Raw genomic sequence first — 116,805 nt, forward strand, 5'->3', positions numbered from 1 at the left:
GCCCAATATCCCCTGAAACAGTACCCAGGGGGCAAACTGATGCCCTCTTCTGATCTCCACAGGCACCTAGCACATGGTATGCAAACATTGGCTCAGGCCCACAAACATATACATATGAAACTTCAGGAGATCTGTAGGGCAAATTTTCCTTATTTCTTCAAAGGCGGTGGCAAACTGCTAATTTCTGCTCAAAAACTTCAGATATTACCATCAATTCTAAATCTGTAGTTTTCAGTTGCACAAGTTACTTGACTGTCATTACTTCACTATTTGACTTAATTGTATAATTATATAAATCTACTTATTAAGAAAAGGAAAATATGTAGGCCAGCTAACTTGGCAAGAATCAAGTCAGGCAATATGATCATACTTCAGCTTGGCTCCAAGGGAAATGTCTGGTAAGCACTGTTTTAAGTTTTCATCCATTTCTATAGTTTAACTTAAAGTAAAAAGCATCTTTTCAGTTAAGAAAAAGAAAAACCCCAGCCTTTCCTTAATGGGACATAGTAGGCAGCCTGCTGTGTCCATACACATGGCTGCTGAATAGAGCACAGATTGGGAACTAATGCAGGTGTGACATGCTTTCATCAATGCCCTCCTGTGTCTTCAGCTTTCTTGAACACACTAGCCAAGGAAGAAACTAGAATCTACTCACTAGATCTCATTGCTTCATAACTGGCTAAACAACATGGGTGCCTTTCCAGACCATCAACCCCACCTTAACCTTGATCCTTTGCACTACTGGTTATGTGAGACCTCTCTCTAGGTCAGAGCAGACAGGAAACAATGCCTTGACATTGCTAATGCCTCAGCACTGTCAATGCACTAGTGGGTACAGGGAGCAGGTGCCCACTTATATAAAGGTACAGGGCTTTGTTCTGCTCTGCAAAGCATCTGTCTTTACCCAAGCAGCTGGTGCAGGTGGCCCTCAAGGAAGGGAACCGTTTCCAGATGCAGCTTCTGGAGACATTCCAGGTTGAGGAACTGCGAGGTGAACTGGATGATGATATAGCTCTTCTCCTCTAGGGAAATCAAGTTATCTTCTTGGATGTTGGTGAGAGAGAGCTTACGCAGGTTCCTCATGCAGCCCAGGTAAGAAGCCAAGTTAAGCAAGAAAACTGGATTGCAGAAAGCATCATGCAGGCCCAGTGTTTCTACATACTCCAGGTTTACCTTTTCTGAGAGCTTCCTGTGTTTAAAACGGAATGCTGACCAAATGTGAAGCTCATTACAGTACAGTTGTAACAACCCTTTCCTCTTATCACTCCATTCCAGGAGGTACCCTAAGAACTGAGTAAGGGGGGCTTCCATGAAAAACAAGTCCACTACCACCTTCAAGGGCTTCTTCACTCCTGTCTTCAAATGGCCTGCCACTTCTTGAGTCTCACTTGAGGTCTGTGGTAACCAGTTATTCATGGACCCAGGCCGCATATCCAAATAGTTCTGACCCACAGACCGTAGATCCAGCACTTCCAGTTTGTACTGCCTGTGGGTAAAACAGAAAAGAGCCTCAGCACACAATATCTTGCCTGTGTTTTATTCCAGCCCTGAAGTTGGCCTTCTGTTCAGTCTTACTTTCTGCCATGTCCTTCAGTGTCTCCCTGTCCCACTTCTAGTACCCATGGGAAGCAGGGGCAGTCCTTCAGGCACAGCTGTATCCACCATGAGTCCTGCACCCTGCACAGCCCTTTCCCAGATGGCTCAGCAGTGGCCAAAGTGTGTAGTCTGAAAGCTGCTGCCATCAGAAACCCCTGCTCCATCCGTGGCCCCTCTTCCCCATTTTGAATCCTATCATCTCTGCTCTGGGCTTCCCTCCCAGGGTACCCAAGTCTTCCTCACCTGGGGCAAACCTCCTGGATAAGCAGTTTATCAATCTCCTCTAGGACAACTTGTGCTTGGGTGTCTAAGTAGCTTGTTCTCTTCAGAGCGCCCAGAGGGAGTCGAGGGAAGGGCCAGGAAGACACTATTGTCCTCAGGACATTAACATGATTACCAGCATAGGCTTGCTTCAACAGTTGTGGTAACCATGCTGTGGGTAAGTTCTTCAAAGCAATGTTGGCCAAGGCCTCCTCTTTCAACAGTCTCTGGACAGCCAGTTCCTGGAGTGTGAGCAAGGTCTTGCTGCTCATTTTGGTGGATCTTCAGGGAGAAAGATCCCAGAGAAGCATTTAGAAAAAGACATCTATATTTTCATAATAATGATTAGAGGGCCTTTCTCACTCATCACAGAAACCCAGGGCCACAGTCACTGCTCATTCCACTCTATGTTCCATTGATCCACAAATCCATATCATCCCCCCACCCCACCCCCACTTCCCTCTTCCCACCCCCATCCCCATTTACAATATCATCTCCCAAGTATCAGTGGTCACAGCCCACTTCACTCTCACCCATTTCCAACCAGTTTGGCACTGGATTCCATTCCCAGTGGGAAGTGATTCCTGAGGATTCTGAAAGCTAACTCAACTTCCTGGGGTAGTTTTTCTCATCACTCAGACACTATATTGCTGGGAGTAGTGACAGAAGCCTGTAATCCTGACACCCTAACATAGGAGGTCTGGGACTGGAGAGATGGCTCAGTATTTAGGAGCACTTGCTCCTATAGAGGACCTGGAATTCATTTTTAGCCCTCACATGTCAGCTCACAACTGCCTGGTAATTCCAGTTCTAGGGAATTTAGCACTCTCTTCTAACATCCCTGGCATTAGGCACATGGATGATACAAATTTATACAAGGAGGTGAGCACTCACACACATATAAAATAAATCAAAGTCAGGCATGGTGGTGCCCATCTTTAATCCCTGGAGGCAGAAACACTGGGATCTGAGTTTGATGCCAGATTGGGCTCCATGGTGAGTTCCAGGACAGCCAGAGATACACCGATAAAGCCTGTCTCAAAAGATAGGAGATTCCAGAGATCAAGGCCAACCTCAACTATTTAGCAAGTTGGAGATCAGCCTGGGCTACATCAAACTTAAACAAGTTATACTAACCATATCCTAACTTGCTATCTCTCCAACCAGAGTCATTTAAAATATAAGGTAAGGGCATGCAAATTAAATACTTTGATAATTAAAAAATAAATTTGATAAGAAAGTTTTATTTATTTTTTATGTGTGTGTGCAAAACCAAAAAGCTCCCTCATTTGAGCTAACCAATGGCAAATATTTTTAGTCTACACCTAGTGTCAGGCACAGTGAGGATGCAAGCTCAGCCTCTTTTGGTTTCTTACTCAGGCATCCTGTGGTCAGCTGGCAGTGATGCAGACTGAGGAACCAGCAAACAGTATTCCCAAACCAGAACCCAGAATCTACTTTACACTAATATCAAGAGTTATTTTCTTAGTGAACGTTTTATTTGGTTTTGGTTTTTCAAGACAGGGTTTCTCTGTATAGCCCTGGCTGTCCTGGAACTCACTCTGTAGACCAGGCTGACCACAACTCAGAGGTGCCTTCAATCCCTGCCTCTGTTCCCCCAGTGTTGAGATTGAAGGCCTGTCTAAATTAAACATTTGAAATATTTGTTTTTATTATGTGTATGGGTGTTTTGACTACGTGTGTGTCTGTGCATAATGTTCATGCACTGCCCAAAGATGGCAGAAGAGGGTTTTGCATCCATTGGAACTGGAGTTACAGATAGCTGAGCTAAGTAGGTGTTGGAAATTGAACACAGATCCTCTAAGAACAAGTCTTTTTCCAAGTCCTAGGAACATTTTGGTGAATTGGGTAGCATTCTGTTGATCTTCCTAGATTTCTGATGACAACATTACATCACTTGATAACACTTATTTTCAAGAATGAGAAACCAGACATAAAGGGGATAATGACTTTGAAGTGTGGAGAAGGAGGCTGTTGAAGTGCTATGTCCAGTGTGGGGGTGGCGTGGGGTGGAGCTATGGTCTTGAAAGTTAAACATGAACAGAAACCAGGTCAATGGGAGGCATACAACTTGGAACTCTGAACTTTGTTTCCTTAGAAGAGGTTTCACTCTGTAGCCCACATGAAACTCACTATGCAGTTCAGGCTAGTCTCAAACTCAGGGAAATCCTCCTGCCTCAGCCTCATGAAATGTATTACAGGCCAGCACCACCAGCTAAGGTGCAAACTTTTCATTAAAATTTACAAAAACTAGCCGGGGTGGTGGTGGTCCAGGCCTTTAATCCCAGCACTTGGGAGGCAAAGGCAGGCAGATCTCTGAGTTCGAGGCCAGCCTGGTCTAGAAATCAAGTTCCAGGACAGGCTCCAAAGCAACACAGAGATATCCGGTCTCAAAAAACAAAAAAAACAAAGAAACAACGAAAAACACCAAAAAAAAAAATAATAATAATAAAATAAAACAAAACAAAACAAAAACCAAAAAACCCTGTCTCAAAAAACCAACCAACCAAACAACAACAACAAAAATAAAATTTACAGTAAACTAGCCTTTCGGTGGTGGTGCATGCCTGTAATCCAGCAATGGGGAGGCTGAGGCAGGCAGATCTCTGGGAGTTCCAGGCCAGCCTACTCTACAGAGCTAGTTCCAGAACAGGCTCCAAAGCTACAGAGAAGCCCTGTCTGGAAGAAAAAAATTATAGAAAACTGGCAAGTGTAATGATGGCCTTTAATGTCAGCCCTTGGGAGGCAGAGGCAGAAGATCTGAGTTTGAGGCCAGGCCAGGGCTGCCAAGGAGAGTCCCTTTCTAAAATATAAAATAAAAATTTACAGAAAACCTGAGGCAGACATTTTCAGTGTTTTCTTTTTTTTTTTTTTTTTTTTTTTTTTTTTTTTGGTTTTTTTGAGACAGGGTTTCTCTGTGTAGCTTTGCGCCTTTCCTGGAACTCACTTGGTAGCCCAGGCTGGCCTCGAACTCACAGAGATCCGCCTGGCTCTGCCTCCCTAGTGCTGGGATTAAAGGCGTGCGCCACCACCGCCCGGCCCAGTGTTTTCTTTTTTGGTGCTGAGAATGCAATACTGCACTAGCAAGCTTCACACCACCACTTATTTTATTAATTTTTTTAAAAGATTTATTCATTCATTTATTTATTTATGTATTTATTTATTTATGTATTTATCTATCTATTTATTTATTTATGTATTTATCTATCTATTTATTTATTTATTTATTTATTTATTTATTTATTTATTTATTTATTAAGTATGCAGTGTTCTGCCTGCATATATCCCTGCAGGCCAGAAGAGGGCACCAGATCCGATTATAGAAGGTTGTGAGCCACCATGTGGTTACTAGGAATTGAACTCAGGACCTCTGGAAGAGCAGCCAGTGCTCTTAACTGCTGAGCCATCTCTCCAGCTTCCCCCCACCCACCCCCATACACTTTAAGCTAAATATTTTACTTATTGATTTATTATTATTATTATTATTATTATTATTATTATTATTATTTTACTATTACTAATAAGACAGGGTCTCACTGTTGAGTTCAAGGCCAGCCTGGACTACATAAGAGTAAGTTCTAAGACAGCCAGGGCTACTGAGAAAAACTCTTGTCTTGAAAACCAAAAAATAAAAATATTACTTAAAAAACAAAACAAAAAACCAATCCTGGCAGGTAGCGGTGGTTCACACCTTTAGTCCCAGCACTTGGGAGCAGAGGCAGGTGAATCTCTGAGCCTGGTCTATAAAGTGAGTTCCAGGACAGTCAGTGGTACACAGAGAAACCCTGTCTGAGGGGTGGGGGGTGTATTTCTGGCTGGAAGCCAGGCATCATGTTGATGCATACCTTTAATCCTCGCACTGGGGAGGCATTCAGATCTCTGAGTTCAAGGCTAGCCTGGTGTATCTACACATCTACAGAGTGAATTCCCATCCTAGCTACATAGTAAGACTCAGCTTAAAACAAACTAGCAAAAAAGCAAATGAGGCTGGGAATATGGCTCAGTAGTGGAGCAATTGCCTAGTACATGCAAGCTGAAGTTCAACCCCGTTGTATGAACTTTGCCCTGGGGAGATGGGAACAAGTCATCACCCCAGGTAAAACACTAGTACTGACTAAAGTAAGCTTCCCACCCGTGTTCAGCTTGGTCAACCAATGAACTTACTGGATTTTTATACAGGATCATGGGTGAGGGGTTACTTACAGAGCCTAAATGACCCTGAACAGTAATCACTCAGTCTCACCCAACATGACATCCTCATACCTCTTAGATGGAGTCTTTCCTTCCACTAAGCTCCAATATACTCAAGTCTCCCCAGACCAGCAGCAGTTAGGGCAGAATTATATACAGCTGGGATGGGGACATAGGAAGTGGCTGGCACCTCAGGTGAGGATCTAATGTCCTTCCCACTCTCTCCTATGATGGAAGGTCAATAGGAATGATCAAGTAACCACAGCTGCTCTGATGAAGATGTTCATGGCTCTTGGGGACCAGGAGAACATTCCACAACATAGCCTTGCTTTTTTTTTTTTTTTTTATTTTCAAGAGAGAGTCCCTCTATGTAGCTTGGACTCCCCTCTAAATCATATCATTCTTCCTGACTCAGTTCTCAAGTTTACAGGCCTGTGTCAAAAATTTTAGTTAAAACGTTTTAATGTAAATAGCCAGGCGTGGTAGTGACCACTGTTAATCCCAGCCAAAAACAGGAGGACCTCGTTGAGGCCAGCCTGGTGCACATATTGTTCCAGGACAACAAGAGCTATGTAGAGAGAGTCTCAAAAAAAAAAAAAAAAAAAAAAAAAGAAAAACTACTTTAATCCCAGCACTCAGGAGGCAGAAGCAAACCGATCTGAGTTGGAGGGCAGCCTGGTCTACAAAGTGAATTCCAGGACAGGCTCCAAAGCTACACAGAGAAACCCTGTCTGGAGGTCAGGGGCACTAATAAAATTTAATGTGAAATAAATGAAAAGCAACAATTATTTAAAATGATTAGGCAAGGCTGAGCATGTTCATAAGCACCATTAGCCGAGAAGCAGTGCTTGGGAAGCAGAGGCAGTCTGATAGCTGTGAATGAGTCCAGCCAGGGCCACACAGTTCAGACCTTGTCTCAAAAAGGGGGGTGGTGGTGGTGAACGGATTGCTCAGTGACAAAGTGAGCTGGATGTTCTTCACAAGGACCGGGGTTGAATTCTCAGCGCCTGCATGATGCCTCACAGCTCCAGTTCTACAGGATGCTCTCCTCTAGGCTTCACAGGCACCAGGCATTTATGTGATACAGACATAGTGCAGGCAACACCCCCATTGTGAAATTCAGGACAAGCCTGGGATACAGAACAAGATTTTGTCTCAAACCAAGGAAAACACTGTGTTCATCTAAGAGCCCAAATCAGAGACTATAACAATCAAGGTGCACATACTCACAGCTACTAGAAACTGGCTGCTGAGATCCTCCACTGCTCAGGCTGGCCCACAGCTCCTGGGCTCAAGAAGTGTCACACCATACAACAGGTCCACGTGGGAGGATTATGGAGAGGAGGGGAGAGAAGGGGCAGAGACAGGTCTCTGTGGATGAGAGTGAAGGAAGAGAAAGAGTCAGGAGGTTTACAAGGCCAGCCTTTTATAAGGAAACAGCAAATGCACACAAGGTGTGATCTTAGAGGCTGCAGCTGAGATGTGTCCTGTCATGACCCCAAGGGCAGGCCAGGTGTACTAAATGCTAACAGACAGCCTGTCTCCACAAGGAATGCTCATCCTTTCAGAGGCTGTCAGGATTTGGTGCGAATTTTTAAATTAATTTATTTTGCTTTATGGATGTACGTGTGTGTATGCACATATGCACAGAGGTCTGAACAGGGGATTTTTTTTTTCCCCCCTCTGGGACTGCAGTTACAAAAACCATCACCTAACCTGCGTGCTGAAACCCAAACTCAGGTCCTCCAGAGAACAACATGCTCTCTTAATCCCTGAGCACTCCCTCTCTGCAGGTCTGGTCCCTTCCCATCTTAATTAGACTTCTTAACCATAGCTCTTAGGATCAGGTGAGCTGGAACTTCCAGAAGGCTATTGCATTTTGAAATGACCTATGGTATAATTTACCCCCAAATCTCAACATGTACATGATAATAGACTATCATACAGCTAGCTAGAGGGTCCTGCGTGCCATATGAGTTCAGCTTTATTAATGTCTTGAGAGCAAAAGATGAAATCCCTTGAGTCTTGGGAATGCCATTATTTTGGGAGCAGTGCTAGGGTTGAGAGTGGGCCGGAATGGGCGGCATATTTACTTTACTTGGTGTGTGGCCTTTCATCTAGTCTTCTTTGTCCCCTGGGATTTTCTTAAGCCCAGCAGGTTATGGTGTTAATTTTACCTGTCTGTAACCAGTTTATGCTCACAAGGAAACCTTACATTCAGAGACTCATGTCCCTTGTATAAATTGGTGACATTGTTAGGCTGTACTAGAACTCATAGAGATCTGCCAGCCTCTACCCGCACAGTGCCGGGATTAAAGGTGTGTGCCACTATGCCCTGCTGATGCTGGCAGTTTTGAATTAGTTAACCCACAGCCACCACTGAAATACTTATGCCTCCAAAGATGTTCATAAAACAATAAACAAACAAAGATGTTCCTGCAGGCCTGGTGGTGCACACCTTTAATCCCAGCCTGCAGGAGGAAGAAGCAGGTGGTTTTCTTTGAGTTCAAGGCCAGGCAGGAACTTGCTTCACCATAGGTTTGTACCACTATGTCTGGTTTAAGGGTCCTTTCCTTGCGGGGCGATGGTGGTGCACGCCTTTAATCCCAGCCAGCACTCAGGAGGCAGAGCCTGGCATATGTCTGTGAGTTTGAGACCAGTCTGGTCTACAGAGAGAGATCCAGGACAGGCACCAAAACTACATGGAGAAACCTTGCAGAGGTCTGAAGAACACATCACATCTTCTGAAACTGGAGTTACAGTTGTCTGTGAACTACATTGTGGGTATTGGGAATCAAACTTAGGGCCTCTGCAAGAATAACTATGCTCTAAGAATGCTCTTAACCACTGAGCCATCTCTTCAGCCCAAGGCAGAGTTTGATTAAGCAACTCAGGGTAGCTGGGAACTCATGATTCTCTTCACCTGTCTCCTGCCAAGACTAGGTGAAATATCCATGTTGATTATAAAGATTTCCATGTGCCGTCCAGTAAAGCAGCAGGTTCTATCAGGTGACAGCCGTGGGACAACAGTGTGACAGACACAATCCCTGTCCTGTTAAGGGACAAGCTCCATCTAACAGATTAGATTGCCATGGGGCAGGAGTGTGTGTGTGTGTGTGTGTGTGTGTGTGTGTGTGTGTGTGTGTGTCTATGGACATGCTTCCATTGCTAGCTGGAATGGAAGAATTTGCAGTCAGCTGGCAAAGACAGAGGACTGTTTTCAAGCTGTGAAAAGATGAGAAACCTAAGTAAGAAAGACAATTAAAATTTTTTACTTGGTGTAGGGCTTGGTGGCACACACCTTTAATCCAGTACTGGGGAGCCCTAGACAAGTGGATCTTGTGAATTTGAGGCCAGCCAGGTCTACATAGTGAATTCCAGGACAGCCAGAGCTACATAGTGAGATCTTTTCCAAGAAAAACTAACAAAAATCTAAATGAAAATAGTACAAATAAAAAGACCACAGTTGCTTGGCTTTAGGAGAAAAGGGATAAATATCTGAATGATTGAAGGTTTTTCCTTAACTATCAATTTATTTGTTTATTACTGTGTGTGTGTGTGTGTGTACCATGTGTGTTATAGCACATGTGTGGTCAGAAGACAACTATGTGGAGTCATATGTAGAGTCATTTCTTTCCTGCCTTCCCATGGGTTCTGGGTATCGAACACAGCAAGTGCCTTTACTCACAAAAGTTTCACTTATTGCCAGAAGTGAGTTCCAGGGCAAAGTTACACAAAGAAACCCTGTCTCAAAAAACACAAAAAATCCCAAAAAAAAACAAACAAAAAAAACAAAACAAAGCAAAAAAACCAAAAAACATAAAAAGTTTCACATGTTCTCAGAAAGAAAACAAAGTTTAACATATTTTCATATGCATTGCGTTATTTAAGGAAACTGAATTTCCTTTATAATTTTAAATGTGTACACCCATTATTTAAAAGCAGCAAGCTTCTTTTATAATTTTACAAGGATACACTGGGTGTGGTGGTGCATCCCACATAGTGGTCAGGAGGCAGAGGCAAGGGCAGCCTGGTCTACATAGCAAGTCCTAACCCAGCCAGGACTACAAAGTGAGACCCTGTCTCAAAAAAAACACTTTAAGAGGATTCTTATGTAAACCACAAGACAATTATTCACACCAATAGCTCTTATATAATAACATATATATATAAAGACAGACAGACACAGAAAGGTGTTGCTATAGCCCTGGCTTGCCTAGAACTCACTATGTAGACCAGGCTGGTCTGGAACTCACAGAAATCAGCCTGCCTCTGCCTCCTGAGTGCTGAGATTAAAGGTCTAGGCCACCTTGTGCTACTCAGTAAGTGTTTTTAATTACCATGTAGTCCTTCTAACGTTAATTTATGCCATTTGCTTTGGCCTATCAGAAGATGGTGTTCAAACGGCACAACTTTTCTCAAACTCACTGAAGAAGGAGCTGTTCTACTTTTGGGGTGAGGAGTGATTTAAGGGAGGCCACATGTCAAAGCCCAGTTCCGTTCTGTTCTCATGTCCCTGCCTTCCTTTTGTTTCTCAGAAACAGAGTAAACTGAAGCATGGAGAAGGGATAAAGAAAGAGATGTATTTCTTGAGCTTTCAGTGTACACCAAGCCCTAAACATTGGCTCCTAGAAGGGCCCCATCATCTAGGTGTGGCTCAATATCCTCATCTGATGTTGAGTTACTAAGGCTCTTACTTCAGGTCCCCTGCCCATCACCATCAGGCCTCAGCTGGGAACTCAGCAGGAATCCTTTATTTAGAGCCACAGTTGACCACAGGCACCTTGTTATTAGTCATCCTTGGATCCTGTGTCATCTCAAAACTAGCTCCAGGGGGCTGCAGAGATGGATAGGAGCACTAAAGGCTCTTGCTGGGGACCAAGGTTCAGTTCCCAGAATCCACATGGCAGCTTATAACTGTTTATAACTTTAGTTCCAGGGGATCTGATACCCTCTTCTGTCCACTGTGGGCACTGCATAAACATGGTGCACATGCAGGCAAACCATTTATACAAGTAAAATGAAATAAATAAATCTTCAAAAAAAAAAAAAACCCAACTTGCTCTGGGGCTGGAGATGCAGCTCATTTGATGCATGAATGCCTAGGTTCAGTCCTCAGCACCGCATAATCATGGTGTGGTGGCACATGCCTGTAATCTCAGCACTTGGGAGGTAGAGGTCAAAGGATGTCAGAAGTTCAAGGTCATCTTTGGCTACATGATTCCTACTTGAGGTCTTGTCAGTAGTAATAAAAAGTGGCTTGTTTTTCATGATAGGGAGTGGAAGAACACATTATGCAGAAAGATTTTTTTTCATTGATATGATCAAGTCCCAAAAGAATACAGTATTTTATTTTTTTTAAGGATTATTTATTCACTTGTATAGTGTTCTGCCTGCATGTATGCCTGCAGGCCAGAAGAGGGTGCCAGATCTCATTACAGGTGGTTGTGAGCCACCATGTGGTTGCTGGGAATTGAACTCAGGACCTCTGGAAGAGCAGCCAGGGCTCTTAACCTCTGAGCCATCTCTCCAGGCCAGATACAGTATTTTAATGTAATAGAAATCTTAATAAAATGTCCATGCTTGTGTGATCTTAGCATTTGATTCAAAGGGAATCCAGTTAATTTTACCAGCAATAACTAGTGTAGACCAAGAAAGGTTGCAACCTTGTAGGACAGGAGGCATGGTTTGCAGAGGTCTAGAGGCTCTAGCTAGCTGGGAGTCTACTCCACATGTGGGAAGGGTTTGTGTGTGCCCTAGGGGCAGGGGAAGTTACCCGTATTCACATGGATTAATTTACCTCAAGCCCTACCAGCACAGAACCAGGATATAAGGACAGAGCCCTGTACCTGTGAGAATTCCTCATAGCCACCCTGTCCCAAATAAGCCCCCTTCAGTGGGGTTGCATGCCTGACCACAGCTATCATCACCAAAGAATTAGCACCAACACTGCCACAAGTCTATGGAACCAGTGAGCCATCCCCCACAGTGGGTAACTTGCATTCTCTTCCCTTTCAATACATCCCTTTAGCTCCTTGCATACACCCATGTTAGCCAAGTATGCACATCTCAGGCTGCGATCCTGTTTTTCCCAAACAAACTACTCTGGAGAGTAGATCTTCACTTGTACATGTGTGTATGAACTCAAAGGATGACCATGGATAGCCAAGAGAGAAGTTGACAATGGGAGAGAATTACTGAAACCACAACATTCCAAGTCAGGTGTGGTGGGTCACTTTCATAATACAAACACTGTGGTGATCATGGTGGGGGCTAAGACAGGAAGGAGTAGTACCATGAGTTCAAGTCCAGTATGGACTACACATACCAAGACTTCTTGCTGGTGGTGGTGCAGCTTTTAATTCCAGTTCTTGGGAGGCAGAGGCAGGCAGATCTCTGGGAGTTTGAAGCCAGCCTGGTCTACATAGTGAGTTCCAGGAGAGCCTGGGCTATATAGAGAGACTCTGTCTCAAAAACAAAACAAAACAAATAACAAAACAAAACAAAAAACAAAAAACAAAGACTTCTTTGTCACACATTTATTTAAACAATGAAAATTCCCCTAAATCCAACATACACACAGAGCAGTGTAATTCTTTAAAAGTTAATAGTGGTAGAGCATTTGCCTAGCACACACAAAGTCCTACATTTAACCCCCCAGTAGTATTACTGATAGCCACCCACCCCCAGTGCAATAGGACCAGTCACTTAAATCAAGAGGCCTGTAACAGCTGTAAGCCCAACAGAGGTCAGATGATGAATCCGGTCTGTTTGCAGTGATCAGCTTCGACAAGGGCACCTTAAGACTAACAAAGATATTTCTCAACTCTACTGTGTGTCTGCTTTACTGATTTTTTTGTTCAGTTGGTTTTTCAAGACAGGGTTTCCCTGTGTACCCCTGACTGTCCTGGAACTCACTCTGTAGACCAGGCTAGCCTCAAACTCAGAGCTCTTCCTGCACCTGCCTCTCGAGTGCTGGGATTAAAGGCCTTGCTTTACCGATCTTCAAGCATGGTGTATGGATGTTGCCTATGTAAAGTTTAAGCCCGTCCCTTCCCATTTTGTTTGTAGAGGTCTCCAGCACCTGGCAGCTCTTTTCATTCCTGTTGGTGAAGTTGTCCAAAATCTGTACTGCCTTCTGGACAGAACTGTGGCCTTCTTGGGTGGATGGGACCGACAGTGGGCAAATTCTCTAGCGCTCAGAGCTGGAGATGAAGGTGGTAGCTGCTGGTGGCTCCTTAAGCCTGCAAAGCTGCAGTGACAATCATGGTGTATTCCACTCACCCTGTAGCATGAAGTGAGGAAGAACACACTGGCCATTTCTTTACCCGGATCCCAACACCCTCAAGTGTCTCTTTATCCAGATTCTAGAAACTTCTCCTCTTATTTCTGAATACACATGTCCCAAAGTTCCCATCAATTCCCAGGTCAACATTTCTCTCTCTGAGGTTGCCTTTGCTGCCTGACCCATCCCTCCCACCCCCAACACACTGAGACCACAGGTTCTGTGTCCTCTTCAGGATTCACCTATACCAGAAGGAATCTGCTTCCAAGAGCTAGAAGGAATCATTTGGCACACCAGTACCCAGTTAGATAGGACCATAGCCCTAGCACAGCTTGGGCTCTGACTCATATGGGCTGGTTGCCACAAGGTGGACAGGGAATGATGCTGAACCACACTGTCTTGGTGCGTTTCAGTGGCTTCATTGTCCTACTCAGCTCCTCACGGAGCTGTTCTAGCCGCTTGTGGTGAGAAGCACCCTGGGCACCATAAATCTCCCAGGGGGTAGAATACATCTCCAGGCTTAAGCAACTCAGCCCAGCGGTGTGGCAGAGCAGGCGCTCCAGAACAGCCACTGACATGGGATTCCTTAAGTAGTTGAATGTGGTGAGCTGGGAGCAGCTGCTCAAGGCAGGCAGAAAGACACTGAGCTGGCTATCCACAATCCTACAGTTCTCCAAGTCCAGGGTCTTCAGGGTGGCTGCGACTCTCTCTAGCAGGACTCGGAGGAGCTCAGGATTCATGTTGGTCAGTATGACACCACTTAGGTTCAGGTGTTTGAGCTGACGGATGCCTGGACACTGGGTCAAGGACGTCAAGTCTGATTCCGAAAGCTGGCAGTCGGTGATAGAGACAGTCTCCAAGGGGGCCTCCAGGCACCTAGGAAGAGACCACGCAGTTAGTTTTTTACGAGTTGTGATGGTTAGGTTAGAGAGTCCTGGGGTAGGGTGGATCATTTGCTATAAGGTCATTCTGGTCAGCAGATACAGGTCAATACCCACTATGCTGCCCCTTAGCATCTGCCCACTCAAATTACCCATTCTCACCCGAGGTCTGGCACCATCACTGTGGGACCAGCTCGGCCCACAGTCCTGCAGCCCCTTTCCTCACTGTTAAAGCAGAGAACCCCAACTCTAGCTATATCTCTATATTGTTCCAACAAGGAAAAGGCTTTGCTGCGGTCCTCAGGGAAAGCTCTCCATCTTCCCTTACCTGAGCACCTGGTCCATTTGACCTTCGAGGAAGGAGACGGAGTCCAGGGAGAGCTCCTGGAGGCACTCCAGGTTGAGAAACTGAGAAGTAAACTGACTGATCAACTTCCTCTTTTCCTCTGGGGAAATGGAGGCAGGCTCACAGATATGAGAGAGAAGGAACTTGCGAAGATTTCTCATTTGGCCCAGGTAAGGAGCAAAGCCGGCCAGGGTGGACAGTTTCCAGGTGCAGCACACTTCTACTTCCTCCATACAGTCCAGATCCAGCATTTCCAGAACCTTCACCACGTTCTGGAGAGCCATCGTAGAGATCTTCAGCTTCTTACAGCCCAGCTGCAGCAAACCCTTCCTCGCTTCCACCCACAGGAAGACGTAGGACAGGCACGCATCCAGGGCTCTTGGCTTGAGGTATATGTCTACAAACACCTTCAAGGACTGCTCCGCCCCTATCCTCACACCTCTCTCTTGTGTTTTCCTCTTACGCTTGACCACTCGAGAGCAAGCATCTGTCTTATCTCCAGCCCATACGTTCCAGAAGTCCTTGTGCAAAGCCCGCAAATCCAGAACTCGAAGTTTGTGACTCCTGTGGGAGAAATAACAAGTCTAAGAATTAAGACAAGAACCCACCCTTCCCCATCATGCATCTTTTCCATTTTCTGAAATAGAGTCTCACTGCCACTACGAAGAAGGCCAGACTGGCCTGAAATTATAGCCTGAAGCTGAAGGCTGAAACTACAGTCTAGCACTACCAAACCAGATCAGCACAACCTTTTATTCTTACTCCTTCCCTGGTCCTTCTGTTTATCTTGATGCTTTGTATCTCTTCCTCTTTAATCTAGCCTGGTCCCACTTCTAGCATCTATGGGAAGAGGCAGGGGTAGGCACCTTCAACCATAGCTCTATGTTACGGGATTTTTTTCTGTGTTGTAGTCTGATGTCCAAGGGAGTCGGGCATTGGTTCAACAGATGGGGTTCACATTCAGCTGGCTCCATGGATCATGGAGTTCCCTGGCCGACTCAGGAGAAGAGAAGAGGGAGGCCCTCAGAAGAGGAAGAGGTGGGGCCGAGGGGTTGCTCCTTTTCGAGCCAGGAGGTGGACAGTTGTGGTGTGTTGTGGTCACTTACAGTTCTCTCAGGTTTATATCCTTAATATTTATCCCCGAGTTTTACTTTTTAATGAAGGATAAAGAAATCGCAATAGCTATGTCTGTCCTAAACAGTCCCGAACACTCAAATCCTTTACCTAGATAGCTCAGCAATGGTCCAACGGTTTCTGAAATCCTCCTGAGGCCAACATAAGCCTCTAACCTTCCCTCCATTCTCTATTCTCCTTGACCCCAGCTCTCCCTACCCTAGACTCTGGAGCCTCCCTTCTGGAGTGGTCTTCCTCACCTGGGGTGAACCTTCTGGCCAAGCAGTGTATCGATCCCATCCAGTATGGTTTGTAAGGTCTCCAGGTAGGGGACCGACATCTTCATCAGACCCCCCAATGGGAGACAGGGGAAAGGCCAGACCTGCACCATCGCCCTCAGGATGGCAGACCGTCTGCGGGTGAAGGCCTCCTTGAAGAGTCGGGGGAAGAGCTCCATGGGCAGGTCCTGCAGAGCAGAGATGGCCAGGGCCTCCTCCCTCAGCAGCCTCTGCACTGCCAGCTGCAGGAGTGGGGGTGGGGCCTGGAAGCTCATCCTGAGGGATCTGCAGGGAGATGGTCCTAAAATGTTCAAGAGAAGACACCTTTTCAGGCTAAGGATTAAGAAGCCCTTCTCTTCTCGACCCAGAAACCAACTCAGGCCCATAGCCACTGTTCTAGCAATAATTTTCTTTACCCATCCATCTCCAAACAGGAGCCTGTTGTATTGTGCCCTCTCACCTTGCAATGTGGTCCTAAGAGCCTGATAGCTCACTCTGCTTTTTAGGAAAGTTTTTTTTTATCACCACCCAGGACCCTGGAACAAGGATTGAGAATGTCCCGTAGACCAACACAGTCACATTCTCAGTTCTAGCAATGGATGTGGCTGGGAACAATTTAGGTGGCTGTAAGATGATTGCTATCTTCTCATTAAAAAATTAATTAGTTAATTAACAGCCCAGTGATGGTGGCACACACCTTTAATCCCAGCACTGAGGAGGCAGAGACAGGTGGATCTGAGTTTGAGGTCAGCCTGATCTACAGAGCAAGTTCCAGGACAGCCAAGGCTATACAGAGAAACCATGTCTCAAAAAAACCAAAAAGAAAAAGAAAAAGACTAGAGCTGGGTGAAAACAGTGACAGGTTCCCCTATCTTCCTTGCCTGGGAGTACACAGTCTCACAAAGTCCCATGGTTGGGAAGACACAGCATTGGGTGGCATGAGAAGGTAAGGATTAGGGAGCTCACCGGTGGGGGTGGGTGCTTGATAAAAGAGAAAGAAGGTGGAGGCTGTGTCTGGACCATTTGGGTTGTGTTTTATAAAGGAGAGAGTCAATGTTTTTGGAAGCTTTGGGAAACAAGGGTTACAAGAAACCATCACTTCTTTTTCCACTGCCTCTATAACTGGCCAGACCACTCAACCCTTGCCCATCTGTAAATGAGGCTCATAGGCTCATAACTGCACCCGGTCCCTTGCTGTTTTCAAAGTGGTACTAAGCTAGAACCCTCATCTTGGATTGAGGGATTTGAGGCCGAAGACTAGCTAAAGACTAGATCATCTACCCAAAGTCACAGGGCTCCTGTTGGTAGTTTCGGGACAAAAAGTAGCAGAGCCTGCTGACCCATGATTGTAGTTCCAGTTCTCAAGAAAGTAGAGGCAGGGGATCAAGAGTTCAAGGTCAGCTGCACTTGGAGTTTTGGGACAGCCTGGGCTACTTGAGATCCTGTCTAATTCTCCCCTCTCCCCGCGACAAGAACCCAGAGGGAGACCCCCTCTAACTCCTTTTTTTTTTTTTCTTCCGAGACAGGGTTTCTCTGTGTAGCTTTGTGCCTTTCCTGGATCTTGCTCTGTAGACCAGGCTGGCCTCGAACTCACAAAGATCCTCCTGCCTCTGCCTCCAGAGTGCTGGGATTAAAGACGTGTGCCACCACCACCTGGCTCCTCTAACTCCTAAAGAACATTCCTGCCTCCCCTCTTCTATCCCTGTGATGTCCGTTCGCTTGTTAGACTACACCAAGTAACCCAATCTCCCAAACTTCCATTCTTGAGTAGATGTTTCCTTTTTTCTTTTTCTAACCGCCCCCCCCCCCTTTTATTACTCCGAATAAGAAGAACTAGTTTTCAAGCATAATTTGTTTTCACTCCCCTCACTGCCCGGCTCTCACTGGTTCCCTGGTTCCCTTCCACGCCCTCCTTTGCATTTCCACGACTCACACTCTGTTGCCCACTCCTGCTTGCCTCTCCCCCTCTCCCCCTACTTAGGGTCTTCTATCTGGCTTCATGGCCAAACACAGGGGGGTATTTTCCATCTAGGCTTCGATTTTGATTTGTTTTGGTTTGGTTAGAAATTGCAGAAACATCATAGTTACAAAATTTTACAAGGAGATACAGACCACTACCAATGAGAATAAAAAATTTGCTGGGCGGTGGTGGCGTACACCTTTAATCCCAGCACTCGGGAGGCAGAGGCAGGCAGATCTCTGTGAGTTCAAGGCCAGCCTGGCCTACAGAGTGAGTTCCAGGACAGGTGCAAAGCTACACAAAAAAACCCTGTCTTGAAAAAACAAAACAAAAAAAAAGGTTAAAAAAAAATTTTAAAACTAGCTTGAAAACACAGGACTGGAAAAATGGCTCAGCAGTAAAGAGCACTGGCTACTCTTCCAGAGGACCAGAGTTCAATTCCCAACACCCATACTATGGCTCACAACCATTTGTAACTCCAGTCCCAGGGGTCTGACATGCTTTCTGGCACCTGTACCTGAGGAATTTAAATGATTTTTAATCATCTCACATAGACCATCTTTGGAAAGTTTATTGTTTCTTTTTTTCTTTTTTCTTTTAGATAGACCATCTTTAAGCTGCATCCTCCACTAACCTTGTGTGACTCACTTCTGCATTAAGCTTAAGTTGTCTGGCATTTCCCTCCCCTCATCTTTTCTTTCCTATTTTTGGAAAAAATAAAGCAAAATTTTATTTTACTATATCTAAAAAAAATCCTTCCTTATTAAAAAGATGTCTCCTTTCTTTTAAGGTTACCAGAAATACATAATACATTCTCATCCTTTTTTTAAAATAAAGACAGGGTTTCTCTGTGTAACAGCCCTAGCTGTCCTGGAACTCACCTTGTAGACCAGGCTGGCCTCAAACTCACAGAGATTCACCTGCCTCTGCTTCCCAGAATGCTGGGATTAAAGGCACTTGCCACCATGCCCAGCCTAGATATTTCTTAATATTTCTCTGACCTGCTTAATGGTTCCTTTTACTTTATTTCCCTTTTTGAGACAGGGTCACATTTTTTTCCAGAGCTGAGGACTGAACTCAGGGCCTTGCACTTGCTAGGCAAGCGCTCTACCACTGAGCTAAATCCCCAACCCTTTTTTTTTCCCCTCTGAGACAGGGTTTTTCTGTGTAACAGCCCTGGCTGTCCTGGAACTCGCTTTGTAGACCAGGCTGGCCTCGAACTCACAGAGATCCACCTGGCTCTGCCTCCGTAGTGCTGGGATCAAAGGTGTGCACCATCACCGCGGCTCAGGGTCACATTTTTATGGGGAGGGTCAGGTAGGGAGAGAATGGAGTCTCAAGTAGCCCAGGCTGGCCTTGAACTTTGACATAGCCAAAGATGACTTTGAACTTAATCCCCATCTGAATCCTGGGATTTGAGGCAAGCATAGTGAAACCTAGCCCATGCCATGCTCATACACACCAGGCAAGCACTATACCAACTGGGCCACACCCACAGCCCTTCCTTCTCTTTCTCATTGTCACTAGACAGAGCAACACAAGGAATTCCAGTTTATTAAAAGCGAACCGAATCAATTACGAGCATAACACAATATAGCAAATAAGATCCCCTCTCCACAGAGTGTAAAGCTATAGAGGTCTTGTTTACTGCAATCCTAAGGGATTTTATTGCCACTTGTACTTTAAAAAGAGGGGAGGCTCTTTTCTAAGCCAGCAAGATTCAGCTCAGTGGGTAAAATCACTCAGTAGGCAAGCCGCAGGGACCCGAGTTCGAGCCCCAGAACCCACAAAAAGCCAGGTGTGGTGGCATGTATCTGTAATCCCAGAGCTGCTACTGCCAGGTGGGAGATGGAGATAGGAAGACTTACCTGGAAGCTCAAGGCCAGCTAGCCTGCAGCACACAGATATGACAAGGGAGACCCTGCCTCCGTGAGGTGAAAGGAGAGAACTGACTCCCATAGCTAGCCTCTGACCTCCATGTACTTGCCGTATGAGCACCCACACCACACACCACACACACATGCACTAACAATAACAAAAAGGCTTAAAGTTCTTTTTACATATTTCCTTTCTTTATCTCACAAAGCTTGTGAGTGAAGGAATGCGAAATTGGCCACGTTGACAACTTCCTGTGACCTCAGGCAGTGAATGATCTTGCATAATCAAGAAAGTGGAGAAAACACACAGAGAATCTTTACGAATGAGCTCCGTAATTGCAGAGAACATGCCAAAGGCATCTGTTTCCCTGGAGAAACAGGGTGAGTGCAGGTAGCTATATTATCCTGGAAGACCAGGCAGCACAACAGGGGTCAGAGAGAAGCCTCAGCTTTTAAGAGCACTGGCTGCTCTTTAGGGGACCCGGGTTCAATTCCCACCACCCACATGGTGGCTCACAACCATCTGTAACTCCAGGGGTTCTCGTGTTCTCTCCTGGCTTTCACAGGCACTAGGCATTCATGCACATAAATGAAAATAAATCCTTGAAGGAGAAGCCATACAGCACATCACATAGAAATCCCAATTCTGAAATTAACAGAGGTCTGCTATCCAAACATATTTAGGAATTTCAAGGTCAAATTAAGGTTTTTTCCTTACTATTTTACGCACTAACAGACAAAGAACTACATTACCCAGAACATATTCTTTTTTTGTTTGTTTGTTTTTTCAAGGCAGGGTTTCTCTGTGTACAGCCCTGGCTGTCCTGGAACTCACTGCGTAGATCAGGCCTCGAACTCAGAGATCCCCCTGCCTCTGCCTCCTGAGTGCTGGGATCAAAGATGTGTATGTGCCACCATGACCGGCTCAGAATGTATTAAATAGGAACAAGGGGGTTTTTTTGTTTTGTTTTTTGTTTTTTTAAGATTTTATTTTTTTATTATGTATACAGCATATATGCCTGCAGGTCAGAAGAGGACACCAGATCTCATTACGGATGGTTGTGAGCCACCATGTGGTTGCTGGGAATTGAACTCAGGACCTCTGGAAGAGCAGTCAGTGCTCTTAACCTCTGAGCCATCTTTCCAGCCCCAGGTTTTTTTTTTTTTTTTTTTTTTAATTTAAAAAAAGCCTGCATATTTCCTAGAGGGAACTGTCCTTTTTAAAAAATTTTTGTGTTTTTTTTTTTTGTTTTGAGACAGGGTCTCAGTTAGTAGTCCTGTCTGGCTTTGAACTCATAAAAATATGTCTCTGCCTCTGTCTCCTGAATGCTGGGGTTAAAGGTATGTACTCACCCTCCCAGCCTTTTTCAAACCACAGGCCAGAAAAGCTGTAAACCTGGAACAAGACCAGGAAGGGCAATAATTGAGGCTGCTGAGCGACAGTGACAGAGAGGGTGGGAAACAGGAAAGACAGAGTCTCCATGTGAAATCACTTGAAGCTCCATGCCATCATCTGAAGCCATGTGCCCTGGCTTCCTGAGTACTGGAATTAAAGGTGTAGACCTGGCCCTTCAAAACACACTTTAAAATCTTATTATTACTGTCATTATCATTATTATTACAAGACAACTTCTCTTCGGTTACTTACAGGTTACCCTCAAACTCATCATGTAGCCAAGGATGACCCTGAACTGATCCTCCTGCCTCCATCTCTCAGTTGCTAAAATTACAGGCATGTGCCACCATGCCTTGTTTTATGTGGTGCTGGGCACCAAACCTAGAGCTTGTATATACTAGGCAAGTACTGTACCAACTGGGCCAGGAGTTTCCCACAAAGGACCCACAGGGACCCAAAGTCCTGGCAGTGAGCAGGACGTCTCATTAACTCAGCAGCCTACCGGAGAGTTCCCAAGCTGTCTGGTGGAGTCGCCAGAATATGCAACCAGGACACTCTAGCTGGTGGTACCACTCTTCAATGAGCAAAGGCAGGAACTGAGTCTTCAGGTTTCGATTTATGCGGAGAACCAGCAATCTGTGAAGACATTAGGGTTAATACTCCCCTAAGACACCACAAAACAGCTTCCATCTAATTCATCTCCAGCCAACAGTGGGGACAGAAAGGAAACAGGCCATCCATCATTTCAGAGCTCAGTCTTCCTTTGGTCAGGTGCTCAGCCACATTTCTGAGACCTGTGATATCCGTGCCTCTCTCTTATCACTTGCATTTTTTTTTTCTTGAGACTGGGTTTCTCTGTGTAGCTTTTGGAGCTTATCCTGGAACTAGCTCTGTAGACCAGGCTGGCCTTGAACTCAGAGATCTGCCTGCCTCTGCTGGGTTTAAAGGCGTGCGCCAGCCACCACAGCCCAGCTTTTTTTTTTTTTTTTTTTAATTCAGGTCTCCTTATGTAGTCTTGGCCTGGAGCTCTACAGATCAGGCTGGTCCCAAACTTACGGAATCCACGGGCTTCCTCCTCCTGAGTACTGGGATTAAAAGTGTAGACCACTATACCTGGCTCTTTAAAACATTAAAAAATTATTTATATTATTATTGTTTTAAGATAAGGTCACTTGGGTTCCATGCTGGCCTCAAACTCACCATGTAGCCAAGGACGACCCTGAACTTCTGATCCTCCTACCTCTACTTCCCAACTGCTCAAATTACAGGCCTGTGCCACCATGCCTGGTTTTATGTGGGGCTGGGGACCAAACCTAGGGCTGTGTATGCTACGCAAGTATGCCCACACCGCCTCCCCTGCTCCCTTATTATTTTAGAGCACATTCCTTCTTTATACAAAGGTTGCCAGATGCAGCAGCCTACACCTGTAATTCTAGCACTCCACGGTCTGAGGGAGCTCATGAGTTTGAGGCAAGTTTGGTTCCACAGTGAGACCCTGCCTCAAAACAAAACAAAAACAACTGGCTGTAACTCCAGCTCCAGAGGCTCAGCCACCCTCTTCTGTCCCCTGCAAGCACCCACAGTAAGCACAGACAGACATGCAGGCAAAACACTACCGTACATAAAATTTAAAAAAAAAAATAAAGCTTTAAAAAAGGTAAATGTGCCGGGCGGTGGTGGCGCACGCCTTTAATCCCAGCACTCGGGAGGCAGAGCCAGGCGGATCTCTGTGAGTTCGAGGCCAGCCTGGGCTACCAAGTGAGCTCCAGGAAAGGCGCAAAGCTACACAGAGAAACCCTGTCTCAAAAAAACCAAAAAAATAAATAAATAAATAAAAATAAAAAATAAAAAAGGTAAATGTAAAATGGACTGTGTGTTGTGCAAGCCTCATGCAGACTGCATTGGTTGTGACAGGAAGCTGTTCAAGCTGGGTGTGGCACAACTTTAACCCCAGCACTCTGGAGGCAGAGGCAGAAGGATTCCTATGAGTTTGAACTGAGCCTGGTTTACATATGAAGTTCCAAGACAACCAGAGCTACAAAAAGACCATGAGGGAGGGAGGTGGGGAAAGGCAGGCAGGCAGGCATGGTGTCACCCACCCTTAATCCTGGTACTCAGTGGGCAGGGCAAGTGGATTGCTATGAGTTCAAGGCCAGCCTGGTAGTTCCAGGAGAGCCAGGGCTACACAATGAGACCTTGTCTCAAAACCAAATAAACGAATAAAAATAAAAATAATCAATTAATCAAATTTTTAAAAAAAACAACAAAACAAAAAACAAAAACAGAAGCCTGGAAGTGTTGGGCAAAGTGGCACACACCTTTAATCTCAACAGAGGCAGGAAGATCTCCGGCCAGCCACGACAACAACAACAACAACAACAAAAAAAAAAAAAAAAAAAAAAAAAAAGAATTAACCAAACAAAAACAGGAACCAGGTAGTTCGGCAGTGGCTGGCCTACACCAGTTCTTTAGGTTTGTGTAAATGCCTTCTGTAAAGTTTGCTTGAGGTCTGTGACCCACTTCTCAGGATGCACACCCTATTTTTAAGCCACCCCAGACTATTCTGATCTGCCAGAGAGGTGGGAACCCCTTACTCCTCTACTCTGGAGAGTCGTGACTGCTCTTGGATGGGTCACAATTACCTGCAATGAAGTCTCCGTGCTGAACTCCAGAGGCCAGGGTTCTTCTACAGAAACAAGAAAAGCTCCATTGTACTGCACTTCCTGGACCAGAGGCGACTGAGCTGTCCCCGCCTCTTCCTCGCCAACGTCCTAGCCCCTCCCCTTGCCCCACCCCCCCTCATTCCCTAGGAACAGGTCTGTGAAAGGCTGCGGCCTACTGTCTCTAGCCCGAGGGCTTTTCGGGCTTAGGGGTCAATTCAAAGACGCAAATGTTTTAAAGTGTCCAATTGTAACCAATCCTCTGAAGAAAACTAAGGCCTTTTTCTGTTGAAAGGAACGGTCAGAGCCACTTCAGGTCCTGGTGTCCCGTCACTGGGTTAGCGCAGGAGTCAACAGCTTTACTTTTTGAATTTTGTTTTGAGATAGGGTCTCACAGAGCCCAGGCTGGCCTCAAACTCACTATGTAATCAGTAGCCTTAACTCCAGATTCTGCTTTTCACCTCAATGCTAGGATTACAAGTGTGCGTATCTGTGTCCTGTTTATAAAGTGCTGGGAACTGAATCCACGTAGCGGGGGTGGGGGTATGTCTCTGAAAACTCCACGCCAGCAGAATGTGGATCCCAGATCCCTGAAAGGCAAGAAGTCCAGTTCAACAGGACTCAGTAACTCAGTAATCTGATTCAAACTTTGACACCCGGTAGTTTTTAAGGCATATTTAAATAGAGCACAATTTGAAAAACGTTTCCTCATGATAATTAACACACTACTGTGTGCACAATAAAGTTCCTCGTGATAATTAACACACTACTGTGTGCACAATAAAGTTCCTCGTGATAATTAACACACTACTGTGTGCACAATAAAGTTTAAGGCATGACTACATCAAAACTCTTTGTAAAGTACATGTGACATCATCCATAAAGATGAGTTCAATTGACTGACTACATGTGACATCTTAAGGGTCTGGGGGAACATCTGGGGTGGTCTTATCATACAGAGAGGTTTCCAGGCTATTAACCACCCCCACCCCATCCCCTCCCGCTGCTCCAAGCCTTCTGGGCAGAAAACAGGTTATTCTTCTTTCACCTTGAAGAGACAACCCTGCCTGTTTAACATTCCTGGTTTCCCTAGTGCTTCTCTGTGAGCACAAGAACTGTGCTTTCTACAGTTCTTGTTCCACAGCCTTGTTCATGCTAGTCAAGCACTCTACCCGTGAGTTATATTGCTTCAGAGGGAGCTTGACTTGCAACTTGAGTGGCCCTGGGCAGCATTGGGGAGGCCTGGTGAGCAACTTGACTGATACTCTGCATAGATAGAGGGATAAAACCTTCTCCCCAGTGGGAGGATTCCTGCAGTAAGCAAAGGGTGAGAAGACCCCTCATCCAATGGAGGGGTAGACTTGGTGACTTCGGTTTCCATAGCACACGCTGCTAAGCTTTGCCTGTGTGGGGACACTGGAAGTCCCAGTCTTGTTGAAATCAATGCCTAGCAGGCAGGTGGGATTAGGAGTCACTGGGGTCCTGGCTTCTACTCTATGTTTTAGGGACCTCTGAGACACCTCCTTACCGAGATAAAACTGAGGTATGGCGGACATGACTGCAAGTCCGTGACCTTGTGGGCTGACAAGGACTTGCCTCAGTTTATGCGTGGATTTCCTGAGCAACAGTACGTCTAAGTTCACCACCAGCCACACATACCATCCAAGAGCAAAACAGTCACTGAGGTGGGGTGAGGCTGAGTTAGGTTGTGATTTTTTTTTCTTCCAATTTTTAGTTAGTTTTTCTTTTGTTTGTTTTGTTTGATATGATCTCTTGTAACTCATGCTGGCCTCAAAATAGCAATGTAACCCAGGATGACCTTGGACTGAGTCCTGATCCTCTTGCCTCTTGGTCCTGAGTGCTAGGACGACAGATGTGTCCCGCTAAGCTTGGTTTAGCTTTGGATTATTCACACCTGTTTTCTAGCGTTAATACGAGGCAGAGAGAGATTGAGTCAAAAACCAGGCAGCTGGTAAACTGGTGTCTAGAGGGCCACCGAGGGTGGGAGTGCAAGTGGATCCTAGAATTTTCCTCCCACCTCCTACAGCCTGATTCCCAAGGACATTTTTAGTGCTGAGTTCTGTAGCCAAGATACCACTGGACCCTGGCAGAGTGAACTGTATCTGTGAAGGTTCCTCCATCTTGCCTCAGCTGAAGCCAGTGGTTTCTACCCCTTGCCCTGAAAAGTCTCCTGGAAAAGTGGGAAGGAACCCAACCCTGTTCTAGAACTCAGGGCAGAAATGCCCCATCAAACAGCGTCCTCTTGGATCTTGTTAAATTGCTTCCCCTGCAACCGCCAAGCAGGATATAGTTTTTCTGTGTTCTTTGTCTTTAAGAACTCCCTGAAACATGCCTTGGGGCTGCTCTCTGAGAAGTATTTCTCTCCAGGCACTCACAGGCCAGCTTAATACAGACTCTCAATTGGAATTTTGGTCTTGGTTTTTGGGTCTTTACCCCATAACAGGAGCAGCTGCTTGAGAGTGGATTCTGTCTGGGTCATCTTTCATGCCCTGGCTGTTTTCTCTCCCCTCACCCTTAAAAACAAACAAAAAACAGCAAAAAAAAAAAAACAAAAAAAAAAAACAAAAAAACAAAAACAAAACAAAACAAAACAAAACAAAAAAAACAGGCTCTCACTAAGTAACTCTGGCTGGCCTGAAATTTATGTAGATTAGGCTTGGCCATGAACTCTCTGAGATCCACCTGTCTCTCTCTGCCTGGGAATGCTAGGGCTAAAAGGTATGCCACTCCCACCCAGGCTGTTTTCTCTTCCTTCCTTCCTTCTTTCCTTCCTTCCTTCCTTCCTTCCTTCCTTCCTTCCCTCTCTCCCTCCCCCACCCCCTCTCTCTCCTTTTTTTTTTTTTTGTTTGTTTGTTTTTTGAAACAGGGTTTCTCTGTGTAGCCCTGGAACTCACTATGTAAACCATGCTGGGGTGAAATCTAACAAGTGCTGGAGTTAAAAGTTTCTTTCCTATGACTGTAGTCTTTCCATATCAAACATTAGCAGCTACTACCCACAGGGATTAGCAGCGGCCAGCCTTGGGTTCTGTCTTAATTACCTTGTGCCTTGCTGTGATAGAAACATCTAAAACTTTTTTTTTTTTTTTTTTTGTCTTTTTGTTTTGTTTTGTTTCAAGACAGGGTTTTTCTGTGTATCTTTGGCTGTCCTGGAACTCATTCTGTAGACCAGGCCGGCCTCAAACTCACAGAGATCCGCCTGCCTCTGCCTCCTGAGTGCTGGGAAATAAAGGCGTGCAACACCACGCCCGGCTCTAAGACAACTTTTAAAAAAAGAAAATCTCAGTTAATCCAGTCTGGAGACTACACAGTCATGCTTACAACTGTGTCTCTAGGTGATTTAGATCCTGTCAAGCTGACAATTTGATATTAACCACCACAGGCTCAGTATTGTTATCTGAGTAAGAAATTACTGCCATAACTATTTAATAAAAGAAGACAAATTCAGCAGTAACATTGTAGAGTATGGCCTGTTACTGCTGAGGAAGCCTTCAAGGACATCTGGTTTAGTGATAAACATATACACATATGTGTGTGTGTGTGTGTGTGTGTGTGTGTGTGTGTGTGTGTGTATTTTTTTTTTCCTGTGATCGGGTCTCATTGTGACAGAGCAAGACAATGCAAAGTTCCCTCCATCTTGTATTCTTACTGAGGCTGTTTCAAGTTTAACTAGAATTTAATCTTCTTGATGGAGAATTCCATGGAAAATTATCCAACTCTATTCTAGGAACCAAAGGTCAGGTAGCTAACTTGTTTCAGCTTCTGTTAAACTGCCCATTTGTGTGGAATCCCCTCCAGCTAACTGATTATTTTAGGTCCCATTAAAACTGCTTGATTCAAACTGCTTACTTCTACAAAGTCCCCAGTGTAGCTGTGAAAGGACCAAGCAGACGCTGTAACAGGCTGTCAGTCTTCTCTCAGAGATCAGGCCTCAATTTCAGTTTCCTGAGACTTGAGCAACCAGTTTCTGGGAGGGCTATGACATAGTCCTTGCAGTCGCTCCCTTTCTGCACGTACTCTGACTGCTCAAGGTTCAGCCAGTTGATTACTGTCTGGGACCTCTCACCAACTTACAGCTACGTGCATGGGTCAGTGTGAACATGCGAGGCCAGCCGGCCTCCATGGCAGCTTAAGGTCAAAGCCTGGGATTTGTACAGGCCTGCCACAAAATGATAATTGTAACCCCAACTAGTAAATTCAAAAGTTATATACTCTCACCCAATCATATGATGCAAAGACTTGTATCACCCTACTTGCGGTTTTTCCCTTTAAAAACCTCTCACCCTGAGAGCTCAGGGCCTTCCTCCTCCACTCACTTAGTCGGAGTGTTGGACACTAGACTTGTTATCAATAAACCCCTGTGTGTTTTTTTTTGTTTTGTTTTGTTTTTTTTTTTTTGAGCTGAGGCTCGAACCCAGGGCCTTGCGCTTACTAGGCAAGCGCTCTACCACTGGGCTAAATCCCCAACCCCCCTGTGTGTTTTGTATCGGATATCGGCTCTCTGGTGATCTTGCTTGGGGGGCCTCGAGACACGGGCACAACAGCTGTAGAGCAAGATATCAAGATGTGGTTTCTGCCTTTAAAAACTTGGCTCTAAACAATGTCTGAGTGGTCATCTCTGGTGGGCTACCAATATCATTATGTAGCCCAGGCTGGCCTCAAACTCACCGTGCAGACAGAGATGACCTGTGTCCACTGGCTGGGTGCTAAGACTGCTGTTGTACACCAACCCGGTCGGTTTATGTTGCACTGGGAATGGAACCCAGAGTTTCGCGTGTATGCTGGGCGAGCACTCTACCAGCTGAGCTCCATCTTCATCCCTTGTTCTTTTCACTGTGGAATCCATTGTTGCAGAGACAGGATTTATATAAACAGAAGAAACACTGGCCTCTGGGAGTGATTCCAAACTGGGGCAGCAGTAGCAGCCTCGGGAAGATTTGTTAGTACAGCGGGTGGCAGTGACTCACCTTTATCCTACAGATCTGGAAATTTAGGGGTGGGCCAGTGACACACACACCGCCCAGGGCATTCTGATGATGGCCAAGGTAGAGCCTGGGAGTACAGGAGGAAGGGCCCCCTGGAAGGAAGGTTAGATCCCACCCTGGTCAACCAGATCACAGACTGTTTGAGACAGGGTCTTACTACATAGCCCTGGCTGGCCAGGAACTTGTTATATAGGTCTGACTGTACTCACAGAGAGCCTCCTTCCTCTAGCATGTGCCTTGCATCAAGTTAAATTATCCCTGGCTTGTTTGACTTTCTTAAAATGTATTGTGTGCACATGTGTTGGCTAGTTTTATGTCAACTTGACACAGGCTGAAGCCATTGAAAGGAACTTCAAATGAGAAAATAACCTCCAGCCTGGCAGTAGTGGCGCACGCCTTTAATCTCAGCACTCAGAGGCAGAGGCAGGTGATTCTCTGCATTTGAAGCCAGCCTGGTCTACAGAGTTCCAGGACAGCCCAGGATACACAGAAGAAAACACCTTCTGAAGATCAGGCGGTGGGCAAACCTGTAGGGCATTTTCTTAACTAGTGATTGATGGTGGAGGACCCAGCCCATGGTGGGTAGTCCCATGCCTGGGCTCACAGTCCTGGGTTCTATAAAAAAAAAAAAGCAGGCTGAGCAAGCCACGAGGAGCAAGCCAGTAAGCAGTACTCCTCCATGGCCACTGCATCAGTTCCTGCCTGTTTTAGTTCTTGTCCTGACTCCCTTCAGTGACGAACAGCAATATGAAAGTGTAGGACAAATAAACCCTTTCCTTCCCAAGTTGCTTCTGTTGTGTATTTCACAACAATAGAAACCCAAAGACACTGCACATGTATATGTTAGGCAGCCCTAGTCTCCAGGGGCTAAGGTCAATTCTTCCTCCCCCAGAACCATCTCAGCCAGCTGGACAGGGCATGGTAGAATGGCCCAGAGCAGATAGGAATGGGACTGTGAACTTGTGAACCATGGGTATAGGTGTCTCTGGCCAGGGGTGGTGTGTGTGGGACACACACACACACACACACACACACACACACACACACACAAAGGGAAGAACTCATCCTGAAACCCCTCAGAAGAAATGTAGCCCTCTAGACCTCTTGTTTTCTAGAAGTGTTTCTCATCTCCAGAACCGTAAGAACATAGGTACACATGCCTTTAAGGCCATGGGATGGTTGTGTTTTGTTACCGCAGCAACAGCAAATCCATACGCTAGCGTGCTGAGCTTTCCACAGCTATCAAGCAACTGCCCCTGGCAGGGTGTTCTTACACGATCTTGCTGTGGCCTGACCCACCCTCTCCCTTCTCCTCCTACCCATCTCCTCAGCTTTGCCACTTTGACCTAAACATCTTTCCCCAGGAAAATCTTCCTTGGCCCTACCTGACAGCATCAGACCTCTCTCCGTCATGGATGTCATGGCTCCCATGTACTCTGGCACACCCTCATATCTTCCCAAAGTTTCCAGTCCCACAGATCTGTTCTCCAAGGCCTGTGTGACCAGTAGGTATTTACAGATCTCTTCTCCTGCTGGACTGAGATTCTGTGAAGCCAGCACCTGATCTGTTATAGCATAGTTTATTGGACTGACAGGCTGGGTGTTAGCAAAGAGGAAGGCCAGCTCTGTCTCCTAGAGCTCTCCCTGACCTAAGCCTCCCTCATCACCTAATTCCTCCTTCTGTCATCCCTCCATTCCTTTAGTCATTCAACAAACATTTACCAAGCCATTAGTATGTGTCAGTGTATAACTTCTGGATACTTGGAAAAATAAGGAAGGAGCCGGAGTAGGTGCAGAGGTTACCCTGGAGCAGACGGCTAGAGGCCAGCAGGTATCCCGTGAAAAGGATGTCACAAACTCAGGCTCTAGACGTTGAGTCGTATTATTTGCCTGCAGTGTAAAATCACACATCCACACAGGCCTGTGAGCCAAGCACTGAGAGGACCCTGGACATCTTGTGGAGGGGCACAAGGGACAAGGCCTCAATGAGCACACTTGTGGCCACTTGTCTGGGTTCAATGTCCCGTGCTGGACTTCAACAACTCTGGAACCTTAGGCCATTCGATGAATTTCATCTGCCTATTTCCTCCTGACCTGTAAAGGAGAAATGGCCCCAGTGATTCTGAACCTTGGAATGTGGTGGTTAGTTAGCTAGAGAATCAGTCCCCCAGGCAGAGGTCATGCTCAATCCTCCACAAATTCTGAGCTCATCTCTTCTCTGTCTCTTGCAAAAATTTAAGAATGGTTTTCTATTTGTTGTTTTTCTGCAAAACAGATAAATAATTGCTGTTTGTTTGGGTGGGAGGCCACATTAGATACTCTAGTGGAGCCTGTTGCACTGACATTGCTGGGATGGACGGATGGATGGACAGAGAGAGATATGTATGGATGGACATACGCATGGATATATGGTTGGAGAAATGTCTGTATTTATAAAGAGATGAGTGAATTGATGGGTGGATAAATGGAGAGAGATGTGTATGTATAGAAGAATGTATGTATGGATAAATGGATGGAGAGATGTGTGTGTGGATGAAAAGAGATGGATAAATGCATGGATGGATGAATGAGAATGCTAAGGACAGTGCTACAGTGAGGTATAGTCAGTATCCTCCTAGATTGGCAGAGAGGGTCCTAAGGAGGCACTTTGCTCTGATGCTGTAGTGGGAGCATCTGAGCTCTGGGAAGAACAGGGGCTTCTAGGACTGGGTTAGCTAGTCCTTATGAATTCCACCGAAGGTCCAGCATGACAGAGACTAGAGTAATGGTCCAAGAAGAGCCCCCCAAAGACAACAGATTATTCACGCACACTCAGTAAAGCCTCCTCTGTATACAGGGTATTGTGCCCACAGTAGTGGGTACCCACAACTGGAGTAGAGATAGGGGCACATAGCAAAGAAAGGCTTTTCAGAGAAAGACTGTGCTGTGGATATCGCTTTGTATGCTGTGAATGTGTTGCTCTGATTGGTTAATAAATAAAGTGCTGATTGGCCAGTAGCCAGGTTTGAAGTATAGGCAGGACAAAGAGAGAGGAGAATTCTGGGAAGAAGAAGGCTGAGTCAGGAGTCACGAGCCAGACACAGAGGAAGCAAGATGTAAAGATACTGGTAAGCCACGAGCCTCGTGGCAAGGCATAGATTTATAGAAATGGGTTAATTTAAGATGTAAGAGCTAGTCAATAGTTAGCCTGAGCTAATGACCGAGCAATTTTAATTAATATGAGCTTCTGAGTGATTATTTTATAAGTGGGTTGCGGAACTGCGGGGCTTGGCAGAACCAGAGAGAAACTTTCCAGCTACAAGACTGGGCTGTAACTGTTCTGTCAAGCCTGATGGCCTGAGTTCAATCCCTGAAACCCACACGGTAGAAGGAGAAAACTGACTCCTATAAATTGTCCTCTGATCACATACACTGTGGTACACACATGATCACCGCCCCCAATAAAAATACAGTAAAAAGGTGCTAAATTAGAAGCATATTCTTAGCTTGTGACTGGTCCCCATGGCAGGTGGACTCCTGTTCTGGGTGAGAACAAAACTATATTATTTTCTCAGGAAACCCACTCTTTTTTCGGGGGGGGGGGGCAAGATTTATTCTTATGTGCATTGGTGTTTTGCCTACATGTATGTCTGTGCAAGGGTGCCAGATCCCCTGAAACTGGAGTCACAGACAGTTGTGAGCTGCCATGTGGGTGCTGGGAATTGAACCCAGGTCCTCTGGAAGAACAGCCAATACTCTTAACCGCTGAGCCATCTCTCCAACCACAGGAAATCCACTCTTATTCCAACCTCCTTAAAGCCCTCTTCTGAGAACCCAGAGGCAGAGGACAATGTCCAGTGACATTCCCTTTACACACCTCTCCTACAACCTCAGCAACATCAGTGAGACTCCTTCCTTACCACCTGCTGTTCTGACACTGTCCTCAGGACGCTGTCTCTTTCTCTGCAGTTTCCTCCTGGGTCTCAGACCAAAGTCTGCTTTTCACCCCTGGACCCAACATTCCTTGAAAATACATACCAATGTGCAAAAATCTGAGGGAGTCTAAGGCCTTTTTGTGCCTCAGTTTTTTCTTCTGTGGAACATGGATGTAAGACGAATTGCTAAACGGTCTTATTAATTAAAAAAAAAAAAAAAAACCTGGAGCCAGATATTGGGGTGAAAGCCAAGAGATCAGAGGAACAGAACAAGCCACAGCCACAAGTTCTTACCCTAGGAAATTCTCAGCCCAAGAGAGAGCTACTTCCTGTAATATCCATGCCTATATGCCTTTCTGTCCCTGCCCTCTCACTTCCTCTCTCCACCCAGTTACATCACTTCTTCTGCCCAGCTATGTCACTTCCTGTCTGTCTGTACAGACCTCCAGACCTTTATGGTCAACTAGTGTTGGAATTTAAAGGTGTGTGATACCATGCTTGGCTCTGTTCCCAATGTGGCCTTGAACTCACAGAGATCAGGATGAATCTCTGCCTCCCGAATGCTAGGATTAAAGGCGTGTGCTGCCATTGCCTGACTTCTATGTTTAATATAGTGGCTGGCTTTTTCCTCTGATCCTCAGATAAGCTTTATTGGGGTGCACAAATAAAACATCACCACATATGGGAAATCAAACTCAGGGACTTGTGACTGGGACAGATGAGGTGGTTCAGTGGGTATGGGTACTTGCTGATAAGCTTGACAATCTGAGTTCAAGTCCCAGGACCCATGTGGTAGAAGGAAAGAACCAACTCCCAAAAGTTGTCCTCTGATCTCCACATGCAGGCATGCACAAACATGAATAGATAAAATTTTAAAGAGCATTGCAGTGGTGAATATTGGTTGTCAACTTGGCAAGCTCTAGACTCACCTAAGAGACAAGCCTTGGTCATGCCTGTGGGCGATGAGCTAAATTGAGTTCACTGTAGGTGGCGCCATTCCATGGACTGGGATTCTGAGACAAAAGGATGTGAGCTATTGAACCCACCTGATTCTCGACTCCTGACTCTGGATGCAAGGGGACCAGCTGCCTCCAGCTTCTGTCACCATGTCTTCCAAAGCACATGGGCTGGCTGTAGCTCTGGAACTGTGAGCTAGAACAAACCCTTCCTCCCTTAAGGTATTGTCTGTCAGATATTTGGTCACAGTGAACAGAAACTCAATGAGCTCAAGACTTCTGTTTTTCTCCTACAGTGTCTGTTTGGTCTCTGTACACACTTGGCTTTGCAGTTTTGCAGTTTTGTAAAAAAGCTTTAATTATGGGGTGGAAACAAAAACAATTTATGAGTTTAGAGAGAAGGTAACACAAAATACAGATCATGATTCCAAGACACACACACCCCAACAATGGTCCATAATTAATTCTTGGGCTACATCTGCAGATGCTTGCTGTCTGACAAGTCCAGTGAGGCCGTGGGTCTCCTGCTGGCTCTGGTCGGACTGCAAATGGAGTGGTAGTTCTCAGAAGTGTGGGGTGGGGTGCAGTCGAGGGGGAGGGACCGGGATGGCATGCTCCCTCCTGGACATAGCACACACCGGCAGCCTGGGGTAGGATGTAGTATAAATGCTTTCCCTCGGGCCAGTCTTGGACACAAGCCACTTTTGTTTCAGCTGCTCCAACAGTCCATAGTTTGTGGGGGGTGCTGCAAGAGAAACCAGGTTTGGGTGACACAGGGCTTCCAGGATTCTTATACATAGTGGTTATGAGAACGTGCATGGCTGTCACATCACCCATCAGCAGTATAGCCATCTGGTTCTGGAATGGCACGGAGTTGCCTACCATGCCACTGTTGTGCTAATGGAGACAACACCTCTAGGAGCTGCTGGGGTGAGGCACAAGGACCAGCAGACAGGAGACACAATTGTCTCATACTCCCGCCACGTTTTCCAGGCCGTTATATACAGAGCCAAGGCTGACAGGGTGAGCAGGGGCCAGAGACACATGAAAAGTCCTCACAATCCTCAAAGCAGTGCTTGGGAGGCAGAGGCAGGTGGATCTCTGTGAGTTCAAGGCCAGCCTGGTCTAGAAAGCTAGTTCTAGGACAGGCAGGGCAAGACAAAGAAACCCTGTCTCAAAACACTAATAAATAAAAGAAGTTCTCAAATACTCTGCCCCTTACCTGGTTTTTGTTTTTGTTTTTGTTATTGTTGTTTTGGGTTTTTTTTTTTTATAGTACACACCCCTATCTGAATCTTTACTCAGTCCTATTTATTAATAAGTCTGTCTCCTTCTTGGATTATCAATTCCCTGAGGACAGAAGCATTCTGTGCTTGTCAGCCACTATGTCCCCCAGGAACTCCAAGGAAGATTCAGTCACTCACTGTGCCTCGAGGGAATGCCTGGCATGGGAGTAGAGAGTGTGTTGCTTTTGACCACCTCTGGTCCTCGTGTAGAGGTGAGGCCGTCCTTACAGGAGTACCCCTGATGTCAAGGGGAGAAGGCAGATGCAGTCCTGAGCAACTAGCCGGGCTCATTTTCCTGTGACCTCACCCCAACGCTCCTGTAGGTCTTTGTAATACGAGCACACCTCAGCCCTGTGCCTTTGTGGTCCCCCTTACAGACCAATACAGGGAAAATCTCCAGTTATAAAAGTACCCAGAAGGGGAAAGTCGGACTTCTCTGGCAGCCACAGCAATTTCTGTCCGTTCCAGGTACGCAGGGCGGGCACACCGGGGTTATAATTGTGTCGATTGTAGTGGTCATCGTAGGTGCTGATCAGGTACCGATGAGAGGGCTCCTGGTGGTGGGTGATCAGGTGCTTGTATGGGAGACCCTGGAAGGACAAACAGTGGTCACATTACCCATCAGAGCAAGGTGTCCCTTCCAGCCCAGGATGCTGGCAATAATCACCTCTCATGGAGCTGAGATGCCAGTGAAGAGGAAGCCCCCACTGGTCACCAGAGACCCCCCAAGGGCCACAGAGCTGTCTGTCTCACTGGGACACACTGCTCTTTCAGTTATACACTCCAGCTAGCCGCTTTCAGTTCTCTGGCCAAGTCCATTCGTCCCCAGGGTGAGCTACCGTGGTAAATTAAAGTCAAGATGTTCAACTGAATGGAAGCTGCCAGCGCCGCTCAGGGCGCAGCTTTGGGATCTGACATTACACCCTTTGGTTCAGTCTTGCCTTGCTCCCCGCAACTGCCCGTTTCCAAGGTAAGGGACATTTGGGCTTCATATTTCCTTCAGTTACGGTGGGGAGAGCTAGAGAAGTCTCTGTAAATCACCTTCCCCCAGGAAGGATTTATGGCCCCCTCGGCTGCAAAGCAAGGAGCTGTTTCTTTGATGAGGAGTTATTTACCAGGAAGGAGAAAGCTGTGTTTTTCTGTCTGGGATGCCTGTCTGAAATCGGGGTTTTCCGAAGGAAGAAGGGAATTCTAGGGAGCCGGACTAATTGAAAGGAGGTCGATTCTTCATGGACCGTAGACACCCTGTACCCCAGGCTTCTAAGAGTCGCTCCATAAATAAGTCAGAGCACAATGCCAGAGAGACACGAAGGGTTTGGGCTGGAATATGATGCACAGTTCCCAAGATCGGCACCACCAGGGGCCAGGAGTCCCTTTCTAAACCAGCTAGTGAGCTGGTACTTTTCCCTGAGTGGCAGACCTGTAGGAGAGGGCCCAACAGGGGTTTTATTGGCATTTCTTTGGGTTCTGCATATCTCAAAAAATGATACCGTGGTAAACCACTGACTTAGAACTTTCATGAGGAGGGGGCATGCAATACCACATATGGCCACACAAGGGAGCAGAGCCCCAGCCAGGGACCGCTGTTAACTTGAGACAGGGATGGGGTTTAGTGAATGAACCCTTAGGAACAGAATCTTGAGGAAGAGATTTCTGTTTGTTTCGTTGTGTGTGGTGGTGGTGGAGTGTCAGGGAAACTTTTTTTTTTTTTTTTTGAGACAGGGTTTCTCTGTGTAGTTTTGGGTCCTGTCCTGGATCTCACTTTTTAGACCAGGCTAGCCTCGAACTCACAGAGATCCGCCTGGCTCTGCCTCCAGAGTGCTGGGATTAAAGGCATGTGCCACCACCGCCTGGCTTGTCAGGGAAACTTTTAAGTGCAGATTTATTTTATTTTTATTTATATGTATATGTGTGTTGAGGGTTGGGAGGAGGATGCCCATGCTGGCCAGAAGAGGAAGTCAGTACTTCTCACCTGCAGCTGGAGTGACAGAGGGCCGTGTGTCGACAGACATGGGTGCTAGGAATTAAACTCAAGTCCTCTGTAAGAGCAGCAAGGGCTCTTCACTACTGAGCCATCTCTCGGCCCCTAGAACTAATTAATTTTAGCCATATTGAACCATAAATTGGGGTCAGAGTTTGCAATGAGTCCAAAGGTCTCTTTAAAAGATTGCCTAATGCTCTGTACTTATCATAGCCAAAGGCCAAGAAGCTGTGGTGTAATGACCTGTTATGGAAGAGCAGGGATAACAGGATGTGGTTGGGGACTAGGAGCCTCAGGCTGTGGGTTTTTATTCTGACTTCCTTCAGTTAAAGCACCTTTGTGTCTTCCATGTGGAAAGCTGTGGTGAAGTTCAAGAATCCAAGAGCGTGCCCTGGAGATGCTGCATGGTCCCGGGACAGACACCAACACAGCTAGGAATGGCGGTGTGGACTAGAGATGCCTGCGTGGTCTGGGGATGTCAGTGTCCTTGTGTCTCAGGAATGTCAACAGAGAGTCTGACACCACTTATTATGATGTGACTTTCCCCAAGGCAGAAGACAGTCGTCTCTGGTAGTGTCAAGGCAAAACCCAGCTCTCATCTCAAAGGAAATAAAAGGTAGTTTATTCTTTTTTTTTTTTTTTAAGATTTATTTATTTATTATGCATACAGTGCTCTGCCTGCACGCATCCCTGCAGGCCAGAAGAGGGTGCCAGATCTCATTACAGATGGTTGTGAGCCACCATGTGGTTGCTGGGAATTGAACTCAGGACCTTTGGAAGAGCAGCCAGTGCTCTTAGCTATCTCCAGCCCCAAGATAGCTCACTGTACTATCTTGCCAGCTGGCCCTCATGAAAGTTTTGTTTTGTTTTGTTGTTGGGGTTTGTTTGTTTGTTTTTATTTTTTGAGACCGGGTCTCACTGTGTAACCTCAGCTGGTCTGGAATTTCCTATGTAGACCATGCTGCCCTAAAATTCATAGAGCTCCACCTGCCTCTTGTGTCCTGAGTGCTGAGATTAAAGGTATATACTACCACACCTAGAATCTTGTGAAGTTTTCCTATAGGTACAAAATAAAGTCATAAAGCATTTTCCAAATGCATTAGTGGGAGCATCAGGTAGGTGTGTTATAGCAAAGCAAAGAAATCTCTGCTTAAGTCCCAGATGCTGTCTGATGACATTCTCAGCTTGGATAGGTGGAAGTTAAGTTAATACATTTTGAAAATTTTTACCAGATAGCAACAAGGATGTTAGGTCAAACACAAGGGCAATGAATAGCTACTAAGAGGACTAAAAATACCCTCAAATAATTTGGCTCTCAATCTGAAACATTCCAACCCATTATAATTAGGAAGTTCTGACCAGTCTGTCAGGCTTGTAGAATCTTTAACGTACGTGTGGCCTCCCCCGCTACCCCCAAGAACTTATACTGAAATAAGAATTTTAGTCTGTGATGGAATAAAACCCTTTGATTCAGGCCTCAAGGCTGGAGGGATGGCTCAGCCAGTAAAGCTGCTTGCTGCCAAGCTTGAGGGCTTGAGGTTGATCCATTTTCTGCAAACTGTCCTCTGACCTCCACACATGCACAGATGGCTCCCACAGGAAATGGACAAATTAGTGTTTTATGAAAACTTAAACGAAGCCTGGTGGTGGTGGTGGCAATGGTGGCAGTGCACACCTTTAATCCCAGCACTCAGAAGGCAGAGACAGGCAGATCTCTGAGTTAAGGCCAGTCTGGTCTACAGAGTGAGTTCCAGGACAAGAAACCTTGTCTTGAAAAGCAAACAAACAAACAAACAAAAACACCAAATCAAAACAAACCAAAACAAAACAAAAAACCCCAAAGTTTAAAAGAAAGAGACACATTCATTGTCTCTGATTCATAGAAAAGCCACCTGCTTGTTCCCTTACCATCAAGCCACACAAAGAATTCGTTTCCTGCCTTTGGATTCTGAGTAGCTGGTCTCTTGGGGGCCCTTCCCACACTAAAATGCTCTGATTCTCACAAATCACACCTCACTCCTTCCTGCCACTGGCCTGAGTTTAAAGAGATGTTGGGGCACCTGGGATGAGGAGACGACAGGCAGGCAAAACAAAACACTGAGGACGCTCACTTGGGATTCTCAGAGTGTGGTGGCACAGAGCACAGATGTGCCCTATGGATGATGGTGACAAGCTTGCTATCCCCAGTGCAAGCCATGTAGGAGGTGCCCTACCCTGCTGTACCTGGAGGTGCTAGGATCCCAGAGCCTCCGGCGCAATCCCACCAGATGATAAACGTCACTTACCTCCACTCTCCTTTTCCCATACCACCTGGATATATGGTCTGGTTTGTGGCCTGGGAAGGGGACATATTCCTTCCTGTAAATGCACTGTGGGGTGCGGTCAGTGGCTTTGGTGAACTGGAAAAGAACACATATTCGTGAGAATGTCTGAGAGGCTGCCTCTCTTACCCCTGCTGTGTCCCCAGCCACCACAGCGGAACAGAGTGAATAAGAGCCCAGGACACCCGATAACACAGGAGGGACGTAAGCTAAGGGGCTCAGAGCCTCTTCCAGACTCCCTTGGTGATTTTCTTCTGTCCTTTCTTTTTTTTTTTTTTTCAAAATTTATTTTTATTTTAAGCGCATTAGTGTTTTGCCTGTATGTATGTCTGTATGAGGATGTCGGGTCCCCTGGAACTGGAGTTATGGACGGTTGTGAGCTGCCATGTGGGAGCTGGGAATCGAGACCCATGCTCCCAACCACTAAGCCATCTCTCCAGCCCACTGTTGTCCTCTCTTGCTCTCAGCATTCCTCTCAGCCAGTGGTTCTCAACCTTCCTAATGAACGCTTCGACCTTTAGTACAGTTCCTCATGTTGTGGTGACCCCCAACCATAAAATTATTTTTGTTGCTTGTAGATGTAACCAACCGTCTTATTAAATAAGAAACACAGAGCCGATTCAGAGAAGAAAGCCAAGAGGTCAGAGCTAAGAGCCTCACCCTTCCTGCTTCAGCGATCCTCTTCAGCCAAGAGAGCTCTCCAAAAGAGACCTACTTCCTGTGTGTATGTCTTTATATAGTCTAGCTGTTCTGCCTTCTCATTGGTTGTAAACCCAAACACGTGACTGCCTCGTCACTGCCTGTATGTACCACCCTCCAGGTCCTTAAAGGCGTGCGCCACTGCCGCCACGCACTTGCTATGGCTCTAATAGCTCTGGCCCCTGGGCAACTTTATTTATTAACATACAATTAAAATCACATTTCAGTACAAGTAAAATACCACCACAGTTGCTACTTCATAACTGTTATTTTTCTACTGTTATGAATCATAATGTAAACATCTGATATGCAGGGTGTCTGATATGTGACCTCTGTGAAAGGGTCGTTTGACACCCAGGTTGAGAATCAATGCTCTAGACTGTAAATCTTTTCCTTCTCCTTTCTCTTTTGAGTTCCCCATTCTCCATCTTCTTTTCTTATTTTTTTCTTTTTCTTTTTCTTTTTTTCCTTTATTTTTTCAAGACATGGTTTCTCTATGCAGCTCTGACTGTCCTGGAACTGATTCTGTAGACCAGGCTGGCCTCGAACTCACAGAGATCCACCTGGCTCTGCCTTCCAAGTGCTAGGATTAAAGGGGTGCACCACCATCCTTATTTTTCGTGATCTTGTGCTTTCTGATTGCTTTCTTAATACGGTAAACTAGTAAGTATATACTAGTTTGACTGTTTTGTTTGAGTGCTTGTTTTCTGCCTGGACAGAGTTTCAAAATATAGCCAAGGCTGGCCTTGAAGTCATGGTCTTCCCTCCTCACTCACTACTCATGTGCCAGGGTTACAGGAATGCAGAGGCCCAGGAATTTTAGTCCATTTTTTTTTTATTTTGTATTTTGAGATAGGGTTTCTCTATGTAGTACTGGTTGTCCATAGGAGCTTGCTACGTCAACCAGGCTGGGATCAAACCCACAGAGATCTCCTGCCTCTGCCTCCCGAGTGCTGGGATTAACGTTGTGCACCACCTCCACCCAGCTCCGGTTTAGTCATGTTTTAAGTGTACAGTGCAATGACATTAAGCACATCCCCATTGTTGCTCAGCCACCCCCAGTATCCCTATCTAGAAGGTCTACATCCCAAACACCAGGCTCCCCTGGCCATGCTGCTTTCAGTTTCTATGAACGGACATATCCTAGGCACCCAGAAGAAGTGGTCCCACAAAGTCTGTCCTATTACAGCTGACTCCTTTCACTCACGTCTTCAACATTCACTCGTGTGGGAGGATGTCCAGAATTCCCTTCCTCATGGAGGCTGTGTGACCTAGCATATCTCGTTCATCCATCCATCGATGGGTGAGTATTGTCACCTGCATCGTGCCTCCTCTTGGACTAAATGTGAATAACGCTGCTCAGAAATATCTTTCTGAATCTGAGTTTTCATTCTTTTCTGGTTACATTCAGAAGAACTGGTGGGTCATATGGTCGTGTTGTGTCCAGTTCTCTCTATTCCTCCCCCTTCTCCTTTTAGGAAATTAATTTTTAAAAATTAATTTTATTCTCATTATTTTAAATTTTATTATATATGTGTGTGTGTGTGTGTGTGTGTGTGTGTGTGTGTGTGTGTGTTTTGCCTGCCTGTATGTGTGTGTGCAGTGCCCCCAGAGTCCAGAAGAGGGCATCAGAGGAAACTGGAGTTACAGGTGGTTGTGACCTGACATGTGTGTGCTGGGAACTGAACCTGTGTTTTCTGGAAGGGCAACCGGTGGTCTCAACCAGTGAGCCATCTTTACAGCCCCTTTGTTGTAGACTATTTCTTTACACTGTGTGAAGACATGTCACCATGATTGGTGTAATAAAAAACTAAACAGCCAATAGCGAGGCAGGAGGTATAGGTGAGATTTCTGGACAGAGAGAGCTCTGGGAAAAAGAAAAGCAAAGTGGCCAGGCAGACACAGAGGAAGCAAGACATTCAGGAGGAGAGGTAAAAGTAAGTCACATGCCAACATGTAGATGAATAGAAATAGGTTAATTTAAGTTATAAGAGCTAGTGGGACAAACTTAAGCTAAAGGTTGAGCTTTTATAATTAACAATAAGTCTCCATATTCTGTGTGTGTGTGTGTGTGTGTGTGTGTGTGTGTGTGAGAGAGAGAGAGAGAGAGAGAGAGAGAGAGAGAGAGAGAGAGAGAGAGAGAGAGCTGGCTGCCCAAAGAAAAATCTGTCTACATATGGCTTCCAATGTGGGGGCTCAAATATCCAAACATAGGGCCTGAGAAAGCTAAGAAAAGTTCTGGACAAGGAGCCTGATGTAGATTCCTAGTCCTACAGTCTCTCAGGCAGGCTGGTGCTCAGCAGCATAAAAAGGCGCCCGTACAGGCTTCTGCCTGCAAGCTGGAGTCAGCTGCCAGCACCGAGCACCAGTGCCAAGTGTTAACCTGAGCTGTGTGGCAGCTGACATGGCAGTTTAAGATATGTCTCATGCTGTGAGAGAACACTGCTCAGTAAAGACACATCCAAATGGAAAAAATCTCTAAACAAGTTACAGTGTGTCTAAAAATATGTGCATAGGCTTTAAAAGGAAAAGAAAATAGGTATAGACAGCCGTAGAAAAAATAGTTTATAAATAATAAGGTAAAGGCTTTATAAAGAGAATAAAATAATATGAAAAAGATAAGCCATGTAAAGATGGAAAATACACAGAGAGTCTGGATCCTGTATGGTGTCTTATTGATTTTGAATTTTTTTGAATGCTAATGAACAATTTGGTTTAATAAAAAGCTAAACAGTCTGTTTCAAAACAATTTTTAATTTTTATTCATTATAATTGTGTGTATGTCTGAGTGTGCATATGTACAGGTGCCTGAAGAGACCAGAGGTATCAGATCTCTCTGGAACTGGAAATACAGATGCAGGGGGTGGGGGGATGGGGGGTGTGGGGGGGTGTTGAACTGCTTGATGTGGGTGCTGGGAACCGAACTGGGATCCTTTGGAAAATCAGTGCATGTTCTTAACTGCCAGGCCATCTCTCTAGCCCTTTAACAACCATTACAACATGTGTTTATTTGATGGGGGGCTTGGGGTGTACATGTGTCAGATGAATATGTGGTGGTGAGAGGACAACTTGGGAATCAGTTCTCTCCTCTGCCATGTGGGATCTGGGGATCAAACTCAGGTCATAACTCTTCACAGCAATCACCTTCACCCACGGAGCCATCTCGTCAGCCGCCTGCTCTTTTCTGTTTAAAGATTTATTAATTTTGTTTAATTAAAAATTATGTCATTTCGCCCCACTTCTGTTCCTTCCTTCCAATCCCTCCCATGCACCCCACATTACATCCTCTAGAAACCATGACCTCTGTTTTTAAAATCGTTAGTTACCACACACACACACACACACACACACACACACGCACGCACGCACGCACGCACGCACACGCACACGCACACGCGCGCACACACCCCTAAATATGTAAGTACAGCCTGCCCAGTATGTTTAGTGCTACTTGCGTGTATATGCTATCAGGGATGATCACTGACATTAGGTATCCATTTAGGGAGCTGGTCTCTGAGGAGGACTGTTTGCTCCGCTCTCAGCATTATTTTTGCCTGTAGGTCTTTGTCGGCGGGTGGGGTCTGTTCTGTTCTCTTTTTCTTTCCCTCCCTTCTTTCCTCCCTTCCTTTCTTCCTTCCATGTCCTCCCTTTCTTTTTTATTCTGAGATAGGGTCTCACTATATAACCCAGGCAGGCCCCAAATTCAGAATCCCCCTGCCTCGGCTTCCCACATACTGGATTAAACGTTAGGAAGACTAGATGGGGCTCTCACCACTGAGATACATCCCTAGCTCTTGTTATTTTGTTTTTATACAGTAACTCAGGTTGGTCTTGAACTGGTGATCCTCTTGTCTCAGACTCTGAGTGCTGGGATTGTAGGCATGTGTCCCTACAACCTACTGCATCATTATTCTTAAGAGGTTATTAGTTTGTTTGTTTGTTTGTTTGTTTTTTTATCACATCTTTGTCTTGATAGGGTCATGCTGGCTTTATTCTTTCATTATATTTCCTTCTCTTCAAATTTTGGAAAGTATTTGAGGATTGGTGTTATTACTTCTTTTTAATTAAAAAAATTATTTTATACACAAAAACCATGTGAAGGACATAGTTACCTTTCCTAGAATTTGACAATTAACCTAAAATTTTTCTTTCAGGATAAAGATAACTTCGCCCATACCCAGCAGGAAGCAATTTTAAGAATACGACACCCACATTCCCAAAGAGGTGGTGTGGGGCGGGTGGTTTTTTGGTCTTTTTAATGAGTTTTGGGTCTGGGATCATTTTCATTGTTTAGAGGGGTTGGTTACAAGTTGTCAAGGGTTAGGAAAAAGGCTAAGCAAAGGAGATTAGATTTAAGGTTCTGGTCTAAAAAAAAAAAGAGAAAGAAAGAAAAGAAAAGAAGAAAAAGACAATTACTAGTTTTAAATACTTTACATTGGATTGGATTGTTTTATATTTTATACAAATTATATATATTGAAATTGATATTGTTAGAAAATGCTATATGTATATTTCTAATTGTACTTATACCGTTCATTTAACAATGCAATTTTCTGATCCTTGAATGTTATTATTACCAACTATTAGGATATAAAGAAATGAAAGTTAGTAGTTAGACATTACAATAGAACTTGTAGTCATATTAGATATGTTTTAAAAATTGAGCAGATATATTTTAGACAGGTCATCTTCAAACCCTTCAGAGAACTACAGAATATGGCATTTAAAATGTTTTAATAACTCAGAAAATTTTTCTTTTTTGTTATGACTATGAGACATGTCGGCTCCTGGCAGTACCAATCTACTTCAGAGAAAATATGGGCATTGAAGAAACTGCGTATGGAGTTAGTTTTCATTGTGACAAAAGTTAGCCACTGGACAACAAAGTATCCTCGAATCAACTGCTGACAAAATGGACAGACAGGACATGAAACAAAGGACTACTGATTCTTGCCAAAACAAGTGTGGTTATGGCTTTATCAAAAGGCATCTTCTGAGGCCAGGACAATATGGCACCATCCTTGATGTGGCCTTCGCAATTCGGAAAAGATACAGTGCCCTTTTCTTCAAAGGCAGCTGAACAGGCAGTGGGCCGATGGCTTCTGATGTGCAATGGAACAGCAGCTGAAACAGTTATTCTTGAAGAGTAACTAAGCTCACGCCTCTCAATAGTAGACTGGCATTTGATAGAGGGATGTGGAGAAGAACGGGATGCTGAGATGAAGCCATATATACACAGCTAAGAAGAATGGACAGTTGAATTAAAAAACCATCAACAATTTCCAGAATTTAAAATCCTGAATCATGACATGACACTAGTGGAATTCAGGTGTTTCTGGTACATGGACTGCTCTCACCCAATGTGAGGTTGAACTGTTGACCTTGTGTACATCCTACTTCACAAATGAGTCTGTCAGATACGCTAAGCTTATAGGCTGAAGATGATGCCCCAGCACTGCGGAGAAACCTCAGGTGACTGTCCAGGGAGCTGGCTGTTTCTGTCAACTCACAAATTTTTTGGAAGTTGCTTGCATGCACTTTCTGTTTTTATTTTTGTTAGCTAATATTATTTCCTTCTTGGGTCTCTGAGGGAATTGAAGATTAGTTATAGTTGAAGGTTAGTTAGTTATAGTTGAAGATTAATTAGGATAGAAAGTGAATTAGATACATTTTAGACTTAACAAAATAGGATAGATAATGAAATTATTTTCTCTGAATTTGTCAAATACAAATGGACTAGACATTGTTTAGATATTTATTACTTGTATATATTGTATATAGTTATTGTACTTTTGTATATAGTTTTTCTTTTGTTAGTTATAACCTTTTTCTTTTTTTTCCTTTTTATTAAAATAGAAAAGGGGAAATGTGGTGGTGTTTTACTTGTACTGAAATGTGATTTTAATTGTATGTTAATAAATAAAGTTGCCCGGGGGTCAGAGCTATTAGAGCCATAGCAAGAGCATGGCGGTGGTGGCGGCGCACGCCTTTAATCCCAGCACTTGGTAGACAGAGCTAGGTAGATCTCTGTGTGTTCAAGGATACAGCCAACATTGGAGACACACGCCTTTAATCTCAATACCATAGAGGACCTGCAGGGCTGTACATACAGGCAGTAACAAGGCAGTCATGTGTTTGGGTTTACAACCAATGAGAAGGCAGAACAGCTAGACTATATAAAGCTATACACACAGGAAGTAGCTCCTCTTTTGGAGAGCTCTTTTGGCTGAAGCAGGAAGGGTAAGGCTCTTAGTTTTGACCTCTTGGCTTTCTTCTCTGAACGGCTCTGTGTTTCTTATTTAATAAGATGGTTGGTTACATCTACAAACCATGTGTTTTGCTGGCATGTATGCTGGTGCACCGTGTGCATGTATTGCCCAGAGAGGCCAGAAGAGGGAGGCACTGGATTCTCTGGATCTGGAGTTAGAAGATTCATGTGCGCGCCCATGTGGGTGCTGGAAATTAAACCTGAGTCCTCTCGAAGAGCAGCCAGTGCTCTTACCTGCTGTGCTGTCTCGCCAGCCCCCAGGGTTAATTTTTTATTTCCTTCTTTTTTTTTCACGTTTGATAAAGTTTCCCAGTGAGTTCATCCATCTTGGTGTTTTTTGTTTTTTGTTTTTTTCAACAAATCCAGTTTCCTGATAATTATGTATCGGTCTGGCATTTCTGCTTATTTAGAATTCAGCCTGATAGAGTGTATGTTTCTGGGATTTGTTTATTTCATACAGATTATCCAGTGTTCTAGAGGCTAGAGAGACGGCTCAGTGCCTAAGCACATTTGCTGCTTTGGCAGAAGAAAGGAGCCCCCAGCATGCAATCTCCTGTGGCTCCAGTTCCAAGGCAACCTATTCCCTCTTCTGGTCTCCACAGCACTGCATGCATGTAGCATATGCTTACATATGCAGAAATAAAAACCAAACAAATCTTGGAAAATAATGTTTAGTGTACAATTGTTTGTACAATTCTCTTAATTTTTTTGTTGTTGTTTTTTGGTTTTTTGGTTTTTTTTTTTTTTCGAGACAGGGTTTCTCTGTGTAGCTTTGCACCTTTCCTGGAACTCACTTTGTAGACCAGGCTGCCTCGAACTCACTGAGATCCGCCTGCCTCTGCCTCCCGAGTGCTGGGATTAAAGGCGTGCGCCACCATCGCCCGGCTCTCTTAATCTTTTATTTTGTGGAAATTGATAATGATTCCCCACTTATATTTCATTATTTGAAGTTTTTTTTCCTTTGCATATCTAACGGATTGTGAATTTTGTCCAACTTTTCTTTTTTCAAATATTTATTAGTACTTGTGAGTGTGCACAGTGTGTGTGGAGTGTATGGAGTCTTCTATAGTGTGGTGCATGTATGTGTGTGAAATGTATGATGTGTGTGTGAGGTATACAATGTGTGTAATATATATGGAGTATTTACATAGTATTTGTGGTGTGTGCAGTGTATATGGTATGTATAGTGTGTGAAGTGCATGGATTTTTTATGGTTTGTATAGTGTGTATGGTTTGTGTAGGCTGTGTGTGTGTTTTGTATAGTGTATGATGTAAATGGTGTGTGTGTGTGTGTTGCATATGGTGTGTGTAGTGTATGTGTTGTATATGGTGTGTGTGTGTATGTGTTGTATATGGTGTGTGTGTTGCATATGGTGTGTGTGTTGTTGTATATGGTGTGTGTGTGTTGTTGTATATGGTGTGTGTGTGTGTTGCATATAGTGTGTGTGTATGTTGCATATGGTGTGTGTGTTGCATATGGTGTGTGTGTGTTGTATATGGTGTGTGTGTTGCATATGGTGTGTGTGTGTTTTGTATATGGTGTGTGTGTGTGTGTTGTATATGGTGTGTGTGTGTGTTGTATATGGTGTGTGTGTGTGTTGTATATGGTGTGTGTGTGTGTGTGTTGTATATGGTGTATGTGTGTTGTATATGGTGTGTGTGTGTGTGTGTTGCATATGGTGTGTGTGTGTGTTGTATATGGTGTGTGTATGTGTGTTGTATATGGTGTGTGTGTGTGTTGCATATGGTGTGTGTGTGTTGTATATGGTGTGTGTATGTGTGTTGTATATGGTGTGTGTGTGTGTTGCATATGGTGTGTGTGTGTTGTATATGGTGTGTGTGTGTGTGTGTTGCATATGGTGTGTGTGTGTGGTATGTGGCATGTGTTGTCCCATGTTTGCATACTGTGCATGTGGAGGTCAGAGGACATCTGGTGTCGTTCTTTGCCTTCCCCCGTTTGAAGAGGGTCTCTCGCTGCTGGCCACTGAACTGCACAGCCTGGTCTGGCCTGCAAGCTTCAGAGGATGCTTGTCTCTTTCTCTCCTTTTGCTGCAGGTGCTAGGATCCCGCATTTGCCCGCACAGCCAGCTTCGACACGGATTCCTGGGATCTGAACTCAGGTCATCCATCTTACATGATGTGCTAGTTAGATTTTTGTCAGCTGGGCACTGAGCTAGAGTCATCTGGGAAGAGGAAACTTTAATTGAGGAAATGCCTCCATCAGATTGGCCTATAGACCAGTCTACGGGGGGCATTTTCTTGATTAATTATGGTTGTGGGAGGACATGTTACTGCGGGCTAACCTTGGGAAGGTGGTCCTGGGTTATGAAAGAAAGCAGGCTGAGCAATCCATGGGGAGCAAGTCAGTAAGCAGCACTCCTCCCTCTGTTCCTGCTTGAGTTCCTGCTCTGCCTTGTCTGTGATTGGGGCATGTCAGTCAAATAAACCCTTTTCTCCCTAAGCTGTTTTTGGTCATGATGTTTATCACAACAACAGGAAGCAAGCTATAACACAAGGCAAGCAAACATTTTCCCTTGTTGAGCTATCTCTCCAACCCCTTGTCAATATTTTCAATTAGCCAAGTCTTGTTTTCATGGTTTTCCTGCCCCCTCCTTTAAAAAATAAAAAGGGCCACAATATGTAGCTCAGGCTGGTCTCGGACTCACTATATTATAGTCCCGGTTGGCCCCAAATTTTTCCCTATATCCCTGCTTCAGCCTCCTGAGTGCTAGGATTATATAGCAAGTGCTACTACATCCTGCTATCTAATTTCTCTCTCTCTTCCCCCCTCATCGTGAATGTGTGCATGTGCAAATGTGTGTGCAAGTGGCTACAGAGCCAAGAGGTGCTGAGTGGCCTGGAGCTGGAGTTACCAGTGGTTGTGAGCTGTTGGAGGTGGGCCCTGGCAACTGAACTTGGGTCCTCTGCAGTATCTTAACTGATGAGCCATGTTTTCAGCCTTGCTGCTGATTTCTTATTTAATTCTACATAGGGTCAGAAAAGGCTCTTGCCAGGCCTTTCAAGGGTAGCCTTGAACTTGGAGATCTGCTTACCTCTGCATCCCAAATGCTGGGATTAAATTCATGCACCACCACCACCACCACTCATCTTGAGATACTTTTTAAAAAGGGATTGTATGTATTTTTATTTTATGTGTATGAGTGTTTTGCCTACATGTGTGTATGTGTACTGTGTATGTGTCTGGGGCCTGTGAAGGCTAGAAGTGGGCATCAGATTACAGATGGTTGTGAACCACTCTGTAGGTGCTGGGAATTGAACCCAGATCCTCTACAAAAGCAGCCAGTGCTCTTAACTGTGGAGCCATCTGCCCAGCCCTTGTTTTAATCACTTAGTGAAGATTTATTCCAAGGCCTGCCACAGATTTAGACTAAACAAAATGATATTGTAATTTCTTATCATATTCAAACACTTAATACAAAGTTTCTGAAACCTAGACATTCAAGCCCTGAACAACACACCGTATAACTTCCCACAGCAATGATATTCAACCAAGTATAAGCTGACTTTACTAGTGAACTGTCACACACTTAACAAGAATGTAATTAGCAGCAAGAGCCTCAGACTGAACAGACACAACCTGTTTTGTTTTCCATGTTTGTTTTCACCTGTCCTCTCAAAACTGTGGGAAAACTGAACCTAATTCAAGTAGGGAATTTCTAACATTTAAAATTACAGGGCAGCCAGGATGGTTCAGCCAGCGAAGATGCTTTCTATAGCAAGTCTTTCTCTGTGGCTGCCAGCTCCCAAATAACCACACAGAGACTTCTCATTAATTATGAAAGCTCAGCTGATAGCTTAGGCTTGTTTCTAACTAGCTCTTGTAACTTAAATTAACCCATTTCTATTAATTTACTTGCTGCCACGTGGCTCATGACTTGTGACCTCATCTTCTACCTGTCGTGCTTCCTCCATGTCCGGCTGGTGACTCCCCCCATCTCCACCCTTCTTCCTAGCATTCTCTCTGCCCCAAAACTCCTGCCTAGATATTAGTAGTTCAGCTTTTTATTAAACCAATTCAAGTGACCCTTCTTCACAGTGTTCAAAAAGATTATTCCACATTTCCCCCTTTTTGTCTAAAGAAAAAGGAATTGTTTTAACATAATAAAACAATAAGGACAATTATCGGGTAAGAATTACATTTACAATATCTGGCCCATTTGTATTTGGCATATTTGGAGAAAATACTTCATTATTTATTCTATCTTGATGAGTGCAAAGCTCTATACCTATCGTAGCTAAGGAAAACTATAACTGTGACTATCTAGTCTTCAACTCCATCAAAGACCCCAGAAGGATATAATATTACCTTAGTAAACAGGAAGTGCAGAGCAAGCAACTTCCAAAACTAAAAGAAACAACAAATAATTGGCTACCTGGACAGTCACCTAAAGTTCCTGTGTAACATGGGGGCATCCTTCTTCAGCCTAGAGGCCTAGAATACCTGACAGACTTTTCTGTGAATTTTAGAAGGACTGTCCTACTTTGTCTTGACAAATTGGCAGTCCGCTTTCCTTTGTGTCCTGCTGGTCCAATTTGGACAGCATACTGTCAGCAGTCAAGACAACAGCAGTTTCTTGCCCAAATGGCTAGTTTTGCCACATTGAAAGCAAACTTCATAAGAAGTTTCTTCAAGGCCCATTGGCTTTCCATGAACTCTGATGACCAGAGTTGGATAACTGGAGCCCACATGGGGTGGAAAAAGAGAACTGAGTTCCACAAGTTCTCCTCCCATAGTGTCTCAGGGCAAGGGCATCGACCCCAATGTAAATAAATGAATAAATGTAACTTTTGCTTGTTTGATTGATTGATTGAGACAGGGTTTCTCTGTGTAGCCCTGGCTGTTCTGAAACTCACTCTGTAGACCACACTGGCTTCAAACTCAGAGATCCACTGCTTCTGCCTTCAAAGTGCTGGGATTAAAGACATGCACCACCATGCCCAGCTAAGATTTTAAATTATATTTTTGGAGCTCTAGGAATATAGATCAATGGCAGTGTGCTTGCCTGGCATTCACAAAGCCCTGTGTTCCATTTCCAGCATCAAAGTAAAGCTATCTTTAAAATTTACCTTTTACACATTTCAAGATCTACCTTTCCACCTGCCTCCCTATCAGCAATTGCATTGCTAAAGTAAACAATGATATAGGGATCTATCTGATGGGCATACAGCAATCTGTAAGCAAGTTTCCCAATTAATCACAATATCAGTGTTCTGCCAATGTAAACAAAAAAACCCAAGAAGCCAAAACCTACAGTTTATAAGAAGAAACATGCACAGTATAAGGATTGTTAAACTATAAACTTCTACCTGTCTCCAGCTACAAGTATTCTTCAGACTCTTACTACATATTATTTATTTAGCTGTGCAGATGGAGCTATGAAAGCTGAGATTTGCTGAAGCAAATGAAAGCAATATTTTAAAAGGTTTATTTCATGATTTAATTGGTTATTAAGTATGTTTGTTAAGATGAAACCAAAGCGTGTCTTAAAAAGTTATCACATTGTATTTATTTAAATGCATGGGGACTAGGCAGAGGGAGGGCCACATGCGACGACACACATTTGGAGCTCACAGGACAACTTGTAGGACCCATGTGGGTTCCAGGGATCGAACTCAGGTCACTAGGATTGGTGACAGGCACCTTTACACACAGAGCCATCTTGCAAGCGCTGTTTTATTTTATTGCTGTCACAAATTCCACCATTATGAGTTGTGTGCTTATTTGCATAAATCTACAGTTTTTATATATTTTTCTAAATTGTGCAGAAAATAACAGGTATTTACAAATTTTAAGTTACACAATACTGGTTTTCATCTTTATGTATTTTCATTTAAGTGAGCTAACATCCGTTCATTTCAACTTGACTGATTACCTCAAAGATGGGTCTCTGGATCTCCAGAGCTCTGGGCAGATAAATATCCTAGGCTTTTGCTTGTCTGGAAATGTCTTCATTACTTTCTCATTTTTGAAGGAAAGTTTGTGAGCTATAGAATTCTCAATTGACAGTTTTTACTTTTTGTTATGCTTTGAATATATCACCCTACCGCTTCTAGGTTTTTGCTGAAAAACTCCACTGATAGACTCTCTGATAAGTTATTGTACTGTACTGGACAAGTTATTGTCTACGGTTTTTGTTTTCTTTATGTATCTTTATCGTTCTTTCTCCTTCTCCTACTGGACAAGTCAATGTTTGTGGGTTTTGTTTTCATTTATTTATCTTTCATTCTCTTTCTCCTCCTTCTTCTTCTGTAGCTCTATTTAGTTCACGAGTATGAGTGTTTTGACTGCATGTATGTCTGTGTACCACATGCTAGCCTGGTGCCCTTGGAGGTCAGAAAAGGGCATAAGACCCCCTGGAACTGGAGTTACAGGAGTTGTGAGTCACCGTGTGAGTGCTGGGAACTGAACCAGACCCTCTGTAAGAGTGACAAGTGCTCTGAGCCACCTCTTCTATCCACGCTTCTCGTGTTTTTAAGAGTCCCTGCTGTCTTTGATTTCTAACAGTTTGACTGCCATGGCTATCACCAGTGTGTCTCTCTCTACATTTATTCTCCTTGGAATTTCTTGAACTTCTTGGATTCACAAAGCTATGTATGTACTCCTTCAAGCGGTATTTTCGGTATTTTCAGCCATTCTTTTTCCTTTCCTTTCCTCTTTCCTTTCATTTCCTTTCCCTTTCCCTTCCTTCCTTCCTTCCTTCCTTCCTTCCTTTTTTCTTTCTTTCTTTCTTTCTTTCTTTCTTTCTTTCTTTCTTTCTTTCTTTCTTTCTCTCTTTCTCTCTTTCTCTCTTTCTCTCTTTCTTTCTTTCTTTCTTTCTTTCTTTCTTTCTTTCTTTCTTTCTTTCTTTTTGAGACAGGATCTTACCATATAGACTAGGCTGGCCACACACTCACAGAGATGCATAGACTTACACAGATCTGCCTGCCTCTACCTCCTGAGTGCTGGAATTAAGGGTATATTAATACTCTTTGTTTTTTGGGTTTTTTTTTTTTTTAGAAAGGTTGCTATCTTGTTTATTCTTTCGGCATGCTTTGCTTTTCCTTTGTATGTCTAATGATTTTTTTAATTGCTGAAAAAACAACTCTCCCACTCGTTATTGACCAGATATATGCATGGGGGAGACCTTTTTATTTTTAACTAGCTGGTCTTCAGGGCCAGCCATCAAGAAGGCTGAATCAATTCCCAAGCCTTTTCTTGGCACACATCCTGCCTGAGCTTTTCTGTAGTTTATCATATTCACATACACACTTCCTATTAATTATCTTAATTTCCCTCTAAAATGCTATTTCCCTTCTCTTGATAGGGTCTCAATGCGTAACCTATCTTGGCCTTGAACTTACAACCCTCCTGCCCAGCCTTTTCAAGTATTGAGATTATAGATATATGCCACCAAACCCTAGCTTTTTCTTTGGGTATTATATTAGATTCTTCTACTCATTCTCCTCTCTCCTCTCCTCCCCACCCCCAACAAAATCTTACTATGTAGCCTTGGCTGGCCTGGAGCTCCCTATGTAGCCCAGGCTGGCCTCAACTCATAGAAATCTGCCTACTGCTTCCTGAGTGCTGAGATTAAGGCTATGCACAACCTTTGACCTTCTCTACCCATTATCTCTTGTTTGAGACATTTATAGTCCAGACTGCCTTGTAGCTTCTCCTATAGGCACCATAACAGATTATTTATAGACTGGAGTCCCTTGCAGCTTTCTCCTATGAGAACCCTAACTGATTGTTCATCTGGTAATTTTTTTCCCCTTGGTGCTTCTCTTCCTTACATCAGTCAAGCACAGTTAAAGTTAATGATGACTCATGCCATGTCTGGGGATGGCTAATGTTCTCCATGGAAACAATCTTTTCTAGTTATCCGAAGTGATGAAACACAGTCAAAAGAATGATCCATGGTGAACAATGCCTTGGGGAACTATGAGAGAGGCTCCAGGAAAAAAAAAAAAAAAAAAGAGGGCTTTTTACCTCAAGTGTATTTTGATCCCTGGAATGTTCTTGGACGTCATTTTATACCTCCTGAGGCAAAGATTTACATTCAATTTATAAGACATAGAACCCAACCTGGTGAAAGGCTATGCTGAGTACTGTCCTCAGTGTACCCTGAATCTGGATACGACGTTCTGCCTTGATTTCATGCTTTCCCAAATATAATCTATAGTACATGCCAGACATTGTTTTTAAATTGATCTGTCCCGAGAAAGCCCTGGGAAAGGACTGCTCTGTTGATAATTAGTATGTGCTTACTGACGTTTATTTACATGTTTTTCTGAACTCAAACAACCTTCCTTAGATCATTGCCTTCTTTGTTTCATTCATGTATAGAAGTACATGAGATTGAAGTAAAGTTGTCTGCAGCATTAGACTGTAGTCTGCCCTATTCTTTAAGGTTCTCAAATCCCAGGTCTTATAGACAGGTCTGCTTAGGTCAACATAAAGTACCACCAACTTTCCCCATTCTCCCTATATCAAAGCTGGCAGTTCTGTCTTAACCACTTTTCCTTTCTCATTTCCTAAGACTATCCGAGGATGTCTAGGTATCCCTGAAAAGAAAAAAAATTGTATATATACATATATGTATATATACCATAATCTATATATCTTTATATATATCATATACCTATACATCATATATCTATACACACACACACACACACACACACACACACACACACATCAGTCTGGCTTTGTACTTAATTTGTTACCAAAAATGACCTTGAAATATAGATCTTTCTGCTACTATCTCCTGAGTTCTGAGATCTCTGGACTGTAGGTGTGCAACACCTCACCTCCTAGTTTATGCACTTCTGGGAACTGAACCCTGGGTGGGCCTCATGTGTGCTAAACAAGTACTATTCTAATTGAACAACTCAATCCCAGTCTCTGCAAAGCTCTAAGTGGCTCATTCTTGCTGGCCACAAAGGAGGATATTCAGTTTCAAGTGGCCCATTCAGGCGAAACAACACTAAGAAACTGCTCTGTTTTGAAAGCAGACACTGAACACAGGCAGGGCAGAGCCGTGGAATACGTGCACTTAGCAGCAACATATCCATCAATGTCACTGCAGGGCGTGCCATGACTGCCTCTGTAGGGGCTATGGTCAGGGAAAGGCCAGGCTGAGAAGAGTAGAAAGTCTTCAAATAAAAGTTCAAAGGATGTTGAGCTCAGGAGTTAAGAGTGCTTACTGCTGTTGCAGAAGTCCAAGTTTGGTTCCCATTGCCCACACTGGGCTGTTCAAAACTACCCGTAGCTCCAGTCCCAGTGGATATGACTCCCTCTTATGGCTTCTACAGGCATCTGCACACACACACACACACACACACACACACACACACACACACACACAAATTGTTTTTAAAGATTTATGCATTATTTTAATTTTATGTGTATGAGTGTTTGCTTGCATGTATGTAGGTGAACCGTGTTCATACAGCACAAGGAAGCCAGAAGAGAACATTGGATCCCTCGGAGTTCTATGTGAAGTGCTATCAGGGGAGGGGCTGGGAACCAAACTCCAGGCCTCTACAAGAACAGTGAGTGCTCCTAACTGCTCAGCCATGTCTCCAGCCCAGTAAAAAACTTTAAAGAAGTACAAAGGTGGTGGCACAGGCCTTTAATCCAAGCACTTGGGAGGCAGAGGCTGGCAGATCTCTGTGTGTTCGAGGTCAGCTTAGACTAAATAGTGAGTTCAGAGACAGCCAGGAGTATGTGGAAAGACTATCTAAAAAAACAAAAAAACAAAAACAAATGAACAAAAACAACAACAAAACAAACAATAATAAATACAATTTAAAAGTACAAAGAAACTGGGGAATATTCTGATACCTTGGAACATTCCAGCTACAACCGAGTTAGAGGTACAACTGTATTAATACCCCTGCTATGGTGTCTTTAAGACATAAGGAGGGATCTTAATTATTGTGTAAAAGCATCTTTCCTATGTAGAGCACAAAGATTCTACCTAGCACCATAATCTTAAGATTCGGCTATGGGCTGTCTCACACTTGAGAATAGCCATGACTTCACTCCTCTCTTTGAGCTATTTTCCCACTGGCTCTCCTGTCTTACCTTCCTCCTCTCTTCCACCCAGTTTCCAATGAGCACTCTCGTTGAATACTGCTTTTCAATCTGCCAGCTTGGGGTAGAAAACGTCTGAGGAACCGCTGCAGTCGTAAACATGGTAAGGATCTGTCAGGCGTCCAGTTGACTTGGCAGGTTCAGGGGACAGAGAGGTATTGGGGGGTTGTTCTAGTGTTCATCTCCTTATCTGCCAACACTCTGTCCAGCTCAGGAAATTTAAAACCAAGCCTGGAGAGCTCACTTCCCTCCAGGCAGAGTGATGTGACTTGGATTCTCTTTTGTTGACTGTCTCCATGGCGACAGACAAGGGCCACAGATCCTGTTCACTAGGAGGCAGTTGATTCTGGAGGAGCAGAGCTGGCCCCACATAAAGGGGTCAAACTGAAAAGCACCACCGTGAAAGCAGCAGTGAAAGGCCAGGTGTCTCCCCTGTTACAAGAGGGGCACCACCCTTGCCACATTTTTGTAACTGGGGTGAGTTGGACTCTTTCTTGAAGGTTTGAATTCTAATACTCATTAATGCTGATATGTGAGTCCATGCTAACACACTGACAGATGGCCACTCACAGCGTCCCTTGGAGGCTGGTGCCAAAATGGTATCTGCTTTGTACTTGAGGACACTGAAATACAGAGAAGTTCAGGTGCCTAAAGACACCCAGCTCCCTGGGGGGACAATTGAGACTTCCATTCATTCTAACTCCCGCTTAAATCTCTGGGTTCCATTCACTCCCTGTCTGTAACACTGCCTAAGGGGCTTCCATGAAGAATCCTGCATTGTGTTTGCAGCTAACGCAATATGGGTTCATTCATTCAGTCTTCATTCATTCATTCCATAAGCACTTCACATTCTGTGTCCTGGGTGCTAAGGTGAGGTTGTAATGCATTAATGAATAGACCTCAGCTCAGCTCAGTGGGACAGAGCCCCATATTTTGCTTATTCTCTAGGCCAAAGGATCAGGAGCCATCAAGATATCTATCTACAGAGGGCTGGTTCAGTACGGTGGAATCTGTCTATATGATGCAATGTTCTATAACTCTTATGAAAGCCTGATCTAGGGGAATATTATGTAACTCAGTGGCAGAGCACTTGCCTAAAGTGAAAAGTCTCTTACTTTAAACCCTAGCAAAGCAGGAAAGAAGAGGGTGAATAGGAGACGAAGAAGAAAGAAGCAAAGAGGAAAAAAAGGGGAGAAAGAAAAAAGGAAAAGGATTAACCAAAAAAAGATGCACTAATAAAAGAAACTGTTTAAAAATTAAGTTTTATTTTATTTTGTGTGTATGAGTGTGTGCTTACATGTGTTCTACATCCATGCCTATTGCCATGGAGGCCAGAAGAGAATATCAGATCCTCTGGAACTGGAGTTACAGACAGTTGTGAGCCACCTCGTGGGTGCTGGGAACTGAATCCGGGACCTCTGCAGCAGCAGTCAGTGCTTTTAACCGCTGGGCCATCTCTCCAGCCCCACTTAGGACCTCTTCATAAACATTATATTGAGTAGAGCTACAACCAGACTGTGACCTGCAAGAGCAGCTGTCTTCTCCGAATGCTCTGAAATCACATTAGTTGCTTAAAATCTGTCACAATGGGAATATTTACATCACAGAATTGGCAAATGCTGTTGTGAGGATTCCTTTTGGTTGTCAATTTGATTGGATTAGAATCCACTAAGCAATATGCCGCTCGGGGGGTTTGGGCAAGTATTTCTAGGAGGGGTTAGCTGAGGGGGAGACTGTTCCCGCATAGTGGGCAGCACCTTTCAGCTCTGGCCCAGACATAAGGAAATCCAGGAGAAAGTCGGGGCCACTCACACCAGCCTCCACTTCTTGCTGCCAAGTGCTGCCGCTGCTGTGCTACCATGAGAACCCAGTTTCTTCGGGCTTCCACCCAGTGGCTCTCCAGGAGTCTTCAGGCATTCAGCACCAGACTGAGGCATCCGGCACCATGGACTGAAGGGCCAACAGGTTCTCAGCCTCTTCAGCATGTAGACAGCCATTGTTGGATATCCAGCCCGCATCACGTAAGCCAACCGAACAAATCCCCTTTGTAATACATTTTCATTGCATTGGTTCTGTTCCTCTAGAGAACCCTGGCTAATACAAGCTGTACATTGGGGTATACCGACTGACTTTTTGTTTCTCAGCAGCTTCTGATACTTGCCATATTAAAAATTGAAACAGAAATCTTAAATAGGCTTATTAATTTTGAAATAAGAAAAGCAAATGACATAATTAACTTTGTTTCCTTAAACAAAAATGTGTGAGAAGAATGGCATGGTTTTATGCATTCATTTTTTGCGAGTATGTTTAATGCCTGAGCTTGACAAGAAGCAGTTGAATTCTCACTCATTCTTCTGCATTCATTTGTTGTGACAGTGTTTTGTTCAAAGAAAGGAAGCACACTTCATATCCTTGCATGCATACATAGCTAGGAAAGAAGCCCTTACATAACCCTTGCAGCTAACTGCAAGTTTTGTTTGCTTTGAGACTGAGTCTCACTATGTAGTTCTAGCTGGCCTGGAACTCAATACATGGAACAGGCTGGCCTTGAACTCACAGATCCACTTGCCTCTGACTGACCCCTGAGCACTGGGATTAAAGGTTTGTCCCACAGCATTCATCGAGATGTTCTTTTCTGATATTGTGATATATAGGTAGGTATATACCCCCAGTTCCTGAAACATCCACTCATGGTAAATTCCCTTCCATCAGTTCTGAATTTTGTGCTAATGAGCTAAGTACACTCCTAGATAGAGTCAGAGCCAGGGGCCAGAGTTTGAAGGCTGAATTAATCACAAGTAGCTAATGATGTTTTCAGCCATTTCTGTATGACACCTGAAAAGCTAGAAGTGGATGGGTTCAGAGAGCTTCTGGGTTGGCAAACACATGCAGGATACCCCCAAGTGCCCCCTTTCCCTTAGAAACACCTGCACTGGAGGCACTTTTGGATCTTGCCCACATGCATGATCAGAAGAGTTACAAACAAGGGCCAGTGTGATGGCTTGTTGGGTTGAGGCGCTTTCCAGTGATAGCCTGAATTCTGTCCTAGGACTGCTTGGTCTTCCGGGCTACAAGAATGTATTATAGAGATTTAGCTGTGTATTAAAGCTGTACTTTGACCGGCCAAGGGTCTCTCCAATGGGAAGCCATTTATCATGGAATATTTGGTGTTATACAGCCTTAATATTCCAGCTGTCTTCTGCTATGAAATTCTTGCATGCCCAAATATTCCCAGACCATTTGGCAACCAGTTCAGCTCCTCAGACCTGCTAAACTTCTAGGTAACTAACCTCCCACCCCCAGCCTAGGAGACAAGCAGGCTCCTAGATGCATGGCTTTGTTTCTTGTGCAAATGAAGCTAATACCATCTCCTTCCCTCAGGCCTAGGGGCATGGCAGAGAGATTGACTGAGGACAATAGGGCTTTTTGCATAACCAGGTGCAGTAAGGACTGGAGTGGAATTCCAGAGGAAGGACAGAACCCAATGGCCAGAGAGAAGAGAGGAAGATAGAGGTTCCGTGGAGGGTAAAGTAGATCTGTGGTAGAGTTTATCAGGGCCAGGGGTAAGGAGCCAGGAAGGATATAGATGGAGGATGAAGGAACAGAGGACGAAGATCAGGTGAAAAGCATAGGAGCTTACTAAAACTATGAGGACAGGAAAACTGGGCACAGAGAGGAGCTGAATGTGAGGACTGAAACGATAAATGATAAATGGCGCTGGTGGCAGTGTTGGCTATCGCAAGGAAAGGTCACGGTCACAACAGAACCCAGTATTAGTATTAGAGCTTTATTAAGAGGAAGAGGGGTGTGGGGGACAACAAGAGAACCAGGCCTGGGGAGGAAAGCATGTGCAGAGAGAGGGAAGATGGTGAGGGGAGAGAGAGCAGAGAGAGAGAGAGAGAGAGAGAGAGAGAGAGAGAGAGAGCATGCGCGTGCACGTGAGCAAGCTAGAGGGTGGGGCCTGAGTCATGGCTCTTTAAGGCACAGGTGGCCCCACAGAGCTACACCACGCATGCACTGACTGCATGACCACATTGTAGTCACAGCGCACACTGATCACGTAAGATGCAAGACCCTTTGCTTAACTCCTGAACTGCACATTACGGTCATGCCACTGGAGCGCAGCAGAATCCTAACAAGGACAGGGCTGAAGCTGTATAGATAGAATTTTGTCATAAAGAAATAAAGTTAACGGACAAAAGAGCATAGTATATATAGATTCCTTTCCCTCAGATACCCCTCGCCGTATGTAGCATCTTTCCAGGACTCTGGGAGGAATTTTCTCAGGGCAGGAACTTGGGAAAATTCCGTTATCCATTAGCTTGGTTGATGGAGAGACCTGATGGTCTTGGTTTATCCTCTCCTTGCCATACTTTAATTCCCTCCTGCATCTCTGACTTCTTATGTGAGGTCGTTTTTCTTCTGCAGAATAAATTTCCTTTTTGATTCAATTCTGATTACACCAAACTTCCTCTGTTTTTATTTTATCTGGAAACATTCTCTTTGCTCTTACTTTGAAGAGCATTTTTATTGAACACAGAATTCTTATTGATGGTTAACTTTGCTCATACTTTGAATGGATTGTTCCACTCTTTCCTGACTTTTCTTGTTACTTCTGAGAAAATAACCATAAGTCAAACTACTAATTCTTCTTAAATTTTAAATTTTATTATTTTAGTTTGTGTGTGTGATGTCCATATTTGAACATGTGTACATCGGTTCTTTCCTTCCACTCTGGGTCCTGAGGATCAAAGTCATATTGTCAGGCTTTTGTGTCAAACATTTAGCCTGATCCTTCCCGTTAATTATTTTAAGGTAGTTGGGTTTTGAGTTGTTTTTTAAATCTTTGTGTGTGTGTGTGTGTGTGTGTGTGTGTGTGTGTGTGTGAGAGAGAGAGAGAGAGAGAGAGAGAGAGAGAGAGAGAGAGAGAATATGCACAAGAGAGTGTAGATGCATTTATGCCACAGCAGCATGAGGAGGTCAGAGGGCATCTTTCAGGAGTTCTCTCCTCCCACTTTGCTAAGGCAGAGTCTCTCTTGTTTCTGTCCCTGTCCCTTTTTGTACTCCAGGATAGCTGACCCTCAAGATTCCCAGTGATTCTCCTGTCTTCACTGCCCATCTCACTGAAGGAATACTGGGATTACAGATGTGTGCCACCACATCTGGTTTTTATTTTATTTATTTGTTTTATGTGTGTGAGTGTTTGTCCTATGTATATATGTACCATGTGTGTATCTGGTGCCCATAGAAGTCAAAAGAGGGTGTCTGATCCCCCAGAACTGGAGTTACAGAGGGTTGTGAGCTACCATATGGTGCTGGGAATCAAACCTGGGTCCCCTGCGAGAGCAGTAAGTGCTCTGAACTGCTGAGCATTCTCTCCAACCTACATCAGGCCTTTTACGTGGAGTCTGAGGATCAAACTCAGGTTGTTAAGCTGATGCTGCAAACACTTGAACCATGGAGCCATCTCACCAACCCAGAGGGTGGGTTTTTGTTTTCTTCAATGTTTATTTATTAACTTTTGGTTTTCGAGACAGGGTCTCTCTATGTAGCTTCTGGAACTCACCCTGTAGACCAGACAAGACTTGAACTCACAGAGATCCTCCTGCCTCTGCTTCCCAAGTGCTGGGATTAAAGGCGTGCGCCACCACTGCCCAGCACTTATTTTCAATCTTCTCTCTTTGGTTCTCTGCAGCTCCATTCTGGTCTGTTTGGGGTGAATTGCCTTATGCTACTTGTGTACTACTTTGATCTGTGGATAAACATTTTCAACTGTTCAGGAAGCTTTCTGTTCAAGTATCAAATCCACTACCCTTTCCCTCCCTTTCTGGGACAGCAATATGCCCCTGTCTTACTTTATCACCGTATCCCCAGGGCCCTGTGTCCCCTTCGTTATTTTCTATTCTTCTGTCTTCATGTTGATTCAAACAGTTCTACCTAGAGTCCACCACACACATTGTCATCTTCAGAGATGTCCAATAAAAAATAAAACCTGTATGCACCCAAGTCTATGGTACACATCTGTAATTCCTGACATTCAGAAGGCCGAGTCAGGAATATAAGTCTAAGGCAAGCCTGGGCTAAATTTTCCAAAAATAAAATGTGTTTGATTCATACACATACACACACACACACACACACACACACACACACACACACACACAGAGAGAGAGAGAGAGAGAGAGAGAGAGAGAGAGAGAGAGAGAGAGAGAAATTACCATGTTGCTTTTACAGTTTTGATTTTTAAATATTTTTTTACTTTCCAAAAGTTCAAGTTACTGTTTGTAATGTCCTAGCCTGGTTTTCAAATTCAGATTTTTACCTTCTTGAGCATGCTCAGTTCCTCAGCAGACCTGTGAGACAATTGTGTGTCTTTCTTCTTCCCAACTGCAGGTTTCCCCTCCCTCCATTCCTCCCACTCCCTCTCTCTACTTCCCCTCTCCCCCAGATCCTCTCTCCCAGATTCATTCCTTTCCCTTGGTATGTGTGTGTGTGTGTATGTGTGTGTGTGTGTGTGTGTATGTGTGTCGGGGAGCATGCCTCCTAGGGGTGTCAACTGAACATGGCATCACAAATTACAAGACTAGGCACACACCCTCATTTCAAGGCTGGATGAGGCAACTCAGTAGGAGGAAAAGAGTCCCAAGCACAGGCAAAGGAGTCAGAGACACTCCCACATCCACTGTTAGGAGTCCCATCAAAACCCCAAACTGCATAGCCATAATGTATATGCAGAGGATCTAGCAGATATTCACACAGGGACTGTGTTTTTAAAAAGTTTTAATTTTATTTTATGTGTATGTGTGGGTGCCAGCATGGGTGTGTGAGCACCATGTGTATGCAGTTACTACAAAGGCCAGAAGGAGGTGCTAGATCCTGAGTCCGGGAACCTAATCCAGGTCCTCTGCAAGAGCTGTTCAAACTCCTAACTGCTGAGCTGGCTCTCCAGCCCCTTCTTCTTCCTCCCTCCCTTCCTCCCTTCCTCCCTTCCTCCCTTCCTCCCTTTCTCCCTTCCTCTCTCCCTTCCTCTTTTATAATTTTAGCAGATTCGTATTACCAGCGTGCCTCCCCACCCCAGCTTTTTCTCCTCTGCTTGATACTGTCAAAGTTATTCATGAAAGTGATTTAAGGTCGAGAATGATACTATCTTCCTCCAGAGATAATTTTTCAACCTGAGAACCACCTGAGAAGTTAGGGGCCACTTTAATTCAAACAAGTAACTGTGTAATCAGAATAACATGTGCTTGGGACTGTGGAAGAGGGATTGCAGTGTGCCATGCTCTAGTGCAGAGGCAATTCGGAGAAGATAACATCTACAGCAAGGCCTAAGAGGTGAACACTCCATTGACTTCTCCTTCTGCTCCAAGTGGCCTAGGAAAGAACCCATTCACCCACCAGAGGCTTTGCTGTGAATCTGATAGCCAGCACCTCTCTAACTGAATCTGATGAAAACATGGACTCTAATTGCAGTTCCCACTGAGCGAGTAAGCATTCCTGATATGAACATCAAGGTACACTAGAGATGAGCAAGCCCTTCTGTTGGCAAGCAGGAAACTAAGAGATTAAGAGGGCAAGTAAATGACCATCTGCCTGCTGGGGGGCCTTGCAAACACAGCAAGAGAGACCAGAACCCGTTCTCACCACCACCATCTTCTCTTTCCCTTTTGTGTGGCTTAAACTCCTTATTTGGGAAGGCTAACCTTGAGCACTGGGACCTCCTGCCTCTACTTCCTGAATGTTCTACAAGGATTACAGGTGTGGACCATTATGCCCAGTGTTATTTGGCTACAAGACTGTGCACACTGGGTAAGTATTTCAGAAACCAAGTCACTTCCCCAGTGCCAGAAAGTGTCCTTCCATTAATGGATCTGTTGAGGCTGGAGAGATGGCTTAGTATGCATTGTTCTTGCAGGGGATTTGAGTCCAAGCACTGCCTAAAACTCCAGTCCCAGGGAATCTGAAGCCACTGACCTCCAATGGCACCTGCACTCACATGTACATAAGCTCTCCCACACCCACATACACACAATTAAAAATAATAACAATAAATTTTTAAAGCAATGGCTCTGTAGTGGTGGCATAAGCAGAATGTTGTTTCATTTTAATAGAGACTGCCCCTTGAGGTAGTTTTTTTTTTTTTTTAATTGTTTGTAGGGTTTGGTTTTGTTTTGTGTGCTGGGGATTGAACCCAGGGCCTTGTTCATGCTAGGCAAGTGCTCTGCCAGTGAAGCAGCTCCCCCTCCCTTCTTTGAGGATTTCTCGAGGAATAGAAATACTTTGAAACTGAACCCCAGGCCCTGTCCTTACCTGATCCAATCTTGTACAGCAATTTTCAGAACAAGTCAACCAGTTGTGGCACTGGAGCTCAGAGTTTGGTCCAGAGAACAGAACAAACCCTGGCAGCTTATGCAGGGAGGAGCTGGCTCACTGACTCCAGGCATCTTTCGCTTTGTAAGATAAAGGCAAAGATGGCGGAGGTAAAACGCTAACTACTGTCTATTGGAGCTAGGGGGCTGTGACAACCTTAACTCAGGTTGGTAGGCTTGGCAGCAGCTGCGTTTACCCACAGGGCCATCTCACTAGACCCTATGATTGATCTTGGTGAGATTTAGGGTAACTATGGAAACAACTATCTGGGCGTGGCTGGGAGAGAATTTCTGGATTAGCATAGTTGAGTGAAGGAACATCACTCCATAGATTGGGGATCTAGACTGAAGGAGAAAGAGAAAGGGAGTCAGGGCTGGGGAGGTGGCTCAGTGGTGAAGAGCACTTTCTGCTATTCCAGAAGACCTGAGTTTGGTTCCTAGCACCCATGTCAGACAGCTCATAACTCCAGCTCCAGGGGATCCCACTGGCTGGCTTCCTGGGCACCTGCACTCACATGTACATATCTACACACAGATACATCCATATATAATTTAAAAAATAATAAACAAAACTAAGATAAATCTCTTTACTAAATTAGATTTCTAAGATGAATTGTTGTCTGAAATAGCACAAGATGAACAACATGAAGAGAATAATGTATTTTATATAACAGTGTTTGCCAAAATCATCTCTCAAAATAATACATATTTTCTATAAGTGCATATGTAAATATGGAGAAGCAGGTTTTAAGGGATTTGCAATATCACATTAAAAAAAAATCAAAGTAGCTGGGTGGAGGTGGCACAGGCCTTTGATCCTGGCCCTTGGGAAGTAGAGGCGTGCAGCCTGGTCTATAGAATGAGTGCCAGCACAGCTATGGCTACACAGAAACACCCTGTCTGGAAAGACAGAAACAAAAATAAGTAAATAAATAAAAATCAAAGCAGGAGCCAGGCATAGTGGTGCACACAGAATCTGTTCCCAACACTCAGGTTGGGCAGTTCCCGACTGCCTGTAACTCCAGTTCTGGGAGATCTGATGCCCTCTTCTTTGGCCACTGCACATGTGATGCACATACATCATACATGCAGGCAAACCTTCGTACACATAAAAATGAGTAAATCTTATATTTTTTAAAGTAAAGGTTAGCCATATTTCTAATATTTTAAGGTTTGACTTAAAAGGAAGATATATTCATGTGTCACTAATGTAGCTGGAAAGTGTTTGGTTTTTGGCACCGCACTTAGGGTCTTGTGCATGCTGGACAAGCCCCTACAGCTGAGTCACACCCTCTGCCATCTGGGGTCAGAGAACAGAACAGCGGCTAGATAGACTTAGAGGCCAGAAAATGGTGGCACTCACACCTTTAATCCTAGCATTCTGGAGGCAGAGATCCATCTGGATCTCTGTGAGTTCAAAGCCACACTGGAAACAGCCAGGCATGGTGACTAACGCCTTTCATCCCAGGAAATGATGGCAGGAAGCAGAAAGGTATATAAGGTGTGAAAACCAGGAACTAGATTCTGTTAAGCTTTTAGGCTTTTGAGCAGCAATTCAGCTGAGATCCATTTAGATGAGGACTCAGAGGCTTCCAGTCTGAGGAAACAAGATCAGCTGAGAAGTTGGCAAGGTGAGGTTAGCTGTGGCTGGTCTGTCTCTCTGATCTTTCAGAATTTACCCCAATACCTGGCTCCAGGTTTGTTTTTATTAATATGACCTTCTAAGATTCACGTTACAGTATACCAAGCTCTAAAATTTTTCCCTGGGGAGGAGTTTGCATCTCTGTCTCACTGAGGTTAGGTTTGGCCATGTGCCTGTTCTGGCCATGTGAGCAGAAGCCATGCACATCCCTCAGAGCAGAAATCTCAATAGATGGATGAGGATTATCATACTTTTTTCCTTTTGCCACAAGACCAAAGATGTTTTGCCTAGAGCCCGCCCCTTACTCTACTGGGGGGGGGTATGGGGGTGGGAGTGAAACTCCTCTTCGACCTATGAAGGTAGTAGTGCAATGTAAGAAATAGATGATTGCTGTCATAGCCTCGGGAACTGTGGAGACATTAGCACTGCCTGACCTATGTTTGCTAACCTAGGGATAAGATGAGCGAGCAAGCAGTTACTCAGAGCAGAGTTTAAGGGGACAAAGAGATAAGGGCCAGAGAGTCTTGTTTGTCACAGACAGTGGAGGCAAAGTGGGATGAAGAACAGCAGAGATAAATGTGACTAGCTTTAATAGGTTCCAAATTCTTCTATCTCAATTGTCTGCTAATCAAAGAAAGCAGTACAGTGGGCGTGGAGTGTGGCTCAGCAGGTAAAGTAGTAGTCTAGCATGCATGAAGTCCTGGGTTTGGTTCCCAGCACTGTGTAACTCAGATGTGCAAGCTTATAATCTCTGCTCAGATAGGAGAATCAGAGGTTCAAGGCCATCCTTGGCTATAGAACAAGTTCAAGGCCAGGTTAGAACACATGAGACTCTGTCTGTGGAGGATCCAGCTCTCTGTCCTTTATAAGATGGTTCTGGTCATAAGCTACTAAGCAGGGCTTGCTAGAGACATATTTGGAATTTACTGAGAAAACACTCTCAACCCGAAGTGTCTGGGCCTAAAAGTAGGTGGGTTTCCACATTTCCTAAGCACTCTCAGCTGGCTACCTTAGTAGTAACCCAAGGGGGCTCCTATGGTGGCCAAAGCCATCCAGTCTCGGAAAGAGCTATAGTCAAGGAAGCAGAGGGCCCACAGAGTAAAAATACTTGATGTTTTCAGGCTAACTCAAGTCAGATAAAATCTGACGCCTGTCTATGAGGAATGACTCAAGATGACAGGCTTGGTGTCTCCTTTATTTTAATGAATAATAGGAAAGAAAAGGACTTCTTTTCTTGGCTAATAGGCCACTGGGTACAACTAAAAGTTTTTTTGTCAGGCTGTGATGTACAGTGCCCACTGGAGGCACCACATTTAATCAATCGACTGGCTTTGAGTTGCACTGGGAGAAATCAAGAGATTGGTGTTATTAATCTCTCAGAGCCCCAGTTCCCTCATTTTAAAGGTGATTTTGAGAACATTAGATACAATGGTTCATATCTGTAATCTCAGCAATGGGGAGGCTGAGGCAGAAGGATCACTGTGAGTTCAAGATCAGCTTGGGTTACATAGTAAGTTTTAGGCCAGTCTATGCTATAGAGTATGAGTCTGTCTCCCCAAAATAATATTCACTTTAAAGCCAAGCATGAAGCAAAAGGGTTGTCACAAATGGTGAGACCCTGTCTGAAATTAAAATGGAAAGAAAGAGAGAAAGGAAGGAAGAGAGAGAGAGAGAGAGAGAGAGAGAGAGAGAGAGAGAGAGAGAGAGAGAGGAGTACTCACTCTGTAGAACTGGTGTAAGGAACAAAGAAGTTGAATACTCTGCACACAGGAGGTGGCCCTCATGAATGTGGTGCAATGATGACAGAAATGAATGGGTTAGCAGAAAGGTGTACAGGTTTGCTACGAGGGCCCTCAGCCAGCTACTAAGGTAAAAGTCCTTTGTCTCTCTCTTGATCTACAGAAGGAAGACATTGTGGAAATGCACCCTCAGCCCTGAGATGTCGCCAGCCATTTCTACTGGCCAGTCTTCCAGCAGCTTATCAATTTTACCTCCTCCCAATAGAAGAGACAAGCTCCCATCTACCTGGAAGGCCAATCCATACTCTGTGTGCCTCCAGTGACTGGAGTAACACAGCACAAAACCCACTCCAGTCTGAAGATCTATTCAGCCTCAACTCAAAGGCCTGTCTCAGGGAGGACTATGCTCCCAGGATTTCATTGCTTCCTACAATATATGTTTTTAGTGGCTACTTCCTATTTTTCTCCAAAGCCGGCCACCTGCTAGCCAGCTATGAATAGCTCAAGAAGTCACCCATGAGAATTCCTTTCTGACCATATTTCACCACAATGAATTGAAAGCAAGTTAAGGCATGCCTGGATTCCATTGTGAGTGGACTTGGATGCTGGCCTTTGAAAGGCGCTGGTCAACAAGGGCAAATCTTCCTAAAGATAGGAGGACCACGTGGTCATCTCCTTCAAAGGAATTTTTACTACCAAGGGGCAGTTAATCATCTTATCTCTGGCACCTCTTGCCACTTCCACGAACTTGATTCATTGGGCCTCTATTTCACTTCTACAGTAGAGTGAATACTAAAGTCCACCCAACATCCATCTAGCTTTCCACTAGGAAAGCACTCAATGCTTCCCCACCCTCACCTGTGACTCAGTCCAAATACCAGGGGAGGTTGTTTCATATTTGTTGTGGAATATTATTTTAAGATATGTTTATGCTGGAACATTTGTTTAATGATGGAAAGATGTGTTGCATTCTTTTATGCTGCATTTGTCTAACTCTGTGAAGCTGTGTTACTTTGCCTGTCTAAAACACCTGATGGTCTAATAAAGAGCCAAATGGCTGATAGCAGGGCAGAGAAAGAATAGGCCAGGCTGGCAGGCAGAGAGAATAAATAGGAGGAGAATCTGAGATAGAAGATGGAATGAGAAAAGAAGGGGCCAGCCACACAGCTGCACAGCCAGACACAGAATAAGAAGGGGAAAAAAGATATACAGAAATAGAGAAAGGTAAAAGACCAGAGGCAAAAAGTAGACAGAATAATTTAAGAAAAGTTGGCAAGAAACAAGCCAAACTAATGCCAGGCACTTATAAGAAAGAATAAGCCTCTGTGTGTGATTTATTTGGGAGCTGGGTGGTAGGCCCTTCAAAGAACCAAAGAGTACAAATCAACCAACTATACATATTCTACTCCAAGGATAGCATAGACCTAGTACTGAACAGTCAGAAATTTCTATTCCCTTGTTTGTAACCACCACACACAGCTCAGAAAAACACAAGAAACAATAAATTGCTATGACATTTTTGTGGAGACTGTTGAGGAAAAAGGATATACCCATAAAAATGAGCATAACTCTTATTAAAGAACTTAGCAGGGTATTGTTAAGGGCCACCATATAGAGAGATGAAGACATCAGCAGTGATAAGAGAGGGTAAGCTAGTGCTCTTATCTTAGAGTCCCTACATCAGACCCCACCTGATTTATACCTGACACTCACATCTACATATGCCAATCCATTTTACATCTACTTGGGGGCAATATGCATTAATTCTTTGTCTTAGAACAAATAGTCTGCACTACCATCTCTGTTCCCTTGGCTCTCTTTAGAATTCTCACTTGAATGTGATCTGAGTGTGGTTGCACTCAAGCTTTCCTCCAACTCTGGTCTTTTAATATTTATAATGTTACTTTAGGGTTCTTTGTTGGGAATTCAACTTTGACACCCAGAACTTCCAAGGTCTCATAGGCACACAATTCTGGCCATTTTTATTCATCTTATCTAGGAGCCCTGTACCATGGGGAATCTGTTCACTGTCTCATAGCTTTCAGCTTAAGCAAGCTGGGCACCCAGAGACTGTCATCACCACCCACCACCCAACAAACTTGGGCATCACAGTTCTACATTCTGAGCCACACTGGCAAAGCCCAATGAGACTATACACAACACACCTGTTTTCTTCAAGGTCAAGTGCTGTGGGATGGTCTGTATGTCAAATTGCTCTGATTGGTCAATAAATAAAACACTGATTGGCCAGTGGCTAGGCAGGAAGTATAGGTGGGACTAACAGAGAGGAGAAAAGAAAGAACAGGAAGGCGGAAGGAGTCACTGCCACCTGCTGCCATGACAAGCAGCATGTGAAGATGCCAGTAAGCCACGAGCCACATGGCAAGGTATAGATTTATGGAAACGGATTAATTTAAGCTATAAGAACAGTTAGCAAGAAGCCTGCCATGGCCATACAGTTTGTAAGCAACAGAAGTCTCTGTGTTTATTTGGTTGGGTCTGAGCGGCTGTGGGACTGGCGGGTGACAAAGATTTGTCCTGACTGTGGGCAAGGCAGGAAAACTCTAGCTACAGTCAAGGTAACCAAACACATCTATCATAAAGTCTCAATCAACCTAGACAGCCTGACTTCTAGCTAAGAGGATTATGGACAAGCTTCATGTACAAATTCAGTCTCTCAACCAGATGCTGCAGATGGTCAGCTCAGATTTTTCCCAAAGAGTGAACAAGGACATAGAGCCTCACTCCATTCTCTTCAGCCTGTCTCCTCTCTACTCATCATAAAGAGCATACACTGTATTCTTCTAGGACCCAGACTAGGTTGGTGGAGCCACCACATGAAGGGATGAGGGTCACAACTTTCTAATAAACTGGGTAACCACGTCCATAATTCTTGAGGAGCAAGGGAAGCTCAAGAAGCCAAAGTCAAGGGTATTAAGCACTCCATGGAAACCATCCTCCATATGATGCCACGTCACAGGCACCCCCAGATCTTCCAGCCTCTTCTTGTATAGAAGTGAATGGTCCCGGAGAAGGTCATACTCACAGCTCACAATGCAGGTTTCTGGGAGCTGAGATACTATATCATCTTCTGCAATGAGGGGTGAGCATATTGTGTTCAGTATGAGATTTACCTCCCGGTAAGCATCTTCATTCACAGGCCCTGGGGGTATGCATTGGTAGCCTCGCTTCTTAAACCTCTCTGGGATGTTTTCTGAGCCCAACCACTTTCTGTATTTCTCCCAGATTTCCAGAGGCAAATGGGCACCATTCTTGATGACATTTTTCCAGGAAGTCTTCATGTCTAGGTGACAACAGCAACAGTAAAAGGCCATATTCCAGGAGAGCAGTGGAATGTTGGCATTCTGTTGACAAGAAGGGCCCCAAAAATCTATGACTTGCAGTGAGGAGTAGATCAAAATCTGAGCCCGGATCCGAGGAAGATCTGCTTGGTTCACAAATGTTTGACACACCACAGTGGCTGCATTTCCTCCTACACTGTCACCACAGACCACAACCCGAGCTGGATCCACTCCATACACATGCAATGATTTCAGAAAGTGGATGGTGGCTGCCACACAGTCCTCTTTCATTACTGGGAACTTGTACTGGGGAGACTTTCTGTATCTAAAGAGGAATGAAGAACCACAGATTATGCTCAATGCTTAGCCAAACCCAAAGGACCCTTGTCTAACATCTTGTAACTCAAATCCCTTTTTGAAGCCTGAATAGGAGGAGATAGGCAAGGACCCAAACACGCAGTAGACGTAAAGTCTTCTTGCTTGCCATTTAGCTCCGAGGAAGCAATTGCCATCCACTGAGAATGGATGTGATATTGTTTAGATGTTCCAGGGGCACTGCAGGCTTTAGGCAGAGGAGATGTTGCCTGTCTGCCATGGGCAGGGCTGTTAAAACTAATGAACTCTTCCAATCAAAATCAAAGTGCCATCCCCATCCCTGTCAGCCTCCAAAAGCCAGGGTTAAATGATGCTGTTGTCCACAAATATTTCATGCACTAAGGAAGAGGGTCCAGTCCACTGTCCCTCTCTCCTCCATTCCTTGCTTCTCCTTAGTGGGTTCTCACAGCCCAGCCCGCCCCCCCCCCCCCCCCCCCCCGTTCTCCTCTCCAAATCCATCTGCTTCAGATTCAACCTTCAGACCCTGTCACTACAAATCAGGGCTGTCTGCTTATGTGCTCCCATTATCCCCTTCCTTACCCGACTGCCACGACAACAGAGTCACAGTCCTTGGACAAACGTAAGCATATGCTGTGGTGGGTTCCTGGAAAACAAAATCAAACGTCACATTTACTAGGACATTTTCCTTCAGCCTTCACGGCCATTCTCCTTTTGTAAATAGAGTGCCTGAGTTAGCTGAGCAGGTCATAAAGTAGCTTCTGACTGTTGAGTAAATATCCTTCCAACTTCTCTTGTTTTGCTTCTGTGAGCTACAAGGACAATGTTCTCCAAGATGCCCATGACCTGATGTACTCTACCACTTATCAAAAACATCCCAAAGTGAAGAGATTGCAGCGGCTCAGTGTGTGATAGTGATATTCTCATATCAATTTAGGAACAGGCCAGACCATTGCACAATATGCCACCAAAGTGGTCTGTGCCTACTCATGGCCCTGGGCTTTCTTGGTCATAACAGTAGACTGTCTACCAGAGAGAATGACTATCTTATTTTAAGACTTATTTTACTTTTTCTTATGTGTATGTGTTGTACACACATGTGTGAAGGTGTCCATGGACACCAGAAGAAGGAGCTAGATCACTTGGAGCTTGAGTTACAGGCTAGAGTTGTATGATACCCCAGATGAGTACTAGGAACTAAACTTGGGTCCTCTGGAAGAGCAGAAAGTGTTCTTAACTACTGAGCCATCTCTCTAGCTACCACAAAACGACCATTCTTTCAAGCTCATTTATCAGGGTGACAGGGGGCTTGAAAGAAAGAAAGGCTTTCTTACTCAAGCTCCCCAGGATAGTTCCACCACCATGGAAGAAGATGATGCCAGGCCTAAGGGTGGAGGAAGATTCCTTGGGCTGATATAGTTTCACAGGGATTGTCCCAAAGCGAAGATCTGTGACCACAACATCAGGATCTCTCTTGAGTGGCTTCAGATCATGCACAAAACTGGCAAACTGGGGTGCATAACACAGTCCCAGCTTCTCAAAAATCATCCCCTGTCAGAGAGAGAAGAGGCAATGGGTTGAGAAGGATTGTGCATCAGTCATTTTACATGCAGCCTGAGCCTGTCAGATACATCTACCCTCCCCAGGCACCAAGAAGGAGCTTGGGAAATATTGATCAGACTTGACCACAGACCTCCTGCATTTCCTCCCTCTCCCAGAATGCCCTTGAGGCACCTGCAGTTAAATCCACACCTACCCAGGCCATGTGGATCCATCACCAAACCCACTCCTCCCAACCATACTCTTCCTAGACACTTAACGTGCCAGACATGACAAATGAGGCTTCTGGCCAACCCTTGAGGCTCCAGGAAAGACAGCCTGGGTCTCCCAAATATTGATTGCTGTGGAGGTGATGTTTTTGAAGAGGGAGAGAGGAGTGTTTTCTTATTTTTCCATGACATCTACTGAAATATTTTTGGAAAATATGTGATATGAAAGGTGTTTCTTTTTAGGAAAATTAAGGATGAGGGGGGAAGTCAGAAGGTGTATATGTTTGACTGGGGGTCAGTGATGTCAATGTTGTTGTTGCAAATGAGGCTTCTTCAGGTTATTGTGTTTTCTTTGAGATCTAGCTAAAGGTTTTAAAAATAAATATAGGGGCTGGAGAGATGGCTCAGAGGTTAAGAGCGCTGACTGTTCTTCCAGAGGTTCCTGAGTTCAATTCCCAGCAACCACATGGTGGCTCACAGCCATCTACAATGAGATCTGGTGCCCTCTTCTGGCCTGCAGACATACATGCAGGCTGAACACTCACTGTATTCATAATAAATAAATAAATCTTTAAAAAATAAATATTAATAAACAACAACATCCTTCTATGTCCATAGTCTCACTCAGCCATCATCAGAGACGCTTCCTCCTGCAGGAGATGGGAATGAATACAGAGACCCACAACTGGAAAATGTGCAGAAAGCAAGAGACCTTGGATGGGATGTCTCCATCAAAAGCCTCCCCTGAGGGCTCAGGAGGAAGAGGAGACAGAAAGATTGTAAGAGCCAGTGGGGATAGTCATATCTTCCAGGCAGAACAGGACTGTCGTACATACAAACTCACATAGACTGTGCACAGCAGCATGCACAAGGCCTACACATGTCCATGCTAGATAGGGTCCCGGTGCTCAGAGGGGAAGTAAACACAAGCCCCATCCCTAACCAAGACACTATCTACAATTGACAACCACTCCAAAAAGAAAAATGAGTTGTCTCCATTGGAGTCTCAATGGATATACAAACCACACTTTAGGGCGTTTCCACACCGGGAAGTAGATGGGCAACACAAAATAAACTCAATGATGTTTTTAGAGATGTTTTGTCTCATAATACTTTGTTTGGCCTTTTTTTTATTAACCTTGCTTGTATTTTTATTATCTATTATGGTTTCCAATTTTGTGTTTTTATGGTGTGTGTGTCTGTGTGTGTGTGTGTCTGTGTGTGTGCTTCTGCTTTTTCTTTGTTTTTACCCCTTCCTGTTTTTCTTCCTTCCTTCCTTCCTTCCTTCCTTCCTTCCTTCCTTCCTTCCTTCCTCCCTCCCTCCCTCCCTCTCTCTCCCTCTCCCTCCCCCCCTTCATTTTTTTTTCAGGATAGGGTTTCTCTGTATAGTAGCCCTGGCTGTTCTGGAACTTGCTCTGTAGACGAGGCTGGCCTCAAACTCAGAGATCCACCTGCCTCTGCCTCCTAAGTGGTGGAATTTAAGGATGCATCACCTCTGCCTGGCTTCCCTCTGTTTTTCTGTTTGTTTTGCTTTATTCTGGTTTGTTTGTTCTTCATTGGCCTGTTTGTTCTCTAAAGAGAGAGAGAAAGGAGGCATGGAGTCTAATGAGTGGGGAAACAGGGAGAATCTGAGAGATGAGGGAGAGAAAGCCATGATCAGAATATACTGTATGAAAAAAAATATTTTCAAATAAATAAATGGGCATTTCCTGGGTCTTTCCAGTAGTTTCTAGTCCTCAACCACAATCATTTGGGCTGTGATTGGAGCTTGTGGACTCACCTAAGAACATTTTTTTTCTTTTTGATGTGTGTATTGTGTGTTGAGTGTGTGTGGTGTATATACTTATTAATGTAGGTGTATGCACATCTGTGTGTGCATGAGGAGGTCAGAGGTCAACACTGACCTCCTTTATTGTGTCATTTATTTATTTATTCAGTGATTTATTATTTTAGTGCATTTATTTATTTGTAGGTATGTATGGGTGTGCATGGGCCACAACACATGTGCAGAGGTCAGAGGATAACTTGGTGGAGTCTGATCTGTCATTCCACCATGTGGGGCCCAGGGATAGAACTCGGGCCATCAGTCTTGGTAATAACTGACATTAGCCACTGTGCCATTTCACAGACCTGTCTAGTTTATTTTTTGAGAAAGGGTCCCTTATTGAACCTGAAATGTATCTTATCAATGGGACTAGGTTGGTTGGCCAATGAGCTTTAAGGATTCACTTGTCTCTGTGCCTCCCTCTGTCCCCCAGGCACAGGCTCACACCATCATTCTCAGCTCTATGCTTCGCTTCAGGATCTGAACTCAAGTTCCCATGCATGAGCAGTAGGCCCTTTATGGACTGCACTATCTTTCCAGCACCACAGAACATTCTTTAAAATACATAATAAATACCTGAAATCCATCCAGGAAGGCAGTTTCATATGCATATGGCCATCAGACAAATGGCGTGTATGATGTAACGATTGCACACGCCTGAACAAAACGACAAGCCATGGCTGCTGTCAGTCAGTACCCTGGTCTCAAATGGGTAAGACCACCACTTCCCATGTGTGTAGCACATGAAATAATCCTTCAGTCAAAAGATTTGTGATTCCTCTTTTGGGAGAGTTACAGTTCTGCCCTGGGTACTGTGTTCTACAGATCCACAAGTTCCTGACCCCCAGTGGCAGGAGACACTACAATCAGCAGTTAGTAGTGAAAATCGGGTAATTTGTATCCTTTTCATCAAAGATAGGGTCTCTTGCATTTTAACCCTTGAGTAAGCAAGCTTATGTCTCCCTCTCTGCCTTGCTATGCTTTTCTCTTGGGCCTGGCCCCTGTATGAAGCTATCTGTAGCCAGAGTCCTATTGAGCTTGCTTAGCACTGGCTAGCCCCTGCTCTCTGCTGTTATGGACTGCAAGCTCCCTGGAGGCAGACGACTTCCTCTTCTTCTTCTTCTTCTTCTTCTTCTTCTTCTTCTTCTTCTTCTTCTTCTTCTTCTTCTTCTTCTTCTCCTCCTCCTCCTCCTCCTCCTCCTCCTCCTCCTCCTCCTCCTCCTCCTCCTCTTCTTCTTCTTGTTCCTCTTCCTCTTCTTCTTCTTCTTCTTCTTCTTCTTCTTCTTCTTCTTCTTCTTCTTCTTCTTCTTCTTCTTCTTCTTCTTCTTTTCTCTCCTTCTCCTCCTCCTCTTTCTCCTTCTTTTTTTTTAACCTATCCCTGAACGCAGATCCTGGACTGGGACACACAGTGGTTGCATAACACACCATTACAGAAAGAATCAACAGTAACAGTGTGTGATGTATAAGGAGGGCTTACCCTAGCCCAGATGTTGCAATCTGCCCTGTGGATAGCTCAACTCTGGGATCCTTGAGAAATGCCGTGCAGTAGGGGCTGCTATGATTCCCTATTTAGCACACAGGGAAACTGAGTCATGGTAACTAGGAACCTGGACTATAGACTGTAAAACAAAACAAAACAAAAAACCACCAGGGGGAAAACCATGGATTCTAGTCTGGCCATTTGCAGAAGCAGGCCCTGGAAACTTTTATTTCTGGTACATTTCACTGAACATAATGATCCCCAGTTCCATCAATTTCCTAAAAATACCCTCTCTCTCTTTTTTAATGGTTGAGTAAAATTCCATTGTGTCTGGGTGTGATGATGCACACCTTTAATCCCAACACTCAAGAGACAGACACAGGCAGATCTCTGTGGTTGGAAGTTTTTCTGTGTCCCGCCCAGCTGCGAGGTCCCTCAGCTGATTATAAAGTAATCACTCAGAAGCTTATATTAATTATAACTGCTGGCTATTAGCTCAAGCTTATTACTGACTAGCTCTTACACTTAAATTAATCCATAATTTTTATTTATGTTTAGCCACGTAGCTTGGTACCTTTTCTCAGTTCTGCCTTTACATCTTGCTTCCTCTGTGTCTGGCTGGTGACTCCTGTCTCAGCCTTCCTATTCCCAGCATTCTTCTTGTCTGCTTATCTTGCCTATACTTCCTGCCTTGCTACTGACCAATTAGCATTTTATTTATCAACCAATCAGAGCAACACATATTCACAGCATACAGAACATCCCATAGCAGATCTCTCCTGAGTTTAAGGCAAGTCTGGTCTGTAGAATTAGACCTTGTTTCATTTTTTTTCATTGTGTGTTTCCTATTATGTATTTTCTTCATCCATTCATCTGTTCATGGATGTCTAGACTGGTTTCATTTCCTGGCTGTCATGAATAGAGCAGCAGTGAACATAGATGCATAAATGTTGGTGTGGTAGGATGTAGAATCCTTGGGGTGTTATAGTGAGGTGATCCAGATTCAGAAAGACAAAAAACGTTCTCTCTCATATATAGATCCTATCTTATCATTTTTATGTGTGTGTGTAAAAGTGGTTGTGAGTGTGGCTGTGAGCTATGAAATAGAAAGGAGGTCATGAGAAGGGGGAAAGAGGGGTTAAAATGGGAGGCAGAGCAATAGGACCCATGGGATTTGAAGGTGGACAGGAGGTTATGGGGGTGGAAAGGCATAAGAGAGAGTAAGTTAGGGGGAGAATCTACAAAAATAAATTTTATTTGCAAATGATGAAACTCAATAGCTTGTATAACATGGGTTTAAAAAATAGGTATTTTTGTCTTTTTTTTTTTGACAGAGTTTCTCTTTTTATCCATAGCTGTCCTGGGACTCACTATGTAGACCAGGCCGACCTCAAACTCAAGAAGATCCATCTTCTTCTACTTCCTAAGTGCTGGGATCAAAGGCATGTGCCACCACCATGCCTGGACTTAAAAATAGTTTTTAAAAAGGCAACAAAAGAGCCGGGCAGTGGTGACGCACGCCTTTGATCCCAGCACTCGGGAGGCAGAGGCAGGCGGATCTCTGTGAGTTCAAGGCCAGCCTGGTCTACAAAGCGAGTTCCAGGAAAGGTGCAAAGCTACGCAGAGAAACCCTGTCTTGGAGGAAAAAAAAAAAAAAGCAACAAAAGATTTGTTAAAGTTATGTTCTATGGAACTCAGCAGTTTAGAGCGATGGTTTGTCTTCCAGAGGACCCAGGTTCAATTCCCAGCACATATGTGGTAGCTCACAACCATCCATAACTCTAGTCCCTCTTCTGGCCTCTGCAGGTACTGCACACATATGGTACACAGACATGAATGTAGGCAAAAAACCCACCGTACCCATAACATAAATACATTTTAATGTTTTTTAAAAGGTGTGTTCTGTATGGTTCTGCAAATGTCTTGAGCTAATTTATTAATTTGCTTTCTGTTTTCTTGATTTTGCTGTTTTCTGACTCTAACTAGCAGGTCTGTAGTCACTGGAGCCCAAAAATTCATCCCTACCTTCAGAGCTTCACAAAGTACTGAGGGCTAACAAGGAATGAGATTGGTCTTTCTCCTCTGTGTTAACTGGTACCATATTTTGCACAGTTCCGTGTTCCCCAGAGGCACATGTGGAAAAGGCCCCAGGGTGATGCTATTATAGGTGGTAGAGGCTTTAGGAAGAAGGCTTAGTGTGAGGTCCTTAGGTCACTGGGGCTATAGGCCACTAAGAGAAGATAAAGGAGAAGATCAAGGTCTAAGCCAGGTGTTGGTGGCACACTCAGGAGGCAGAGGCAAGCAGATCTTTGAGTTTGAGGCCAGCCTTGTCTACAGAGCGAGTTTTAGGACAGCCAAGGTCACACAGAGAAACCCAGTCTCAAAAAAAAAAAAAAAAAAAAGTCTAATGACACACGTACTCTAAAATGCACCTCGGAGCCCATTCCTTTGTATGACAAATACAAGATGAATTTAAAAGAAAAGTCACTGTGAGACCTCAGTCCTTCTTCTTCCTCTTTTGTTACGTGGGACATGAGCAGTTTTACTCAGCCATATGCTCCTACTGGGATATGCTCCCTTTCCACAGGCCCAACACAATGAAGCCAATATCTCAAGTTACAACCTCAAAAAACATGAACCTAAATAAACCTTTATGCTTTGTAAATCCTTTGTCTCAGGTATTTTGATACAGTAATGGGAAGCTGACTGAGACATCGAGAAAGCAAACATTCTTTGAATTGTGTGTAGTATTGAAGGACCCAGTATCTGATTTTTCCTCACATCTATCCTCAGCCCTCAGGCAAAGGAGACACGCAAAACATAAACTCACCCATGTCATTGACAGACGTAAAAGGCAACTGAGGATTCGCAGCCTCACAGGATGAGTGATGCCTTCGGGGATGTGTTCCGTCCAAAGTTGTATACAGATCACCCACAGCAGAACTCCTAGCGAGAACGCAGCAGCAGCAGCAGCTACAAGGAGTGTCAGGGCCAGAACCACCATGCTGCTTCTACCTCAGAGGAAGCCAAGTGTCATTTGTGCCTGCCACAGGCTATGGAAGACGCAGTGCAGGCCAGCAGGCCTCTTATACATCACCAGATTCCCTCTCCACCTCCCTGCTTCCTGTAAACACTGGGCCAGCCCAGACAAGGAGTCGCTGACACAGGGGAGGGTGTGGTTCTAGACCAGGGCGCATGTAGAGGAGAAAGTGGCTCCTATAGATTCATTCATTCAGCTGGAAAGAGATCTCAAGAGCTCTTATTTAAATCTTGGCATTGCTGATAGATACAGCATTGGGTAAGCCACAGAGTTACTGAAGGCATTAGACGATTGCCCTCAAACGTCATCACCCACACCCTAATTCTAGTCTTGCCACACTTACTATTCCTTAACTAGATAAGGAGGCACCAGGGCTTTTGCAGTTGCTGTTTCTCTGTGCAACAACCCCCCCGCCCCCGACACACACACACACACACACACACACACACACACACACGATGCCAACTGGGCTCTATTCTTCCTAACGTGCCTATTGCTGTTCAAATGTCACCTTCTGTCTAGCTAGCTTTTTAAAATTGTAATACTTCACTACCAACAGCCCCATGACCCTTTGGCACCGCTCTGCTTAATTCTCACCTGTGGCTTTTATTATCACCCAGGATGCCAGTCCCTTGCCTGTAGAACATACATTTTGAATACAGAATTGTTTATGTTACTGTTGTTTTATGATTTATTTATTTTTATTTTATGTTGTGAGTATCTTGCCTGAATGTATGTCTGTGCACCATGATTGCCTGGTGTCCTGGATGCCATAAGAAGGTGTCATATCCATAAGAATAGAGTTATAGATGGTTGTGAGCTACCATGTGGGTGCTGGAAATTGAATCCAGGTCTTCTTCATGAGCAATCAATGCTCTTAACCGCTGAGCCATCTCTCTAGGCCCCAACTTTATGGTTTTGTGCCTAGAGGCTGGATCTCTGTCAGGTCTATGCAAAGGTGCACTAAATGGAGGGATTGATGAACAGGTTTTTTTTTCTCTCCATTATAAAACAGAGAAGCTTAAGTATGCTTGCTTTCTAGGTCAGATCAGATGCTAAGGCAGTTTTCACAACCTTTCCTAGCAAGGAGGTTCTATATAATCATAGTAATGGGGACATGGGCCCTGTTTCCTGTCTCCCTGTGATAGTTGGCTTTAATTGTCAAACTAACACAACCTAGAATCAACTGGAAAGAAAGTCTCCATGAGGGATTGCCCACATTAGATTGGCCTGTGGGCATGCCTGCGGGGAGTTGTCTTAACTAAATTACTTGATATGAGGAAAACCCAGACCACTGTGGGCAGCACCATTCCCTAGGCCAGGGTCCTGAACTGTGTAAGAGCAGAGAAATGGAGATGAGCACATGCAAGCAAGCAGATGAGTATGCATGCATTAATTTTTCTCTCTGCTCTAGCCTGTGGACATGATGTGACTAGCTGTTTGAAGTTTCTGCCTTAATTTCCCCATAATGATGGACTGGAACATGGAATTGTGAGCTGAAGCAAACCCTTTTCTCCCCTACATTGCTTTTCATTGGGGTATTTTATTACAGCCACAGAAATGAACTAGAACATTCTCCAACCTGGTGATGGAGCAGAAGTTTTCAAACAAAGGGATTTTACCTCTCAGGAGACAACTGGACAATGCCTAGAGACATTGTGGGTGACAGATGAGCTGGGTATTAGCATCTCTAATGCTAATGAAACAGATGCCAGAGACGTGCTAAGCATCTCTATACTTACATTGGCTCCTGCAACACAGAAGTGTCTGGTCTAACAAATCAACACATCTGAGGTCAAGAAAACCTGCATCAGGGTCACTTGGATTTGAGTGTTGGGTCTGCTTAATGCCAAGCATTCTAATAAGAAGCAAGTTACTGACAGTTTCTAAATGTTTCCTCAGGGGGTGGTTGAGTGCACCAAAACACATCATCAAATACAAAGTATTAGTATGTGTGTGTCATGCCACACACTCAACAGATGGCAGCAATAGAAACAATGACCAACACACTTCCTCCATATTCTTCAGACACATTCATGTCCCTTGTGGACCCACAAGATTGCAATGCTCTGGCCCCTGCTGTATGGGGATGGGAGCTTGGGATGCATCCTGGCCAGTGGTGTGTGAGTGGGGATGCTGGAGCCCCTACCTAGCCATGGAGGGTCTACACAGTCCTCCAGTGCCTGGCTATAGAGCATCCACGGAGACCATTGTGCTCTTTCTCTCTGTAAAGGAAGGGCTCCTGATAGTGAGTCTTATCAGGTCACATCCCTATGGCAAGCTTGGAGGGGAATGACATGGGGTGGGATGGGAAGGACACTGCCAGGGGCATTTATGCAAGATGTTGTAGGAACATTGCATGGAGGTGCAGAGATGCAAGGTTGCTTGTTCTGGCAGCCACCTTTCACGGTGGCTATTTCAATAACAACTGGCTTCAGTGGTGCTAGATTCTAAATCTAGCTTGAATACTAGACACTCTTGCAGATTTCTTTCTGATTTTGTCCCTTGTGTACATTTTGTACTGGATTCTACCCAAAGCTGCTGGTTCTGATAGATAACCTGTAAGTACCCCCATGCTACCCCATCCGCAGCCATAGTCTGTGAGAAGAGCTGATGTGAGGGAAGGACCAAGGACCAGAAGTTCAATGCTGTTGTCTCCCAGCTTCTGTATGGAAAATAGCTCTGGGAAGATGGCAGTCTTCTCTCTGTCGGTCTTTCTCTGTCTGTCTCTTTGTCTCTGTCTCCCTCAGTTTTTATTCATCTATAAAGTAAAGCCTGAGGTTTTGTTTTGTTTTCCTCTATGGCAAGCCCTGGACCAAATCCTTTGCATATGTTAAGGTGTGATGGTGAGTTCCCACAAATTCAGGTTTAACTTGTTAGTACGTAAATCAGGGCTCAGTCACCCTTGACACTGTTTCAAGGCTCTGTTGCTTCTAGTTCACTGGCATTAAGCCCAATATTGGTCTTTTGTGAATTCACCTGTGTTGGCTAGTCCTTTGCCAACTTGACACAAACTCATTTGGGAAGAGGGACTTTCAACTGAGAAAATGCACCATAAAATTTGCCTGTAGGCAAGTCTGTAGTACTTTTTCTAGATTAATGATTGATGTTGGAGGGCCCAGTCCACTGTGTACCACCCCTGGGCAGGTAGCTCTGAGTTATATAAGAAAGCAAATTGAGCAAGGCAGGAGGATCAGGCCAATAAGCATTAGTCTTCCATGGCTTCTGCTTCAGTTTCTGCACCCAGGTTCCTGCCTCGAGTTTCTAGATCAACTTCACCCAATGATGGAGTGTGACCTGAGAGTTGTAAGCTGAAATAGACTCTTTCCTCCTCAAATTGTTTTTGGGCACAGCAATAGAAACCCCAAGATTTCCCCTCTGTGGAACAACTAGGCCTAACACCCCTGGCTCCCTCTACTGACCTCCACACCCAACATGGACTTCATAGAAAGGCTGCAGTGGCCACTTTAACCTTGTGTGGCCTACATACAGACTCATATAGACTCATACCTACATATCTAACCCACCACTTAGAACTCCCTTCTGGAAGGCTGGAGAGACAGCTCAGTCCATAGAATGTTTTCACGCAAGCGTGGGCACCCGAGTTTGGATTCCCAACAGCCATGTTAAAAGCCAGGCATAGCAGCACACACCTGTAATCCTCAGTGTTGGAGTGTCATAGACAGGGGGACTCCTGAAGCTTGCTTGTGATGATATTTTATTTGTGCTTTAATAAATAAAGCTTCCCTGGAGATCAGAGGAAAAAGCCAACCACAACACAGAAGTCATGCAGTGTTAGCACACACCTTTAATCCTATCACTTGGCAGGCAGGATCTCTGTGTGTTCAAGGCCACACTGGAAACAGAGCCAGGTGTGGTTGTGGCACACACCTTAAATTCCAAAACTAGTTAACCATGGAGGTCTGGAGGTCGGTACAGACAGACAGGAAGTGATAGAGCTGTGTAGGAAGAGGAAGTGATGTAGCTGAATGAAGAGGACAAATCAGGTGGCAGAAGAGCAAGGCGTATAGACGTGGGTAGACAGGAAGTAACTCGAATTTGGAAGCTGCAGAGTTGCTAAGGTAAGGTCGGCTGGTGGCTTTCCCTATTTCCCTGATTTCTCCCAGGGTTTCACCCATATATCTGGCTCCGTGGTTTTTTATTTAATAAGACCATTTAGAAATTTGTCAACACTTGCTGGCTTGCTAGTCTGGCTGAATAGGCAAAAGACCAGATTCAGTGAAAGACTCATCTCAAAAAATAAGATGGAGATCTGCCAAGACAGCTCAGTGGGTAAAACAGTTTGCCACCAAGCCTGATAACCTGAGTTTGACCCCTGAGACCCACATTGTAGTAGGAGAAAACTAACTTCCACAAGTTGTCCTGTGATCTCCACAGGCATGCTCACACACACGTGTACACACACACACACACACACACACACACACTAACTGATTTAAAAGTGGCTAGAGTGACGGCTCAGTCATTAAAGAGTGTGTACTGCTGTTGCAGAAGATCCAAGTTCAGTACTCAGCACCTATGTGGGGCAGTTCACAATTACCTGTAACTCCAACTCCTGGGAATCTGACCTCCTCTTCTGGCATCTGCAAGGTACACACACACACATGGACAACACGGATGTATGCACAAAAATAAATCTCCAAAAAGTTAAGAAAAATATAAGATGGAGAAGTGATTGAAGAAGACACCCAACATTAACCTCTGACCCCCCCCACACACACACACATACAGACATGCATGCAGGCATGCAGTAATTCACTGATTGAATAATTCATGTATGAATAACGTTCTGGACTTGAATAAAGGTTTTTATTTAGATTTTACTTTGTGTGTGTGTGTGTGTGTGTGTGTGTGTGTGTGTGTGTGTGAGAGAGAGAGAGAGAGAGAGAGAGAGAGAGAGAGAGAGAGGGGGGGGGAGAGAATACAGCAGGCAGGCATGTGGAGTCAGAGGACAACTCTGAGAGTCAGTTCTCTCCTTCTACGATGTGTTTTGTGGATCCAACTCAGACCATTAGCCTTGTGTAGCAAGCCTTGGGGCCATCCATCTCACTGGCCCCCAGTAAGCACTCTGACCCCCCACAGGCACTCTTCTCCCAATGGACTCCAGCTGTGGCCTGCCTTCTTCTGATGTCTCTGCCAGACATGTCACCCTCCTCTTTGGAACCTGTGCGCAATACTGTGACTCTGCTACCGAGTGTGTTCCACTGAGTCACCTTCACGTGTCTCTCGTGAACGGCATCCTTAGCCTGGCCTTCTGCCTGGCCGGGACTCTCCCCGCAAGTGTCTGTCCTGATAAAGATGAGCCAGACACAAACCAGACAATAATCACAAAGGCTACCTGACCAAAGTTTCCTGCTCCAGGTCAGATCCTCAGGCAGGAGTCTTCACAAGATGAAGGCGGGTGCCATGGGAAACATTGTGTCCATGATGACAAGGTCTCATGAGGATAGGGCTAGAGGCCAGGCCCTGTTCCAGACTCCCCAAGACCAGTTAGAAGAGAAACCGCAACACATACACCGTTCCCCTGACTGTGTTTCAAGAGATTCAAGTCTTGTGCCCACTTAATGGATAGAAAACTGAGCCTTGATAAAGTTAAGCAGCCTTCAGATAATTAGAGAATCTCCTAATACCTGTCACAGGGGACTTCACAGACAAGGGCAGCTCCTATTGTGCCTCCTTATTTTATGCATTGACAAAATTTCAGTTAACAAAGAAAACTCCCAGTGACCACACAGGCTTAGCCGTCTGCCATTTAGCTCCAAGGAGGAGCATGAGTAATCAGGACACGAGCGAAGCAGCGACTGCTAATGAGTTGCTCAACAGGCAGCTGGCTGCAAATCCATGTTAGGCCAAAGCCTGTTACACAACAGAGAAAAAATTATTCTCTTATCCATGCAGAAATACTGATGTAAAAATTATTCTGAGGGGCTCAGCAAATAAAGGCACACGCTGTGCGAGTCAAATATCCTGAGTTCATCTCTGGAACCATGGAGGAAGGAAAGAACTACTCCAGAAAGTTATCCTCTGACCTTCACACAGAAGTCGTGGTGTGTGCACACTCACATTCACACAAATATATTACTAACAAATAAAAATTCTCTGTGTGTGGCATTGGGGTGTGTGACACTGAGGACCAACTCTAGAGCTTACTATGCAAGTACTCTACCACTGAGACACACCCACAGTCCCTAGAGTATTTTTATTTATTTATTTGTTTGTTTGTTTACTTATTTTTGTGTTGTTTTTTTTTTTTTTAATATGGAGTCTTTCTATGTAGACTTGGCTGTTCTGAAACTCAGTAGTAGACCAGGCTGGCCTTGAACTCACAGAGATTTACCTGCCTCTGCTTCCAGAGGGATGGGATTAAAAGACAAAACAAACAAAAATCAATACTGGAAAAAGAAATAAAAATAATAAAAGAATGGAAGCTGGGCATGGTGCTCGAACCTGAAATTCCAGCACCTGAGAAGTTGAGGCAAAAGGCCCACAAATTCAAGGCCATCCTGAGGTACATAGCAAGATAAAACCTCAAGAAACAAAAAGGTTTAAAAAAAGGAAGAAAGAAGCCAGTGTTAAGAGTGGAGACTCACACTGGTGATGTTGTTGTTGTTGTGGTTAATTATTATTATTTTGAGATAAGGTCCCACAACAGTAGCTCAGGCTGGCCCGTAACTCACTATGTGACTCAGTCCAGACTGGCTTCACTTGTGGCTATCCTTCTTCTTTAGCCACAAAGTGCTGTGATCACAGAGAAGTGCCACGATTCTTCACTCACTTTTGAATCTAAATCAGATTCACAACTTTACATTTTTTTCTTAAATAAAATCCTCAAAATTGTATGAGCTCAAACCAAACCAAACCTAGAAGTACACAAGCTTGTGTGTGTGTGTGTGTGTGTGTGTGTGTGTGTGTGTACACATGTATTTACATGGGACATTATAACCTACTCTTGTCCTTTCCATACCAATTAATTTATTTATATAATTTTAATTGTCTACAAAATAAAATACTCATTACATTATTTGTACTTGCCATAATTGATTCAATCAACTATTGTTAGACATCTAGATTGTTTCTGATGTTTTTCCTCAATCTTTTGGTAATAGCTATCTCAGTAGGAGAAAAAAAAAAAACCAAGTGAGGATTGTTAAGTTTAAAAAAGAGAGAACACTTTCATATTTTTGATGCATAGAGATGTTACCCCTCAGATCAGCTGTGTTAGTTTAAACCTCAATCCAGACTAGACCAGAAGCGATCACTCTTGTACTCTCAACACACTGAACAGCATCATTATTCTTTGATTTATCCATCAACTCATTGTGTAGTGAGGATGGCTTTGAACTCCTGATCTTCTTGCTCCACCACCCAGTTGCTGGGATTGCAGCACCATGTTCAGCTCAGCTGGCTTGATTCAAACTTTTCTCTCTTTATTTTTCATGTTATGAGTATGGGTGTTCTGCCTGTACATGTATCTGTGCACCATGTACATGCAGCGCTCACAGAGGCCAGAAGAGGATGTGGATCTCAAGAACTGAAGTTACAGATGGTTGTGAGGCACCAAGTGAGTGATGGAAATTGAACCTGGGCCCTCTGCAAGAACATTTACTCTTAATTCCTGAGAAGAACACTGGAAGCTGCGGGTAAAATGACTCATCCTGTCTTCAGGCTGTTCGTGTGCTTCTCCTCATCTGCTGCCGGGGAAAAACAGCTTCCACTTCTAGATCACCTCTGTACTTTGTAGGAAAGTTTCCAACAGGGCGAAAGTCAAACCCAGAGAGATGCTGGTGTGAATGATGTCAGGATCAAAATGGAGTCCTTTGCATCAACATTAATAAAATAAATAAAACCAGGAGACAATAGAGGATGGCATTGCACACATTGTTGCAGGTTACCTGATGGGCTGGCTTTTGGGACCCTATTCCTCATACTGGGTTGCCTTGCCGAGCCTTAATACAAGGTCAAGGTACTTAGTCTTACGACAATTTGATAAGCCATGTTTTGTCAATATCCACGGGAGGCCTGCTCTTTTCTGGATAGAAAGGGAGGAGGAGTGGAGGGGGCCTCGGTGGAGGTAGAGAAGAGGTGAGGGAAGAGACTAGAAGGAGGGGAGGGAGAAGAACTGTGGTGGAGATGTAAAATAAACAAACAAATAAATAATTCTCCCAGAACCTCAACCTTGCCCAAAGGTCACCACAACTTGATACAAACACACACACACACACACACACACACACACACACACACACACACACCACTCCCCTGCAAGGATAACTGCCCAGTAACTACCTTTAAACTTTGAACTGACATCACCCTTTATATTAACAAATTGTTGCTTCAAAGTGTTCTTTGTAATTCTGCAGATTTGAGCTTTTAAAAATGCTTCCCTGGTCTCCTATTCCTTGTTCTCCCTCTCTGTTGTTGATCCAGCTGGGATCTCCCACTCACCCAAGCTCTCTTTCCCTCGACCCTCGCCCTTCACTACCCCCACTCATGTCCAGGCTGTTCATGTAGATCTCATTCCATTTCTCTGTCATTGGGCGATCCCTGTGTCTTTCTTGGGGTCCTGTTTTCCAGGTAGCCTGCCTGGTCCCTTGGCTGGGCCTGGGAGGAGGGGACTGGACCTACCTGGACTGAGTCCACCAGGTTGATCTCACTCTGTGGGGAAGGCTTTGCCCTGGAGGAGATTGGAATGGGGGGCGGGCTGGGGGGAAGATGAAGGGGGTGGGAGGGGGGAGAACAAGGGAATCTGTGCCTGTATGTAGAACTTAATTGTATTGCAAAATAAAAATTAAAAAAAAAAAACAAAAACAAATGAAAAAAAAATGCTTCCCTGCCTCTTCAAATAATTTCCTGTGCTTTATTTCCCCTCTTCAGTGTTTTTCTTAAATAAATAAAATCAGTATTCTTTGGAGAATGAATTTCTCTCTCTCTCTCTCTCTCTCTCTCTCTCTCAATCTCTCTCTCTCTTTCTCTCTCTCTCATGAAAGAAAAAAGAAAGAAAGGAAGGAAGGAAGGAAGGAAGGAAGGAAGAAAGAAAGAAAGAAAGAAAAAAGAAAGAAAGAAAAAGATAAAAATCTGGGAGCATTATGCTACTCTCCCATGTTTTTCCCTACGCACAGAAAAGACAAGTCTTAAGTGTCAGGGTGTGGCATGTGGAACACATACTAATTCGACCATGATATTTGGTAGCTTTGAGACTCAACCATGGCCTGAGGTCAAGTGTTTCTGCCTCACAGATCCTCATAGCGCATCTCAATGAACTTGTTTCATGGAGTCTCCCTGAAATTCTAATCATATTATCTCTTGTTCATTGTGTTGCTGTGTTCATCAAGCGTTTACCAATTTATCACCACAGGCGTGTTTAATAGTCTTTACTCAGACTGTCATAAAACACTGGCTGAGAGGATTATACAGCACAACCTTAGTCTCCGCTACTTCAGGGAGGCTGGAAATGCCAAATGAAGGTGACAGCAAGATTGGCTCCTTCTGGGTGCTACAAGGGACAGATCCACGGCTGCCCCCTTGGCTTAGAGATGCTCTTCTTACCCTTTGTCTTCCACCCCTTCGTTTCTCTGTTTGTCTTTGTGTCCAAAATCCCCCCTTTGGATAAGTAGGCTAGTCACAGTTGATAGGCTTGGAACAGCCTTGCTAAGACCTCCATCTTCAAACAATGTCTCCTTGTAAGGTATTGGGGGTTAGGACTTTAGACACAGAGATCTAGGGGATTTAGGGATCAGGGGACAAGATTCATCCCATAGCAGTGTCCTTCATCACTGATACTAAATAGTTCTTCTCTTGTGATGTAATACTTCTGGCTTTGCACTCTACTTGTGCAAAGTCAGAGGCTAGGAAGTATTTAAGGTGAAGACTCCCCCGGCAAAAAGCTCTCTCAAAGAAGGGATTCCAGACTCTCTCCATTTCTGCTTTAACTGTTCTGCAAGGGAGAAGTGGCTTCTCCTAGTGCGATCATGCGGGAAAGATTCAAGCATGTGCAGGTGTCTGGGGGAACAGCCTGCCCATTCCTCATAGCCACAGGTGGAAGTGGACAGTGTCCAGAGCCACTTGGCACCAGTTCCTGATGTCAGCCAACAAGTCTATGCCCACACCTGAGTTACACATTCTTCTCATAGTCTGAATCAGAAAGAAAGGGGATGTTCCAGTCACATGATCAGAGCCTGAGTGGGAAACAGATGGACGCTCAGGTAGGATACTCTGAGAAGAGCTTCATAAGGAACTATGCAGACTCATCAGGGATAGTTCAGCTGGTGACTGCAGGGTTCCACCACAGTCCTGGAAGTGGATCCCAGACTTGGGTGAAGAGAGCTTCTAGCTGGATCTGAGTATAATACATTAATCTCTAGTCCAAGATGCCATTGGATCATTCAACAAGGCAATCCTACTGGACTGAATAACCAAGATCAGCATCCCTCATTAGTCTCCTTGAATGTCCTGCTGCTGCTGCTGCTGCTGCTGCACTCCTCACTGCCAAGACCTTTCAGGATGATGAATGATAAAGAGATTTACAAATGTATCTAAGCAGTTTCGAAAGTTGCAGAGAAGACAGAGGACAGCAGAGGGTACATCCTGGGAACTGAGGGACAATATTGAGCACTGAGATCGTTTAATTAACAGCTCTTTATGCTTTATGATGCATCTCAGTTAATAAGCTCATGTAGAAGGAGAATGGGGCTGAATTATATTAGTTCCCTCTAGCTGCTGTAATAAATTACCGAAAAATTAGCAGCTTAATTCTTTTCCCATTTTGGAAGTAGAAGTCCAAAATCACAGTGTGGAAGGGATGGTGCCTCTGGATATTCATATTCAGTTCCTTTTCTAGCTTCAAGAGGCCATCTTTGTTCCTCATCTCATGATCCCTTCCCTTAATCACTCTGTCACATGCTTTGGTCATTACCTCTGGCCCTCCCATTTCCCTCCTATAAGGACCCTTATAATTATATCAGTCACTTGGAGAATCCAGGATAATGTACTCATCTAATGTATGGCTTTCTCCCTCTAGCCCACTGCCATCTTGGACTAGAGATTACCTGATCACATAAAGGTGGTGAGGACTATAGTAAAGATAATGAGGCTATTGATGCACACAAGTAGGAGAAAAGTGGAATTCACAGGACCTCCCCGCCCCCGCCTTGGTATTGTGCCCACTGCTCCCTCATTCCTTTCTTGCTGCAAGCCACAGGAGAATGTAATGGAATCCTGTAGCTGAAAGGTTTTCTGTGTCCTGCCTAGTCTGTAGCCACTCAGACCCAAGGAAACACAGAGGCTTATATTAGTTAAAACTGCTCGGCCATTAGCTCAGGCTTACGACTGACTAGCTCTTGCACTTAAACTCAGCCCATTTCTATATGTCGCCATGTGTTCTGTGGCTTTACCTGTGTGCCACTACATGCCGCTCCCTGGACGGCATGAAGGCTGGCGTCTCCTGACTTGGCCTTCCTCCTCCCTGAATTCTCCTTCAGTCTGTTTGCCCCACCTATACTTCCTGCCTGGTTACTGGCCAAGCAGTGTTTTATTTATCAACCAATCAGAGCAACACATTCACAGCATCCAGAACATCCTACAGCAGAATCCAACCGCTATGACAAAAGCTGCTATCTGGAAGGAGAAGGGCAGAGAGGAGCTGAGTGTTATAACAGAACTGAAGCTGTATAGATAGAATATTGACTCAGAAAAATAAAGTGAATGGACTAAAGAGTTTCATGTATATAGATTCATTTAATATTGTCAAAGATTAGATTATCAGCTGGTCATAGATTCTTCCTGGACCCTGGAAGCCAAAAAAACTCATTAATCTGCCTTGGTGGAATTATTATTTTGTCTGTCATTAGTGTTAGGGTTTGAGGGTTCAAGGAGAAGAAAGGGGAGTTGGAGAGAGAAGCATGAAGTTGAATTATCCTTCAGGCAAGAGCTTTGTTGGTGCTGACAGGCAGACAGGCAACGGTGCTGTGGGGGTCTGAAGTAGAGAGCTTCAGGAGAAGAGGGTGTGGTTTTCTTTTAAAGCCCTTTGGGAGAAAGTGAGGAGGAAGAGATGTTGTACCAGAAAGAAATGGATACAAGTTCAGCTGATATCACTAAACTAGACTAAGAGACATTGTTTTTTCTTATATTTCTGGCCAAGGCAGGTGTTTAAAAGGTCCCAAGGGCTCTTCTCCATAAAGAGTTCCAGGAATAACAAAGGGCCTAGTTAGTATGTGATCCAGTAGTGGTCGCTTGTCCTGCCTGTGGCTCTTCTCCATTCCAGGCTTTGTTATCTGAAAGGGGTCCTTGCCAGGGGCAGGCTCCCCACCTATGGTCTCTGACAGCAGGTATCCTATCTGGGGCAAACAGAGGTTTCTTCAGGCCTCCCCAGGAAATTTTATGCAACACCATCTCAGAAGATTTACTTGTTTGTTCAAAGTCCCTTCTGTCTTCAAGCCTCAAGTGAAACAGGGTTCACAACCTTCACATTACCGACAAGCTGTTTAGCACTTGACAATGTTAGGTGCCTGCATGAGTTGCTTTCTCCCTTGCTGTGACAAGAACCTGACTGAACCGACATCAGGGAGAGGTTTCTTTTGGCTCCCAATTCAGAACCACAGTTCATCATGCCAGGGGAAGGTACGGCAACCAAAGTGGCTAGTTCCATGGTGGCAGGACCTTGTAGTATGGTTTGTTACGTCTTGGTAGATCAGGAAACAGAGAGCTCACATTGGGAGCCCAGCTAGCCTAGAATCCTCAAACTCTACTATTGGCCCTATTTCTCTCAGTTAGACCCCATATCCAAATGTCCCCAAGTTTCACCAAACAATGTGACCAGATGGGAACCAAGTACTCAAACACATGACCCCGTGGAGACATTTCATATTCAATAGCATTCTGTCCCTGACTCCCATAAGCACATGACATCTCATCATGTAAAGTGGAGACATTTCATATTCAAACAATAGCATCCTGTCCCTGACCCCCATAAGCACGTGACATCTCATCATATAAAATGCACTCAGCCTAACTTCAAAAGTCCCTGTTACCTACAATCCCAGCAAAAGTCCGAAGTTTCTTCTAAGATTCAAAGTAGTCCCTTAGCCACTATGCCTTATATCTATATCATTCATATTATGTGTCATCTATGTCTATGTACTTCTAATATACAATGCAATAATGTAAACACCCTCATTCCAAAAGGGAAGAACTTGAAAATAGTAAGGAAATACGAGACCAAAGCAAAAAAAAGGAGAACAGCGGAATAGCTCAAGAGTAAAAATATTGTTCTCTTGATAACTGAAGGAGAATGAATTGTTTGAATAAAACCCTTGTGTCCTTGAGAACATCTAGAAGGAGAAACTCTTTCCAGCAGAGGCTACTGTCATTTATCCCATTGTATAAAAACACCCATGGTGGGAATAAGAACTCAGAAGCTTGTCCATGGAGAAAATGCTCTGCTCTGTCTGGAAATCACTCAATCTGACACGCCATACTGTTTCAGCAGAGTTTTCTAGTCATTTATTCTGGATATTGTAAGTGCCAGAATTGATAATGTGACTTTTGCTTGCTTTCCCCATCAGCCTGTTCCAGTTGTTTCTGCTGGATGGTATAAGCATCTTATTTGATGATGTTTTGTGATCTGATAGCTACCCACTTGCTATCTGTTCTTCTTGAAGGGTTCAGGAATATAGAAATACAAAATTATAAACTTAAGGAATAAAAACTGACAGCCATCAGCTTGGCTAGGAAAAAAAAGGATTAACCTTTAACTGGGCCTTTCTTTTTTTTTTTTTTTTTTTTTTTTTAGATTTATTTATTTATTATGTATGCGGAAGAGGGCGCCAGATCTCATTACAGATGGTTGTCAGCCACCATGTGGGTGCTGGGAATTGAACTCAGGACCTCTGGAAGAACACTTGGTGCTCTTAACCTCTGAGCCATCTCTCCAGCCCCCTAACTGGGCCTTTCTATGTTTTATGATGGGCAGCTCTGTCAGCAACCCAAATGATAGTTTTCTTTTACTAAAGAGTGCTCTTTGCAGCCCTGGGGTGAGCTAGTCGTTGATAACCCCCTACCACTCACTGTGGAAACCAAAGTTAACTTTTAATGAGTTTCATGGGATAACCTGCCTTGCATTGTTTTGTATTACCCCCTTTGGGGACTCAGCTGTGTCAGAATCTGCAGGTTTGAACAAACATCAATTAACTGAGTCAAGAAGAGCTGCAGGGATATACAAATATTGTTTAGCTAAAACCCCCTAAAACCTTGTGAATGGAAAATTGTAAAAACCTGAAATCAGTTGTCTCCAAAAGTTTAACTTCAAAATTGTAAAAATTCCTTTGTCTGTGTCTCATACTTACCCCTTACTATAAAAAGAAGCTCTAGCCGCCCTCTCCTCCAGGTGCCACAGCCCCAGAATTCCAACATTGGCTGTGGTCTCAGCTAGCTGATAAGCTTTTGTGCCCTGCGGTGTTTTATTATTTCTTTAGTTTTTTAATTTTCATTTTTCTGGAATAAAGTTTGCTTCTGGTTTAATCGACTTTGGTGGTCTGTTCCCCATTATTGTGAGACCCCGGACCCAACACTTCTTATGCTTGCTGCACACTTAATTAAACGCACTCACTTGAAACCGAATCTAGCTATTTTGTTTGTTTTTGTTTTTGTTTTGGTTCTTTTTGAGGCAGGGTTTCTTTGTGTAGCCCTAGTTGCCCTGAAACTCACTCTGTACACCAAGCTAGCCCCAGTCTCCCAAATTCTGGGATTAAAGGTGTGCACCACCACTGCCCAGCAGAGTGTAGCTATCTTATGTAGATCATTCTCTGTGTAGAAAAAGGTGTGTTGTACTTTTCAAAGGTCTTTTCTGCATCTATGCAGATAATTGTATAATTTCTCTCTTTGAGTCTATTTATATTTTGTATTACTTTTATTGACTTGTGTATGTTGAGCCAATCTTGAATCAATTTACTTATGGTGTATGACTTTCTTAATGTGATCTTAAATATGGCTTGCAAAAAATTTACTGATTTTTTTAAAGCTATGGTCATCAAGGAGACTGGCTTGTAGGGATTTTTGTTGTTGTTGCTACTGTTATTTCTTTATCTGGTTTTGGTATGGGATGCTCCTGGCTTTGTAAAAAGACTGGGTGGTATTCTTTCTGTTTCATGGAATGATTTGAGGATTTTTGACATTAACTCTTCTTTAAAGTCATAGCATGATTTGTCAGTAACTCCATCTTATTCTGAGCTTTCTTAAATCTTCCATTTTATTGTTTTTTAAATATTTGCTTTATTTTAAAATGTGTATGAAATTTTGCCTGCACATATGTATGTGCACCACATGCATGCAACACCTTCAAAAGTCAGAAGAGGGCGTCCGATCCTCTGGGACTGGAGTTACACAGTTGGGAACCACCATAAGGGTGCTGGAAATTTGACCCCAGTCCTCTGGAAGAGTAGCCAGTGCTCTTAACCACTGAGCCATCTCTCCAGACCCTTGATGGGCTTTTATAGTCTGACTCTCAGTCTGCTGATGTCTGTAGCAGTGAAGTCTGTTTCTTACAGACTGGGTAAAGTTGGGTCTAGTTTTCAAATTCAGTCAACCAATTTTCATAAAAAGAAAAACTTTTCATGTGTGTGTGTGTGTGTGTGTGTGTGTGTGTGTGTGTGTGTGTAAGAAAAAATACTGTTGAAAGTGTAATGAAAAGGGAAAAAGAAAGAAATCACCAGTAGAATAGAAAATGAAACATAGCAGAGTCTTCCTGATTCTTCAGAAACTGGAGGTTGTCGGGGTTTGGTTCCGGGGATGGCTAGACTCGTGACACTGTCTTTCCTGTGGTTTATGATGGTGTTTAGCCTCTACTGGATGAGCATTCAATGCCCACCAGAGCTATCTTCTCTTGGTAGTTTCCCTTCTATGCACACCAGGGGCCTCTGCTGGCCACACTGAGCTTTGTAGTCTGTGAACTGGGCAGGCTCTCTCACCCTCCTGAGACTCCCCCGTTTCTATCTACTAGATGTCTATCGGGGTGCTTCCCAAGTGCATTGGCGGTATGAGCAGGAACCACAGCACTGAGCTCTGTACATGGGTGGGGATGTCTTCCTATTTTCAAGATTTTCTAAGTATTAATCACCATGATGGGGAAGGCAGTGGGCTCAAGGCTATCACACATCAGTTTATTCCCAGTTGGTGATATTTTCTCCTTGTAAACAGAGGGAAGACTATCTTCCCCTCTAAATGACACTGCTCTAACTGTGACCCCTGGCCACCTGTACTTAGAGCTCATCACTGTTTGTTCCTCCCAGTTTTCTAAATCTACCTCTCATAATTGTCTCCTATGGCTTTGGCAGATTACATTCAGGCTCCCTGCCCACCAATTGTCCCCCAGTCTTGGGCCCTCAGTGAATTTCAGTATCAAACAGGTTGTTTCTCAAAAGGGCACCAGGGCCGCGTGCACTGACTCACATAGAGTGACAAAATGTGATCACCAGAGGCACCACTCTCTCATCAAAACCCTCAACCAGTCTTGAGGTTTGTGAGGACTGTTGGCTTGTCCTGAGGAAGGACCTCCAGGACTGCCGGATCTATTGGAGGAGGCTTCCACTTCCCCTCCACCTGCTGGGGAGCCGCATGCAACTGTGTTGGGCTTGGCTTCTTTTCTGTGTGCCACCTGGTTTTTCTCTCCATACTCTTCAGGTTACTCTTGTGAATTTCTGAGGTTCTTCCTTGCTTCCTTTCTTTGGGACAAAGTTTATGTTTTTCTTATTCTGATACTCTGTCACCTGGCCACATGAAGGCTGCCTCTAGTCTACTATCTTGCTTAGAAGCAAAACCACATTTACAAAGCAGTCTGGTCACATCCAGCCAGTTGGCAAGAGGCTGCAGCACTGAGACTGAAATCCCATTCAATTCAAATTCACTTTGATTTAAATTCAACTCTGTTCAAATCTGACTCCAAGGCCAAGTTCCTCATCTTACAGCAAATGATCACAGTTACATACTGTAAAGCTTCTGTCAATTACTAAACACCTGTTCTTTCACATCTCCCAATCCACTCATGTTTAATGGTTTTTCTGTCTCACATTTCTTAGAAAGATCTGGAAGTACATTCTGTGAGACAGATTGGGCAAATTTTTTTTGTTCTCATCAGTCAGTGGTGGCGTACGCTTTTAATCTCAGCACTCAGTAGACAGAGTTCTCTGTGAGTTCGAGGCCAGCGTAGTCCACAGAGCAAGTTCCAGGACAGCCAGGGCTACACAGAGACACTCTGTCTCGAAAAATAAACAAACAAAATTTGCTCTCTGGAAAGATGAGAAAACAGAAGGCTGAAATAATGAGTGTTTGTCTTATTGCTTAAGAATATTTAATTCTGGTGCCTGGAGATATGACTCAGCAGTTAAGAGTCACTGGCTGCTCGTGCAGAGGACCAGGCTCCGTTCCCAGACACACACAGTGGCTCACAACCGTCTATAACTGCAGTTACAGGGGATCATATGCCCTCTTCTGGCCTCTGCAGACACTAGGCATGCACATAGTACACAGACATATGCACAGGCAAAAACATCCATACCAAAAATAAAAACTTGTAAAGAATATTTGATTCTGATCTTCAAGAGAAGAAAGAAGATGGATGAAATAGAAAAGTTAAGTACAGACATAAGAATAAGCTGGTAGCTTGAAACACAAAATGTCTAGGGAGTGATACCTTTAGGCAGTAAATCAAGAAGTACCTTGGTGACACAAAAAGTCATGTGACATTTTCAATATAGACAGTAAGTGAGGTAGCAGCCACTTACTAAAGACATTAGTGTGCTACATAAACATATATGGGTGTAACAATAATTAATGAAAAAGTATATAAATTTGAAAGGGATCAAGAAAGGTTATGTAGGAGGTTTCGAGGGAGGAAAGGGAAGGGGTAATAACGTAATTATATTGTAATCTCAAAAATAAAAGAAAAATATGATAATTTAAAAGAGATGTTAACATGGATATATACAAAAACAAATAAGATATATGTAAAAAAGACACGGAATGATTAAGTCCTGGGTCATGAGCATGACATGTCTGACTGATTGCCCATTAGGTAATATCCAGTATGGCTTATTATGTCTCTGCACATCACTTCCAAAAGGATGCAGATAAAACTCACAGGAATCTCCCAGGTGAGTAGGCGAGGGCTCTACTGCTATGGCAGCAGGACTGCCTCTCCATGTCTCCAGTGCAGAAGGCCTCACCATCTGTTAGACTGACTCACTCATCTTATACACACCAATGTAAAGAAAGGCAGAGGCAGAGGGCATGTGGACGTTGTGTAACTATGACAGTGTGGGTGTGAGTTCTTACCCCCAGCATCTCATGCTACACAGGATAGTTTTCTCATTTCCTGACCCTTGCTTATCTCTGTACATGGATTTTGTGACTGGACTGTATCATCTTAAGTTGCTCTGTGATCATTTTCTCCAGCGACAAGCAGAATTTCATGCCTGATAATATTTGGAACTACTGTTGCATTAAGATAATTTCCTGCAGGACTGGAGAGATGGTTCAGGAGTTAAGAGCACACACTGGCTTCTTTGGGCATCTATACTTACCTGCGTATAAATTTCCTTTCACATCCACATAATAACATTAAAAATAATAAAATAAATATTTTAAAAAGAAACATAAATTTTCATACCACAGCTGGTTTTAAACAGAACTGTGGACTAGAAACTTACCTATGACATTTTGCACCACCCCCTTGTGACCCTTATAGACCACACTGGGATTCTTTCCGTCAAATTCGGCTCCTTCGTGGGTGATTAAAACTTTCCTTTTGGATGTGCTATCTTATTTTCCAAATGTGTGTTTTACTCACTTTTGCCAATTTGATGCTGTTACTTCTCATTTGAGGTTGCAAGATCAACCTTCAAAACACTCCTTAAAAACTAAAAGTACTATTTTTGGATACATTGCCCCCAATTAATGGTAATTCCTCAGATCGAAGAGAGGAAAAGAGACCAACGACACAGATCTTTTTAATGGGGCTGGAATTACAGGTGGTTGTGAGCCACCTGGCATGAGCACTGGGAATCTCACTCTGGTCCTCTATAAGAGCAGTATGTGCTCTTAACCACTAATCTGTCTCTCCAGCCAGACAAGGACAAGGCTCTTCGTTGTTGTTATTGTTGTTTTGGTTTGGTTTTGAGAAAAGGTCTCATTGTGTTGCACTGGCTGGCCTGGAACTCTCTATGTAAGATCAGGTTGGCCTCAAATTCATAGAGATCTGCTTTCACCATAATGGTGGGGACACCTACATCTTTTGGGTGTTCATCCTTCTAAGTCAGGGGCAATCATGGTAGAATACCACATCAAGATAGGCTCCTTAATAGGATTGAGATGCTTGTCCATCTGCCTCTGTCTCCCTCCTGGGTGCTAGGACTAAAGGTATGTGCCGCCAGATCCCGCATTAATCCCATTTTTAAACCCCAGACTCTGTTCTCACCACAATAGGTGTGAGTAACCTGTAGTTTCCACCATGAGCCCTTTCCCATTACTGATGACAGGGGGCTAAAAAGATGAGATCATGGAGTAAAATGGGGAGTGACCTCACTGGGGCCAAGTAGAGACATTTTACCTTCAAAGGTAGGAAGGATACACCAGCAGTCACTGTGATCTGCCCATAGGGATTTTGGCACTGAGTGAAGAACCATAGTAACCCACGAATGAATTCTTTACCAAATTTTTAGAGGATCATTGTATATAAGAGAAAAATGATCTAAATCTAGTGCCATGAGCTGCTCAATCCCACACAGGTGAGTATAGACCAAGTCTCCATAAGGAAGGACCCTGAATCTTTGCAATAACTATGTATTTAATTTTTAATTAACTGGTTTATTATATGAGAAAGATCTTACTATGATGGTAAGCCTGGACTTGAATATGGGAATCTTGATTTGCTTCCTGGGAAACTAATATTACATATAAGGACTAACTTGTCCATCAGCTCTATCTCTGTTTTAAGTTTCTCCCAAAACTTTATACTGAAGATCCTGAGAAATTTAGACTCACTCTACACAGGAAAAAAGGAAAATTCTCCATTCTCCAGGAATCACTAGGCATCTGTTCTGAATGAATATTAATCCTGAGGAATAACATGGCTGTTGAGGCTCCCGAGGCTTACTGTGATTGACAGACAACCTCCAGCCTCAACTGGGCTCCTTGATCCACAGACAATTTTTTTTGGTGTGCCCACCTGCTGGCTTTATTGTCCATGCAATAGGTATATTGGGAAACTCAAAGACCTGCCCACTAACTTTCTGGCCACAGAGTGGGAGTCACTGTGAGGAGCCCTGTGGACCTTACCCTTTGCAAAAATGATAAAAAAAAAAAAAAAAAAAAAAGCTGCGTTGTATTCCACAAAGCACTGCGGACCTAAAGATCACCATAAAAGACTTCAAAAAAAGCACACATTGTTCCTTGCTCTAACTCATCCACCTGAAATGCTCATAAGTCGGACAGAGCTTGAGGAATGAGTGTGGATGACCCGGAAGTTACTCACGTGGTGACTCCAATTATAGGTGTTCCCCAGCTGTACTGTCTACACTGAATCAGGTAAACACAGTGCCAGACACTTGGAAAAGCACCAGGTCACCTACTCGGTGCCCTTTTCTCCGTATCAGTCAGCAAGAGCAAAACTATCTGCCTTTCTGTGACGGGGCCAACAAGTAGCACACCTTTGCAGTCTTGCTTCACCATTGTAGACACTGTCCTGTTTTGTGCCCTGACACACTGTGCAGAAACCATGACAGCCGTTTTCCTAACCCCATCCCCCTTGGCTGCCCTGAAGACCTTCTGCAGTTTCCATTTTATGAACAGAAAGTAGAAAGTACTTTAGAGAGTGGAGTAATTAGGCTCCAGCAGAAGACATATGAAGACAATGATTCTTGGATACAAGGCACAGAGGCTGCTCTTGAGAAAGAAGTGGCATTTATATTGGAGAATGACCATAAATAAGTCAGCATCATGTCATTGGTGTTAGGAGTGTCTTGGGATAGTAGCTTGACTTTGCCACAAACCTGGCTGAGTGGTTCTCAAGCATTTCACTTTTTCTCCCTATTGTGATAAAATGCTCGAATAAAAACAACTTAGAGCAGAAAGGGTTTGTTTTAACTCACAGTTCAAGGTACAGCCCAGCATGGTGGGGGAAAATCAGAGCAACAGGATCTTGGGGCAGCTGGTCACAATGAATCAAGAGGCAGAGAGTCATGAATGCATGCATGCTAGAACCCAACTTGTTTCCTCTACTTCACACGGTCCCGGATCCCCTCCCCAGGGAATGGCCATGGCAGTTAAGACAATCTTCCCACATCGATTCATATAATTATAAGAATCCCCCTAATTGGTATGTCCAGAAGCCCATCTTCTAGGCGATTCTGGAGCTCATCAAGTTGACAATTAGCACTAACCATCACACAAGGGAGGTTGTTCGCCCTTGGGTGTGATGTCTGCTGCATGCTTCAGGAGCTAGACACTTAGAAAGAACTAATTATGTAGACTGTACAGTTGGAGAAGCTATTGTGACCGAAGCCCAATGCTTGAGAACCACAAGCTACAGATCCCTGGGGGGATCAGCACACCAGAATCAGAAAGATTATCCCATCCTTCCTAATACTCCTTTAGCTTCCTCCACTGAAGAAACTCAACAATGCTCTGAGTGTCAAGGGAGAACCATTTCAAGGCAGTGACAAAGAACCTCCAAGTGAGTCTGAGATTTTTATCCGACTTACAAGCTATCAAATTAGACTACTACAATTTCAGAGATACATTGAGAATACATGGACACCAGAATCAGACTCAAAGCATTTTTTTTACAAACATTGCTTATTAAGCAATATCCAAATGTGTTCATCATTATCCATTTATGGTAGGTATTCATTCATTTTGGAAGGCTGCTTTTATCTTCTGTATTTGCTGCTTTCAGCAAATGATACACATTCATCACCTTGGGTCAGGGGCATGGAAGAGTATATAATTTAAGATTAGAGCTGTGCATTAGCTTAGGTTGTAAAAGCTGATGACAAGGAAAATCCAAGACAAGTCAGGCTGATTGTTTGTTACATTGTTCTCTTAAGACAAATTAAATGAATAGGTTGAGGGTGGGCACGGTGGCGCACACCTTTAATCCCAGCACTTAGGAGGCAGAGCAGTGGATCTCTGTGATTTTGAGGCCAGCCTGGTCTACAGAGTGAGTTCCAGGGCAGCCAGGGCTATATAGAGAGATCCTATCTGAAACAAACAAACAAAACAAAACAAAAACCAGGTTGAGTACACAATAGGTTCTCAGTCTTAAATCTTAAGTGATCCCAAGATGTATTATTAGCTCTGGCTTTGATGTCAAGCAAAAGTTCCAGTCCCTTAGAAAGGAAGAGATATTTTTATAATATTGCCTCACCACACAAGGTCTGACTGTGTATCCCTGGCTGGCCTGGAACTTGATAGGTAGACCAGGGTTGCTTCGAACTCACTGAGTTCTGCCTGCCTCTGCCTCTGCCTCTGCTGTGATTAAAGGCATGTATCTCCATGCTTGGCCTGATACAGAATTTTATGTATTTATATTTTAAGGAAACAAAGCAGAAATAATCCCTCTCCTGCCTTATGAATATGGAAAACAACAAGTATGTATTTTATGTATGTATGTATAAACACACCAACGTGTCCTACAGGCTGTATCTTAGGCCTCAGACTTCGACATGATTCAGCCTCCCTCCACCACACAGGCACTGCTCCGTTCCACCAACCTTCTCATCCTTCCATCGCAAACTTGTTCATCACAGTGGCATTGGAAACTGCAGAGTGTCACTCAATGTATTTTTTGCCCACACAGCTCTACATGCAAATACTTATTGCCACAAGTCATTGGTCTAGCTCAAGGTCTCTGGTCTCTGAAGCGCCATAAATACTGGACCATCACCGAGACTTCTTTGATCACAGCCATGCTTCAAGTTTTCATCTTCTGTGGCAATGATGTGCTCCTGGGTCTGGTTCTGCAGCACACTGGCCCCTCCTTGCGGTACAGCAGCTCGTGGATGGAGTACGTTTTGGGGTTGACCAATTCGAAGCACTGGATCTGGGCCCAGATAGCAGCCAAGTTGGTCAGGCTGCCCCCATGCAGCAGGCCCTTCCCAGAAGCCACCCCATGAGGTGGATTTTCTATTTACTTTATTTAATTGTACACGTTATGTATGGAGTCCAGAGAATCGGGAGCATCTGCTTCCCTGAGCAGTGACTTTTCTCTTAGGAGGCCATTGGGATTCAAGGTGTTTGGGCCACTATTCTGGTGAATAAAATTTATTTCTGATGAGTTCTTTGATCCAGTATCTCATCGTTGTAGTGTAGTCATGGTGGAGCCAATATTGTGTGCTGAGAGATACTTGAGAGAATTCCATTTCTCATTCTGTGCCGCCCCAGCTCTCAATCTGAGAGGTGGATTAGCACATTTAAAATGACAAGTAAAAGGAGCAGATCTGTTCTGATGATCTTCTGAAAAAGGCCACTGCTCACAGAATGTGTTTTAGTCATATGAGCTTTTTTCCCAAGCTTTAAATGCATGATTTGGGGTGGGGTGGGGGGGTCAGTAACATACTTAACAACATCGCACACATATTTACATAGGTCTAGGCTAAAATTTCAAAGCATTTTTTTAACTTATAGCAGAACTGACAAGACCCAAACGGCTTGGGTCCCAGAACCCTGGATAGCAGTAGAGAGGTGGTGAGGAAAAGACAGACACACAGACTTATGTACAACAAAGCTGGGGTCTGATGGGGTTCTGCTAACACTACTGATACATTGGGAATCTGGAACCTCAGCATGTTTATTACATGCAGCAAAAGGAAGGGGTTATTAGTCTCCATAGGAGGTGTCTGAGGGTGGGAAGTCTCAGGTTGTAAACATCCAGGAGGAGTAAGCCACAGCTGTTAGTCTTTGCACACACTGGTCAACTGTCCCTAAATACTTAATATGTATAAAAACTTATCTAGATGGTCATGATGGCACATCTCTGTGTATCTATCCCAATGGCTGGCTGGCTGTTATATGGACTCTGTGTGTGTGTGTGTGTGTGTGTGTGTGTGTGTGTGTGTGTGTGTGAATGTGAGAGTATAGTGTCTGTATGTGGGCAGTGTGACTGCCTGTCCCTCACATAGGGCTTCACTATATATTTATTGGACAGCACAGAAGGAAATCACACGAGGAAAGAATGGGACACTTTATAGAAACCTTTAATAGAGTTTTATTAGGGATTAAGTCACTGGATCCAACTGATCCCAACCGACCCACACAACAGACATTATTGTTTATCAACCAGTATTCATAAATTGTTGCTTTCAACCTTTATGGTAGATTTTGGGAAGTTGCTCTCAACTTCTATATTTTCTGCTTTCAGAAAATGATAGCTGACACAGGGTCATGGAAGAGTATGTAACTTAAGATTATAGCTATGCATTGGATTAGGTTATAAAAGTTGCCATATGGGAAACCCAAGGCAAGTTAAGTTGGCTGTTACACTGTTCTCTTAAAGTGTGCGTTGTTAACTCTGACTTGATGTCTAGCAAAATTCCAGTCTCTTAGTTTGTAAGAGATATTATCAGAACATTACACCACCACGTCCAAACCCAGGGATGTACATAGGAAAGGAAAAGAAGAAGGTTGACAGAGCATCCAATGAGTACACTGGTTTGTCTAATGTTGTGCAATTCTCAGGGAGCCACGCTGCTTCTGTGGTATGCAGAACCATCACAGGGCCTCCCATCATTATGGTTACCACTTGAAACAAGAAGGAAGGCTCTGGGATCTGTTGTTAGCTTGAGGCAGCCAACATGTACTAGAAAGGTGTAAAGAACATTGACCAGCAGCTTAGGGAGATGGCACATTGGGTGAAGTGCTTGTTACACAAGCATGAGGATCTGAGTTCAGATGCCCAGCACCCACATAAAAAAGTCTGGTGCAGTGATACAGCTGCAGTCTCTTCACGGGAGCACAGAGGAGAAAGGCTGATCTCATAACTGCACTGGACAACCAGTCTAGTCAAAATAGTGAGCCCCAGGATTCAGTGAGAGAGCCTGTCTCAAAAAGTGAGGTAGAAACGGATGGAGGAAGATGTTCCATGTCAAACTCTAACTCTCACATGCACTTACTTACATGGGTACTCACTCTTACACGTGTACTCACCAACACGTTCGTATAACACACACACATGTGCACACAGCACTGGTTTTTTTTTTTTGGAAGAGCTATATGTGTAGTGGCTTATCCTCTACCCCGATGATACATCTAAACACTGTTCACATTTTAGAACCACAAGGAGCCTCACCTTGGTCGCCGTCCCCTGAGAGCTTCTGGTTGACTTTACCTCTTCCACTTTGCATAAATCTCCCTGTGGCATTCTGCACTCATGTACTCATGAATACCAGACACCATAAGCCAACAACTCAAACACAGTGACTTACAGTGGTCCCCTCTGGAATTTTAAAACAGCCAGATCTCTGAGAACTACACTGTATTCTAACAGAAAGCAGAAATCCCCGAGGTAGGGTGGCAAAGATTTCCTGTTGTTCCTGTTGGTAAGAGGGAAGTGATTTCTGTCTTTACCAACTGTTCTAGAGAAAAAGGCATCAGGCAGATGAATGACTGCTTCCCAAATGCCATGGAATGTGTTCACATGATTCAGTGAACAAGTTACAGCTGGGGACCAGCTGATCTTGTAGTCACCTCTGAATAGTTTTAGGATCACCTATAGCTGTTCTGCAAGGTGCATCTGACTTTTGAACATTCCAGTCAGGTGAGTGGAATGGGGGTGTGATAGATATATCTCTCTTAATCACCCCGAGTTTGACAGTGCCCTGTAGCATGCAGTGTGACTTCCACTTTACTATCTTGGCAGGAAGGAGAAGGTCCAAGTGACTTCTCCATGGCCCATCTTAACCACAGTGAGTCTCAATTTGTGGTCAGAGTCAGTGTTGGGTTTTTTGGGTCCTTAAGTGCGTTTGTTACATGATGCATCCCAGCAAAAAGGTCATAAGAAATGAATGTGTTTGTGGACCACAAAGCCTTCCTCAAATTAGTCTTGGTCTGTCCCCTGACTACAATAAGTCCTTCTGACTTCAGGAGTCACAGCAGCAATATTATTCCTCAGGATTAATATCCACTCAAAACAGATGTTCAGTGATCCCTAGGAAAACAGTATTTTCTTTTTGCTGTGTAGGGTCCATATGGGCTGTAGATCCCTGGTGGGCTAGGAACCATTTGGTAGAAGATTTAAAGCATAAACATGGAATGAGCCAAGAGGCTGAAGCAGGAAAGTGGGCTGTTTGATACCATCCAGGGCAACATAAGAAGATCATGACTTAAAGAATAAAGTAAATGTGAATCAAATATTTAGTTGGTACAAAGAGTCATAGTTCATTCTCAAGGAGAGCTGACCCCCACTTCAATCCAAATATCTCCAAATTAACTCAGATTTGGAGACTATGTGAGAGATACTTCTACCTTGATATCAGAGTTGCTGTAGGGGATAAAACAAGTTATTCCTGGATACTATAGTGTTTTATCCACATGGAGAAGAGAGAGAACAAGGTCAGTGAAGGAACCATGAGTTTAGACACTGAGCAGATCAGGTTAGGGAGTAGGGAACAGATAGGTAAGGAAGGAGAGTGTATGGTTGCTCTCTCCCTCCTTTGTGTTCTTCTTTGTGGTTCACATTCACACACACACACACACACACACACACACACACACACACACACACACACACACACTGCTGCTCTAACCTCTGATTTCACACCTGAGAGGGGAGTCACAGAGCACCTTACATAGATTCGATGAGTTTCCTCAACCTCCAAGAAATCTGGCTTTGGACTGGCCTCACCTTCCAGTCTTTTCTCCACTGGAAGTCCATTTACTATTCAGGATGTTCAATGCTGGGGTGGTATGATAAAAGACTGATCTGCCTTGGAGACAGATTGCCAGGGCTCGTCTAGGTAGGAGCATGTCCAAGCTGCAATCTGACGCAATCAGTTCATGAGGGGATGTTTTCAATATCAAGAAAAGCTTAAAAGAGGTAGAGTCAGGCCATGGTGCTTCTCTGCAGGTTATAAGGATTGTGGAAGAGAAGTTCAATGAAGCCTTCCTAAGGGACAGGTTTTCCTCATCTCACTCTGAATAAGCAAGAGTGCCATGCTTTCACCGGGTTCCAGCAAACTCTTCCTTGCTGCCATGTGTCTCGTGGTCCTGGAGGTCAATCTATGGGTTCTCTTAGAGCACCTCCTCAAAATTGATGCACCTCCTTCCATCCCACATCCCATGAAGTTTCGGATTCTACACTATGTATTTCATCTGACCGTGACATGGGTAAATTTTGTTTCTTACTGACTATGTCCTGCAAGAATAGATGGAACTCAAGCCTTGGGGAAAGTGTTTTGCAAAAATCAACATAGTCTAATGGTAGTGGCCCATATGCACTGCTCTGGAGTGATATGCCAGACACTGTGTGTTCTAGACAATGGCCAGTATTGTGCCCATTTAATGAACTGAGTGTCCTATCTTTTCACTTTCCATGCAGGTGTTGTGTTAGCAAGGGAGGAATTTATGGAGTCTATTTCTTGTAAGAAATCATCTGGGGTTCTGTATGCTTTGAGTTGGCAATGAGTAGTTCATAATGACCATGCCTAGGGTAACATGAATCTTTCAGTCCCTACTGAGTTGGTTAAATATATCCTTTTGCTCTTTAGTAAGAAAAGAGCCTTCTGTTGATGTTCCGGGGTCCAACATGCTGACAGATCTCAGAGTTGATGGTCTTTTAGTTTTTTGGACAGTTGGAACCAGCAGTCACAAATCATAAAACTAGCTTTTATCGTCTCCTAGAAGGGATTTGGAGACAACCAGTGAAAACTTAGTCTATTATAGAGTCTGAGGAAGACAAAAAATTGTCTTTTACCCTTTGTCTTTCCTGAGGCTCCCAGACAAAGGACAGAATAACTGAGAACCAATTTTGGCTATATTAATAGCTTTATGAGACCTATGAACATTGAGAACCTTAAACCAAGAGTTAGACCAGAGGGTTTATATGCCATGTATCAAAGACTAATAAAATTGTAGAGAAATAAAGTGGGGGGAGTTTCAGGTTTTCAGTACAGTTAACTGTGGTCTAGGGGCTTAAATGTTTGGCAGCAGAGAGTTCAATATGTTTACAAGAGTAAGTGGAGGACAGGATGAATTTAACTTCAGGGGGGCTGTGCACAGGAACCATGTAAGGCCCTGGGGGTCTTCTAAGATCATCAGTGTTACCCCTAGTGAGATGGGATGTCCAGAGAGCAGGTTACAGCTCTCTGATTTGCCTGGTAGCATCTGTTCCCTTTTCTCACCTACATGCGCATGAATTTGTCGAGTGATAGCTAGCTTTGTTCACTGCTATAGCCCCATCCCCAGCTGGTAGAGTAGCTATAGAGTTCACAGTTATTATTATGAGATTTTAGTGCCTACTGTGTTCCAGCCACACTTTTTGCCTCTTAGGAATCAATTTGCCATGACCTCAGGATCACTGACAGCCTTGCTTCCTGTGAAGTGCATTTGTGGTACTTGTAGAATTTCATGCCATCACTGCCAAACATGTGGTATGTGCTCAAGAAACCACAGAAAAAGCAACCAGCTATTGCAAGCCTCATTCTGTGCTCATTGCCATAAATCATTTCTTTTACTACAATTAGAAAGTTCTTAGCTTCATAGTAGTTGGCCTTTCTTTATCACATCCAAATGGGAGCTTCATGTAAAGCCATCAGCTGAGACAGGCAGAAGGGGCAAAACCAGCTGAGTAAAAGAAAGTAACAACAACCAAATGGTCTTCTCAGTGGCTTGAGTTCTCCCCACCCCGGGGTGGAGGTGGGGTATCTACGCAGCTGTAGTCAGGAACTCAGTACTTAATTTATGTAACCTAAAAGAATTTCAAGATGAGTTAGCCTGAAGCAAACTTGGAATTTTTAAGCAAAGGAAAGAAAAACAAAAAACAACAAACTAGACACTGAAGGGAATCCAATACCAGGCATGAAATAATAGAAAAAGCAAAATATACCTAAGTGTCTTCAAACTGGTAATCTACCACTAAAGATAAGGCAGAGTGTGATGATGTATTTATAAACAGAAGTTGCTCTCCTTAATGGAATTGTTGTGATGACTGATGTGGACATACTGAGTGGCTTGTGTATGAGAAAGGAATGCTGATAAGATAAAAAGAGAATATGGACCTATTCATTGCTTTGTCTGCTTCTGTAGGTTTTGACAAATATATATGCCATATATCCACCATCACAGTCTTATTATTATACAGAATAGTGTTACTGTCCTAAAAATTGGTCCACTTATTCATCACCCATTCCCTTCTGCAACTCTATTTCTTCCAGCACATAAACTCCTTGACAACCAGTGGAAAAAAGCATTGCCCCCCCAACCCAAATAATTATTATACTTCATAAGAAGGTGAGAGCATAGTCTTAACCTGGGTGTATAAGTGCATTTTATTGGCCATTCCAATAATCTTTCTGTGTGAGTGGATTGCAGTGGATTGCTCAACAGCTAAACATTGTAGGTGGGAGTTTTTCTCTCACCAGCCTGCTCCCAAATTATCACACAGAGACTTAATATTAGTTACAAATACTCTGCCCTTTTTGTTCCCAGCATTCTCAGTCTGGCTCTCCTGCCTAACCTTATCCTGTTCAGCTATCAGGCAGTCAGCTTCTTTATTAAATCAATCACAGCGACAAATCTTCACAGTGTACAAAGGGCTATTCCATACCATTTCCCCCTTTTTGTCTAATTAAAAAGGAAGGTTTTTAACTTTAACATAATAAAATTATATACAACAAAACAGTTATTAAGTAAGAATTACAGTTACAATATCTAGTCCATTTGTATTTGGCAAATTTAGAGAATATACTCTATTATTTATCTTATCTTTGTGACTCTACAGTTTTATACCTAATTTACCTTTTATCATAACTAAGGAAAACTTTAACTATGATTATCTAGTCTCTAACATCATCAAAGACCCAAGAAGAGTGAAATATTACCTAACAACAGGGACATCTAGCTGCCTGAACAGTCACAATAGGTTCTATAACATTGGGGCATCCAATTTTGGCCTACAGGCCTAGTATATCTGACAGACATTTCTGAGAAGCAGGAAGTTTTGGTTGTGAGCCTAGCCTTTAATAACTGAGCCATCTTTCTATCCTGAAGCAGGGAATCTTGAAGGACTGTCCTACCTCGTATTGACAAAGTTTGGCAGTTGCCTTTTTTACATCCTGCTGGTCCAGTTTGGACAGTATGCTGTCAGCAATCAAGGAAAGGGCAGTTTCTTTGCCCAAATGCCTAGCTTTTGCCATAAAGAAAGCAAACTCCATATGGAGGTTCTTTAATGCCCATCATATTATTTTGAAGTAAATTTGGAGCAAATGTGTCTCACCATCATGAAAACCCTTAGGTTATTAAACATATTAAATGCCATATTCTGTAGGTCTTTGAAGTGTTTGAAGACCATCTATCTATCTAAATATATCTATGTATGACCTTGAAAACATACCTAACATAACTATAAGTTTGACAAGTATAAATGTCTATTAATCTGTATTTGAATTATATATTACATTTTAAATGAGTTACATAAATATAATATCCTAAACAAGAGTATAAACATACATACAGTATAACAAAATTAACTTTAAATTTGTATCAATAAACCAAAATCCATACCAATGTGAAATATTTTGAAATTAATAGTTGTTTTCAGATTAAAAAAGATTCAATAATTATATTTACCCTTTTATCTCATCATTCCTATATTATATCCCTGTTTTTCTTTAGAAAGAGACCTTTGAATTTAACTCCTCTGTCCAGCCTTTCTTTTTCTTGTAACTAAGACCAATAACAATTTGTAACCAACCCCTCCCTAAATGATAATAAACATCCATAACCCATCTTTTAGGAATATGGATGGCATTCTTTAGACTACTTCCTTTTGTTTGGGGGGTGTTGGAATCTTTGGGGGAACCTTGAGAAAATCAGGATAATTGTTAAGTTTTGGGTAGAGTATTCTGTGAGGCTGGATCATTTCAGTCAGCAGCCTGAAGTTGTTCTGGATGCTGGATCACCTAGGCCAGCTGTTTTTTTGTTTTTTTTTTTTTTGTTTTTTTGTTTGTTTGTTTTTGCTGTCTGGTCCCCTTGTTCTGAAAATAAACTTTTAAAGGTAATATATGTATCTGCATTAATACAAGTATAGACTGTGCATTGTACACAATTCAGCTAAAGATGATTTTTTGTTTTATGTTTGAGTAGCTAAAATATACATCACACATATTGTAGTTTTTCTTGGTTTATTTCTTTATGTCTGTAGCCAGGATTTTCAGGGGGTCTTTCTCAACCAAACCTCATCATCTTTAACTTTGAACAAATCCACAGCCTCTCATCTCCTGAGGAAATAAAAGCATAACCTCTTCTCCAAAGTAACATATCTTTTGACTTCCATTTTGGAGTCAAGGCATTTTTTAAATTTATAGGTTGGTTTAATCCAGGAGCTTTTTATAACCAAATGTTTTTTAGCAGCTATCACTCTTTCCTCAGCAGTCAAAAAATTCAAAGACAACACAATAACATACAGTATCTAGACTTTCTGTGTATATTTTATCTTTATGTGGCTTCTTTTATATTACTTTACTTCCTTTTAAGGACTTTACCATATTGTTTTAAAACTATGTATTTATTTTTTATGATTGTCTATACCTTCTTTTTTTCTCTCCCAAGCCTATGGATAGTTTTAAACACACTGTAACCCATTTAGAGTTTTTTTTTAATTTGAATCTGTCTTTACTGTGTATCTGTAATCTTTTTCTGACCCCATGAGTCTTTAAACTGCTAAGTGGCATGTCTAGGACCTCTGTCTCTGTTTTGGTGGTTGGCTGTGCCCCACTTGGTTCCCTGAGAGCCTAGCTTCATGACAGAGGTACCTGTGGGAGCCAGCCACATTTACCACCCTGGAGAGATTTTGGGTCCACACTGTCACCGAGTAGTGTGCTAGTCCACTGCTCATAAACCCCATAAGTGTTTAGTATCAGGGCCTCTTAAAAGAGCCACACAAGTTTTTGCTGCTAGCCAGCTCTTAAAGGAGCTGCATCTCTGCTTGCTGCTAGCAAACAGAGCCTACCTGAGAAAAGTTGGTTACCAAGAAGCTGCACTTGATTCTATTTTTATGTGTTTAGAATCCTTTTGTAAGCTTTGTCAGGTCTTATGTGGAAATTCTGGCCCCACATTGGGTGCATTTGTAAGCAGGAGTTTTTCTGTTCCACCAGCCTGCTCCCAAATTATCACACAGAAGCTTAATATTAATTACAGATGCTCAGCCAATAGCTCAGGCTTGTTACTAGCTAACTTTTACATTTAAATTAACCCACATTTCTTATCTATGCTTTGTCACGTAGCTTGGTACCTTTTCTCAGTACAGCATGTCCATCTTGATTCTCTCTGTATGTGCTAGTGACTCCAGACTCTGCCCTTCTTCCTCTTAGCATTTTCAGTTTGGCTCTCCCACCTAACTTTATCCTGTTCAGCTTTCAGACAGTCAGCTTTTCTTTTTCTTTTTTTTTATTACCAACTGTAGATTTTTATTAGAACAAGCTTTTTCATAGCTATAAGCAGAATGTTAGAATTCATTAAGGTCACTCATGTCTTTTCTCTTCCAGAGAGAGGATGGAGGAGGGAGAGAAACCCCTTACATACATCTAGGGTCAGTGGACCAAAGTGTTTGAGCAAATGATTCATGGAGCCTGTAGACATTAATGAATTAGGCACCTAAGGGCAGGGGAGTGGGGTGAGGTATGTCAGCATAGACCAAGGAGTCCCAGTACTCTTTGCCCTCCCAACCATCTCCCTGCTTCAGAACCCTTAGTATCCCTTCAAGCCCAAGCAGGTGGACACAGGGCATTCATTATCTCCATTTAGATCCCAAAAGATCCACTAAAATGTCATGCTCAACCCCCACCCAGACTAATCAGAAGACAAATTATAATTTATCAGCTTGTCATAGCACTTCCGGTAAATCAAACCCCAGTGACAACCAGATTCATGTAAATGCCCGTGTGATGTGCACTCTTTGGAAATCGACTGATGTGAATCACAGCAGTGCCGCTCCATCCAGCAACCATGGTTTTGCTGGAACCTCCAGGGCCAACTTCATGGAGAGAAATTTTTTTTTAATGGCCATTGGGTAGGACACTCCAGTGCCCCCAAGGCCACAGTAGCCATCTGGGTTCTTGCTCAGCTACTGCTGGTGGTAGTCTTCGACATAGTAGAACTCCTGGCTCTCTTGGATGTCAGTGGTGATGGGGTCAAAGCCATTCTTGGAAAGAACCTTCTGGTATTCCTCCTTGGATCTCAGGGCTGCTTCCATCTGTGCATTGGAGGTGGGATAGACTGCCGATTGGTACTGGGTGTCATAGCCATTGCCTTGGCACATACCTTGGGTCAGGTCATGATTCTCCTAGAAGACCTTGAACAGTTCCTCAAAACTGATGTGCTCTGGCTGATACACAACCCGGCCAGTTTTTTCAGTATCTTAACATCTTCTCATGGCGGTGGCTGGCAGCGTGTCTCCGCCTCAGTCTTCCACTTCCCAGAATTCCTCAGCTGTTTTCTTAAACCAATCACAGCAATAAATGTGTACACAGGGATTATTCCACAGCACAATAGTATTAGAATTCTTGACTCTCAGCCAATGAGAGACAAAAACTGGATCCACAAAAATATTCTTTTTTTTTTAAATCTCCTTTTGTGACCCATGTCCCCTTAATTTCCCTTGCCTTTTTATGCTACCTTTCCCCCTTTAGAGACCTTTTATCCCTTAATCTAAAGAGTTATTCAGGGGATGGTAAGATGGTTCAGTTGGTAAAGTCCTTGTTACAAAACATGAGGACCCATTTGCATCCCCAGTAATCACATAAAAGCTGAGCAGATCTGTGTCCACTTGTATTCCCCAGTGCTGGGAGGTGGAGTCAGGATGATATCTGGAGATGGCTGGCTAGCTAGTTTGTGAAATTGATGTCCTTCAGGTTCAGTAAGGGACCCTGTCTCAAAAAATAAGGTGGAAAATGATTTAGGAAGACATCTGTATTGGCTTCTGGACATGCATACAAATGTACACAGACACAAAGAACACATGCACACACACATACACACCAAGTAGGTCAACTTTCCAAAGTTCTTCAAGTTGAGCAGGGATGAGAGCATATCTACTCAGGGATCAAATTTCTCAGCCTGCCTGATCCAGGGGGTTCTGAGCTTGGAAATCAAGAGAATCACTGATTGATAAGAAATCTTGAAGAAAGTATCATTACTTGAGATATCGTATCACATCATCAGTAAAATACACAGCAGATTGTCATAATTAATCCTGGCTAAAACCAAAACCAGAAAAACTAATTACCACTGTCAGGTGTCTCAGAACCATGTTACTAAAAATAATTAAAACTTAATGCATAATATGACATCAGCTTGATTCGAAATGTAAATCTTGGATACCAAAGACCCACAGAGGTCAGAAGGAGGCATCAGATCTCCTGGAGCTTGAATTACAGTCTTTCTGATATGGGTGCTGGAAATGGAACTCCAGACTTCTATGAGGGCAAGAAAGAGCTCTTAAAGCTGAACCATCTCTTCAGCCCTGAGATTTCCTTTTCTACTAAAATTGACTTGTAGCTAGTAACACAAATCCATCCTCATTACCAGGTGACAATTTCTATATGAGTCAAATGAATGATTCTTTTGTTCTAGACAAAATTGAGTCAGTTGCCTGAGCAGGCCTGTTGTAGGAGTGACCTATGTGTAATCAGTCCTAAGTTGAAAATATCTTTCTTTTTATAGTATCATACAATTGAAATTTAGGGAAGAGCATAGGAGAGGTACCTAAGTGGGGCTTAGACATAGACTATGCTCAGGAGTTTATTTCAACTAAAGAAAAATGTCAGACCATTTACTTTCCATTTTACAGAACAAATCTAAGTGGAAAATTGTATTGCAGTTTACAGTCCCATTTTGAGGCTAATTTCCCCTACTTTCTCTTTTACTTCATTACCAACTTACACTGTAGAAAAGCATTATTCTTTCCTGAGGCAACTGCTTTAAAGTTGCCCAGTTACATAAAATGAAAACTAAAGATGAGTTCTCATGAGTAGAAGACCAATTTTCCATAGCCATCTTACTGTTGCCCTTGTACCTGCTTGTGTATTTAAAAGAAAGAAGTTAAAGGAAATATTCCAAAAGAATCCAAGAAAGAGTTCCTGGACCAAATGTCTCTTGCCATCCCTATACTGCCATCTACTGGGGATTTGCCTTAGGTGCTTAATTTTCTTGGAGGTGTCCCTGGAAATCTAATGAGTATATGAGCCACAAGGTGTCGCTTGAGAACAGTCTTAAAGTGATGGCTAGCTCCACACAGTGGCTTTGTCTGAACCTTTTGTGAAATGAAGACCTGTAGAGTCTATGTTCATGTTTCAAACTGAGATCCTACTGTTTGTGAGACCTTTGAAGAGACTGTCACAAAAGATATTGTGTGGATGTCCTGTTAGTATCATAAGCAGGACTATGTTAGAGAATAAATTTATCTTGAGGCATTTTTGGTGCCACGACAAAGAAAGAGGAGCCCTTCTTTTTACTCTTTGAATTCACAGAAAATAATGTACCTTTAAAAAGATGGAGTCAGTCGGAAAGAGAATGAATTTTCTTACATTGTAAATGTTGACAATAAGAAGGGCGCACATGTTGTCTAGTTTTTGGAATGATGGAAGGTTTTTTTGAAGGCTGCTGAGGGAGCATTATTAATGGTAACACTCAACTATGGATCCTGTGTGTCACATTATCAACCTGCCAGGCAAGATGTACCCACTAGTGCTATAGTGGCATGACAATCTTGGGGCAACCAATCACCTCCTGATTGTATTTGATGTACATTCCACAGGAGGTAATTCATATCTGGTACTGCAAAACCTGGCCAAAAGTCAGTGACTGAGGAGGTCAGAAACCTTGCTGAGTAACCTATCATCTTGTTTTGATAAATACACATGCTATGCCCATCAAATTACTTTTTATAGCTATGTTTGTGTATATCTTTGATAGGAGAAGTAATGGTCAACAATGACTACAGAGGGTCATAACTGGTCAGAATACTGAGAATAAATGACTGCTGGATGCTTAGCCATAAATGAGACATCTACATCACACTATCCCAAGCTTAGGGACCATTGTGGAAGAAGGGCTGGAAAGAACATAAGAACCAGAAGTGGAGAAGCACTCACAGCAGCTGTGAGAAGATCTCCACAAGACTGGGTCCATCAATATGGATGGGGGAGGGTCTCACAAGGTCCCATCCCTTGCTGAGGTTGTTAGTGTTGATGGGGCTGGGAAGAGGCATTTTTTTTAGTGATATAGCCAGTGATAAGTTGCTCCTGCAAATAACTGCTCACCCACATTCCTATAAATATATCTAATGAAATTCATTGGATGACAAAGAAATAAAAGAGGCAGAAAATAGAAGTTGGGAAGAAGGTGATCAGTAGGAGTAGGCAATGGAAGTGGAATAGAATAAGAAATTTTTATAAGCACTAAATGTCCTAATGGACACTATTTTTGTCTATAATTAATATATACTACACAATTTCTAGAGATTTGTTTTTTAATTAATTTCTTTTTGTTTCTGACAGCTTCACACATGAATACTAGTGGTGCATTACATCATTTCTGTCCCTACCCCTCCCTGCTCCAGCTCCTCTCATGGCACTCACACCCTCTCAAATTCATGACGTGCGTGTGTGCGTGTGCGTGTGCGTGCGTGTGTGTGTGTGTGT

At 43.8% G+C, this 116,805-nt stretch overlaps 4 protein-coding genes and 1 long non-coding RNA gene across 5 annotated transcripts in view; 1 reads left to right on the plus strand and 4 right to left on the minus strand.

The window, feature by feature from the left end:
- Positions 1-2,129, minus strand: part of LOC131905294 (preferentially expressed antigen in melanoma-like protein 1) — a 4,274-nt gene extending 2,145 nt beyond the window's left edge. The window contains exons 1-2 of the mRNA XM_059256264.1: positions 1,840-2,129; positions 905-1,486 (exon numbers count right to left, since the gene is read on the minus strand). Coding sequence (XP_059112247.1) covers positions 905-1,486; positions 1,840-2,129 — 872 coding nt within the window. The remainder of the gene's footprint in view (positions 1-904; positions 1,487-1,839) is intronic.
- A 10,464-nt stretch (positions 2,130-12,593) lies between these two features.
- LOC131905295 (PRAME family member 12-like) lies at positions 12,594-16,258 on the minus strand. The gene is made up of 3 exons (XM_059256265.1): positions 15,955-16,258; positions 14,564-15,145; positions 12,594-14,230 (listed from the first exon to the last, which is right to left on the minus strand). Exons 1-3 carry the CDS (start codon positions 16,245-16,247, stop codon positions 13,699-13,701), a joined length of 1,407 nt encoding a protein of 468 aa, XP_059112248.1. The 5' UTR covers positions 16,248-16,258; the 3' UTR covers positions 12,594-13,698.
- A 17,812-nt stretch (positions 16,259-34,070) lies between these two features.
- Positions 34,071-56,687, minus strand: Cfap107 (cilia and flagella associated protein 107). Its single transcript, XM_059255344.1, has 4 exons — positions 56,384-56,687; positions 39,291-39,404; positions 35,437-35,614; positions 34,071-34,483 (listed from the first exon to the last, which is right to left on the minus strand). Exons 1-4 carry the CDS (start codon positions 56,492-56,494, stop codon positions 34,302-34,304), a joined length of 585 nt encoding a protein of 194 aa, XP_059111327.1. The 5' UTR covers positions 56,495-56,687; the 3' UTR covers positions 34,071-34,301.
- LOC131904277 (uncharacterized) lies at positions 56,667-69,119 on the plus strand. The gene is made up of 2 exons (XR_009377718.1): positions 56,667-56,869; positions 68,303-69,119. It is a non-coding gene; the product is annotated as an uncharacterized LOC131904277 (long non-coding RNA).
- Positions 69,120-70,991: 1,872 nt separating this feature from the next.
- Positions 70,992-79,852, minus strand: Aadacl3 (arylacetamide deacetylase like 3). The gene is made up of 4 exons (XM_059256266.1): positions 79,679-79,852; positions 73,109-73,325; positions 72,357-72,420; positions 70,992-71,766 (listed from the first exon to the last, which is right to left on the minus strand). The coding sequence occupies exons 1-4, from the start codon at positions 79,850-79,852 to the stop codon at positions 70,992-70,994; spliced, it is 1,230 nt and encodes a 409-aa protein (XP_059112249.1).
- Positions 79,853-116,805: the final 36,953 nt, after the last annotated feature.

This window comes from Peromyscus eremicus, chromosome 2 (genome assembly GCF_949786415.1).
Source record: "Peromyscus eremicus chromosome 2, PerEre_H2_v1, whole genome shotgun sequence".
Lineage (NCBI taxonomy): Eukaryota > Metazoa > Chordata > Mammalia > Rodentia > Cricetidae > Peromyscus > Peromyscus eremicus.

Coding starts and splice junctions, on each gene's coding strand:
- Aadacl3 (XM_059256266.1), bottom strand. CDS start 79,852: ATGGTGGTTCTGGCCCTGACACTCCTTGTAGCTGCTGCTGCTGCTGCG. Junction 73,326..79,678: donor TACGTCTGTCAATGACATGG/GTGAGTTTATGT, acceptor TCTCTCTGACAG/GGGATGATTTTTGAGAAGCT. Junction 72,421..73,108: donor AACTATCCTGGGGAGCTTGA/GTAAGAAAGCCT, acceptor TTTGTTTTCCAG/GAACCCACCACAGCATATGC.
- Cfap107 (XM_059255344.1), bottom strand. CDS start 56,494: ATGTTTACGACTGCAGCGGTTCCTCAGACGTTTTCTACCCCAAGCTGG. Junction 39,405..56,383: donor GGGTGGAAGAGAGGAGGAAG/GTAAGACAGGAG, acceptor GTTCTTTTCCAG/TTCACCAAAGCCACTGACCG. Junction 35,615..39,290: donor ATGGGAAAAGGAGAGTGGAG/GTAAGTGACGTT, acceptor TTGTCCTTCCAG/GGTCTCCCATACAAGCACCT.
- LOC131905295 (XM_059256265.1), bottom strand. CDS start 16,247: ATGAGCTTCCAGGCCCCACCCCCACTCCTGCAGCTGGCAGTGCAGAGG. Junction 15,146..15,954: donor GGCCAGAAGGTTCACCCCAG/GTGAGGAAGACC, acceptor TTTCTCCCACAG/GAGTCACAAACTTCGAGTTC. Junction 14,231..14,563: donor CAAATGGACCAGGTGCTCAG/GTAAGGGAAGAT, acceptor GTCTCTTCCTAG/GTGCCTGGAGGCCCCCTTGG.